Raw genomic sequence first — 141,377 nt, forward strand, 5'->3', positions numbered from 1 at the left:
AAGGGATTTACTTGACGTCTTGGTAAGTAAACACGGCGCGCGACGTCAAAATGGCGCACGACCCGCCCCTCTAACGGGGAGGTGGTGGTCGTCCTCTGCAAACTTGGCGCGCGCGGTCGATCGCAATCGTGGGGCGCACGGTTTGGATATTATCCAATTAATAGATGCAAATCGAGGGTGGTAACCCATTAGTGGCTTTTAGCGTGCCTCTCCCCGCTCCCGCCTGCCTTTGGCCGCTTGTCAATCAGCTTGGACGGCCCCGGCGCGATTGGGGTTGGCCCACTGCCCGGCCCCGGTTACTAAGACACACGCTTACGAAGAGCTTCACGCAGAGACCCCGGGGGGGTTTTCGGGCTTGAGACACTTCGTCCACTTTTACATCACACCCCACGCCGCCGGGTTGGGTGGGTAAGCCCGGCAGGCTTAGAGGCCACTTGCCACCGGCCAGAAGTCGAAAGAAGCAGAAGAAGGAACGCCAGGCCCCCAACGATCTTATCGCCCGCGGTGGCCACACCGAAATTAACAAACCTGTCATCCTTCTCGTCCTTGGTGCAAACGAAACCCGCGGCCACTCCCCGGGCCGGCCTTTGGGCTTGCCTGATCCAATAACCTGGCCAATTATTCGTCCCGAGCGCAGCCATTTAGCTGACTCATCGCCCGGGCGGTGTGTCAAAATAAAACGAGGCCAGGCCGGCAGGATTGGAGCCCGAGCCTTTCTCGCCAGGCGGCCATTAGAAGGCTTCCGTTTCGGCCGCCAGCAAACTGTCACCGGTCGAGTCTAAAGTTCAACACGCACATGGGGACCTCACGGGGGAAGTAAATCAATCTACGCGCCGTTCAAAAAGTCCGGTAGCTGGGGTTCTACTATTCAGGTAGCCCCAATATTGCTACTAATTGGACTCAATCCGTCGTAGGCCTTAGGTCTTGACCGCCGAAAGCTTTTGGGTCACGATGGCGTGTTGATTAAGTTTCGTCCTGCAAACAGAATGGGTTCCTTCGTGGTTTTCATGACAATTCGATCCGGGGAGCAGCAGACACTCGCGAGCGTGCGAAAACTTGACACCTTTCTGGCCCCCTGGAGACCTTTGCCCTGTCCTATGTCTTGCCTGCTTTGGGATGCACTGACAGAGAAGAATCGAATTCAAATCGATTTTTTAAACCACAGGCCAGATGGAAGTTACAATTTTTAGATCAAATAGCAGCTACTGGAACTGCTAGCTGAAAGGATTGTTGAAACAACATAGGGACATTGGCATTCAGAAATCAGATGAACTCGACATTGATTAATTTAACCCACATAAATCACAGAACGGTAAGCGCTTCGGACCTTCATCCATCCTCGGAACTTCATCCGTCAGACAGCCAGCCTAACGGTGGTTCCTTGACCGACACTTGTCCGATTTCCGATCTGCTCGCTAGGTTTCGATTTCAACGATTTCGTTCCCTTTCCATGGACCGCGAGCCGTCTGCGGGGTGCATCATGGTTGGTGATCAGACAATCGATCGGAACTCCCGTAGCTTAGGGTTGGACCTACGCAATTAATATGTTCTGTCCGCGTCGAGCGGTGGGATGTTTATTAAACGTTTCATCGTTTTTGACTGGCAGGACATCAGTTTCTCGTTACCACATCGTCCGCGAGAGATCCACCGCAATCTCTGGAGGCTCACACGGGTGAAGGACTTAATTTACCGGCCGGGGCCTCTCTAACCTCTTCACTCAAGGTCCAATGGCAATCCAACGGTCGTGTCTAGGGTTTGTTAATAAAGATAACGGAGAGAGCGCAAACGGAGCGTTGAAAGGGTCCAACTGGCCAACCCCGGGAAAAAAAGAAACCCAAATCGAGTCCCAAACGAGACACGAGTACCGCAACGGAGCGGAGCGAATTGAAAGCGCGGCTTATGAAACGAGAAGAGTGGGGTCCGATAAATGGTCCGTTGATGTGCGCGGTTTGATTGATAAACGAGATATCGCGTGCTCGTCAAATTATGATGTGCTGAATGGCCTGATGGTCCACCGTGGTGGCCCATTGGTCGTTGGTCAACTTGATCCGAATTCTCTCAACGCTCAATATCAAAGGGGGATAATTCCAGTCGATCATCAAAACATCAAGATTACAAAAAATACTAATATTATTTAACATTTAAAGTAAATCAATTATCAATTTTAATTAATATATTATTTTCATAAACTTCAATCAAACTTCGGGTCACCATCAAAATTCAGGTCAGTAAAATAATTATCGCACTCAGTCTCTTTCCATCAAATAGCAAACTACAAAATTAATAAACTGTAAAATACTACGCCGTGATAGATACTGTAAGACAGGACTTTCAGTTTTACCGTTCGTCTAGGCCATTCGAGATCCACTGGCGCGTCAATTCCGACGGCTTCCCGGGATCGAGGTAGTACATCACAATGCAAATCGAACAGCGCACTATTTGTTCGTTCGGCTTGCAAACAAACTACGGCGGCCGGCGACCGGCGGCGCTAATGCGATTCTAAACATGGCCCCGTCAATCACGGACCGGGGCAAAATCAGTTTGCCTTCCTCTTGAGAAGTGCCTTTCGATCACCTATCACTTCAGCGAGTCAACGAGCCAGAGCCAGAGCAGGCAGCACTTGAAGCAGCGGGGATGGACGAGCAGGAGCGGGGATGGCCGCCGCCGCACTTCCAATCAATCAAGCGGTCAGTCATGTACCGGAAATGTAGGTCAGGCGCAAAAATTTCATCCGCTTCGGCTGATTTGGTTTTAACGAGTTCGGGATCCCCAGCATAGCCCGCCAGCCCGGTGACAGCTTCGGCGGGGATGCTGCGATGTGCTGCGGGTCCCGGGTCATCTGTGGAGCAGATTTCATAATTCCCACGTTCCCCGGGTTCCCGACCCTGTCAACAGATACGCATCACCACCCATGTGGGACGGACGGGCGTAGGGCGATCCGTCATTCACGAGATACGCAGAGTGGCATTTTTGATGCGAAGAAGATCCCGATTTCGTTCGCCCATTCGGTGTTTCTGGTGATTGATAAGAGTCAAACATGACTCCAAAACCCTCCAAATCCCCCCCTGCATCCATGGTTTTGAAATTCGAACCAAAAAGATGCGCGATGGAAAATAACTTGAAGGAGTTTACTTTGCCTTCACAAGAATTTGAAACTAAACCAACGCTGTGGCAACGGTTGGAACTGGTCACCTTCGAATAAGCGTTGCGCAATTGGTGCTAACATTCGGAGAGCCCTCTCACACTAATTTGCATATTAATTTAACACACCAAGGCAAACAAATGCTCAACATCGATCAACGCAAAACTCCCGCAAGGCATTTCGGGTTCGAACCCATTGAGGCCAACCATTTGCTCACTCTATTAGATAAGGCCATGAAAGGTAACAGGCCTGTGGATGTTTTTTTAGATTAAATATGCGTAAGGTTTAGTGCTGATCATAGGGAAAGGCAGAATAAAGTGTTTCTCAAGGATCAATGAGGCAAACACAGTTCATCCAAGTGATGGCCGGAATGTTGGAAGCGAACCATGCAGACAACAATCACAACTGAAACGTCCTTAGGTCTGCATTTTAACCTCCAATTGTAACAGACTGCGAACTCTGCAAAGAGGTTTTGGGAAAAGCAAAAAAACCTGGCCATAACGGGCGGAAGCATATCCAGCAATCATCATTGGAACGAGACAAAAAGTGGGCTTCGAATGCCGGATCCGATTGACACTTAGCCAGCACAGCGAAATCCATTCGCTCTCTCCAAAAACCGACCCGCTGAAGTCCACGAGGGCCAAGAGGAGTGCCAACAGCTGCGTCAACGCCGCAAGCCTCCCGCTGATCCATCCGATCGACGAAAGGCAGAAAGGACAGGGAAAAAAGGCAGCCTCCAGCATAGCTTACAGATATCGATCGGTGTCTACGGCACGCGGGACATCGAGCTTAAACGAGTTGATAGTTTTAATCGCCGCATCTTGAAACGCCCTCTCGGTTGGCGTTTGACACCCGTCCTAAAATCGATACCCGGGGCCGGCGGAGTTCCGGTTTTTGCGACCTCGCCTCGATCCGTGGGCTCCGGTGTCTGATACGGGACGCCGATAGCGTGATCTAAGATTTATCGATGGCTGACGGCCCGTCCGCTCGGCACGGCCCATTTAACACTCTGGCACGTTTACAGGAAATATTTTACACTTCCGGCGCTAGGGCTCGCTGATGATACAAGCTGGTGTCGACCGATTCAATGTTTCGATTCACTGTTGGAATCAATCTCTGCTCTCAACACTATTTTCGAGTTTTCGAGTTGTAAAATGAGAAAACAAATTCACTTCACACAGTTTCAAGGCCGCAAGGTACATAAATCTATCGTCACAAGATAATTAAGGCACCTTCATGACATTGTCAGCACGGAAACCAGGGACTTATGCAAACAACGGGGCAACGTTGGGACGACCACGCTCGGTCATGAGCCCGTTGTTGCTGACCATGAAAACTGGACGAGCCCGGGACGACCAACCACGAGATGACTTACCGTCCAGACGGTACCACGTGTGGAATTAATTGAGTTTTCACCCGATAGCGATCAACCTGGCGCGGATGGTTGCGGAGTGATGGGTCCCATCAGGGCCCAGCTAATGGTGGAACACAGAATGTGGACATTGTCACTGTCTCGCAAGTTGCCACCGTCGGCGACGTGATATCGTGAACTGGAACGTGCTTCTGCTCCCGTTTTCGTTGGTCATATGTTATTCGTCTCCCGTAAGGCCCCTTGATACCATACCGAATTCCAGGGACTCAATCCAAGTAAGAAGACTTATTGAAATGAGTTCAAATTGGTTTGTGTAAAATAGACACCTTAAAATTTGACATATCTGTTTACTCCTATCTTTAAGCCAAACCTTTTGTTAAAGACTTAAGAAAAAGTTCACATAGCCGGAATCAAATGGTCTATAACCATTCAATCCAGACGTTGACATGCGGCAACAATCTTCAATTCGACCCCTAAGGAGCGCTGTTCCATTCAGCAGTTGATGGCCATCAAAAAGGGACACAATATTTCTACAGGTTTTAAAGTCTTATATCCTAGGTTGGAAGATGGATTGAAGCAGGTTCTCGAACGCCGAAAACGCCGGCCACGCGCTACGGTGGAATGCTCGGCAAAAACTCCTTCGCATGTCACAAATCCTTGCTGTTGGCCTCGCGAGACGCGAACCCGTTCGTTCGAGTTCGCGTTCGTTAAGTTCGGCGGTAGCATAAAAACCACGCCAGAGAGTATGCTCACGAACCGTTGAGCGGCTCTCCGGAAAACTCCGGGAAACTCTCCGGGAAACTCTCCGGAAATACTCCACCGCTACACTATGGGAAAAAAGCGGTCATAAACCAGCGGTCATTTAAAAAAAGTGAGGATTTTTGTTATATTTTCCTAAAATAAGTAAGTTGGCTATGAGCGATCCGAATCCGTTAAATCCTGAGCTTGGATACTTCTCGACTCTATAACTATTTACCTGCTTCAGAACATACGTTTGTATAGAATTCTACCTTTAAAAAAGTCCGTAGATTCTTCCTAAAACCCATTATGTCTGCTAGTCGCTAGTCTTCGATTCACTTTTTACTGATCGCCTTTAGGCCATAAATAATAGTCACTCGTCGGAGATGGCTTTAAACGCGGGGGGCTAAAAAGCGACCCTCTTCCGAACGTCGTCCATCACTTACAGGCCTGGTTGGGATAACCGAATGCAACGCACCATCCTGCCGTGATGGTCACAAAACATGTCAACCCTTTAGTCAGCCAGAGCAAAACAAAAAAACGGTTAGCACATCCTGGCTGGCGTGCTGGCCGTTGGCCAATCGCACGCACTATGTTCCAGCCAACAGGTTATGTATCACAGCGGTCCTTGGAAGAATCCAACCGGTCCCGGCCAAAGCTGGCCTTGCTCTGCAAGTAGCCAAATGATTTATTGCAAATGAGAAAAGTTAGGCACCCGGAACCGGGCCTCAAAAGACACGGAAGCTTTCCCGGGGACTTCCGGATGTGACGCGTCCTTTGCAGCGACACACACACACCGACCGACGAGCGGAACAACAGCGGCCAAGGTTCAAGAATTGTTGGAAAGGGGTAGGAAGAACTTTCGTGAAGTAGGATTTTGAGCGATTTAACTCTCAGCTCTTTCAGGTTTGATATTTTTACCTCGGAAAGCTTTAGCTTGAAGTGGACGCAGTTTAATTTTAAACTTTGTGCCCGGTTGATATGAGGCTTTCGGAGCGGGAGATAAGGATGCTGTTGTCCATCTGTACTTTGCAGCACGGTCTAGCATTCAAAACCGTCTGCCTTGAGTTTGGAAAAAGGAAATGAAAATTAATTGAAATTGCAAACTCAAACCAACAGTACAAATTGGAGAATACTAAATAGATCCTACTCTTTAAATGTAGAACAAATTAGCACCAAAGTGTGTAGATGAGCGTAGAACATCCATTGGTTAAGCCGTCTCGATGGACAATGCACGGGCCCTTTAAAGCTCCCTTCAGGAGCAAATTGGATGCAACCGAAAGCAGAAGAGTAAAAACAGCGAAACAGCCTCCCGCCCTCGGTATGGCCGATAAATTGTAGTCCTTGCGTTTAAATCGCCACCGACTTGTACCGCAGTTGTTCCGGCGCGCTACCGGTTTTGCTGGTTGCTGTTTTATTTTCACTCTTATACCGCCCATGATGCACGACGTTGTATCTGCCACGCTGAGCCTTTACAGTGGGGCACACAAGGTATGGTCAGCCAGATTGGCGAATTACTTTGTTTGCTACAATAATCGAAAAATCAAAGATTGAAATATAAATCTGAATTTTCAACTATTCATTTCGAGACCCATTTTAACGACTTAGGTTCATATCTATGTCCTACCGATAGTAGTTACAATCAAAACTGTTCCCAAAAACGATAGTCTTCCATTTTGTGTGCTAGTGTGCTCCGGGTTCCGGTTCCTTTTGCTCTCATCAGCCACCGTGTGGTGTACAGTTGCATGTTACGATCGGTGCTTGCCAGACTCAGACCTCATAGCCACCCTCCTGAAGCCTTTGAAACATCAGACATCGATGACGAGGTCGTGGCCACGAAACCGCGGAACAAGAGCGCCACAGAAGGCCTTTATCGGCAGCCGTTCGGGATGGAGTACACCGGTGTAACAATCTCGTAAATAGTTGAACCTTTCATCTTCTCCTCAACATCGACCAGGAGACACAATAAACAATAATCGAGACGTGCCACGCACTCCCGGACGTTGGGGCGTTAACACGTGTAGCACTGCGCGTGGCTTCGTGCGTTTGATGCCTGTCCCGCCAGATCATGTTACTTTGGGTTCACGGCATTTTAACGCTAACTACCCTTTACTACACATATCCTGCCGCTAAACCATCCATCAATCTTACACGCCCTGGTTGAAGGTTTCGTATTGTGATGCAAATGGGAACATCAAGAGGAGGCACTAAGACTTGCGAACTTTGTCTTCGCCATGGTGGCTCATTCTGGATCGTGTTTGATGCTACATGAGCTGGAATGCAGAGCAGATATCACAAATCCACCCACGTAACTCCTGCGGCTGGGCACTTGCTAGTAAATTTACAACTTTAGCATGATTCGAAAAGTTGGATGCCCTTGTCAGCCGCACGCCGAACTTGCTAAACTTTCGTATTGTGTGTGCAATTAATAATGGAAGCTATAAGAATTTACCAGCCGGGCTATCAGGGACCGAGGAGGTGATCTGGACTCCTGGGGCTGATGGTGATGACGAAGTCTTTGAAGGGCAGAGTTAAACTGATGAGCAACATTTTATTAACAATAAGCGAGTCAAGGTTTAAACAGGTCACTGCTTTACATTTGACTTTGGTCTCTAACCCACGAAACAAATGAAAAGTGGAACCGTTGCACGAGAGAAGGAAACATCTAACAGGGAAAGTTTGTGAAAATAATCGGTACATCTTTGGTTACTTACACATTACACACCCAACGCAGCTAAAGGCGGTAGAAAAACGTTCAAAATATCATACATTTTCTCAAAATTCTCACTTCTTGTTTGTTAAAACTGTTACTACGATTTTCAAACTTTTCTTGCTAAAGCCTTTCGTTGAAATATTTCATTGACATTTTTCAATTTGAGTTTTGAGCCTGTCGATGTAAACAGTTCGTCTGACATTGCAGCATGCAAAATATGGCCATCTCGCTCTTTCTAAATGTGGCTCTCGCTCTCTCAGTTGAACTGTCAAACTCGTATTAAAACAGCGACACACACACACACCAAAACCATCAGATTCAAGAAGAGCTGTTCGAGAAAGGGCGAAGCGAAGAAAAAAATGGATATCTTGTGAAAAAACAACTTCGATCATTGTTTCGCGCCGCGTTCGTAACACAGTTTTCCAACGCGAACAAATCGGCAAATAAGTGATAAGGTAGCGTGCTGGAAAAATCGGACCAAGGATTCCTGCGACGTTAGTTGTTGCTGTTGTCCTTTTGCACGCTTCAGCTGAACAGTGAAACCAGGTTTCTGTGAACCACCGGAATAAGCCGTGAATCTGGTAAACACATAGAAAAGATGCAAAACCAACCACAAATGCCCGATTATCGGTACAATTTCGCTAGCCAGCTAGTTCTGGAGCCGGATCGAAACCATCCCCACGTACCGTATTAGCAATCGTTGAGAGTAGTTTACAAATCCCATTCGGGGTGGCGGTGTCGTAAGTAGTAATCGCGATAACAGAAGATGAAAGCATTCGAAGAAATTGTCTCTATTGTCGATTTTTATCAACAATTGAATCTCATCCTGTTTTCTCTCACGGCTGCTTTCGCGAAAGAAGATTCTTCTGCTGAGCTGTTTGTGTGAAAATGATGGTGTACCTGCCGATGAGCCTGATCCTTGGTGGCAGAATAATCCTCTAGTCAAGTGAAAACGACCATAATAACTACGCAGCTAAGGAGTTAACCAGTCGAGGACGATTTTGAAGATCTAAATCGTCTTTCCGTATCGTGTAGTTCTGCGCATGGCGATGTGTAGTCGTAGTTTATGGCCTACTGCCGGCAGAATGAAGATCGAAAAGGTGGACAGCTACGGAGCTCGCAGTTTGTTCAAATCAAAGCTAGATCTCAGTGCACAGTGCACGAGGCACTAGAAAAGTGATGTTCCAACAGCAAAACAGAGTGTCCGGCACAAAATAGATTGATTGATCATTCTCTTGCTTCGTTTGACAGGATTCTCAAGCTGGCCATTCGATGTAGCAAGAGGCCGATTCGCACGTAGTTCAATCAATTCGTTCCCAAGACTGCGATTTCCACGGTCCGTTCCTTGGTTGGATGAATCAGCAGACGTATCAGACCTGCGGTGGCAAAGAGCACAATGCAAAGCTTGGAAACAGCATCATGCCAAGAAGCCGATGTAAGTATTGCATCCCAAAATGCATTTCTTCTTCGGTTGTGTCAAAATGTCGTGTCTTTTTGCTTACGGTCCATTACAGTTTATGCTAAATGATGCTTATCGTAAGCTGAGGAAATCTCCATCCCGGCAATCTTCTCTGTTGATCGATCCGCCGCCACAGTATCCCAGTCTGCCAAGCCCCCTGCTTAACGACAGCACCCCGCTGTTCAACACATCCGCATCACCTGGGGATAGTTCAAATGCTTCACCATCGCCAACCTTTGCGTCGCTAACTGCCGGCCATTCCACTTCCCCGCCAGCTTCGCTACTGGCATCTCCATCACCTTCGTCCTCTCCGACGGAGCGATCAACATTGGCGGCGACGACGACGACACCCGCATCCGGCACCACTCAATTACTACTCAAACAGATCGGCAGCAGCCCGAAGCAAGCCCAAATAGTCAATCATCATAGCCACTACAACGTTCATCACACGGAGAAACGGGTGGCTAGCGAATCGTCAGGCTTCGGAAGTGGAACGCCATCCAAAAAATCTAAACTCTCTGGCTCCCCCACGTCATCGTCGTCGTCGCCGGCATCCTCATCGTCGTTCTTACTTCAACTTTCAACGTCGTCTGCGCCATTGTCTTCCACGAGAGCGAATCTTCATTTGACGCATCAGGAATCGCAGCAATATCATTATCAGCACAGACCTCATCACCAGCATGGAAGTGCACCAGATGTCGCGGGTGGAGGCAATAGCGGTGCCGATGGAAGTGGCAGCGGGTTCAGTGGTGGCAGTGTTGGCGGCAGTAACTATAGCAATAGCGGTACCACTGGGAGTCACGGTGGCTCCAGTTCCGGTGCAGCCCCGGCACAAAGGTTACCAAACGTTGGTTTTACGGGGGTGGCCAGCTGTATCGGTAGTGCGAAGTTTAACATACATGACAAACTTAGAGAATTGTATCTGGAGCTGCTGGCCGAGGACAGTGCCGAAGTCGATAGACTTAGCTTGAAGAATACGTCTTTTCTGCTCGAAAAGCTCTTAATCCGCGAACATCTCAACACGCTGATCGTTAATCTGTATCCGGGAAACAAAGGATACTCGCTCGCGTTCCGGTTAGGACCGCGAGATGACGGTGGTCGTAATGTATGCAATTCACCATAGAAAACGTTCACTGTCGATTGCACTGACCTGGATTCTATTTTGCTTTTTAGCCATCGAAGAGTGGCACCATGGTTACGTCGATAGTAGGCGCCGGGGTAGTTCCACAGCTGGTGTCGGACAGTGCATCGTCGAGTGATACAAGCAGCGAACACCTGCAGGAAACTATGCGCTGGCCATATGAAGAGGAAGAACTCTTGGATTGCATCGACCGCGAAGAGCTTCCCTTGTTGTTAGTGGACATACTAGCGAACAAGTGCCCAGGTCTTTTCTATTGTGGTTGCGTGATTGCCGAGGTACGCGATTATCGGCCATGGTTTCCTATACATACCTGTGATACTTTTCATGTGTTGCTGAAGCCCACCAATCAGGTAAGTTTTGGCGACTGTCGGCCACAGGTCGGTTACTTCATCAAACGCCTTTGTTTCCTTGGTATTAGACACTGCTGGCCGACATAAATCTTTTGACTTCGGATGGTGACTGGAGTGCGGAGGATAAACTGGCTCTCGAAAGCCAGTTAGTGCTGGCGACATCGGAACCTCTGTGCCTCGATCCGAACCCGGCCGTTGGTACAATGACGATCAACCAGCAGCACCGAAGACAGTTGCTTAATACGGCCCCGATACGACGTCAGGCGAAGAAATTTTCGCAAGTCGCCGTCAACCGAAAGCGGAAAACCGATCAATTCACGCACAACTTTGGACTAGAGTTGAGCGACTTCATAACCAAATACAGGGCCCGGCCACCGCGCCAGCAGAGTGCTCGCCGTGGCGTCGTTAGCTTCACCATGCCGAAGAAACCATCGGATGTCGTTCCGGCCGTGAACATACCCAGCCTGGAGTTACCGGAGCTCGCGACGCCCGTGGATGTCAATGTGGAAAAGGTCGCCCGCAAATACGAGGCACCGAAGGAAACCCGAGAATGCATCCCGCAACTGATGGAAGAATACATTCTCGAGACGGACCGGGTCGTGAATCGGGGAGATACGCGCGTGTACCACATTAAGCTATCGATCTTTCAACGACCGTCGAACTCGGAATACCTCGGTGAACTGTACGTCGATCGAGACTACCGGGAGAACGAACGCAACGGAGAGTCTTGCCAATTTTCGCTCGGAACTCGCGCCCATGCGCATCGGTACATTCAGCAATTTACCGAAATATTCACCGAGGAGGGTCGCAAATCTGTGAAGATAACACACCTGGTACCAGGGCAGATTCCTAAGGTTCTTCATACGGCCGGGATGCGAGAACAGAACGTTCAGCAGCACCAACAACTGCAACAGCAGCAGCAGCAGCAGCAGCAGCATCAACAACCGCATCATCAACATCAGCAGCAACCCCAACAGTTGCTGCAACAACAACCTTCAAACCACCATCAACAACAGTTACAGCAGCAGCAGCAACAAACTATGGTGCAGCAACAAATCTCGCAGATTCAACAACGACTACAGTCCCATCCAACGCAAGCGCTATTGACGCGCTTGCAAGCAACTAACCCTACTCTGGCCACTCAGATAGCCTCGGCCACCGGAGCCAGTGCGAACATTACGCTGAATGCAACGAATCCGAGCACACTGCCCGGCAACCAGTCGCAGCAACCGGCGCAGCAACTGTCTTCGGCGTCGCACCCATCGTTGGCTCACCAGCAAATACTTACCGCGGCTGCCTCGGGTGCCAACATTATCAGCATTGGTCCGTCTGCGGCCGTTGCAACGCAGTCGCAAACGCAGTCCCAGCTGCAAAACGCACAACAGCAGCAACAGCAGCAACCACATGCGCAGATTCATATTCAACAGCAACACTTAGTTTCGTCTGGGCAACAGCAACAGCTGTTCACCACCAGCAGTGACGGGACCGGTGGTGGTTCCGTAATAAGTACCAGCACTTCCGCTTCAACTCCCCAAGGAACGACAATTACTTTGCAGTCACAGCCTACGCAGCACGGTCAAGCAACACAACAACCTCAGCAAACACTGAGTCTGAGCAATGGATCACTCCTGCTCGTCCAGCCTTCCGGGCAGATATCGAACCTTACGATGACCACCAATGCGGCGGGACACCAGCAACTAGTTGCTAGCAACGCTGGAACCGGAAACACGGTGGGCAATTCGGGTGCTTCGCAAGGGTTTACGTTTGCCTCCGGAGCACAGACAGCCACTATCATCAATCAGGCTGGTGGCCGAACGCTCGGAAATACTGTTCCCCTGCTGGTCAGGCTGGATAATGCGAAGGTGACTAGAGACAGTGCGGGAAATCTCATTTCCACGTTGGCCCAGCAAAACCCTTCCACTCAGGTGCAAATTCAACAACAGCAAACTGTGGCTTCCCAGCAATCTCAGCAACATCAGCAGCAACCGCAACAAGGCCAGCAAACGCTTCAATTACAGTCGCATCAGCAGCAGCCCAACCAAATTCATACAAACAATCCCGAAATTAAGGCCATTGCAATTAGCATTATGAATTCGGCCAATCAATTTACTAATCGCCAGCAGCAGCAGCAGCAACAACAACAACAACAACAACAACAACAGCAACAGCAACAACAGCAGCAGCAGTCGAATGTGAAGTCCAATAGTAATGCGGCTATACTTAGTCTCCTAAACAGTGCTCCGGCAGCAATGACCAACTCCCCAGTATTGAGCAGTAGCCTTACGTTGCCGGCCGGCAAAACGGTCGCTGACTTGCAGCACCATCAGCAGCAACATACTGTGCACCACCATCAAACCGGCGCCGGTGGTACAACAACTATAAGCGGGAATGCGGCCGCTGCTCTTTTCAACAGTGTCGGAGCACGCAAAATTAGCATACAGCAGGCCCAAACCGGTCAGAATCGGATTATCAATCACGCCAACCTGATCACGGTGAGCAGTGCTCCGACTGGTTCCAACAATCAAACGCAGCTGATCAACATCCAAGCAAACGATCTTGGGTCAGGCACCACGGTCACATCTCAGCAACAGCCGCAGCAGTCACATCCACAGCAATCACAGCAACCGTTGCAAGCAGGAAATATTCGCGTGACCATGTCAGCGCTAGCCACGCAACTAGCATCACCGCCGGCTATACTTACCACTTCGAATTTGCCACAAAGCTTTAATGTCGTTGCGGCCGCTGCGGCGTCATCGGGGACAACAACGGTGGGAGGGAACACCGCAACCTTCACCACTTCCGGCACATCGACGGGAAACAAACTGATCATCAACAGTACGAATCAACGTGTGCTCAATATAAACCCAGCCACTGGAACCACCTCGTCCATGGCGGCCGTCGTTGCCGGAGCCCTGGGTGGTACGATCCGTCGCGTCAACACCCCGGGTGGTGTTGCAACGGCTGGCGATGGGATTCAGCTGCAGATTCAGGGGTTGACTGCTGCACCTTCAACAAATGTCCAAACTTCAGTTGGGAGCGTCAACAGCCGTACCTTAGTAACAGACCAGCTGCAGCTGCAAAGCATTGCTTCGCCAGGCAGTGATCATTCGAACACATCTTCCACTTCCCTTTCCGGCAACAACAACAATGGTGGAATTGGACTGAACAGCAATACCGGTGGCAGTAGCATTATATTCAACAACATGTCCGGCTTAAGTGCTCTGCTTGCCAACAACTCCGCATCGTCTGCAGCTCCATCGATTGCGCTCGGCAGCGATGGAACGACGACGGTGGTTGGTTTGAACGCGGCAACCAACAACCTGAGCAGCAGTAACACCGGGAGCGGCAGTGCGGGGGGAGTCGGTGGCAGCAATAGTAATAACACTAACTCAGCATTAATCGAAAGACTGACTTCATCTAGTAGCATAAACCTAACCAATAGTAGTAACCTGACAGCGAGCCCCGGACTGCAGTTTACCATACCATCGTCGAAAGCACCTCAGCAGCAGCAACAGCAGCCTCAGACCCATTTGCAAATACAATCACCCGCCAGCTCGATATCGCCGCTTTCTAGTCCTCCGCCGCAGGTTACCATTCTTCCGCAATCGCAGCAGCCTCAAAGTCAAGCGCAAGTTTCTGCGGCTCAGCAGCAACCGCAGCAGCCTACTACCGTCAACCTGCAAGGATTAAACTTTGCCAGTCTTCACGGTGCAATGGCGTCAATTCCTGGATTGCAAAATGTGCAGGTAAGTACTCGCGTCCTCTATTTCATCCTTGTGAGAAACCAAGGTTATCCGCTACTCTTTCTTCCGTCTTAGGTACAAATCCCGGGACTTGCTCAGCCCATTTCGCTGTCGCTTTCCACTCCATCCGGGACGGCGGCGGGTGTGCTCAACAGTAGTGGTGCCAGTAGTTCCGGCCAAACGACCAGTTTACTTGTATCAGTTCCAGTAACCAACACTACACAAGCAGTGCACACCATCAATGCAGGCGGCGGCAATAGCATACTGACTGGCAATTCGCAAACGACACAAACGGTCGTTTTGACCAATCCCCAAACAAGTGGCTCCAGTTTGCTTTCTCTTCCTATTGGTATGCTGTTCACTCCGTCCGATTGGGAATACCCGAATGATTGACCTTGTTTTGGGTACTTCCAGCACAAATCGTGACATCCGGGATGAAAGGACTGGGCCAGCAGAGCATGAGAACCGGCACACCACTCACGGTTAACGCAGGGCAGGCGGGGCAACAGATACAACTGCTGAACATAAGTCAACGACCGCGCGCTGGTCAGCTGCCAGTGGGAAGTGGTGCAGGGACGACGCCCATCATGACCAAACAGCTTGCAGCTCGCGTAGCTCAACACCGGCAAATGGTAGCGGCCGGGGGATCCACAGTAAAGATTGGAACCCCTATTTCCGGTAAGTTGAGAAACCCGATACAACGCTGTGAACAGCATTACTGAATCACATCCATCGCTCCCAAAGCTTCTCACCACGTTGGCCAGATGAGCAATGCTTTAAATGTGACTGCCAACGCCACTTCGAATCAACTTGTCATGACCACGAAACAACTGCACTTGAAGCTTCAGCAGCAGCAGCAAGCGCAACAGCAACAACAGCAGCAACAGCACCATCCTCAGCTGCAGCAGCAAACGCAGCAAATTCTTACGGCAGCCAGCAACCAACCAACAGTCGGCACAAACACTGCTCAAATTCACATTCAGCAACCCACTTCACAACAGTCGCAACAAATACTGCAACAGTCGGCTCCGCAACAACCGCAGTCCACACAACAGATAAGTATCATCAACAGCAGCGTGATGACGCCACTCTCTCTGTCAAGCCCGGCTACCGTGGGACCGGTTACTACACAAACGCAGCAAACGCACCAAAGCATCAGTGCCCTGGCAGCTGCTGCAGGCAAACACAGGCGACGATCTGCGGCCGACATGAATAAGTAAATGCTCAACTTGCTGGAGGAATGAAAAACTGTCTGGCAAAAGTCCTCTTCAAATCATAAAACAGCTGTTAGTGTTAAGTACTATAGGACTAGGCCTCTACTATAATTGTCGTTTTATCGCTATCACCAGGCGCGTTGATAGGTTACTGCGACGGGTTCTCTTCTAACGGGCGTTGTCTAAGAGATGGGTCACTGAACAAAAGCGGAAACCAATGAATAACACGAATGCACTTCATGTGGAAGCGGATGCGGTAATGTTTCCCTAACGCTATCTATGGAGCTGATAGGTTCTATTGGCACGGTGCTGATACAATGAAATGCTGCGAAATTCTGTCCGGTGCATACTTTGGCAGTGTAACAGTTTCGTTGGTCTGATTTCTCAACCAAGCCATCCATTCTTCAATCCGGCCACAAGTATGCAACACTCTGTGGTTGAACACGTTAATGTCGCACGTGTTTATCCTTATAGAACATTAATTTTTAAAGATTTGACACTGCAGTCGGGTGTACAGTGATGATTCCGTTTGGGTACAGTAAAAGTCATTTGCCAAATATTTGATGACTTGGTTTATGGTCAATTTTCGTCACCCAGCATCCCTACCAGCTTGTGCGACATTCACCCGGGAACGATTTGTTGCGAAATGATAGGTATCGAGTTTTAATTTGTTGTTCTAATGTAAAACAAATCGTAATTGCTACATGGGCACATTGGATATTTGTTTGTGCAACGCCACCGAGTCTAATTTATATTTCGTGCATTCTACTGGTCAAAGTCCCATCTGTCGTACTCAAAATAAGTTAGATTTCTGCCGGTCAGCTAGAAAAAAGGGCTAAAAACTTTGTGTGTATAAAATCGAGCAAGGTATTGTCTTTCGTTCTCGTTTCTATTCAAACCTGCTCGCTAGTGAATGAAACAAAATTGTTTTAAATCCTGAGGTAGCTGAAAATATGGGAACCATCGGCTATCAGCAATATTTAAACGCGTAAATACACTGTAAAACTACGAAACACATCACCAGGTCGGCACACTGCTGCCGTTATGTTGAATTGGATGGCTCTAGGAATAGGAACCAGAGTTTACCACAGGACATCCACACTTCCCGCACTGCAACTGGCCCTAAGTAAAGTGTGTAGTCTTGTCCCCAACTAGTCCCAGCAGTGGAAAGGGTACAAACCAACATGGCGAAGGCAAACAACTCTTCTACATATAAGCATCGAGAGAAAATGGCTACATAATGATACGAATTGAGAAATAAGAGAACAAAGTGTAAATGCCATTATAGTTTTCATTTCGAGTTGAAAACAGCGGTTAATAGGGCAAAACAGTGCGCTATAGATGTTGATATTAACGTGTAATGAAATCTAGTGCTTATGGTTAGATTTGAAGACTTAACATCAGCGTAGCGAAGAGGCGAGTTTAAAGGAATGCAGAATCCCAATATATTTAAATTTGTAATTTGTGAACTATACGAAACACACAAGACGCATTCTGGTGGCAACCTTGGGCGGCGACTCATCGGACGTTTCGAGCGAAAGCCGTTAGTTAGAAGTGTGGTGAGCAGTGTTAAATTTTTTCAAATTTTAGTTAGTGATAACGTTGGGCTGCGTCGATTAACAGAGCTAGAAAAAAAATGCACAGATAAGGGCGATCGGATCTACCGCATGCGTAGAGCGGCAAAAGACAGAACGAAGAAACACCTTCGATGGTTTAAAACTGCTACTTTCTTCATACGACAAACAAAGTTTAAAGTGTTATTTGCATACCGACAGCAAAACGACAGATTGGTTCTGGTAGAAATTAGTATATCCGTGTGGCTCTCCAAACTGCTGGAATTATGTGGCCCCATTGATAGGAGAAATTTTGGTTGCTATGAAATGTTTCCGTAGTTTTCGTTACTTCTTGCGTGAATACACCCGTGTACAGTAGAAATTCAGTTTGGTGTACGACTGAAAAATATAGCAGCTGATTTTCTTTATTTTTCTGTAAATAAATTCTTAATTATTTAAGCAATTGCTCATTTTTATTTCCATTATAGGGCAAATAAATGAAACGAGTCTACTGTTCTGTTCGCTTTCCTAGACTGCTGTCACACCTTTTATCAACATTAGTGTTTTAAAAACGTTTACGTTATGACCCCATCTCGCACATCTCATTGTGCTCGTACAAAGCTGCTCCAAATATTAGGGATATTTCTTTCCATTTTACACCACCCAATACAATACACAACCCGTATACCACTGGTTCTGGAAGAACCACTTTGAACATCAGCAACCAACACTTGGTTCGAATTATAGTTTAATTTTTCAGCTTTTAGTAGTGTCTCGAGGATCATGTGAAGAGCTACCGTTTGCAACGCAACGCAACGTGTTATCGACGTCCACCGTCAGGATACTAATGTCATAAACTAAGGAGCCTAGCTTAGATGTAAAGTAGTTGCTAAGGTGATCACCAAAGTATGCAGGTTGTAAGTAAATGTTGGGTTTCGGCATTCACTCGTTTGGTTTGAAAATTCTGCCCAGGGAGCACTAGCAAGATGTTTCCTGCGAATTTATACCCGTTGCTGGACATACTAGAAGTGGTTTGAAGGGTTACCAACCAACGGTAGATTGAAAAATGCGATGGTGTAGGATAGTTTATATTGAAAAGATCACAATGAATACTATACGTAGAATATGAGAAAAGAAAAATACTTGCAGTGAGCAGCGTGTTGAATAAGCAACTTCCCAACAGTACTAATCCTCCTAGGAATGCAACAGTTTCCGGTGTGTATGTATGCCTGTTACGAAGGAATAAGGAACTGAAAGCTATCTACAAATAAAATAATTATCAGTTTTTGCCCTTGTGAAGATATCATGACTACAAGAATCTTCCACGGGGACATTGCAACGGTTAAAAGCACATTCAGCGGTCGGTCATTATGTTATTTTTATTTTTGCTCTTTTCGTTTTTGCAGCATACCAGTTATCATTTTTTTGACCGAGCGCTCTCGGCGGGTGGCACTTTTGGTGCATTTCTTCAGTATCTCATGGTCCATCGGCTGTCCACCCGACTGGTTCAAGAAGCTCATTTTGCCATCGCTGATAGTTATGGTCAGTGTCATGTCGGCCAGCTTTTCCTCCTCCGCCGTGGGATCCATGATAATTCGACTGAAAAGTTATTTACGTTATCGTTAGTACTTTGCAGATACTTTCGCTGTTCTGCAAAATTACTCTGAAATCACTACGAAAGATGTCGTCACAGGAACACAATGGACATCCAAAGAAGATAACGCAGAAAGGTCCACCTCAGTCTCCTCCGTGTCACTGTTGTAGATGATTTTGGGTAGTTTTACTAAAACAAAAAGCAACACTGTTAGCCACACTTTATGGCCATCGTCGGGCGTTGCTTCTTAGGTACCAGTGTGCAGGGCAGCTACGGTGGCAGTAACGGCGGCATCGAAAACAGACCCGTCGTGGTCTAGGCAAACTAGATCGCAGTAAAGCACCCAAACCAACTTTCCCGGTGTTATGCACAGTTGCTCCAGATCGACGCAGCGAGAATGGTTAATAGCGTCAGCCAAGGATTGGCTGTAGACTTGTGCTTCTTCGCACGGTGGCCCGGGCCGGTAGGCCGGCGACGATATTGGTGATATCTCTACGTTCGGAACCAGAAACCCGAGCGTCGGCTCAAGCGGTTTGGGTGCGCTTAGCTCTGCCTTAATGCCGCACACAACGGTCGTGTTGCCAATTTTCACTATTGACGAGCCATCGGCACCTTTGATTGCATCGAAGCTGATGGCCAACGGTCGGAGATCCTCCAGTTCGCGACCATCTGGACGAATATTATTTTCCAAATAATCCTTATAGTATTTTACCGGGTGAATCAGTCTGGAAGAATGATTTTAAAAAACGATGAAACTATGCAAATGAGGACTTATTTCCTAACTTACTTGAAAGTTTTAACATCCATTCTCAGGAAATCGGTTCTACAATGTTTACCGCACGTTGTGTTCGTTTATTGGGAATATGTCAGAAAACGGAACGTAAACATTCCTAACTCACCACAGAACTTCAACTCACCACGCAACCTAAAGAAAGAGAACGCGACAGCCAGCAATTTCTGTCTCTGTCACGCTAATAGACATCGAAGTGAAAGTGAAAATAGTGTTTTATAGTGAATTTTCAGCGTAAGTAAATTTAAGCATCGGGAAACATTTCTCGATAAGTATTTACTTATAAATAATGAAAGTGCACCCCAAACGATGCAATATATGATAAATGATGATAAATGATGCTGGGAACAATTGCAGAAAACTTGTTAAGTTGTGATGCTGATAGTAGATAGTGAAAAATATATGAGACGGAGAGACGGTTTGCATTTGCATGACGAGAAAACTTTACTTTACTAACTAATAAATAAATAATAATTTAATTTACTAACTAATAACTAATAATAATAATTTGCCAGAAGTTTGTGCGAATAAATTAGAGAGACAGCGTGATTTTTTAATTTTTTCTTTTATTATTCCTTAACAAATTACATATTTTAGACTTAATACTACTGTCTGTGGCCTTAATACTAATGTTATTTTTACTTAAACTATTAAAAACTAACTTAACTAACTTAAAAATATTTTTTTTGTTTTGTAATCTTACCCTACCATTCATCCAAGTTAATTTTTTACAAAAATTTTCGGTAAAAATCGCATTCATAATTAACCTAAACAAATAACTATCGTCTATTGTACTTATATCTAAAGAACTAAATTTAAAATTTAATTCTACATAATTAATAACTAATTGCCCCACGCCTGGATCTGCAGCTGCAGCTTCCAGCAAATCAATCAATTCAGGAGTATTTGCTGGAAGCTGCAGCTGCAAATTTGCAGACGGGATGGCCGGAGAAGATGGCGAATGCAGCGAGATGGCCGGAGATGATTGTATGAATGCTCGCTTATGAAAATGCTCGCGCTCATCGATGACCGGACGCGGATGAGCGGAGATAGCGGAGTCCTGATCGTGGCTTTTGTGTGCCAACACTTCCTTCAACAGCTGACTCGCCCCACGCCGTACGCTCCCTCCTCCTGCTGTGGCGCTGGCCGGAAGGGTCGGGTATCCGCCAGAAGCAACCATCGAGGCGATCATGCCACCAGTCGATGAGCTGGCCCCACTACCGATCGAGCTATTGCTGGCCGTTCCATTTTTTTCCACCTCGCTTCCGGTGAATGACAAGTCACCGCTCTGGAGACTAATGTTGCCCGACAAGCTGTTGTTGAGTTGGGCTGTCACCGCCGTTGCCGTTGCGGTTGCGGTTCTCCGTTGCAAAATCGTCGATTGTAGTTGTTGCTGTTGCTGCTGCTGTTGGTATGAAATTGGTGACGTTTGTTGCAAAACGGAATGTTGAGCAAGCAAACTGCCGGCTAGAGGACGATCAGTTAGCCGCTCGTCGTACGAGTACCAAATTTGATCCCCGATCTCCAGCGGCATATATTCTGAATTTACATATGGTTCCGGATGCTCCGGGGCTGTCCCTTCGTCGTTAATGGGGACCTAGGACAAAAAATTTCCAGTATAATAAAAGTTTTAATTAAAATAATTTTAATTATAAGAAAAAGTTTACCGGCAATTCCCAGCCCGACAAGCTGTTGTTGAGTTGGGCGGTTGCGGTCTTTGCCGCAGGAGTCTTTGCGGTCTTTCCCGAGCTGGAGCCTTCGTCCCGATCATCGCTCGCCAACGGGGCATCAAAGGCGGCAGCAGAAGCAGCAGCGGCAGCCATCATACTTGGCAACAGCTTGGCCGCTGCCAACCGACCCCCAGATCCTCGACGGGACTGTCGACCACCACCACCAGCACCACCACGGGACGATCCGCCGCACGTTCTTCGTGTTTTCACCAAAACGGGTGGTGTGGTCAGTTCTTCCGCCACTCCGACTCCGTACTCGAGAAGCTGTTGCTGTAAGCTTGACGAGTTGACCAGTTTCCGACTCGAACCGGCATGCAGTAACGTTAACGTCTCGTTGCCAGCAGCGGCCGGTGAACTCCGTTGCAAAATAGTCGATTGTCGTTGTTGCTGTTGCTGGTATGAAATTGGTGACCGGTTTTGTAGCAACGTTTGCTGCAAGACGGAATGCTGGGCAAGCAAACTGCCGGCTAGGGGACGATCGGTTAGCCGCTCGTCGTCCAGTTTACTTTTCTTGGCATCCGGCGAACCCGTTCGGGGGTACGGGCACCAAACTTCGCCACCATCGTGAGTGTGAGTTTGGTACCACAGTTGGCCACCAACCTCCATTGGCATATTATCTAAATTTACATATGGTTCCGGAGATGCTGGGGCCGAGTTCCGGTGCTGGTCGTTGTGCAGCTGCTTGCTTGCTGAAATCTAATAAAAGAAAGAAATCATTAATAAATGTATAATGAAAATATAGCAAAAATAGCAAATCAACCTTTCTGGAAGTATTTGCTGGAAGCTGCAGCTGCAGAAACTGTTCCTCGAACAGCTGGTCCTCTACCACGGCATCTTCCTCGTACAGCTGGTCCTCTTCCACGGCATCTTCCTCGTACAGCTCCTGCTGTGACCAAAAATTTCCAAGTTAATAAATAAGTTTCAAATTAAATAACATGTTTACCTCTTGGCCTGTTTGAGGTGGTGGTGACATCAATTCTTGGACGGACAAGTGCATTGAGTCGCGAGGCTCGATTTTATAATCAGTTGTTACTAAAGATAATGGTCCGAGCTAATAAAAGAAAGATATGATTAATTATTAAAAGAATTAAAATAAATGTAATGAGAATGTACCTGTTTATTGTTGGCGGCTGCTTTTTCACGTCTTCTTTCATGCGCTTTACGACGTATTTTCGTCACCGTGTCGAATGTTTTTATTTCCGTTTTCGGTTGCGGTATAAGCGGAATGAATTTATACTCTTCAACAAATGTTTTAAACGGCTTTTCCTTTTTACTGTTTAACAATTTCATAGATTTGTACATTTCTTTCACTTCTTTCACTTCCATTTCCATTTCTTGTGCAAGGTTTTCCCACTGCGTTTCCCTTTCCCTCAGAGGCGTCTTTGGTATAATGTCTTTCAACAATTCCGATTTGTTTAATAATTTACTGCGCAACTTCGTGTAATCTGTTGTCCCGCGTTTATACACTCTCAATTTATCCATGATCTTTGGAATTTTGTTAGACTGTTAAAAACTTTAGACTGAGAACTAGAACTGAGAAAAAGACTCAAGAAGTTGTAGTGACATTCGCTTCGAGAAGCTGCTCGATAACGGTTGTCCACGCGTTTCCGTTTCTCTATAGTGAATGAACAGAAGAACAATTTTATTGTAGTTCTATGCTTTCGTCGCCTAGATGGCGGTATGGTCTTTAAGTTGCAAACACTACTTTAACATTTCAATATCATAAATTTGCAACAATCAGGAATTAACAGGAATCGGTTTGATTGTGAAGTTCACTACCTGTTTATACGCTTATATCCGCGGCTTAAGGTGCTCGAATTGGATCGCTATCGAGCACTCGTGTCTGAATTTTGTACCGTTTCCAATTATTTAGTGCTTATTATTATTATTCTAAACATTTCAATATTATAAATATTAGCAATTATATACACTTATAGCAAATATTTATGATATTGAAATGTTAAAGTACTGTTTGCAACTTAAAGACCAATACCGCCATCTAGGCGACGAAAGCATAGAACTACAATAAAATTGTTCTTCTGTTCATTCACTATAGAGAAACGGAAACGCGTGGACAACCGTTATCGAGCAGTTTCTCGAAGCGAATCTCACAACAACTTTCTTGACTTAATAGCAGAGAAATAGTTTGTAACCTAGTCGTAATCCATATGACCTTCTTCTCAACGTTCATGCCGTTGGTGGAAACATTTGCTAATGAAGCATAAGCAATACGATTTCGCAACTAATAATAGTTACGAGGTGAAGTAGTTCCCGCTAGTAACAGTTATGAGACACGAAACAGTAACCATCAATAAGACTAACTGACTTTTTGTTTTTGAATGGCCGTTTGAATGGCCCATCCGGTGATAGTTAAACGATAAGTGGTAGAAAGCACCTGCAACACCAGAGGGCGCTAGTAAAAAGAAGAGGTTGTCTTTTTTGTATTCTATCACGGACCGGTAGTTGTCTCTTTCACACTCGCGTGTTTCCCGGTGCATTTAGTGACGACAAACGCCGTTAGCAGGGACCTACCCATGGGGCAGACCCAGGAGCGGCCGTTGCCGACAGCTGTTGCAAGAACTCCCTCCATTTAAGTTTGAGGCTCTGTTTGAAAAGCAAGCGTTCCGCACGCATCAGTGCTGTTCGCGCCGATTGAAGGTGGCGTCTTCTCTTTTATTTCGTCTCAAATTGTATTTCATCGTTGTTTGATGAATCTTAAATTTGTGTGAACGTGTTAAGAAACAGAATACGGAAAGCGGCAAAATGGCTTATTAGGACCCATTCTGGAGGTGGGATCGGGACAGTACGGCACGCTAGAACGCATTTCTCAGAACGTAACGAACGGCAAGGTCCAGGAACACGGACGGTTAAGCTGGCACACCCAAGCCTTTGGCGAAAAGATTTCCGCTAATTTGAAACATATTCCCTTATTCGAACGCCTTCGACGCAAAAGAAGCGTACACACGCACACACGCTGAAAGACACAATTTTTCTGCTAACACGCACGCCACGCTTTGTGTCAGTAGCCTTTGAAGCGAGAGTCGAAAGTCCTTCCATTTTATCAGCCATCCTAGTTACCTTTGCCGGGCACATTCAGTTGGATTGCGAGCAAACATGGCGACGTTTCGTGTGCATGAGGATGTCGAAAAGGAGAATCGTGTGCAGGCGCCATTGGGAAGTAAGAAATCTGCGGCTCACCTGGGAGGCCAGAGCATCGCCGGGATTTCGTCCAAGAACGAGCAGTTGCCGTCAGGGACACTCCAGCAGCAGCAGCAGCGAACAATGTTCAACGTGCTGAAAACTATGCACACGAATATTTCAAATGTGGCGGTAAGTTCAAATTCAATACTTTCGTGTTTCGGCACCTGCGCAGAAGGATGTCTAACGTTAACGTTTTGTTCACCGCGCAGCCTAAGAATGCTAAAGCTAAACCTCAACAACGCGCTGGCGGAGCCGTACTGTTGCCGAAGGTGGGAAAGGGAGACGAAAATGCCGGGGTGCCGAGGGCAGTATTGCCTGCAAAAGCCAAATCGACCAGCGTCGGCGATACCTTCAAAGGGTTTCAGGTGTACGACGAGACAAAGGAAAACTGCATTGCTGCCGAATGTGTGGCGCTCAAGAAAGAAGAGCCGATGGTCGAGAAACGGTGAGCGCGTAAACCCGTCCGATGTTGGAAAAGATGAGAAATTACAGATCTCTTTCGTGTTTTTCTAGAGCTCCGTTGCACGAGATCAAACATGCCGAGCTGCTGGAGACTCCCATGTCGGTAGGAGATAGCTACTCTCCTATGTCGGTGGACAAGTCATCCGTGATCATTGTCGATGAAACTGCAATACCGAAGAACGACAGGGAACGCTTCTACGAAGTGGAAGAGTATCAGGAGGACATACTTCTCTATCTGAAGGATGCCGAGAGACGGAACCGTCCCAAGCCGAACTATATGTTGAAGCAGACCGACATTACCCATTCCATGCGTACCATTCTGGTGGATTGGCTTGTAGAGGTTTGCGAAGAATATAAGCTGCACCGTGAGACGCTGGCATTGGCCGTATCTTACATTGATCGATTTCTAAGCTTCATGTCGGTAGTTCGTGCCAAGTTGCAGTTGGTCGGGACGGCTGCCATGTTCATTGCAGCGTAAGGAGTTGCAACGACATCGTTGCTTTCCCCTTTAACATCGCTAACTGTCTGCATACTTCTATTACTCCGCAGGAAATACGAAGAAATTATGCCCCCGGATGTAAGTGACTTTGTGTACATCACCGACGATACGTACACCAAAAATCAGGTACTGCGAATGGAGCAACTGATTTTGAAGGTTCTTTCGTTTGACTTGACCGTGCCCACTTCGCTGGAATTCACCAATATTTACTGCGTTATGAACGATGTGCCGGACAAGGTTAAATATTTGACTATGGTGAGTGTAGCAAAACGTTAGCGGCAATCGTCGACACAGCCAATGAAAAATGTTACGATTCCTGCAGTACCTCTGTGAACTGTCGCTGCTGGAGGCCGATCCTTACTTGACGTATGTTCCATCGAAAATCTCGGCTGGAGCCTTAGCCCTGGCACGGCGCACCCTTGACCTTCCGATGTGGTCGAAGATGCTTGAAAATAACACCGGATACAAACTGACGGCTTTGAAGGACATCATTTTGGATTTGAACAAAACACACATGGACGCGGCCTGCATGCAACAGCAAGCAATACAGGACAAGTACAAAGCCATCAAGTAAGTTCAAAATGTTTCATCTTCAGTCCAGTTAAAATGGTCCCAACTTGGTAACGAAGGTAACCTAACGCGTCCCCCGGTCCGATTTCACTTTCTTACAAACAATAGGTTCAAGGATGTTGCCTCGCTGCCGGTCACTGAAATTACCGAAGAGTCTTTCGATAAAACTTGTGAAACGCTTTCCAATGCCCTAGTAACACTACCACAGCACCAGCCACTCGCAAGCGCAACCGGTGACGAAACGAACAGAAAGGAGCAAAACAGCAATAATGTGCGCTTCGTTTAGCAACACCTTCAAGAACAGTATCGAGAATCACATTTGTTTTGTTAGCGGAAATATTCAATCCTTCAATTTGTTTCGCTCTCTACACTAACCCGCAACGTCCCGTATGCCCCAGAACCTTCGTGCCACAACTAAAGCTGGCTTCTGAGCCATGTTTCGGCACTTTGTAATCATTTATTTGTAATACTGTAAGGAGCTGTATTATTTTGCATGTTTTTACAATGTTTGTGAAAATTTATTTATTATCTCCTTGATACCTTGTCCTGTCAAAAAAAAGACTTTCTATCTCCATTTGCTTTGCTTGGGGTTATACAAACTCGTTATTAACTCGGGAGATATTTCCTAACAAAATAGGTTAATCAAATATATATTTTCGCTAACCCACTGACTGATCCTAACACTCGTTTCAACCATTTAATACTATACCGTAGATTGCGCATCTTAAGATAAGGAACCGTTCTGATTACCTCTCAAGGCTTTTGACTCGAAGGCATTTATTAGGGTAACATTGCGTCGCACAAAAGCCGGCATCGACGTAGGCTAAATTGCCGGGCACACCATACTTTACAAAGCCGAAATTGACAATTATTTTAAACCCAGAAGGCGACCAGACCAGAGCAGTTTCGTGGAAATTGACAATAAATCGTGAGTAGCACAGGAAAACACATTTAACACGCGGGACGAAACGAAAGGAATCTTTTTATAATAGGAAAATTACCCTTTTTTGTTACTCTTTGTATATGAAAATAAACAAACAATCCATGTGGAATGTGCAAACGGGGCTTGCGGTAGCAATATGGCTTTGGTTGGACTAAGGCTCCGTTTCGGTGTGATACTCGACTTGCACGCACTGATAAGGAATTAGTGAAAAACGGACCAACTGAAGACGGACGAGAAGCGGTTTGTTTTGTTTTGTGATATTTTCAAGGCGAACTTCGATTTGCGGTGGCAACATATCGAGAACGATAGCAGCGCCATCTTGGGCAATCGATGGAACCAAAAATGTGGGGGAAAACCTCCTCTGTCATCATTCCTGTTTGGTGCGTCGTGAAAAAGAAGCCGAACGGTTTCTGTGTGTTGTGCGGTTAATTGATGCGAGTGGAAGAACGCACAGGCCGCCAAAGTGAACCGGACAACCGGTTGCGAGTGACCAGACGGTTTGTTTATAGGATTGATAATTCAATTGTGACCAATTGCGTTACGCCCGCTCCGGTCATCTACCGGTCATTACTATCAGCGCGGGATGTGTTTGGAGGCGCGCATGAAACGAAGTGCCCGGTGACGATAAAATAGAACAAACTACGCCAACCACTTGTTGCTCTCTGTCAGAGAGGCGTGGGTAACGTAAACAGTCGCGGACAGCTGTGTCGCGATACGGAGAAGAGACGTAGACAACTGACGTGGTTAACAGGTAACTGGTTTTCCATTCGCCGCGGCCTCTACAAAAGTTCCGTTATGCTAGTTCTTGTTCTTGCCTCTTCGGTTTTGTTTGTGTCGATCCGCGCCAGTGAAGTGAAAGGTGCTTAGTTCCAAAAACTACACACGCACACAACAACACGGGCGAGTGCGTATGCACCGAGAAAGCAGGATGCACGGATGAATGCACGCCTGCTGCATCTGCATCGTGGTTGACTTTTAGCCCGTGATTCGCGGCGCATCCTCGTACTCCGGCTCTTACTCCGTTCTCGATCGCACTACTGGCCGGGCGCACAAGTGTGTCGTCGTGGTTTGCGTTAGCAACTCAGTTTGCCACCTCATCAGTTCCACCAGGCACCGGTAAATTTATCAGCCCCCGCGGATAGTGGCCCCGAATCTATCCTTGGTAGGTTTCGATCACGGAGTCAGCCAAGAGTTGCGATTGACCGTACTTTCATCTTTTAGATACTGGGCGGCGCAATGCGTCGAAATGTGCGTGTCCTGGTCAAGTACACAGTGGTGTCCTGCGCTGTGCTACTGTTCGTGACACTGCTCCTGCGAACCTTCAACCTGGACAGCAAACGGGAACCGCTGAGAGCCTTTTTCTCGCCCGCCTTACTTGTCCAGCAGCATGCGAGGCAGGGTTCGTTTTTCAACGAGCCGGCCAAGAACGTGAACGGGAAGCAGATCGATTGGCACGACTACGAGCAGATTCACCTGGAAGGGAAGCGTGCCGGCATCGGCGAACAGGGGAAGGCCGGACGATTGGGCGAGAAAGATGCGGAGCTGAAGGACAAGCTGTTCAAGAAGAACGGCTTTAACGCGGTGTTGAGCGATTTGATCTCGCTGAACCGCTCGCTCCCAGACATTCGGCATCGCGGTTGCCGCAAGAAGAAGTATCTGAGCGAGCTGCCGACCGTGAGCGTGGTGGTGCCGTTTTACAACGAACATTGGAGCACCTTGCTGCGGACGGCATCCAGTGTGTTGCTTCGGTCGCCGGCCGAGCTGATCGTGGAGATCATTCTGGTGGACGACTGCAGTACGAAGGAGTTTCTGAAGGGCCAGCTGGATGATTATGTTGCGGAGAACATGCCGAAGGTGAAGGTTGTGCGCCTACCGGAACGATCGGGGTTGATTGCGGCCCGGCTGGCCGGTGCCAAGGTGGCCTCAGGTGACGTGCTAATCTTCCTGGACTCTCACACCGAAGCGAACGTGAACTGGCTGCCGCCGTTGCTGGAACCGATCGCTATCGATTACCGGACGTGCGTGTGTCCCTTCATCGACGTCATCGACTGGGACACGTTTGAGTATCGCGCACAGGACGAAGGGGCACGCGGTGCGTTCGATTGGAAGTTTTTCTACAAACGGCTACCGCTGCTCCCGAAGGATCTACAGAACCCGACCGAGCCGTTCGAAAGTCCCGTCATGGCCGGCGGCCTGTTTGCCATCAGCACCAAGTTTTTCTGGGAACTCGGTGGCTACGACGAGGGGCTCGATATATGGGGCGGCGAGCAGTACGAGCTTAGCTTCAAGGTGTGGCAGTGCGGAGGCAAGATGTACGATGCGCCCTGCTCTCGGGTGGGCCACATTTACCGTGGTTACGCTCCGTTCGGCAATCCGCGCAAAAAGGACTTCTTGACGCGCAACTACAAACGTGTGGCGGAGGTGTGGATGGACGAGTACAAAGAGTACCTGTATATGCGCGACCGCAAGAAGTACGACAAAACGGACGTGGGCGACATTTCCCGCCAGCTGGCCATCCGCGAGCGGCTGCAGTGTAAACCCTTCAAGTGGTTCATGACGCACGTGGCGTTTGATTTGGTTGAAAAATACCCACCAATCGAGCCACCGGACTTTGCGAACGGAGCCATCCAGAGCGTGGCCAAGCCGGCGCTCTGCGTGGACACGATGAACCACGGTGAAAAGCAGCCCGTGGGGCTGTACTCGTGCGCCGAGGACAAAGCGCAACCGCAGCCAAACCAATTTTTCCAGCTCTCCTGGCACCGGGATTTGCGCATCAAGTTTGGCGAACTGTGTTGGGACGTGTCGGAGAGTTTGCCGAACGCAAAAATCCTGCTGTACCACTGCCACGGTGGCCAGGGCAACCAACTGTGGCGGTACGACCACGACAGCCAGATGTTGAAACAGGGCAAAAACAATCGCTGCCTGGACATGGATCCGGTCGGGCGCGAGGTGTTTGTGAACGCGTGCGACCTCACGAATCCGCACCAACGGTGGCGCTGGGGTTTCGTAAATTCCACCTCCATCAGTCAGTGGGAAACGTACGGGGCGAAGCTGATTGAATGACGCATTCAGCATAAACGGATATCGGAAGCACATGCATATTGTAGTACAATCAACTGCACACAGCCGTGTGAACAATCGAACATCGGGATCGAAGTGCACGACGACGACGACGAGACCGCCGCACAGAAAGAGAGAGGAGTGATGTGATTTCATCATGTTTTAAGGTTGTGAAACTGTTATCAAAAAACGACAACATTAATTATGCTCAACTCTAGCGTTCTAGCATTCCTAGGGGTACTTTACGGAAGATAAATACTTTATTTTTCCTCGCCTTGCCTATCATACACGCCACCGGAGCCAACGTGTGCCATTGTTGTAAATTTTGAAAGGCATCCTAACCAAGGCTTTTACTGTTAACACTATATCAGCTAAAACGAAACGAAGACAATAGATTTCAGGACACACCCGGCAGCCCGCCGCGTTCGGACGTGTAAAACAGCTGGGATAGCACTTTAATTCAGAAACATTGACTGAAAATGGCAATAATAATATATTACACGTGTCCGACGGTGGAAAGTATTAAGTACAAATCGGGCCAGATGCTTGCTGATTTGCTGGAAAGAAAAAGTGCCCCGCCTAACGGTGTGATGGGTTCGTCGGTGGTTTCTCTTCTGTCGCAGGATTCCCCGTTACCAAGGCGACTAAGTCGTCGTTATGCTTGATGTAGCATAGGAACACATTGTAAAGCATGGTGATACCGTTTATGTACAGCACGCGGTACTTGGGACTCAGCAGGTAAAAGTTGATGAACTGCGTCGGAGGCCAAACCAACCAATCGGCCAGGTAAATGGTCCAGTACTTGTGGCGCAGCTCGTCGGTGCACGCGGCAACGGACGCTCCTTCCAACAGGCCCGCGCTATACATGTAAGTTATGATGAAAATAGGCGAGATGACGACTTGATCGATGCCAATCTTCTTGAATACTGTTCGTACGGACGCCCCCGGAAGTAACACGTCCATCCATTTGTACAGGTAGTGGTGTAAAGGGCCTTGTGACAGTCCAACGAGGGTCATGTTAACTGCAGGAGAGTGCGGACATTTAAGAGTGACGATAGGAAGAACGAACGAACTGAACTTACACACTCGGCGCCCGTTGTAAGAGGAATCGGGTGGGGCGTTTTCTTGCCGTTGTTCGATCTTCTGGGCTGCCAAGTCCCCGACTAGCATCAGTAATCCGGAGGTAACCGTGTTGGTTGCGAGCAGATAACGCCCAAAAAGAAGTTTCCACAACCTCCGCACCGAAGGTGGTCCCTCGCCGGGCGGTTTGGTGCAGTAGTCCAGTTTCCATTTCAGCTGATTGAGGTGCCGATTGATTGGTATCCGGGAGGGTAGGCTGACGATTGTACGACACACGATTGCGCGAGAAAACATGGTTGCGCCGTAAGCGACCAGGCACCACTGACGCTTACTGATGAACCGTTGCCGGGATCGGAAACGGAGGATCCACCAACGACGATGCAAACAAAAACAAACCCACCATCGTTTGCATAACGGCGTCGTGCTGTCAGATTTTTATGCGTACCCTACCACTCAAAAGATTTTGAACAAAACTGACAGCGTTTGGAAAAGTCAACGTGAGCTGAATTTTAACCAAGGTAGACCAAAAATGACCAATAATTAAGTCCACGAAGGATAAGGATTTGGAGAATTGGGCAAGGAAATCTCACGGGGTAATTTTAATAAATATGCACTGTAAGGAAGTTCTCCTTTGCAAACTTCCGTAGATAAATTAATATTAAACACATCCTAAACATGTGTTTTTCCAATTCCTTTTACGTTTCAAGGCATGGGTCAAATCTCCCGTTATTATACCTTATTCTCCTCAACGGGACGCCTGCCTGACGCCAACGGAATTCTACAGATGGCCGTGAGTCGAATGTAAGTGATCACTTCGAGAAGGTTTCCTCCCGAGACAACCTCCAACTTCTGGCGATGCTGTGGGGCACCTACACAGGCAAGGGTCGTAACAAAAAAGACCCGTTCGGCCACGACAACTCTCGCTCGCTTGTTCGTTAGTCATTCAGCGTCTGTTGATCGCGAAAGATCAGCTCGAAGATTGCGCGAACACGCGCCACGTGCGTACGCGGGCAAAGATTTCCGTCCCCGATCGGACACCGATCGACACCGAGGCCCAGACAGCGAATTGCGAGTTTGAAAACAAATCGTTAATCGCACAACGAACAGTAACTGTGTCACCGAGCGACAGTAAACACCCTTTGGGGCCGCTGCGCGCACTGTTGTGTTGGTGAATGCACACCCCGTTGGCCTTGGGAGCACGTTACGTTCGCGGTGCTCGCACGTAGCCCCACACCTGGTTTGCAGATGCTTTGTACGATCGATTCAAGGAAGGCAAAAGACCCCGAGCAGCGCACGTGCCAATGACGCGGTGGACACGACACATAACGAACCCGGAGGAGCATTAAACGCCATCGTCTTGTATCTTGGCGCAGAATTCTGGAGGAGCCCCACCAAGAGTCGGCCGGGCCGGGCCGGGCTTTGGTATCGAAACCTGTGATGATAAGCCGATAAGATAACGAAAAATTCAAGGAAAGATGCGATGTGAGGTGCAATTCTAGGTGCGCAACGTAAAGCGAACCCCCTTGGCCACGATGTATTCGAAGCCTGTTATCTGCGGGAAACGAACGTTGCTCAAGCGCGCGCTCTCCAGCCGCGGCCGATATGAGGTGACACTATTCCCGACGGAGCTTGCTAGCCATTCGACAGTTGTTAGTGCCACAGGCCCGGCGTGGCCAGAACCCGCCTTGAACTTGCGCGCAAAGAAAGGTTCGGATTGCAGGCAGACAAACGAAAAGAAAAGTGATCGCCTTCGAAAGTGAAAGTATAAAGATCTACTGGCGATCGTAAGACGAATCCCACGTTTAAAACTCTCGTAATTTTATCGTGTGTTACTTGCTGACCCCAGGCGAAAGTGTTACAAAACAGTTGGAATATGTCTGGCGTTCGACCCAAACGGTGGGTCTACTTCGCACTGGTGCTGGTGGCGCTGCATTCCCGGAGCATTTCGGCTGGCGAGGAAACAAATGAGGTAAAACACAAACGCGTGCGCCACTGTACATTCGAATCCGAAACGTGCTCGAGTTGCAGTCCCAAACCTATTAGTTTGTTTCCCCCCCACAAAACTAATGTTTGCCCAATGGCTGGCGCAACGCACATTGTTCAGATACCGCGGGCCGGCCCGGGATGCTGTGGACGGTTGGGCGTGTTGCGTGCTGCGTAGTTGCATTTAACGGGCCAGTAGCAATAAACTCATGCTGCGGTGCCGTCTAGTCGATCGATTTACCCCGGGGTAGCGGCCTTATGGGCGCCTTATCTTATCGACAGGCGGATCCATCGGGCCCGTTCGCCGATTTCGATAGCGAAACCTTTTCCACGCTGGAACCTATACGGCTTAAGTCAACTTTTAAGTGATGAACCCCAACCCGTAATGAGTGCTGGGAAAATGTCGCTGAAAGATTTGTGCGAGTCGCTCGGGGACGAGTCCTTCCGGGAGTTGCTGCAGTTCAATCGGGCATCCGGAAATTGCGCCTCTACCGATTGAGAACCCATTTTTTGCGACCCTTTTGTACTGCACGAGCAACGACTTGCCGATGACTAATTGCACCTTGTGAAGGTGTCCACTTTGCCCGCTGGTGTGCGGAGCTGAAGGGCTGGAGATAAGCAACAAAATGGAAGTGATTTCATTAAATGATCACGTCATTCCAGGAAGCGAATTCCGTTCTCGTGAATTAGATTCGATGCAGTAAGCCGAGTGTTGTGGGACGAACAGATGACGGATTTGTTTCATAAATCGGTTACTCATTCGCGGTTTATTATCTACCGCGTAACTTCATCCATCATCGACTGATTTTGGAACGGTATACACAGTTACAATAATCATCAGCACCATCATGTAACATTAGTCCGTCGATGAATAAATATATAATCTCTGGTTTGCAATGGAAACGGCAATGTTTAAGACCTTCTCGCAAAACTTATTCTCGTTCTCGTGTGTTAAACGAAAATTTGTTACATCGTTTGTTGTTCTCGAATTTTCTAAAACTGCTCGAATAGGCAGTTTAGTGTTCCAGGTTCAGTTCCACACATTTTGGCGGTCGAGCAGTTTTAGATTCGAGTAGATTAGCTTATAGCAAATTGCGCTACCTGTGCTGCCGGCATCCGCACCGTCAAAATACTAGGGGAGCATGATTAGACCAACTGGGACGAGTAGCGCAAACTGCACTAGCCAGATCATGCTCCCCTAGTATTTCACCGGCCAGCGCAGAATTCAATTTTTGAGATCTTAAGTCGCCAAAATACTAGGGGAGCATGACCAGGTCAAACGGGACGGGTAGCGCAATTTTATCCAAAGAAACTATAGTCAGAAACTTGCCAATTGAACCGAAACTTTGGTTTTTATTGTCAAATAATTTAAATCGCAAAATACATTGATGTTTACACATGTTGTAATGAGCAAATAGATCGCATTTTTACGACAATGTACACCAAAGGGAACGGTTGATCGCACGGATTTCAGGGGTGGGATCTTTATCCTTGAAAGCGGCATGTTTGGCAGACCAAGTCGCGGATGTCTAACTGTTAGTGCTGTACGGATTTGAACCTCCATTTTGTTCGACAACCAATTCAAAAATCTGAAGCAGAAATAGAAGAAAACTTTATTTTAGTGCTCAACATTGTTATTTAATCGCTGAACTGATGGTGTGCGTTGTTCTGGATAGTATCGAAAAAGCATGGAACGGATTGAACTCGGAATGGGAGTCTAGTTGATAGTGAGATTAATAGATCCATATTGACGATTGTACTCTCTATTCTCGCAGCCCCAAGCAACGACCGAGGCCGCGGCTAACGCCACAACGCCGGCCTGGATGCCGTACTTAGAGGTACAAGAGGGCAGCAGCAACAGTTCGGTGCTGTGCAAGAACTGCACGTGTAACGCCAGCAACGCCACCTTCGACTGCACAAACGTGAAGCTGGAGTCGACCACGAGCTTTCCGCCGGAAGCGTGGTTGTCGCTGAACGCCAGCGGTTTTGTGCCCAAAACGATACTGCTCAAAGCGACCGGCCTGCGCCAAGTGGTGCGCTTCCCGCCCATGAACGTCACGCTGCTCGATCTGAGCTACAACGAGATCCAGAACATCGAGGCCCAATGTTTCATTGATCTGGCGCAGCTGGAGGTGTTGGATCTGTCGCACAACCTGCTCACGACCGACTCACTGGTACCGGAAATTTTCGATGGTCACTTCTCACCTTCCGCGTACGAACCGATGGAACATTTGCGGGTACTCCGCCTAGGAGCGAACAAGCTTCACTCGCTGAATTCGGACCTGTTTGAGCACCTGCCAGCGCTGGAAGTGCTTAGCCTGGAGCTGAATCAGTTCAAGGTGATCGATTCCCAGACGGACACGGCCATCAGCGGCATTTCCACGCTCGTGAGTCTCGATCTGAGCTACATGGAGCTGGAGGAGATCCCAAAGTTCCTGCTGCATACGCCACGCGGTTTGCGGTACCTGAACCTCACCGGAAACCTGCTGAAGGAGGTGCCACCGGCGCTCACCTACGCCGTTGGACTGAACTGGCTCAGTCTGGACGAGAATCCGATCGAAACGATCGTGGCCGGAAAGTATGAGCTACTCCTTGGTTCAAGAGCGTGACCGGTGGTAGTAACGTGTGCTTTTCTTTCAGCGAGTTCCCGGTGATGAAAAATCTAACGTATCTCGGCTTGTCGTACATGCCGGCGCTGAAGGTGATCGGTCGGGGAGCGTTCCGGGGGTTGGAATCGCTCCAGGAGCTGTACCTGGCCAACAACCCACACCTGGGCTATCTGCACGCGGAAGCTTTCTCGCGCAACGACACCGACAATCCGGAGCGTCTCATCTGGCCCCCGGTTCGGCGGCTGTATCTGCACAACAACGACCTAAAGTACCTCGACGCGCAACTGCTGGTCCAGTGGGACGCGATGGAGGTGATCGATATCCGCGTTAATCCATGGGCCTGCGATTGCGCCAATCGGTGGGTCGTGTCTACGCTGCTGCCAATCGTCGAGCGCATCACCCCGACTATCCTAAACAACATCGTGTAAGTGGCCGAGGCCGAGGGGCGAGTCGATGTCCACTGATCAACGCGTATCTTCTCTCTACCGCCATGCAGCTGTAGCAGTCCCCCGCAAATGGCCGGCGCATCGATGATCGATCTGGAGCACCATCACACGAAACTGCGCTGCCTCGACACGGCCGGCAACAACCCGTCGAACGATGGAGCCCTGCTGGTGGGCCTTTTGATCGGCGTCCTGGCGGCCGCCCCACTCACCGCGGGCCTCTGGTGCATCTACAAACGGGGTTGCTTCGGCCTATTCCGGGACAAGGGTCCGGCCGGTTACTCGCGTGCCTTCTACAGCCGCACGACGCTCAATGAAGAGTTCTGAAAGCCGCCCTAACCCACCCATCACGAGAGAGCAAACCAAATAGCCGCACACCCCAGTGGCCACACACCGTCTACTTAAGCGGATCTCCTCTTTCCGGTTGAAAGAGGTCATGCGTCTGTGTGTAATGCCTTTAAAGCACTTTAGTGAACCGAATAAAGAGAGCGATTGGCGTTCGCAATACTTTTAACAAAATATTCTTTTAGTATCACGCTTCATTCACCGCGTTGGCAGAAGCTCCATTCCGATGTCCTTGAGCAATTTCAAGCTGCGCACCAGACGTACCAAAAATGTCCTTATAATTAATAGTCATCTGAGTTGTGATAGACGCATTTCGAACGCATCGAATCGATGGTGGCTGCCCAGGTAACCGGCCGAAGCGCACCGTGACGGTGGCGATAGCCTTTGGGGCGCTAGAGAAAACTAAAAGAAAGAAGACTACGAAAATGTTACAAATAAAAGGCCAGAGTTCGAACGCAGGAGATTGTGTTTAGCTTTTTCGGCATGGTTCCTTCGAGCGCGCGCACTGCCAATTGATGCACGCACATCATGCTCTACGTTTTATTGCTATTGCTAACGTAAAATTATCTACTGTACAAACGTTTCGAATGAACCGATTTTTCCCTCTTTTTGTTCTGCGCGTGCGCGGCCGCGGCCTGGCCGGAAACGTTCGTTTCCCGATCTTACATACCGAAGAATTCCGCTAGCGGTCTCCCTCTGCTGTCGTTCCCATTGAGAACGCCTCCTCTTCGTATGCGCTCTATGTACAATATGCTCACCCCAGCAACATGCTTCTGTCTGCTAATTCACTAAACTAAAACGAGTAAACGAATATATTTCTGCAGCAAAAAGGAGCCTACACTTCGCTCGCGGCAGAGGCAGAGCCAGCCTCCTGTGTTCTTTTAGGCGTCGAACAAAGTGATCGTTTTCGGTTCGAGGTCGATGCTTTCTATATGTTATATGGTTTGAGTAATATACTCAGTAGCACTGCACGGACCCGCAACGCACTTCTCCCCCCCCGGGCTGTTGCGGATATTTAGTTGTGAAGGTAATTTTCTCATCGGCATCGGCGCTCCGGATTTTAGGTTGTCTGGTTTTCGTACTCGATAGTGGCTTTGGCGCGCTTCCGTTCTCTGGCTCCGTCTCTCACGCTGTCTCTCTCTCTCTCATTAGCTTCGCCCATACACTCTGGCCCGCATAGCGAACAAGGTAAGGTAAACCGCGAAGCGCAAAAGTGACAAAATAGTACGCCATTTCTTCTACCCAGGCGGCTACTATCTGATCACCGCCGCGCCACCGCCGTGTGTGTGTGTGTGTGCTACTAATAAAGACGTCTGTAGCTTGCGCCGTTGCGTAGCAACCGAGCATGGGATTTGCGTTCTGTTTTTTGGCTTGGCTAAAATAAATTACAACTCGCCGTTCTCGCTACTGTACAAACATTTTGTAGTTTGGTTTCTCCAGGGTTCATTTGCAGGATTCATCTCTCACTCTCTCTCTCTCTCCCTTCCTCTTTCTTTTCTCCATGGAACGATAAATAACATGAATGGATCGCGGCGCGAACACACGCCTCTCTTGCGCTACTATCTTACAGAGTAAACTATAGCTGCTTTGATTCTGCTCCACAGACGAAAAACGCTTATGTGGTAAAAGAAAAATAACAAAATAAAAAATGGCCGACTGTGAAGGTCGGCCGCTAAGTTGAACGTAGGGGCGTTGAAATGTAGGAGAATCGAACAGAACAAAAAAAACGTTAAATGAAGGGATTTACAGTAGTAATAGTAGCGGTAGTGGTAGTGGTAGTGGTAGTAGTAGTAGTAGTAGTAGTAATAGTGGATAGTACACGCTGGCACTATTGTTTGTTTAGCTATTGAGCTAAGGAACTGTATTTTGTTGATGTACCCTCTCTGGCTTCGCTCCGCGGCACGCCAAGATGGCGGACACATCCCGGCGGCGGACCGGTTCGAATGGGGTAAGGAATTAAAAACAAATTTACCTATGGAACTATTTCACCGACATTGTCATGTGACCGCCTCAATTCACCACTCCTCCACTCTTTCTTTAACTCTTATCATAGCTATCTCTCACTCACTCACTCTCTCTCTGCTTCTCCTTTCCGATCCTCGGTAGCGCTCCTCACTATTGGCTAATAGGATTGCCGGTTAAGGGTTGTATAAATTCATAAGAAATAGCTTCCGGTTCTACTAATAAATACGGTATGGTCCGCGCCCCTAGGGAAGTATAGGAAAACAAAACCTGTCGATTCTCGAAATTCAGCACCTAGCTAAAACACAAGAGCCGCCCCCCTGCCGCGCCTCTGCACCGTGTACTCAAAACGGGCCTTTCCCGTGTTTCCGCCCTGCTTCCCTGCACAGTGTGTGTTAATTCATACGTTAGTGTGATTTACAGTTATTCATTTCTTAGCCGAAGCCGATGAAGTTTAATAATAATAATATTTGGAGAGACCTTAAATTTGACTCCTCATCGCTCCGCTTCGCGTATCTGGTGTAAGAGAATACAAAAAAAAGGTGAACCAACGGACCAAGCTCTCGCGCGCAACAACGTCTCGAAGAATGGATGCCAGTTGAAACACGCGAACACCGTGTGTCCGCGATGATTGGCGATGTATGAAACCTGGTGCTGTCTGGTACCTGCCGGTGATGGCTGCAAAAAACTGATCCTTTTGGGTTAACCTTACCCGCGGGGTAAGGTGCCGATAATTTTAAGTTCAATTTCTTCACAAGAGCTCCGTGTGTTTCTGTAAAAAGTGTTCGTTTGCTCGGTGAACAAAACACAAAATTCAAACAACTACCACCGGTATCATAAAACGTAGAAATGTAAAGATAGTTTCCGAGCATACTTCAGTCAACTGTGACACACATCTTTCAGATCTGGTTCTTATGGTTATTCCGTTAGTTAGATACAATCAATTCAACCATGTCCGACGTAATCGATTTGGTGACGAGGGAGGTGCGCCAACACCCGGTCACCGGGTGAGGTGACCTGCGCCCCCTTTGCCCGCTAGCGTAACAATAGAGCAACACACCGCGTGTTGTGCCTCTCAGTGGCTCCGGCAGAACGTTCCGTTGGATGTCCGTTGTGAAGCGTATTGGTTGATTCTTTATATACTGGTGCTTGTGAAGGCTCCCGATGGCAGTGTGGTAGGAGTGTTATGTATGTGGATAGGTTGACGCGATGCAACAGCATCATTCTCCCGCTAGAGTGCGCTCGCGTAGTGCGCACCGGATGCGAGGAAACCCCCGCGAGCGCGCAATCGACGACTGGCTGGCGAGGCGAAGGCGAGGACGCTCCACTACGCGCACTACGCGTCCCAGTAGACGCCTTCGTGCTGGCTTCGTGCGGACACTATTGTAGCTTCTTCGCTTCTCTCTCTCCCCGTCGTTTCGCTGATATTTTCGTCTCATCACCACCCCCCAATAGGAACCGATAACCGATCATAGTTCCCACCACCGCGTCGTCGTCCGTTTCTATTCCACCAATCCGCTCTCCAGTTTTGGCCAGTTTGCGCTGCTTTCTCTGCCCTGTCGTCGTCAATTGTTTGCTCGTGGGATGTGTGAGGTACGACTATTGAGTTTCAAACCGTTGGGTTTCCAGTTGCTATAGAGACACAGGAGCACAATGAGGTCACGCAGGTCAGGCAAAGCACAGCCTCCGGTTGGGGGACGCTTACCTCGGCCACAGCAGCTGGCGTGCTCACCTCTGGGGTGAGTGTGGGGAACGAATGTCCGGCTTTGGCCCATTGTTCTGCATCAGCCGGCTGTCCGTCATCTCGATCGAGTACGGTTCGTCGTCGTCTTCGTCGAGATCATCCTCGTTTGCACGCAGCGGTGCCGTCACGTCGTCTGAAAGTCCTACGAGGTGGAAGAAATTCGCAGGTAAGTGACTTTCACCTGGACCCAGGGCGGACAGGGCACCCTGTTTACGTACCTTGCCCCGGTTGGGCGATACTGTCACTGGTAGGCGGTGAGTGGAAGAACGAAACCTGCATGAAGCGCTCGTTGGAGTGCACCAGCAGCATGTTGATGATGTCCATGAACGAGGGCCGACCCGATGCACGGTGCTGCCAGCAGATGCGCATCAGATCGTACAGCTTGTCCGGACAGTTCTCCGGTCGCTCCATGACGCCACCGTCGATGACGTACCGCAGCACTTGATCGTTCGTAAGACCCTGAGAGCAGAGAGAGAGAGAGTTAGAGAGAACGCTGACAGCACGCTGAATCCGATTCGGTGGGGCATTCCCCAGTACCTGGTAAGGTTGCGAGGCAAGCGTGGCCATTTCCCATAGCACTACGCCGTAGCTGAACACGTCACTGCTGCTGGAGAACATGCCGTCCTTCAGGCTCTCGGGAGCCATCCACCGGACGGGCAGGAACCCTTTGGTACCCTTGCGGTAGTAGTCGGTTTCGTAGATGTCGCGCGTCATGCCAAAGTCGCCTATCTTGACCGTCAGATCGTCGGCCACCATGCAGTTGCGGGCTGCCAGATCGCGGTGGACAAACTTTTTCGCCGACAGATACGCCATCCCGTCCGCGATCTCGATCGCCATCTGGTAGATCTGCTTCAACGTCGGCGGCTGTGGCGACAGCTCCTCGCCGTTCTCGTAGTCCGGCCGGTGCCGCCGCAGGTAGCTCTTCAGGTCCCCGTTCGCCATCAGCTCCATGATGACGAGCGTGGGCTGGCCAATCGAAACGACTCCCAGCAACCGGACCACGTGGTGCGTGTTGAACTCCTTCATGACCGTAGCCTCTATCAGGAAACTTTCGCGCTCCCGCTCGGTGGCACTCTCGTTGACCGTTTTGATGGCGCACGGTATGTTCGCATCGGTGCCCAGCTTCGTGACGATACCCTTGTACACCATGCCGAACGAGCCCTGGCCCAGCTCCTCCAGCTGAATGATGTGCTCCCGCGGTACCTCCCATTCGTCCACCTTGTACGTGACCCCGGCGTAGTCCGGATTGACGTGCGCAAACAGGCGCATGTTCGACATGGGGAGATACTTCTGGCGCACGAAGTACACCGCAATGAGACCAACCGATAAGAGGATTACCGTCAGGACGAGCGCGATCAGCCAGTGCGTCCAGGAGGACTCTGATTCGCGCTTCTCCAGGTAGATGTACTTCTCCACCGAGTACAGCCCATCGCCGGCCGTCGTCGTGGCCATAATGCGCACACTGTAGTTGCCCGCTTCCAGCTTCGTGAGCAGAAAGTACCCGGTCCGATTGAACGTGTGCACGGTGACGCACCGCGTGATGGCTTGCACCGAGTCCAGATCGACCCGCTGGTACTTGATCGAGTAGGACACGACCACGCCGTTCGGTTTGGCCGGGCCCTTCCACTGCACGCGCACCACGCGCTGCGTCGTGTTCGACTGCTCCTCGAGCTGGATCGACCCGACCGGGATGTTGTCCGCCTCGAGCAAGCGCGGCGTTCGGAACGAGATGAGCTGCGGTGGCCCACAGAAGGTGGTGACATCGTCCAGCACGAACGTGTTGTTCACCTTGGCCGCCTTCTCGCGGCACGCGACCACATTGATCTGGTAGAGGGCCGAGTGCTTGAACTTGCCCAACGCGAACGTGATGTTGGTCATGTTGGTGGAATCGGTCAGGCTGCGGTAGTACGATTCTCCCGCCACCTGCTCGTTGCTGACCACCGTCGGTGTCGGTTGCGACACGTTCTCGGTGTTCTTTGGAAACACATACGAATTGTTCGCATTGACCACCAGGTCTTCGCTGTGGCGTCGCTTCCGGCTGTTTGTTTTCGTATTTCTGCGGCGAATCGAAAGGCGGAACGTTAGATTAGCAAATGACAGGGGACAGGGGCGCGTGTAGCGTCCTCCCGCAAACCTTACTTTATGTACACATAGTTGTGCAGCCAGTCCTCGAAGTTGATCGACATCTCGATGTCGTTGGCGTCAATGACGTGCGGACCTATCCCGCCCGACCCACCGGCCGGACAGAACGACGCACAGTCCTCGACGGAGCACACCTGGTTGCTTTCTTTGGGCGGAGAGGGCGTCGTGCCGATCGGCGACTGGGGTGTGATATTTGGCTTCGCTGTAGGCTTCTCAATTTCTGCAACGACGATGGGAAACAATAGGACGGTCACCGGTGGCAGCGCACGAGGATGTGCGGTGAGCCGCGAGGCGAGCCTTACCATGGTCACAGTAGTTGCGTTGGTTGATCATGTCGTTTTTCTCGTCGTTCAGCGTCGCACTGACCCGGTACTCGGTCAGTTTGCCGTTCATCTTGATCGGTTCTTCCCACTTGATCGACTACGGACGCGGAGAGCGGAAAGAAGAAAGCTTAGAGTTGGTGATCCAAGGGGTTCCCCCGACCGCTACTTACCACGGAGCTCTTTTCGGCGACGACCTGCAGGTTGCGTACCATCCGCGGTTGGCCGGGTGCCGTCGTGAAGTACGTAATGTCCGTCTGGCCGCCCATATTCTCCGACGACAGCGTGTACGTCTTGACGTAGTACGCGTACTGGGTGTACGGTTGCAGTCGCGTCAGTATGTGGCTACTTTCGCCCTTTTCCTGCCAGTTCGGCACGTCGTCCACACGCCAGCCTTCCGAATTGCACGCATCGCGCCCATCGTAGAACGTTACGTTCTGGTGCGGCGCTTCGATGTAATACACGACGTACCCGAGCAGCTGGCGCATGTCGGGCAAATCCTTGAACGGTTCCCACTGGATGATGGCCGTGTCGAGCGAAATTTTCGTCGTGCTCGTCGCCAGCTTCACGATCTCGCACGCCATCCGCACCCCGTTGCTCTTGTGCAGCTGATCCTCGTTCTCGATCTTCACCGAGGGGCCAAAGTTTTTCTTCAGCTCGGTAATCTTTTTCACGCACAGCATCGGATTGCCGTTAAACATCACGTTACCGCGCTTAATTTCCACGTCCTGATTCCACAGCTCCTGCAGGTTCTGATTGTCCAGCACGCTCAGAGAGATGCTGTGGAAAAAAAACGAAACCGTAGGTTGAGCAATAAAATAGCTAGCCGGCGGTCGCCGTCAGCCGGAGTACGTACTTTGCGTTCAGTGTGTTGCCGTGGATCACTCGCAGCTTCTTGAAGAATCCGAGCGACATCAAGGCGTACGAGCGGATGATGGTCAGATACCCGTCGATCTCCTCGATCGTTTGCAGCACATTCTGTAGCTCACGGACAACGTTCTCTGTGAAGCATGGAATTAAGGCTTAAGAATCGCAACCCAAGGGTCAATTATGTCAAACCGAGGCTTACCTCCACCGAGCTGCCGAAGCCGTATCGAAAGCGACCCTTTGATGATGGTACAGCCCCGGAGTTGCTGTATCTGCGATATACTCTCGATCACCATACTGTTACACTCCGTGCGACACTGGCCGTTGCAGGGTACGCACTCTCGGCGCCCCGTCACCGGGTTGCGCTGTATCGTGAAATCTTCCGGACACTCGAGCCGACACTCGCCCCGTATCGGAATGTACGGAAAGTCCTCGGTACTCTCCGACGTCCGCTGCAGCGGTTTGTACAATTTGTAGCACTCCTCGGCCGTCACGCAGCGGCTGTGGCTGAACAGAAACAAATGCTTGGGACACTCGGGCACACACCGCACGTTGCCGCCGGCGTCCACGTAGTTGTACTTCGTGCAAGCCATACACTCCGTCCCGTTGACGCCGCCGCACCGGCCAACGCAATGCCTGCTACAGCACGCGCCCGTTTCCGCGCAGGACTTTGGTGGACACTCGGCGGGACACTCTGCAAAAAAAGAATGAGATGAGGTGATGAGCAAACACCGTGGTTCCACCCGCTCCGTTCGAAGAGGCCACCCGGATCTTACTTTGTTGGCAGTGCTTGTTCGACCAGCACAGGTAACTTTCTTTTGCGGCGTGTGTGATGCGATTTGCGTCCCGCTGCGGACACTTGATCAGCGCCGTGCTCCCGTCGGACAGCGTGCTGGTGACGTTACTCGGACAGGTAGTGCACTCGTTTGCGTTTTGGTTTGACTGGAACGAGAAGCATAAAAAAAAAAGAGAATAGATAAAATAACTCTGATCCCACTTATGTCGATCGCTGTCGTTGGAATTATTAAGATCTCTTTCCCTCTCTCTCACAGGAGCGATCGCTTCTCCGCGAGAGCACTTTCTTCTTCGTTGGCCATCAACAACCAATCGTCCGTTTCCCCATTCGCCGGCCGTTGGCTTGCTTCTTCTTACCAACCAGCGCGCCGAAGATCGCACAACATTCCGATAGCGCATTAGAGAGGTGCCTTCATTTTTCGCGTTTCGCTTCCTAACCACGCGCTTCTTTCTTCCATCTATCTTTCGTGTCTTTCATTTGTTTATCTCGCTCAAAGCGCTCAAGTTTGAATAGTAAAATCTTAGCAAAGAAGGGCGGATTGGTTGGTCCGTGCCGCGCTGAGCCAGACGGCCGACCGATCGACCGATCGCGGCCGGCGAACGTTGCACTCGATTTCAGCATTCCATTCTCACGTGCTCATTTCAATGTTTTCTTTCCCCTTTCGTTCCTCTGCCTCAATTACGCTTTCCTTCCGTTCGTTATGTCGGCGGCAGCGGCAGCGGCGACGGCGGCCAGCGACGGAGAACCTGTTGTGGGTCAATCGGGAGTGCGAAATCTCGGCCTCGGAGGAAGGCGACATGAACGATGGAAAATATGAATATACGTATGCCAGTTGATTTCTCTATCCAATCGGTGGCTACCATTTGGTCAATCGACGCAGAAGAAAGCGACCAAAACGCGAGCATTCTTCTGATCAATCGACCGATCAGCCGTCACTCAGCATTATTTTAATGCCGGCTAAACGATCGAAATAATGCTGAAATGCTTACAAACTTTTCTCAACACGATCAACACGTGTCGGAAGGGGGGCCGCGCCGGAGGCAAACAATAAGCCGTAGCGTGCGCCTCGTATTAAGCCCCGTTAGACGCCACCCCTAAAGCCGCTCCGCGGTTGAATCGTGCCCCATGATCGATGGCTTCTTTTGCTAGGGGAGCAGCAGCAGCACTGCTGGACACTCTACAAACAGGCTCCGAACCCCGCTTCTCCGAGCAGACGACGACCCGACGACGAAATGGAACCGGCGAAGGAATCTGAAGAGCGCGCGTGACGGGCGCGAGTGAAAGCAATATAAATACTTCGAATTCCAATCTTTATATGCGCGCACGTCGATTATCATCAATCCCACTTCGCGCGGTTGACTGTAAAGCCGCGCTCTGTCGCTTGTTGGCGTCGGCTCTTTTGCCGTGCAACATAGTCAAAGCATGGGCTATGATGGGGAAAATGAGTGCGACAATTCGAACAGCTTCTTGTAACGAATTAAGCCTGGCTGCTGCTTCTGGTCGGTTCCTGGCGAATGGGAAAGAATGTCAATGCCAACATTGCCCGCCGGCGTTCCGTCAGAATCTTCACTAGATAGAGACCTTTTCCCCGTCTTCTGTTCGGGATCGGGAAGCAATCGGGTAGAAAAGAATTAGAAAACTAAAACCCTTCGGTGTGTGGGGACGACTTCAATATATAAACCGATTTAAGGTCCCATCGGCAACAACCGACCGTTTGGCGGGCGCGCTCATCTGAAAGTGAAAACCATCAGCGTCCACAAGTCGGTTCTCCGAAGAAGGGACACTTTTTATCGCGCCCCGCGTGCGAATCATCCGAAGACGATCGCGCGCGCGCTGTGCGGTGTGCGGTGTAGTCGTCGTCGTCAGGACGGATTTGGTAGTCAAATCGCTTTGACCTAGAAAATTTTAAATAAGCCGCAAATATCGGCTTCATCGCCATCCCTCCTCGGTGCCTTCCCCCTCTCCCCGCTACTGCTGCCGGCCGGTCTATAGAATAAAGATGCGCGGTGCGAGATGCTGAATCGATCGATTTTGTGCGGGGCGAGTTTTGGGATCGATTGCATTTCAATAACAACCCTCACTGGGAGGTACTAGATCGGAGAGACGATCGGAGGCAGCTCACACAAACCACTGTCGTACTCTGTTGCTATTGTCGGTCCGGAAGAAGCACGCATCGAGCACACTTTCCTATTTCAGATTGCGCCCGTAACACGTTCCGGTTCCTACGAAACATCGGACCCGTCATCGGACTGCAGCGGTTCAGAATAGCGCACCATCCGGCGCTCCGCTCTGCTTACGCAGTGTGCATTGTGTGGTGTTATGAATGATGTAGAAATAGGCACTGATTCATGGCAGAGAAATGGCCGGGTGGGTATGGGTGATGAGCGTCATCGTCGTGACACATTTATCATATGATTTATTTACGTCACACGTGGGAAGCAAGTATAGTTCAACACGTCATCGTGGGGGCGACTCTCTATCTTCGGGGGTCACATAAACAGACGCAAACACGGGACTGTTTGCGGGACCGTTTTGTTTAGCTAACGTTCAATTTCGGCGAATCGAGGGCCCTTGCCAAAAATATAACTTTACGGTCCCGATTATTGTTTCTCTCCCCATTTCGATGACGAGCCGGGCCTGACTTGGGTGCGTGATCGTCACCCGATGATGATGATGATGATGATGCGAACGGTGTCTCGCTTGACACGAATAAATGATCGATTAGTGTCGGCAACATATCCAACATCATTATCGTCTGCTGCTACTGAACGAACAGATGTTCCGTTTACTGATCTCTCTCTCTCTCTCCGCGGCGATCTCGAAAAGGAGATCGGTGGGGTAAAAGGATGTGCGCTCTATTTGCGCGCTACCGATAGTTGGCAGCGGCCGCCTCGTTGCTGTGTGTTCGTCGTGACACACAGCACCAGAGCGGAATACAAAACCCGCGTGACACTCTAGCTACGACATCTACGACAATAAACGAGAATAACAACCCGTCCCCGGACCCGGTATTCACTTCACTCGGACATCCGCGCCGCCGCCGCCACTACGAATTTCGCATGCTCGATTTTTGCGCGAAGTTCGATCGCGCTAAGTCGATCTCGGCAGCGGGGACCACTCAAATAAGCGCACGTTTCGGATACTCACGTTTATGTAGTTGTCACCATTGGGAGCAATGGCATTCCAGTCGATCGTGCCCGCGTGACATAAATTGGAATTCTTTTCGATCCGTACGCCACCCCGTTCGATGTGGACCAACGATGTGAGGCCAAGTTCCTGAAAGGTACGCAAACCAGGCTTTAATTTTGTTTTTCTGTTACAAAAAGATCGCTGGGACCGTCCATCGAGAGATAAGGCCCTGTGTGTCACGTCGTGTCGCGTCTCATTTCATTCATATGAATCTTACCTTCAGGTGCATCAGTTCGTAAATGACGAGGGCATAGTTGTTGGCCAGTTCGGTGCCCCGGATGACGGTCAGGTTCGGGAACAGCTGACCGAGCGTTTGCAGGCCGTTGATGCGGAACATCATCAAGTACCCGGTAATCTCCGTCAACAGCGGGAACGAGTAGTTGTCGAAGCTGTCGTCCTTATACTTATCGATCAGCATAATTTGCACAAAACCCTCCACCACTCGACAGTCTTTGAGTCGCTCCAGGTGCGTTGGCAGGTTCCGGACGTCCACACTGGAGCATACTGCGGAAATGGGCGGAAGAAGAATACGGATACAAATGGATCAGTCCTGGATTGGAGACTGGCATCCGAACGGGGACCTGGGTGAGTTAAACTCAACCCAGATTTGGTGGATGGTAAAAATAGGGTTCCTCGAATGATTTACATAAATGAGCGTGATCCTAAAATAAAACCACCCGACCGGGAAAACTGGGAGTTGGGGACACAAAAGCTGCACGGTGCGGTGTGTTCAGCGTGACCCAAACGAGGCGTCGTGTGAATGAGTGGATTGGCATCCCGCGCTTTCGTCATCACCGTCGAAACGAGCGATTCATTCATAATTTCAACAACACAACGGCGATCGCGGCAGCCAGGGTGATAACTTCTCGCTTCCCGGGCTTACTACACCCTTTCGAGTGTAAAGGGTTCGCTTCTTTATCTCCGGTCCGGGGGTCCGGGTGTTGTTTGTGGGTCTCACCGCACAGAGCATAATGCCTTATCTACCCTGCCGTCTTCCTGAATTCTTTCGTCAGTTCTTGACAACATATCTCGCGCCGGACAGTGTAATCAACAAAGGGAGGGACCCAAAAAAATAAGGCTCACGGTCCAAAGGTTCACATGATGATGACGGGGACCGGGGTGGTGTGTTGTTTGCACCCTTGCTCAATCCCTGGCTCGACGATGGAGGAGCATTGAATCAGCGAAACTATCGTTAGTGTGACTCCTGCGGCTCGACTCGGGGCTTTCTTATCTATCGTTGGATGTGTGCTGTGGATTGTGCGTGGTTCGTCTCGGGGAGAGTCTTTGAATGCGAAATGAAATTTGTTGTGGTCACAGCCTACAGTCGCGCGTTGCCACGGGGACCACCGGCAACCGGCTGGAGAGGGTGTCCTCTGGTTTGTGGTACTGGGGTGTTCAATAAGTTCGTAGCTTCGATAACAGCACAGGGCGCTGCTACTAGCCTAATTTTTCTTGTTGTCATGTTGGTACACTCTTCATATGAACGTACGTTTTTTTTTTCTTTTGCATTATAGCGACTTTAAGCTGTAATAGCCCAACATTCGTCTCTTTTTAACTTTAATTTAATTCAAATACCAGTCGTCAATCAGGGTTCCTGGGCGTTTCAAACCCTGGCCTTTCCGAGAGACGTAAACTGGTAGGGGGTTTTGAAGTAAAAGAGCCCCGACTCTGAGGGAGTCGGCAACTATGGGTCGTTGGCAAGGGCTCACTAAGGAAAATGACTCTTTTAAGAAGTTACTGAGAGGAGCCCCAACTCTGAGGGAGTTGGGGACTATGGGTCGTCGGCAAGGGCTCACAAAGAAGTGACTCTGTTCTGAAATTGAATATGAACGTACGTGAAGTTTCATTTCAATTGTTCTCTTCATACTTCGACGATACTTCGGTATCGAAGTGTCACAGGATTTGTTTAGAATGGAAAAAATTTATGTTCGGAAGGTTTAAAAGCAACACAACAAAAGTATGAACGGATGTTGAAAGTGTATAAGGACTCTTCGCCTTAAATTAGGGAGTTATAAGGGGGGTTTCTGAATTAAATCGTGGTCGTTCAAGCCGAGAAGGCGATCCACGTCAAGGACGTCCGAAAACAGCAACAAGACCTCAAATCGAATACAGGATATCGTCGAAGGACTGAAAGAGATTTAGTACAAGGCCTCATTGGCCCCTTTAGTCATCTCATTGAGCACCATAAACAATATTTTGACTGAAGTTTTGGGTTTCAGAAAGCTCTGTGTAAAATGGGTGCCGCATTCGCTAGCAATGAAACAAAACGCCTTCAAATGCAACTTTCTCGGCAACATTTCGAGTTTTTTCGACAGGATAAAGAGGATTTTGTGCGTTCACTCATCACCACAGGCTCATCACTCTGTGGACGAGAATTGTGTCTATCACCGTGATCCTGAATCAGCAGCATTAAAGTGCAGAATTATTGGGAGCATCCACCGTATTAACCAGATTTAACCCCTAGCGACTTCCATCTGTTTCCAGACCCAACGAAAATCATGCGGGGAAAGCGTTTTTCATCAAATGATGACGTCATAAAAGGCTGCGGAAGCGTATTTTGAAGCCTTTCCAGATTCTCTAGCCTTCAGGAATGGAATTTATAAATCCGAATCTCCTTGGAACAAGTGTATCGATAGTTCAGGGAGTGACTAATAAAGTGCATTTCAAACCGATGAAATGTATTTTTCTTCTCGAGGCTACGAACTTATTGAACCATCTAGTACACCCAACGTTGAGGTCATTCGGAAACGTGTAAATTGGGTGTGACTGACCGCGATTTGAACTCTTCCAATTAGTTCGCCCTTACCTTTTCCCTCGCTCGTAATGACGGCCCCAGTGTCCACCATGCCGTTTGCCGCCGCCGACGACGAAACCGAAAGCACGTCCGTACCAGCACCTCCTTGCTGTTCGGCCACCAGACAGCAGAGCATGGCGAGTAAATAAACCGCGCATACCAGTAGATGGTTCTTATCCGTGGCCCCGAGGATCGCCGACGGTGCACCCGCTTTCCACCGCCAGCGCTTCCAGAAGCTGGTTCCGGGCCACTTCCTCTCGCCCCACAGGTACTCGGTGGTGGTGGCGGTGGTGGTCTCCGCCGCCGCCGTCGCCGCCGGGCTCCTCGTGATACAACTACACTCGGTACTACTATTGTCACTGCGGCTGCCACTACTACCACTACTACCACTACTACTCCTACTCCTACTAGTACTGCTCCATCCGCTCCGTGGAGGATGCTCTTTCGATCGCGTTCTTGATTCACTTTCTTCTTTTGCGTCATCGTCGTCGTGGGGGGGACGCGATACGCGATCGCACTGCTGTCTCCGATCACTTTCATCGCACACACCGCCACTGCCGCCGCCACCGCCGTCGTCCTCGACGACGCCGCCACAGGAACAACGGTGCGTAGTCCAGCAGCTCCTCCTCGTGCCGCCGTTCGGCACTTCTCCACGCACCGCGCACCAAGGTCTCTGGCAACATCCGCAGATCATGGTTCGGCTTCGCTTTGCTCGCTGCTCGTCACTCGTCGCCACAACAATTCACCGCTTGGACCTTGTGGTGGCGCAGGTTTGTTGTTCGCATTGTTTTTCTGTTTGTGATATAAACCCGCAGCGCACACGCACAGTACGCAGCCAGCGCGTAACAGGGGACACAGCAGGCCGCAGCCACTAATTTACGCTCCTCTCCTCTCTGCGGCTGATGGTGGGGCTGCGTTCTGGCCGATCGCGAACCGAAAGACCCGTCTTTTTTCGGCCGCCGGAAGACAACACACGACGGAACACAGAGGGTTTTGTCAGATTGGTTCCACACGCACGCCACACTAAAAGGTTTTCGCACGGTTTTTTGTTCACATTTTTGCGCATTCGAAACAGCGAACTCCAGCGAAAGCTCTGGGGGGCTCGAGAAACTGGATGTGGAGCCTGCTGCTGCTGCCACTCGTCGGTAGGAAGCGGTCAATTATTTTTACCATTGTTTTCTGGGCGGGCGGGCGGGTCTCTTCTTCACGAGTATCGCCGAGACGGTGGCCACACTACTACACACACTCCCGTCGCGGCCACTTTCTCACACGAATGCAGCAGCCGCCGCCGTAGAAGCCACGCCGGGCAAACACACCGGAACAGGCAACATTTTCCTTATGCTCTGAGGCTGGGATGGGATGAAAATTTTCTAATACGCAATAACAATGTCGCGCGCGCACCCCGCCCGACCCGGGGGCCGCCTCTCTGATTTATCTTCTCCTTTCGGACCGGCCAGGCAGGCAGGCAGCTGGTCCCACATTCGAACACACCAAGAGCCGCCGCTTCGCTCCACACTTACGACGCACCACCACCACCTCACACACGCAACGTCGTCGTGTGGCGTTTGTTTCAACTGATACAGCACGCGCGCGCCCTAGGCTGATGAGGGGGGAGGCGGGCGCCTTGTTTTGGTGGTACACAACACTAACTCTCTCTACACTTCGGCGCGGCGCGGCGCTGCTTCCTTCCTTTCGTCGTCGTGATAATACGGGGCGGACCTACGGCGAAAAAAAGGGAAACGCGGCGATGCGTAAATATTTTATCTTCATTTATCCGAGAGAGAGAGAGACCGGGCGGACAGGCAGGCGGTGGAGGAGATCGGACCCGGGGGAGCTGTGCTCCGGATGCTCGCATAGGACTCCTCCGGTGGGCGAAGGGCACCCCCCACACAAAATTTGAACTTCCGCATAGCATAAACGTCACAACAAACCGAAAATACAACACAACCGGACGACGATGGCCGTACCAATACCAGTGCGCGGCGCCACAACACACACGCCCGCGAAAGGTGGAGTCAGAGAGCGCGCCGCGCGAGGCAAGGTCGGTTTGTGTCTGTCCGGTCTGTCTGCTCGTCGTCGTTCACTTCTATTTTTCCCTCTCCACACGGGAACCCGGACACACGGTGGGTGTTGCTGCTGCTCTCTCACCGCATCCGTCGGACTCCTCTTCTGAGGAATGCGCAAACGCCGCGAGGAAAGTGTCGCGTCCCCAGCTCACTATTCACTCGACAATTTCACGGTGAGTTTCCGCTTTTTTTTTGCTTCCTCTCTGATAAGGCGCGTGAGATCATGATCGGCGGCTGGAAAGTAAGGCCTGTGAGATGACACTTGCCAAGAAGAATCGGTGGCCACTCTCGCTGATACATAACGCGCGCCGCGGAACTCATCGTATTGACCCCATCCGTCCGTCCGTCGTCCGTCGAGTACACTAGCGCCCCCAGCCGGCGATAGTAGCGTTGGTGTGTTGGTGGTAGTAACAATATAAATAGTAATAAACTCCGTAGTACACAGAGACACGGCGCTGGTGTAGTAGTGCGGCTATATTAATAGTAACGCGCTGATAGTGTAGTGGCCACACCGAGAGAGAGTTATCGTTCAACGTCGCCATTCGGGCGGCTACTACTTGTAGCACAGAATAGCTCCAAATAGTGTGGCGGAATGTGAGGTTAAGCACAGCGATGAGAAGCCGATGAATTACCGTCCGTCCGCCGTCACGCCAGTAGGCTCCGGCCCCGGCTGTCAGTTACTATACGGCGCGCTGGGATTCACCCGAAAAGAGGTTCACTCGCTCACTGATTCATTCATCTCGTCCGCGCACACTCTTCGCACATCAACCGATCGATTCGCGCGGCGTAGTAGTGTAAGCGTAGTTCTCTGGCGGCATGACCGCCTGCCTGCCTGCACACCCCAACACCATCCCGGACCATCGGACCGAAAAACTTCGGCTTCAAGGGACGACGGAAGAGATGAATTCGAATCCACCGTAGCGTAACGGTGTGTTGGTAGCAACATCATCCCCCGGCGCCTACTGCGTAAACACCACACCGAGGGGTGCAAAGTCATCGTAGAAAAATGTCGTCCGGGGCCGACTCGTTCGTAGTAGTCATTGGCGAGGCGAGAAAAGGTTCGACGACGAGGTTCAAAAATCTACTACCGAAGTGTGTCTTTAAAAATCCCCATTGCACCTGGCGTAGCGCACGCACACACACAGAGAGCGGGCAGGTGTAGAGTGAGCCGCGCGGAGAGAGAGGCACCACCCCTCTATGTGCGTGACCTATTTCCAGCAGTCGTGTATGTACACACGAAACATAATCGATACGGCGGCGGCGACGGCGACCACGATACGGAAAAGTTGTAAACTCTCCGTGCCGTGCTCGCTCTCCGCGCTCTGCCTCGCGCGCGCGTCCTTGTCGCCAAAAAGGAAACAGCAAAACACGGGACGGATGACGGGGCGGGGCGGGGCGGGACACACACAAGAAGCTATACCCCCATTAGCACCAGAGGTCTGGTCTGGTTGCAGCACAGGAATGCGAAAATCGATCGAGTTTCCGAGCTTCCCAGCGCGACGCACACGACGGTGGCCAACCGCCGCCACTCTCTTCATCCATTCCTCTCCTCTGTTGGCCGCAAATTCGCGTTGCAAATTTTCCTGACCTACCCCACCACAGGCGGCCTGACCGGTCGGTCGGGGACATAACCTGCTTCTTGCGCCCTCAAGAGATGCACTCAAATGCAAATTTCGCTCGCTCCGCTCACGCTCTCTTACTCCGGGGGCTGCGTTGGGTCATCAGCAGCGCGGGTTGACCCAATTAGTGTGTGGCGCGCGCAAGAGCAACCAGCAGCCAGCGACTCTCGGCGGCCGAACTTGGCCTGTTCTCATCAATCGCACCCCGGAAGTAGTATCTCGCCAAAGCATCTCGCCGCTGCGGTTTCTACGAACTCTGGATTTTCCAGGAACATTATCACTTGGGGCGCGAGAGATTCCCGGGAAACCAGCCTGGTTATCGCGATTTTATGTGCGCGTGCGATCGCGCGGTCAATATACGGACAGAATCAATTACGTGGAGGCGGAAAAATTGAAATTGGACCACCTCCTCTGCACGCACGAGTAACCAGGAAGTAGTATCTCGCCAAAGCATCTCGCCGCTGCGGTTTCTACGAACTCTGGATTTTCCAGGAACATTATCACTTGGGGCGCGAGAGATTTCCAGGAAACCAGCCTGGTTTCCTGGGAATCGCGAGATGTTGGTACACTCTTCATATGAACGTACGTGAAATTTCATTTCAATCCGTCACTTCCTTCTTGTTTTACAAGCCATTTCGTATCGACAATCGACAATTTACAAAGTATCGTGCAGTAATTGAATTTTTGTTTTTGGAAGCTTTAAAAGCAAAGGAAATTTTTGAACAAATGTTGAAAGTGTATAAGGACTCTTCGCTTTCAATAAGTACATTAAATGTGGGGTTTCTGAATTTAATCGTGGTCGTAAAAACCGAGGAGACAATGCATGTCAAAGACGCTCAAAAACAGACACAACAACTTAAATCGTAGAAAAAATACAGGATATTGTATTGGAAAATCGTCGAATCACTTAAAGAGATTTAGTATAAGGCCTAGTCATCTTATTGAGCAGTGTACCCAATATTTTGACTGAAGTATTCGGTTTCAGACGGCTGTGTGTGTGCACAATGTCCGCCGCATTCGCGAAAAATGGAACAAAAACGCATTCGAATGCAACTTTATCGCCAATATTTAGAGCGTTTTCGAAGGAATGAGGTGGATTTTGTGCATTTCATCTACATTATGGATGAGACGTGGGTCTATCACCATGATCCTGAAACAAAACAAGAGCGTAAAGCGTGATGTAAACCTTTTTCTTTGGTTCCGAAACGAGTTCTTGTCCAGAAATCGCCCAAGAAGGTTTCAGCATCAGTGTTTTGGGATGTGAATGAAATTTTGATTTGTTGTAACATTTTACACTAACTAAAAGAGAAAATTCGCGAAAAAAGACGCGGTTTGCACAATAAATACATCCCCTTTCATCAGGACAATGCACCCTCTGTTAGAAAAACATTTTGAAAATGGCAAAAAACCACGAACAAAAGTTCGAATTGTTGATGTATCCACCGTATTCACCAGATTTGGTCCCTAGCGACTTCCATCTGTTTCCAGACCCAACGAAAATCATGCGGGGAAAGCGTTTTTCATCAAATGATGACGTCATAACAGCTGCGGAAGCGTATTTTGAAGCCCTTCCAGTTTCCAGACTTCCAGTTCCAGAGTCTCATTGGTTCAGGAAGGCCATACTGAATAATAAACTGTATTTCAAACCATAAAAATGCGTTTTTCTTATCGAGGCTACGAATTTATTGAACAGCCTTGTATGTTGCGCCTCGGAGCACTCTTTCTGTGCAGTTTAAAAAAGGGTCAAACGATGCAGAAAGTTACACAAACAAACATGTTTTGCTGAAACACGTGCACCGCGCGCCCGTCGGTAATTACCCGGCACGTTGCATTTGTCACACGCGGGGCACAGGGCAACCGCCCCCCAATAGGTGAGGCGCTCTGCGTGCTGGTCTTTAGATGGATCATCCCAAATTAACGGCACGTTACAGAGCGCGTTACAATCCGTTACCCTCCACGGAACCGGAACGGGACGATTGCTTCCTCCCAGAACTATGATGGGGGGAGGGAGCTGCTGGCGCCCGGGGCCGAACTAGTGAACGATGCAATTAGTATCCGTGAAACTTACAATGTTGAAACAACTACACACCACCAGCAACAGCGCGCGGCACGAGTGGCCAAACTCATACACAACAAAATGGAACAAAACGAGAGCTACACATAGAAAAAGAAACGACCCCTCTACCACCCTCTTCACCTAACTTTTGGCCGCTGCCGCCACCACCCGTTGACGTGCGTTCCGGGGGCGAGACGGCCGTGGCGAATCCGAAAAAGCTGATACGCAATTTCTGAAACTTCGACGAAGCCCACGTGTGCGGCGCCGCGACACACAACATCTGTGGCCTCCCCACTATTTGATAACAATTTGAGAGCAAAACAGAGAGAGAGAGAGCAATAGGTGGCACTAGTCGAGCGATTTCGGTCAAGGTTCACAACAAGAACCAAAACCCTTTGCTTCAAACAACTTAACTTATTAGAGGGAGCCGAAAAGATGGGAAAATTCATTACAAGACGGCCCTCCGACGGACCGAAATCTTCCGACTCGGAGAGAGGAGCGAAAGTGGCCTGGTCAGGGTGTGTTGTTGGTGTGGTGGCAGGTGTTTTCGACTATACCGTGAGGCGAGGCGGGGTGCTATTTGTTTTGATAGTCAATTCATAGTCGCGACCATTTCGGTCCCGACCACCATCGTCACGAGGAGCGCACGGTTCTAATGTTCAACTCACGCACAATCGTTCGCCCTCTCTCTCTCTCGCTCCGGTTTCATTTACATTTTTTATTTCACCAACAAAAGCTTACGAGCATGGCCACCCCGCGACGAAAAAGGGAGACACGAACAAACCACAAACACAACCACCGGGGCGATAGAAGGGAACTCGAATCCGGATCGGATCGGGGTCGGGTGTAGAAGAGGGCCAACCGCAATCGACAGATGCGAATGCCCTGGCCACCGCGGCCCGGGTATCATCATCGCGTCCCGCCCCGTAGCCGGTGCCCTTGGGGTCGCTTTTCGAGCGCCAAAAGTGCGTCGCCATCAACATCGTGTGGGGTGGTTCTGCTTTTCGGAGAGCGTTCGTTCATCCAGCACACGCACACACCGACCTTGTACCGTACGCACCACACACGAAGGCGCATGACGGGCTGGCGGGCGGACGGACGGACGGGCGGTGGCCGCTCGAGAACAGGGGAGATGTTTGATTTATTGCGTTCTAAAGATCTGCGTTCATTTTTGGAGGTGGCGAGCGCGCCATCAGAGGGCGCCCTTCAAAACAAACGTCTCGAATCCCCCCCCGAAGGATTACCGCAGCAGGACCGACCTCCGGGAACGCGTTGTCCACCTGTGTGTGTCGGCAGGATGATCCGCTTTTCATTGGACCACCACCTCCTCTGTACAATGTGCGCCATCATGACAGGACCTCTTTAAATGTTAAATAACTCCGCCATTTTGCAGTCGATTTGGACAAATGAACAAGATTTATTTAGAGTATAGAATGCCGTTTAACACTCTCAGCGGATGGCAATTCACACAGAATACAATATCGATCAAATGTCCGCCTCCATTAGACACACAAAAAGTGGCCCGTTTTTGAGAATTTTTCATTATATTATTAGGTTTATAAGTTAACTAGCAGTTCCCGGCGCGCGTCGCTGCGCCTCATTTCATCCTTATTTCTCGTTTGGGAGGCGTTTCAGAGGACTTCTTGGTGACGTATCCGATCAGCTTCCCTTTTCGCTTCCCGTTACTCCTACTTTTCAGACGATCGGGCTTCCCGGTGACGTATTTGTTCAGTTTCCCTTCCCGCCTCCCGTTACTCCTCTGTTCCAAATGATCGGGCTTCCCGGTGACGTACCCGATCGGCTTCCCTCCTCGCTTCCCGTTACTCCTTCGCCTCGGACGATCGGGCTTCACGGTGATGTATCCGATCGGCTTTCCTTTCCGATGCTGAATTTTTATGTTACGTTTGTATGGGAGCCCCCCCTCCCCGGAGGTGTGGGAGGGTGACACTTTCCTATTCACAATCCGGGGTCACAAAACTACGCTGTGCAAAATTTCACGCGGATTGGTTCAGTAGTTATGGAGAAAATGCGGTACAGACAGACAAACAACCATTTTTATATATATAGATTCTTGCGGTTTTCATTCGATGTTTGTACCCTAACTACAGCAACATAACGTATGACTACCTTAATGACAGTATTGTCCGTCATTAGCTACTAATTTCTCCCATCTTTCAGGTAATTCCTCGATTCCGTGTCGATAGAACTTCTTATCTTTAGGAGCGATACAATCAGAGACCTATTTTTCAATATTTTTATAAGAAGTGAAACGCTGTGCTTCCAAATCGATACTCATGTAACGGAACAAATACTAGTCCGAAAGAGTAACATCTGGTAAATACAACGGGGGGGTTAACAGTTCCCATCCGACTTTTTCGGGATAGGTTTTGACCGGTTTTGCGACTCCACCGAGGGTTGTCATTTTGAAAAATCAGGTTATCATATCTTTTATCCCATTCTCGTCGTTTTATGGCCAAAGCTTCGCCTTAAATGCATTAATTGTTGTTGATGAGATTGTCCTTCAATAATTTTATTATGCTCTGAAAGCTCATAGTGCACCACACCTTTCATATCCCACCATACGCACGGCATAACCTTTTCGCAATGAATATTTCGCTTTGGTTGCGGTGGACATGGACATTCACCAAACTGTATCCAGGCTTTCTGGGTTTAGGATTCCTGTAATAACTCCACCTTTTCATCACCAGTGACGATTCGGTACAAGAATCCCTTTTTTCTGCCGCTCAAGCAGTAATGAAAAACTACTCCCCGTAAAAACGTTTTACCAGGAACAAAATTTGACATGGTCAAATGTTTAAAACAGGTGTTGTTTACACTTTGACCAAACAATCTATACTGCGTTAGATGCGTAATGACAGTAGCTATCAAACACATATTTAATAAAAAATTTGTTATATTTAGTGAGTAACGCCATCTCTTGTAAAACCGCAAGAATTAACTTCTAAACCTAATACATCGCTACAATTTCAGACCGTTGTTTTGGAGTAAATGATGACTAAAACGGCACAGACTGACGTTTCAGCAGTTGACTGACTTGTGAAGATCGACTGAAAAAGGGCGGAGTTATTTAACATTTAAACAGGTCCTGTCATGATGGCGCACCCTGGAGATGGCCGGATCTGTTGACAGTCGCCAGGGGCACCATTTTACGAACGGCACCGATCACGGGGGGCGATCGAAAGGAGCACGGGGCGAAACGGATTGCAAGACGGTGGCCGCCCGAAGAAGTGTTTTTTTGTTTCAATTTTTAAGCATCGCGAGCACCCCATTGACCTTTTTGGTGGCCACCACACACTTTTTGCACTGCGATTTGCATTCCCCCCACTTATGCTTGGCTGCACCGCCGGGGCCGCCGCGGCCAGCATGAGTCCCCGTCGTTGTCGTCGTGTTGTGAGGTGCGGCCCCTGGCCTGCGCCTGGCCGCTGCTGTGGCGGCGGTTACTTATTCTATTTTTAAATGAAAAAACCCACTGCCGGCGCACACAACGGCCAGGCTGGGCCAGACGGCCGGCCACACAATGCATGCGCATTTGTTTTGGTGGATTTTTCCGCCGGCCGCCAGGGCCACCGTCGTAATGTTGTTTGTTTTTGGTTCGTTTGGCTTCGCGCTTCGGTTTGCGCGCTTTTTGTTTACTTTGCTTACTGCTTCACAGCAGCACCACCGACCGACGACAGGACGCGAAACAATTCAGAGCGGAGGCCACCAGAAAATTCGGCGCCGGGGCTTCTCAAAACCGATTTTCAATACTCTGAGAGACGCGTTGTGTGTCTCGAGAGACCTTTTTTAGATGTGCCTTATCAGCTTTCGGATACTAAATTTAGTACCCCGAACGGCACGTTTAGCCGTCCATTACACCATCCATTTTATTGGTAACGAGCAACGGCCAACAAAAATCGGGCGCGGAACCAGCGCGCGCGCGTCCCCTTCTTGTGCGCTCCCGTCATAACAGTCCGGCCGTTGACCTTACTAACGCGACAGTAGCGGCAACGGCAACGGCAATTGTGACGTGACACATCCTCAATCCCCCTCATTCCTCGTCCCTCTGGGTCGCACGCTCTCTCTCTCTCCCTCTCTGGCCGCCTGTTTTGATTAATTAATCCATCCCAGACACAAACCAATCCGATCTCAATCTAAATTTTGTGCAACGGAACTAAACGCCACCGGCTGGCTGGCCGGCCGGAAGGAAAGTGGTGCGCAAACGGGACAGATAGTCCCTCGCGGAAGGATGTGTGCGTGTTTCAGGGCGATAGCGAGAGAGCGAAAGGATAAGCAAACGATTACCACCACCGATTCCCGGTTGGTTCCTGTTCCGGCGGCGCGCCAGGCCCCCGGTAATATAACGGTAAAATGCGACTCGAGCCCGAGAGGGATTTGGCCAATCGGTTGCGTGTGTGTGTCGGGTCGAGTCGGGGGTCGGCGCCCCTAAAAACCAAAGCACCCGAAATGCAGCACCCAACAAAAACCCGATCTAGCGCGACGACGACGACGACGCGCGCTTCTTCCGTTTCGATCTTGCCACGCCGATGCGCCTGGCTACGGAAGGGTCGAGGGACACACACGCAGCAGCACACGGGGCCGGGCAGGGGCAGGGTTTTGTATATTGCTATTTAATTGGATTACGTTCGACGCGGGGCGCGATGCTTTGTGCCCCTTACACGGGTGCGCGCGCGCGCGTGCAACGGACGCAACGCAAGCACGCACGGAAGCGCACGCATTTACAACGACTAACCCCGGCGGCCACCGGTTCCCCCTCTCCGGTGTGCTCTGGGTGACAGAAGCGAAACATCTGCCAGAGAGCCCGAAAAAGAATAAAATAATGAAGAACCACTTCACCACGGGGCCCCGCGTCCGTCCGTCCGTCTGTCTGTCTGGCTGGCTGGCGGAGTGGCCCCGCGTGTCTCCGTGCAACGGCAAGAAGGAAATGCTTTCCCGAGAAAAGAGACACAGAAACATAATCCTGCGCTACAGCAAATTGATGGTTCCCCTAAGGGTTCTCTCTCTCCTCTCGCGGTGTGTGTCCGTGTCCCGTCCCTTTCGGTATGCTGCGCTTCAGAGCTCGCAGGACTTTAGCTAAAAAATAAAAAATCGATTATATTTGGGTCTTATTCGAATAAAAATCGATTCCTTACACACCATATATCTCAACCGCAGGAACCAAGATCCTGCAAGATGCTGACGCCGTGTCCCCGCTTCCTTCCGAAAAAATGCTAGAAGGAAAGATGGCCTGAAAAAAAAATGGGGACCAAAAATCGAATTCTCGGCCCAAGGATTCTCTTTTCTCAAAGGATCCACAACAAATACTATCAAAAGGGATGGTCGTTGCGAAAAATCCTCTACCTGACGGCCGAAAGGACGAGTACGCGAGACAGAGACACATCACCGGCCTGACGGCGGGAGCAAGAGTCAAAACACACACACGCCACACGATGAAGTGAGACAGAGATCGCACACGAGAGTGTGTGCGTGACCGGATGTTGAGGAAAACGTATCAAAAGTGTGCACGCTGCTGCAGCCGCGGTGGGGTTGGTGCTGCGTGCAAGAGAAGGGTCCGCCCGCTCCGCTCTCGTTCGACGGCCGGCGTCATTCGGCGCCCGTCGCCGCCGAAAAGGCCGAGGCAGCCACAGCGCAACGGCGCGGTGTCAACGACCTCGAGGCAGTAGCACAACACCCCGACCGACGCGCGCAACCTGTGCTCTCTCCGCTCCGCTCCGCGATGCTCACAAGCGCACACTACGATCCGAGTTTACATGTGGGGGGAACCCGAACCTGGGCCACAAGCCGTGCGGCGGCGGCGACCGGCGACGGAGCTATCAATGAGCGCGTACGGCGGCCCCGACAACGACGACAACGACGATGATGATTGGCGCATCCGACGGGCGTGCGAGAGAAGAGAGAGAGAGAGTGATGAAGCGACTGAGTGAGAGCGATGCTCACGCTCAATCGATAAAAGTGAGCGACTGCGGCGCGCATCGATTCTCGCGGTGAGTGTGAGTGACTTCGGCGCGCGGGTTGCTTCGATGTATTGTGGTGCGTAGAGTGTACGATCTTTGTCGGGCGTTGAAATGAAACTCCAATTTTCCATAAAAACCAATTATTTATCAACGATTAGATAATGTGGGGGGACACAGAAAAAATTATCGAGCGTGTTATGAAGGGCATAACTAGGCTTTCGATTTAATTCGCCGCAACTTGCGCACTTAAATCCAACAAATATTTTCCACGCCCCGTCTCGACCACCTTTTCACTCGCTCGCGGTCGGTGGTCAGCAGCGCACTTCACGTACGTCGGTGTTTCGCGTTCCGTTCGTCAGCGTTCGAATAATTGATTGCCCCTTCCAAAGGTCAGGGCAATTGAACGGGGCACGGCACCGCACCAAACGGCGGCGGCGGCGGCGGCAAGACACGATCGCGGCACGAAAGACGAAGGTTCACAAACAGCCCAGAGTACAGAGCGCGCCGCATTACTCCACAACTTCTTGTCCCCCCCTCCCCCTTCGCGGTAAATTCCCGCCTAGCGCGAGCGATCTATTGCGCAATGCGAGTCCGATCTTTATCTGCCGCCGCCAGGCGCCAGGCGCTCAAGAAGTTGTTGTTTTCCTGCGTGCTATGCTACACACGCGCGACGACTCGCTGCTGATTACTGCTACTGGCCATGACATGCTATAGGCATTCACAGACACACACGCACACTCGGTGGGCCAACCTGTTGTCGCAACTTCCGTTCCTGCGCCGTTATCCGGCTATACAAACCCGCCACAAAGCGGTTCTAGGAATGGGCGACAACGTGAAGATCCTTCCCCGAAATCGACGCCCTTTGACGCTCCCGCGTCATCAGGGGCCGTCTTTCAGGGGGTTGTTTTTCAGACTAGCGCCGCGTTCTTATCATTGTGGGAACAACGATGGCGTCAACGGGCGAAGGGCCCTCCCTCCACAGGCACAGGCGGCGGATTGATAACAAACCGAACCCAAATTCCTCTGTGGTCAGGTGGCGCGCGGCAGAAGGGAATGGGCGTTCAACAGCACACAGAGTGTGTTAGAGTGTGTTACTACACACGGTCCGCACGCGGAACTGTGTGTGATATGCGGAAGAAAAACAAATTCGTTTATCAGGAGAAGGAAACCCGGCGACACGGCGCCCGCCGCCGCCGCTGCTACTAGAGAAGCACACAGTCATCGCGCGCGCCCGGGACGCGCGTCAACAACGCGATAGCCGCGCGATTCATGGTGCCCACCGCCCTGCGGCAGGAAGCTTACATCACAGTGGCGGTGACGAAAATCGGCGGCGTTTCGATCGAATCCCGATAGTTGCGCGCCCCGTAAGAATCCCGATCTATTTTCGGTCGCATGATGCCCGGGCTGCACCCAGGGGGGGGGGGGGGACATTGTGTCTGCCGACGAAAAACAATTAAAAAAAAAAGGCCAGACGGGCAAGTCCTATTTCTTGGAGCACCCATTCGAACAGACCCCCAGAGGCCAGACGGGAGCAAGAACCGAGAATGCCGAGCCGACAGATCCGGGCGTACGATTCTAGCTTTTGACACCGACCGACCGGTGGCGGAGGAAGGAAGGGGTTCCACTTTCACCAGACCGTGAGACCATTAGACTCTGCTGGCTGTCTGGGTGTAGAGAACACGCTTTCTCGTCTTACTACGCCACACCGACACCACCGGTTGGCGGGTTCTTACTCTCACGCTGCAGACTCTTCTCCGCAGACGGGCCGGGATTAGTCTCGTTCTCGCTCTAGAATCCTTTTACTGGTCGCCCAGGAAACCCCCCGGCGGACACTCTCCAGGACTAGCAACTGATTACTATAGGGTGTTTCAGGAACGACACATTTTTTCATTTGGTTATGAAAAAAAAACGGCTTAACATTTTTCAATGGTTGAACATTTCTTTGAAAGGTTCATTCATGACATTTATGAGTAAAATATAATTTTTGTTGCAGACAATTGGAAAATATGAAAAATTTATTTCCAAAGCCGCCAAATCATTCGTCAAAAGCACATTTTATTGAAGCTAATTTCCACCTCGGTGGCTATGTTAATAAGCAAAATTGTTGTTTTTGGAGTTCAGAAAACCCACACATCGTGCAAGAGAAGCCAATACACCCCCAACGAGTGACTGTTTTGTGTGGTTTATGGCTGATTGAAGCAGAGAACTTGGACGGCATTTGCTTTAAACAGGACGACGCTACGTGCCATACAGCGTCTGTCACAATCGATATTTATGTTATGCGAACAAACCAGCAATCATTGACCACCTCTAGACCCAAATTCCAATTGCTATTACCGAAAGGATTCAAGCGAAAATGTACTCAAAAATAGGTCGACCGAATGGGCCAATCGTGGTGGACAATTAACCAAAATTGATTTCCATAAAGAATGTCAAGAATCAACCTTTCATTAAAAGTTCAAGCATTGTGAAAATGTGAATGAAAAAATGTGTCGTTACTGAAACACCCTATATTTGATCATATTATTAGAATGCTCCTTCCTTCTTAGGTGGCATCCTCCTTTATGCGTAAAATACGCATTTTGCGTATTACGTAAATAGTTCGCTACGTCGTCGTCGCGATGATCGATCATTCCGGAATAGTTCCGGAAAGGAGACCACGGAACGGAACGCGATTGAATCGATCGCGCTCCCCGACGACGACGACGACGACCACGTTTTCCGTTGTTTTGATATTCTTAAAATAACAATATAAAAACGCACACACGCACGCACGCACGCACGCACGCAGTGGTCACTCAAAGGCGGCGCGTGATGCGAGTATGTGTGTGCGCCGCGACCGCAGGAGAGTGGAATTCAGTGGAAAAAAATGGGAAACTGTACTTCGTCGCTGTGCGCCGCCGCCGTCACAAACACCAGGCTGATGGCCAAACATAGGCTTCCCAACCGCCGTGTCCCACGCACACATCCCCCGCTGGCGACACGTTTTCACTGGCCGCGATAGCAATCTCGCGTTTAAAGGCACACACAGGAGAGGAGACAGAGAGCGCGTTCGGCGCGGTTTGTTTTGCTTTTCCCGCCCAAACATCTCATCTCCCGGCACCAATAAAAGCCCCGTACTACGGCGATGTCCCTTTCGCACGCAGCTTTTCTTCTTCATCGCCTGCTATATGCGAGACGCTCTCTATCTCTCTCCCTCTCTCGGGTTGTGGTGGTTGTATTATTTTTACAGTCCGGTATTATCGGACACGTCGTACTACAAAATTCTACGCTCAAAACCGCGCGGCGGCTTCGTAGTGGTTCTTGCTTTGCGGACTTACTCATTCATGAGACGCAAACGGCAGCGACAGAGAGAGAGAGAGCGACAGCGCCGGGCGATGAGAGCAAGTGAGATTACTATAGACGGGTGCGCGTGAGCGTGAGAGACAGCGAGAGCATTTGATAGACGAGGAGCAGAGAACACGACGGTGCTAGAGCAAAATAAATAACACCACTGCTCACCACCACCACCACCATCAAGGCACCGAGGCACGGTGGGGACGCCGAGGAGCGATACTTCGCGGGGCGCCGTAGTGCGCCGTCTCGCGGGAGAGCACTATAAAAAAAAACAAACACACAAGCTTCCGCTTCCACACACAGTCATCACCAGAGTCTCCATTGATAAAAATACTCATCGTCGCGCGGCGCGCAATATTCACAACACGGTGCGGTGCGGTGCGGTGCGGTGCGACGACGGCACAACCAAATCAAACCAATATTATTGCCCCGCGCTGCTTGGCGCAATTCCAATCAACACACACCACGGTCTCAGTGCCCGATAATGAAAATAATAAATCGTTAGCTTCCCAGGATCAAAGCAGCCAGTGAGCAGCATATTTTACATTCCTTCCAGGCATTTTCCAGGATCAATCGACAAACGAAAAAAGATGTCGCAGTCTGGCACACCAACATCGATGCGCGGCGGCGAGACTTAATATAGCGAAAACTACACACGTTCAGTGGTGAGTTACGGAGATATTTACGCCACGGCCATCATCCGAATATGCGCTCGACTTGTTTGCTACTTTGGCGTATGACGCATTTTCTTAGCCGGCCCCGGAGCACGGAGCGGGAGCGAGCGCGCGACCAGAAAAAGAGAGCGTAGGACACAGAAAAAAAAAAAACCTTCTTTTGAATCACTTCCTTTCGCGTTTCACAGCCACGTTCGGAGCGCTTCTCTCGCTCTCTCCACACGCCCTTCGGACGGGCGCGACGTGTTTTCAAGAATCATTTTTTATCACTCTTCCCTCCACCATCAAAACATGCTCGCTCACACACACACACACTCGCACACTTGATGAACAAACAACACACGCCGTCGAACGGCTTCGCATCTTTCTCCTTGGCACACACGGCCGCGTTTTTGTGCCGTTTCATCTTTTCGCCGCCAACTACGAAAACAACATCGCGGAACACACCGCCGCCGCTTGCCTCGTTCGCTCAACTTTTGAGAGCCATCAACACACACACACACACCCATACACACCAGAGGGCAGCAATATATGAAAGCGGCGGCGGCGACGGCCACCCCTTGCCGGTCTGGTTGCCTTCCGGGGCACAACGAAATTCTCTCACACTTCGTGACGACGACGATCACCACACACCAGGCACATTCCAGCGGGCGCGGAGTGTGTTTTCGGACCGATGACCGATCGGAATCGGAACCTTCAGCAACAATGAGCGCGCGCGATCCTTCAGTCGGCCGGTGTGACAAGCTTTTGTTCTATTTCTTCACTTTACGCGCTCGACGACAAACGAAGACACGCATCGCAGTGTTTCACACACACGCACGCACGCGATCCTCTCCTCTCTCTCGCACACCACTGCACGGCGGCATGCGACTTTTTGTCTACCCTTCCCTCTGTACGGCAAACAAACATTCCACATCGCCCTCCAGAAGGACTCTCTCTTTCGTTGCGGCTCTCCCTCTCGCTCACTCGCTCGCTCGCTCGCTCTCGTTTACGCTCAACTTCAACAGATCACCGTTAGGATGATGAGGACGAGACTCGACTGCCGCCGTCACCGTCGCCGTCCCCGCCGCCACCGTCTTGTTGGCCAGCCACAATAAGGCGTTCACTCATTTCGCTCTAAATTCCATACACACCATACGTGTGCGCGATCCTTCGCTCTCTGCACACACACCCTTCTCGCTTGCTCGCTCGCTCCGCTTCCAATTATCTACCTCTAGCGCCCGATGGCGACGGTGCGACGGTACGACGTGGAAATAACGACTGTAGATGTCGAGATGATGCTCCGCCACCGGGGCGGGCGACGAAGGAAAAAGTTTGACCAGCCGCCACCAAGCGCCGCATCCGGATCGACCGAAAACGTATCACAGGGAGCACGTTTTCTCGCGAGACGACTCACCAAACGGTCGTGATATGGCGACACGCCCGCATAAACTATCTCAACTTTCCCACAAACTCTAGCATCACTTTCTTGACACTTTCCTCCCCACGGATCTCACCTTTTCGGATCGGTTTTCACATCTCCGCCGTTGCAACCGGCGTGCCGGATTATCTCGCATGGGCCCGCGCCTGTGAAACAAAAGATGCTCTCTTTCTGACACACTTTGATTCGAAAGAAAGTAACGCACACGCACACGCGACGACGCACTGTGGCATTCTTTCGCCGGAAAGATTTTTCGAATAGGAGGCCGACGACGAAACACCGTGACCGTCCGTCCGACCGTGCAAACCGTTCTGTTGTTTTCTCTGCGTTCAACACGGAATCTGCACGAAATCGCTCTGCGAGAAGCGATAACCACCGGACAGCACGTAACACACGCAACACGTCCGAATACTTTAACCGAAAAGAGTAAACTCGAAAAACGTAACCGTGAAATGTTTCAAATTTGTTTTCTGTGCGTTTACCTGCCTTACGAACCTGACTTTGAGCGTTCGAACCTGACTCCTGACTCACGCTCTCTCTGTTTTTCTGCACACTCTCTGTCGAACCGCCCGAACGGGAAAGAGAGCATGTGACGCGAGCGAGAAAGCATGTGACTCGCTCATCGCTTCGGTATTTTTGTGTCTACGATGGGCGGCCGTGTGTGTGTGTGCGCCAGGGAACGCTGGACAAGGATAAATAACACCAAGGATAAATGGTGCGAGAGAGAAAGCAGGACCCGAAAAGAATGACAAACAATTGGAGTACTGAACCAGGGGCCCACTAAACGAGCCAGAGCTGCGCGGCAGTGATGCCAGGCGAAACGAAAAGTCCGCACACCGTACGTTGAACCGTTAGGAAGGAAAAACAAAAGAAAAATAACTACCGTTTGTCAGGCTCTGCGGGCGGGGTCAACGTTCAATCAATCTGTCAATCAATTGCAGCAGCGGTCAAAAGTTTTTCGTCACAAATCGGAGAGACCCAAAGTTTGCTTAATTCAATTGAGAGAGCGTTCATTAGCCCATTGCGATGGCAATGGGCAATGGGCGATGGCATTGCTGGCAATTACCGATTGATTGAATGAACCGCGGTGCGGAGCAAATCGTACGTGATTTGTGTTTCCACTGCAACAACGACTCAACGAAACAAGTGATTCGATAAGTCGGCACGAAGCCGAGACGAATTGATATGCATATTATTAGGCATTTTATATTTATACGTTTATGCTTATGCTCATCCCGATATACCGTTCGATTTTAGCAACACAAATGCCGGTTAAATTTTGTCACAGAATTATTTCATCTTCACGAAACTTTCGGCGAACCCGACATTTGTAGCGTTCTGCTCGGTGGCAAACGAAATGCGTTTGGCGTCACTGCTCTTAACTCTTCTTCTTTCTTTCTTCTTCTTACACTGGGTGACGCTTGTCTCACCGCTGACGCGTATAATATATTGCCGAGGGAAAAACGAACTCACGTTCCGAAAATGGGTAAAAACTTGCGTTCGTTTGGAAAAAGGGGTTTCGCAGGACCAATAAGAGAGGCCTCGGTCTGTTTTGGAGCCATGCCGGGTGCCGCAGGGTGTACCGCAGGATGTAAATACGGTTGCCAAGGCAAGCTACATAATAAGCAAAAACACAGCAAGATTGTGTTATGAATCACCAACAAAACATGACCCGAACCGGTCTGGTGCTGCCTGGTGAGAGCGGAATGTCAGCTTTGCGCAGTGGCGATATCGTAACCAATGAGGTACAACCGAGGTGCGATTATTGCTAGTTGAAAACTAATACCAATACCCCGCCTTGAGGACGTGAAATACCGTCCGCTATGGCAATTTTTGCAAGCTTCGAAAGAGGCGTCTAATCTCACAACCAAGACGGGCAAGAAGAAGACTCAGATGCGGGAACGAGAACATTCTCGCATTCGAGGCGCGGCGTCACGGAATCGGTGAACTTTCTCGACGGCGGAAAGATGTTCTCGTGTCGTGCGTCGTGTTTGTCGAAGCGGGGTTAATAAACAGTTAACTTCTCTCGTCTCTGGCACGTAACACGAATTTATTGATTGAATTACCGTATCGACGGGCGGCACTTCCCGACGACAACAAGCCTTGACCCGTGCATCCCGGGGCCTTCACCGGTAAATGAACCGATCCGGCACGACATTGATTAAATCAATAACCGTGAGATAATTGCTTTCAATTGACTGCTTATAAAGAGGGCGACAGACAGAGGGCACGCACCCCGGGTACTCTCCCATTTCGCGAGTTGCCGCCGACGTTGTTCCCGTCACAGTCGCTCTCTGTCCGATCAAGTCGCTCTCTCGGGTGTTTCGGGGTTGTTGTCCTTGTCGCCTGATTCAATGCCGCCTGCGTTCCTCTTAGGGAATTTCGGCACAGAATATTTTGCACCCGCTAGGCATTCGATCGTTTGGTCTAGCGCTTTTTTCTTGTTTAGTTAAGTTCGGGATGTGCGCGGACGCACTTCCCGGCTACCAAAAATTGCGCATACGAGTTATCCACATGAGGGATAATCGCAGGGGTCAACCCAACCGAAGTGCAATGGAAGAGCCTCGCCCTGGGGGAACCACCTTTGTGATCATGGTAACCCCTATGCCAGGTAAGTATGCTTTTTCGCCGGCTCGTCCGGCCGGCCCATCCGTCCGAAGCATGTTACTGTAGCGATTTTTAACGAAATCGGAATACAGTTTTTCGCATTTTATGCACCTTTCTACTGCAAAACGTGTTAATTTTTCCCACTCACTTTGTAGCGCATGATAACATGTTCAAATAGGTGCACTTGTTCGGGCGTTTCCTCTCGTCCCGGTATCGAATTTCGCTAATTTTATGCTGATGGTCTCACGCGAAGCTTGGTTTGCCGGTTTCATTGCACGAGCCGAGCGCGTCAGGCGTCAGCAAAAGCGATGTGTGTGTGCGTGTGCATTTGCTGCACGTCACTTTGCGTTCAGTTCGCGTGATCCAAAACTGGACGAAAGCCCAACCCAGTTGCTGTTGTAGGGATCCGGCGACTTAATTTGGGAATGAAACTTTTCATCCGAGCATTGAAGTTGCAACTTTTCAGCCAGGATGGAATAGGGAATCGATTGGCCAAACCAAGATTTTACACGAATTACGTGATTGTTTTATAAACGAATTGGCACCACACGGAAGCATATTGAGAATCGTTATCAGCTCGCTAGGAAGGGCAATCAACGGACCAATCTGGATCCTTCTCGGCACAATGTTTTCCAATGTTTTGCTCTTCGGGAAATGAGATAATAAGATACAGACGCTCATAAAAATCGCTACAGCAACGGGCTTCGGGCGGATGGGCTGACCGGACGAGCCGGCGAAAAAGCATACTTACCTGGCATAGGGGTTACCATGATCACAAAGGTGGTTCCCCCAGGGCGAGGCTCTTCCATTGCACTTCGGTTGGGTTGACCCCTGCGATTATCCCTCATGTGGATAACTCGTATGCGCAATTTTTGGTAGCCGGGAAGTGCGTCCGCGCACATCCCGAACTTAGTCCAACACAATAAACATCGGCCCGCGGTCCAGAGCTGGGCAAGCCACCCCATACTCGGTGGAGGAAGATATTCGCCGTTCTGGTTGGAGATCTGCATAACGCACCTTTCGAATTCGATGCGGGTCGTCCTTCTCTGACTCTGGAATGTCCACCAGCAAGTTGACCGTCGTTGCGGGGGAGAATAATAAACAAATGAAAGCAAACGCTGATGATAAAACTGGCCCATTAAGTTGCAGTTTTTCGAATAGATATTTAATATCTTAATAGTATCGAATAGAATATAATACACAATAAATTTGAATGCCACCTTTATCAGTTTTGGACTTTTGGCCGCCCAGCCACAGCGCAATTCGCGGTCTATTCGATCCTATTGTTTAATTTTGCCAGCATAACACTCTTGCCGGCGGCGTCGCTGTCCACAACAGCTCTCATCTGTTACTATCTTTATTTTCCGTTTCGTCACAATACAACGCTGTCAAATCACGTTTAGTTTGCTCCGTTAACAAGGATCGTCATAACAAGCGTCTTACCATCATTTTCGGTTCGATTCATCGTCAATCTGTCTCTCTTCGTGGCCAGTTCTGCTCTGCTTATGTTTTTTTTGCGATTGATTCGGTCCTACGAAAACCGCGATAATTAATTCACAACTACTTTTCAAATAGAACGCACGTGTGACGGACCGACTATTGATTCGTTTCTTTATATACCACCAGGGAGAGCTCGCTCTAGCCAATATTTCTTGTTCCTGAATTCATAAATTCCTTACCAGGCTTTTTGGAGCAGATTAAAAAAAAAACGAGAACATGCGACGAAGCGATCCAAAAGCCCTTCGTCCGCTTCCGCCCGGCATAAACGCGCACATTACTAGAATGTGCAACACAGCGAGTATCTCTGGGTATTGTGTATTGTTTTGTGATAAACGGCCATTGGTGCGCGTTCTTGAATTTTGGTAATTAGCACACTCACACACACGCACGCATACATACAAACTCGCACACACCAGTCTTTTCTACGCGACGGCTATCCTTTCCCTATGCGCATCCTTTATATTGTGTGCTGCTGCGAGCGACGGCGGCGGGTGCCGTGGCGGGCGCGCCTGTCGTACAAATGGAACGTTAGCCGTGAGTTGTAAAGGCCAATCGCAGCAAAGCTACTCTAGCGTTATAGTAGTATCCGTTAAAACATATGCTCATATATGTGAAATTTATATACGTGTTCGACTATTCCTTTTGCTAAGGGTCAACATTTAGTTTCTGTTTGCTCGCGTTTTCCTCTTTTTTCGTTTTATTTGGCTTCTTTCGTCCATGTTTTAGCCATTCAAGAGTATCGACACTCGACTCGGTGTAGTATGGGGCGCGCGCAATATTATTCAATGCATTTTGTTTCGTTTAAACATCACATCCTTCAGACTGCAGACGGCATCGTCGTGACGGCTTCACATCGGCGTTTTCTGTGCAGGATACGCTCCCCCCCCGGAAGGACTGGTGTGGTTCATAAGGTGTTGTCGCTCAACCTCTGAAGACTACCGGGCGAATGTGGAACATGTGGAATGAGATCGTTGCTTGCTGGTTGAGTACGCAGATTGCATCAACCCACAAAACTACAAAGCTGCTGACATCATCCTTAGGTGCCATCAGGTTACTGTGGATATTACATCATTAATTGAAACATCCCAATTGCTGGCACGATAAAGACGCGTGCGGCGCTGCGGACTGCTTCCTCTGGTTGCTAACAAAATATATACACGCGAAGAAGCTAGTGTCCATCAACACACCTTGTAATTACTGCTGTTGGTGATACTGTTGCTGTTGCTGTTGCTGCTGAAGCTGTTGCTGTTGTTGTTGCTGCTGCTGTTGCTGCTGTATTATCACCATCGCTTCCATACTGGCGGCCGCCGTCAGATTGGCAACTTCCTGGTCGGTTTCCGTTCCGCTGCTGGTGTAGCTGCCGTACGACGAAACCCCGCCAGCTGCTGGCGACGGTCCCACGGAGCTAATGTCGAAGCCCATTCCTCGATTTGTAGGTATCGTGGGAGAGGACAGTTCTGTGATCATGCTGCCGTTCGCCAGAACGGAGGAAGAAAGAGACGATGCGTGCTGCTGACTGGCCGTGGCAGCAATTTGCGGTGGCGTGGAGATCATTTGCTGTGGTGCAGCAGGCACCGAGGCAGCGGGGGCGACGGTGGCGGCAGCAGGAACAGGAGCAGCTGCTGGCGGTTTCATTTCTTCTTTCTGCTGCTTGAGAAACTTCTCCAGTTCGAGAAAATGGCGTAGCTTTAGCTCCTCGTGCTCGATGTGCTGCCGCTGCAGCAGTAGCTGCAGTTGCTGCCGGGCACTGGACATAAGCTGTAGCGCGCAGAGATGATTTTGGATAGCAACCAAATTCTGCCCAATGTCCGCGTTGTTGAACGATGGTTCCGGTAGGGGTTGCTGAGGCGGCGCTTGTGTGTTGGGCTGTTGCTGCTGTGGGGGTAGCGTACCATACACGGACGATCCGCCATCCATCGGAAGCTGCGTTCCATCTGCAAATGAGACTAACGATTAATTCAACATCCGCTATCGCTTCAGTTAGACACGCTCTACTTACTATTAGCATTGACTGGCATAGGAACAGGATTCGACAGCTGAGCCGGCGGCATGTGCTGCACCGGAACCGACGGTAAACCGTACGCCGGCTGCGTTTGGGGCGGTAGTTGCTGTTGAATAGTTTGCGGTTGCTGAATAGGAGTGGTGATATTAAAGCTTGGCGCTGCCAGTTCCAGGTTCGGTGTCTTTGGGATGACCTGGTTTAGCTTGGCTTCCAGGTCGTTGGTGGTGGGTACTTCACAAACCAACCCACCAGCAACCGGCACGCTAGTTGCCAACTGCGGCCCCGGAAACGTTTGGCAAGACTTTTCATCCGTCGGCGAAGGGTACGCCGCACGGTGATGCTGCTGCGTGTCGACGATTGGTTGTGCCAATGCAGCTAGTTGAGGTTCACTGCTGTTATTGCCGACCGCAGCAGCAACACTTCCTTGCGAAGAAGCTGCCGGGAGCGGTTCGGTTGCACGAGGAGATTCTTGAACGGTTTGCACCTGAAACCGGGACACTTTGCGTATCAATGGTTTAGCATCGTGCGGAAACTTGGGTTCCGTTTGCTGCTCGACCGACGGACTAGTGACGACCGCGAGCTGATGCATGGGCTGTTGGCGGAAAGGAAATGAAAATAAAGTACATGCTAAGCATCAAGCGCGTCAGGCCACCAGCCAGTTACCTGCGCGAGCAGCAACTGTGGATCTACGGTTGTAGTGAGCGGTTTGGATGAATCTGCGCTAACCGACAGTTGCGATAGTTTGAGCTGCAAACCCGTCAGCGACGCGTGGGCTCCGGAGCTGTTGGTCGAACAATAGATAAATCAGTCATGAACACACAGGAGTCATCAGTGAAGAACACAGTGCGAAAACATACCTATCGATGCGATCAACACTGCCTTGGTTTGAGAGCCGCTTTTCCTGCTCCCGGGGCTGCGTTGCTGCATTCGGCGTACCAGTGTCGCTGCCATTGCCACTACCAGTGTTCGTATTCGGTGTCGGTTGTAGTGGCGGTGCATCACCGATCACCGCTAGATCAACCGCACCTTCGATGGCATCGGTCATTAGCGTACCAGAAAGTTCTGCCGAAGTGCGCCTCGATGCGTACGGCTGTTGCTGTACCACCCGCTGCTGCTGCTGCTGCTGCTGCTGAATTGCTTGCGTTTGGAAGTCCCCTGCCACGACCGCTGCATAGGTTGCCCCTTCGACCACGTACTCCTGTGGTCGGCTGTTTTGTTCCATTAGCTGCTGCTCCGGCGGAACTCCGCCACCGCCGGTCGGATCCGATATGATGTATTCTTGAGATTGATAAAACACAACCTGCTGCGGTGGCTGCTGCTGCTGCTGCTGTAGCGCTTCGCCCATTCCCGGCTGCATCGGATATTGCGACGGGTGGGGCGAAACCATTGCCGACAACGCCGTGGCGCTGGCCTGTGACGAGAGACTGGCGGAACCTCCACCGCTGGCGCTCGATTTGTTTGTATTTACGTGCACGTGCGTGATACTTTCGAGTCCGATTTTGAGTTGCTCCAACGTTTCCGGCATGCGGCTTGGCAGTGAATCACGAGACCCCTGATCGATGGATGTCTGCGCGGACATGAAACCACTGCCGCCGGGCGGAGGGTTGTTGGCAGCGTTTGGTTGAGGGAATTGTAACTGCTGCTGCTGCTGTTGTTGATGTTGCTGCTGCTGCTGCTGTTGTTGTTGCTGCTGCTGCTGCAGTAACAGCTGGTGCTGCTGCTGGGCGTGTTGTTGCAAATGCTGTTGGTATTGTTGCTGCTGTTGAAATTGTTGCTGCTGTTGGTAGTACTGTTGCTGCAGATCATACTCAGCTTGTGCGACGGCTTCGCTGGCCGCCATCATGGTCAGACCAGAGGCTTGCTGTTGCTGTAATTGCAGGTGCTGCTGTTGCAGAAGGGCCTGCTGTATCGCCATCTCTTGTTGATACTGTTGCTGCTGGAAAGCCACATCGATCGGGTGTTGCTGAAGATACATCTGCTGCTGTTGCTGCTGGACCGTCATGTCTGGTGGCTGAACGTACGTTTGTTGCTGCTGCTGCTGAAGAAGGGCTTCATTGTACGCATTGGACTGCTGTTGCTGAAGTAAGGCCTCATTGTACGCATTGGCTTGCTGTTGTTGAAGAAGGGCTTCATTCAGTTGCTGTTGTTGCACAAGAAGGGAGTCATTGAGTGCGTTTGCCTGCAGCACTTGCTGTGCATTGTCCATCGGTTGGAGGACAGCATCGGCAGCGTCCGTCGTGGTGGTTCCTGCTTCTCGGTTCAACGTCTCCACAAAGACCGCGTCAGCTTGGGGAGGCTGAGAAGAGTCCACCACCGACACCGCTTCACTCTGCTGCTGCTGTTGTTCTTCGGCCAAGGCGACGGGCAGCACAACGGGCGTCACCGAGAAGCGAGACATTTTACGTTCCTTCAACATCGGGGTTACGGGTGTTTTGCTTTGCTCTGCTGTTGCTACTGTGTCTGATTTTGTCTCCACCGAGCCATCGCCGAGCGGTTCCCGTGTGTTCGCGTCTGCCACCGGTTGATGCGTACTTTGACTAGAAGTTTCCACAAGTGGGTCCGTAGAGCAGACAGGCTCACTCCCAGCTTCATCGCTGCCGCTTACTGCTGGTACTGATGGCACTGAAGTAGACTGAACACCTGGTTGACGCAGCTGTTGATCATCCGTAGGTTCCGGCTGTTGCTCGATGCTGCCTACACACTGATCCTGTTCGGTGCCAAAGTTTAGGTGCTGCTGCAACAGGGTCATATTGCTGCCGGACGTGATCGTGTTTTCGGGCGTATTTTCGTGCGATGTGTACTCTGTGCTGACCGTGCTGGCTTTGCGAGAGTTTTCATCACAGCTACTATTGTTGTCGTTCGTACCATCGTCCACCATGGTCGAGACGCCCGTGACGGTGGCCAGCAAATCATCGCCGGTGTCCGCGTCGTTGCATTCGTAGCTTTGAATGGTTGCTGCTTCCGAGAGCGATGGCGCATTATCGGCACTTTCCGTGGTGGGCACTTCTCCTGACGGTGGTCCGACTTCGCCATTTGTCTGCAATGTGCCGATTGCGGACGATGGCTGCTGCTGGGACAGCGGTGAGGAAGATGTAGACGATGTGGTTGTACTCGACACGCCCGTAGCCAGGGCTTGCCGATCGATGATGGTTGGGTCGAAGATGTGCGTAAAGTTCGCTGCCGTTGTCGATGTCTCATCGCGCTGCAGATCGCGCGCCCAGAGCGAGTAGAAAGGTGAGTGTGATAAATGAAAACGGTTAGCGAATCGTACGACTCTCAGTTCCTTCGCATTAATCTTTCTCGGAACTTACTAATTACATCAAACTATTTTGTTTGTTTGTTTTTAGATCGAATCGATTACGAGAACTCGTCAATGTTCTACGGTAACGCAGGGAAAGTAACAAAGCAAACACACTGAGCACACACAGGACGTTGTTTTGCGTAGTAAGACGGAAACCCTGACAAGACTGTAAAAGACTTCTTTTTCCTGTGTTCATTCAACTTCTCTATTAACAAACAAAGTAACACCAATAGCACGCAAACGTCACGTAAGTAAAATGGTGCCGATTAGTGATCAAAATGAACAAAGGGAGTAATTTGAAAAAAACTCAACAAATAATACTTGAAAGTTTGGAATTACTTGTACTATTTAAAGTATGGTACACTGTTTTGATCCGTTTATCCAATAGGAGGCGATCGATAGCCGGGATCCTATATTGAAAAACAGTTTAAATTGCACAATAAACAGCGAAAGGTACTTAGGCTAGGTATTTAGAAATAAAGGAGGGTGACGAACGAACAACAACTATCCGATAACTGGCAAAACACGTCAACAATCTACTAAACAAAAACGATGCAAGAAGCAACTAACATTGGAAGCGGAAGCTTTACAAACGTACAAACGACGAGGAACAACAACAAAGCGAAATAGCAGCACTGGCAGGAACAAACGGCACACGGCGTATCGATTGGTTAGTGACAAAACAAAGACAACAATTTAGATCCAGCGGAAGGTGATCGGATGGCTCATAGATCACGGCAAATTATAGTTGGAAATGGAAAGAGAAACCCAGGACTTAGCCCACTGTCAATCGTTCTATTAACTGTCAGCTGGTTCCATAATGGTGAAAAAGAATTTAACACATAACACGGAGCATGAGCACAAAGAAAGAAGGAAAAAACAACCAAATCGTAGCACGAACAGGGAGTACAGTAGTACGGAGAGAGTGGGTTTTTGGGGGGGGCGGTGGGGAAACACGACGAGAAAACGGAATTAGCCGGGTTGGTGGTGGTGGTGGCAAAAATAGGGAATGTATATTAAAAAACAGGAGAGATAGGCAAAAGTAGGTAAAATAGTTCATTATCCTTCACTTACAGATCTGTGTCTCTGGTGTGTTTTAAAGTTCGAACGTTGACGTGTTAGAGACGCGTGGCGCACCTGGTGGTGGATTCGTTGCGGAAATTTATAGTTACACATTTGGTTAGAGAACGTTGTTTAGAAGAAGTATGCGGCGGGCGGTGTCCCCATGTATAATGTGCATGTGCGCGCGCGTGTGTGTGTGTGTGTTTGCGGCGGGACATATTTTGTGTGTTGGTGGGTGGTGTGCGCATGGTTTCATGTTTGATTGTTTTAATGATGTTTTTTTTTGCCGAGAGAACGAGAATAAAGATGGATATAAAACGGCATATCATTGTTTGGACGGAACATGTAATCATTGGCGCGCATTGTAGTAACTATTGGGTCCGAAACATCTATGCTTTCTGGCACAGTCCATATTTGTGTGTGATGTGTGCATAAGAACGCAGTTTCGAGTGTGGAACAAAACCGATTGGAAGACGGCACGGCGGTGGGCAGTCAATAAAATAAATTGGAAAATAAACAAAAGGCAACTTTCCATAATCCGCCGCACATTCGTTCTGTACAGTTCATTGTGCTTCATTCTGTGCATGGACAATACTTTCGTCCATTTAGCCCATTTGTAGCCGTAAGCCTGTTTTGAGTGTCGCAACCTTCACAGCAACAAAAATGTATGTCCAAAAAATTGTGTTTCTGAAATACTATTAAACCATACACACCAACCAATAAACCATTGTCAGCCTAAATTTGTTTAGTGTAGCGAATGGAAAACAACAAAAATGCACGTACACACGCCCAATGGATTGCTTTTTCGTACATGGCATGGCGTGCCGAGAAGAAGGAAAATAAAATCGGACCAGCAATAAAGCTCGTGCGCTCGCGTGTAGCACTAGGGCCTAGGGGATAGAGGTACGACAACAGCTGATGGCTCAGTAAGAAAAGAAAAACATAAAGAAACGGGAACATAAGAGCGTGGCAAAAGGTGTTTAGTTTCGTTTGCATTGCTCAAATCGGACGGATCAAACCGCCGGTGGTGCCAAGTAGCGCCCTCCTTGTTGCGAGTGTGTTGGCGACCAGCCCCCCCATTGTCAAATTACACACATATACACACAAATAATACGACTTTAATTGAGGCATGGTGTGGCATTAAACTATAATATGGACACACTCCTCGTCCTGATCCTCATCTCGTTTGCCTACCTTTTCCGTTGATCGCCGGTAGCACTGCGATGCGACTGGCAGCTGGTTCGGGTTTTCTTTCAACTGTCGCTGTATGTCGCGCACCATTTCGATAAATATCATTGTTTGTGACTCGCTGAGAAGATCTTTTGAGACCTGCAACGGAACGAAAGGGCCAGTCCAGATAAAACGTCCAGAGATCTTATCACGACGTCCTACTTACAAGATCCTGCGCCACCTCGACCGGGTTTACGTTATTCGGGTCGAACTTGAATTTGATCGTTTTCGGGCGGTTTTCCATCTCGCACTCGATGATGTTGTTTTCGTAGCCGAGCACGTGTAGCTTCGGACTGCGCTCGGTTGAACGATGGTTGCGCCGCTTTTTCATCTCATTTGTGAGCCGCTTCGGAAGGGCGGTCTGTGCGGACGGAACGGCAACTGGGGTTGCCTGGTCCTGTTGTGCTGTTGTCTGGTTCGGCGTTGCGATCGCTGGTGAAGCTGCTGCCGCAGTTGCTGCCAAAGATCCGTTTTGCGCAATGTTGCTATTGGCCGGAATCGACGGATTCATTACGGTAGCTATCGGAGGCTGCTGTTGCTGTAGAGCGTCTTGTATTGGATGCGGTTGTTGTTGCGGTTGTTGTTGTTGCGGTTGCTTCTGCTGCTGCTGCTGCTGAAGTTGAATGCTTTCATTCGAAAGCGCGACCATCGCGATGGAGTTGTTTGCGGACATAACTTCTTGTGGCACTTGGGTCACCACCTGTTGGGCTGCAGTAGGTTGGGGCTGGGATGCCAATAGGCCTGGGGAAGCCTGCGACCCTACCTGCATGGGCATTGTCTGCGTTGTCTGAGTGGCTTGTGTGGGCTGTTGTGGGGTGGACTGTATATGATGTGGTGGTAGCACCATCGGGGGCGTTTGTTGCTTAACGAACGGTTGCTGCTGCAAAGGTGGCTGGGGTTGAGGAGGTTGCGTGGCGACTGGTTGTGGTTGCTGATGCGGCATGGTCAAAGATCCGGGCTGCGGTTGGGGTGCGGGCATCGACTGATGCAATTGCACCAAAGTATCGGAATTGTTCAGCTGCGCCGGCATGTACATTGGTTGCGACGAGGCGGCTTGCAGGGATTGTCCCTGCATCAAATTCACTTGCGGCTGGGGTTGTTGCTGCACATAAATTTGTTGCTGCTGCTGCTGCTGCTGTTGCTGCTGCTGTTGTTGTTGCTGTTGTTGCTGCTGCTGCTGCTGCTGCTGCTGCTGCTGCTGCTGCTGCTGCTGTTGTTGCTGTTGTTGCTGCTGCTGTTGCTGCTGCTGCTGCAGCTGTTGTTGTTGCTGCATGGCCTGCATTTGATTATGTATGGGCATAATACCCTGCAATTGTTGTTCAAGCACAGCTATCTGCTCCTGCAGTTCTGCTTGTTGTTGATGTTGCTGTTGCTGCATCATCGCAAAGTGTTGCTGCTGCAGCTGGAAAAACTGGTGCACCAGTTGCTGCTGGGTCCCGATCTGGTTCATGTACTGCACGTTCGTTCCTTGCGATTGACCTTGCGTAGGTTGATTTTGTTGTTGCTGTTGCAGCTGCTGTTGAAGCTGCTGAATCGACTGCAGATACTGTTGCTGTTGACCGTCAAGAAATACTTGTTGCTGTAAGAAGTTCGGTTGCTGTACCGGAACCACTGGTTGCTGTTGGGGAGCTGCGGCCATTTGATTAAGGAACTGTTGCTGCTGTGACTGCTGCTGCTGCTGTTGCTGCTGCTGTTGTTGTGGTTGTTGCAGGGGAATCTGTTGGCCCATGACGTACTGTCCAGCTATTTGCTGTGCTTGTGGCTGGTGGTAGCCCGGCTGTTGCAGCTGTTCGTTGCCCACCGGTGCCGATATTTGCTGTTGGTATATGATTTGCTGTGCTTGGGATGCGGGAAGCGATGCAGGTTGGTAGTATGTCTGTGGAACCTGCTGCTGCTGCTGCTGCTGCTGCTGCTGCTGCTGCTGCTGGAGCTGCTGCGGGTGCGGTTGCGGTTGCGTTGGTTGTTGAGCGCCTGCCGGAACGGCAGCCTGCTGGTTCGGGAATTGCGGTACCTGAAGTTCGGTCACCTGCAGATCGTTTTCCATTTGCTGCTGAAGCTGCTGCTGCATATAGAGTTGCTGCGCCAGAAACGCTTGCTTCTGCAGTGCTTCCTTTTCCTGTTCCACTTGCAGCTGCCTGGCGCGTTCTTCGCGCTCCTTCAGGAGCGTCTGAATCTGCACCTTGAGGATTTTGGCCACCGTCTTCGAGTCGTCTTCCATCAGAATGCCCGACTTGTACATTTCGTTGGCAATTTCGTCCGCATCGTCCACTCGGATGTCGAAATCGAACTGAATTGCCTCGTTTTCCTTGTGCTTGTTGACACGCTTCTTCGGGTCCATGATGCGCAACCGAAACTCCATCCTCACGTTGTCGGGGTTCGCCAGAAACGATTCCTTCGACATCGGTTCCAACCGAATGCCGATGTCTTCGCAGAAAAATTCAAAATTCAGCAACTCCTTGCACGTCGGGCGCCCCTCTTTCTTGTCGTGGATGCAGCGTTCGATGATCTCGCGGACCTCCGGGTTTTCCACCTTCTCCAGACTTTGCGGTTTCACGCCGGACGTAACCTTTTTGTAGATTTGCGCGGGCGTATTGCACTCGTTGTAAGGATACTCCGAAGTGGCCATCTCCAGCATACACATACCGAAAGCGTACACATCGACCGCCTCGTCGTAGTGCTCCTCGTACATTTCCGGCGCCATAAACTCCGGCGTGCCAATGACCGACTTTGCGAAGCTGCGGTTCTTTAGCGTGGCTAACCCTAGATCACCTATCTTAACACTCCCTGTCGTTCCGGTTATAAAAATATTATCACATTTCAGATCACGATGAATGATTGGCGGTGTGCGCGAGTGCAGGAAATGCAATCCCTTCAATATCTGCCGGCACCAGGATTTCAGTACTTTGGGATTAATTTTCTTAAATCGTCGCAAATAACTGAAAGAGAAAAGCGGACGTTAGAGCACAGAGTAAGCACAAGCCCGGGAACACGAGATCGACACTCACGATTTTAACGTGCCGGACAGCATCAGCTCGGTGACCAGTACAATGTTTTTCTTTTTATTGCCCCCTGTCGGCGCCGATTCCCAGTAGTTGTAAAATCGCACAATGTTTGGATGCTGTAGTTTTTTCAGCATTTCCGCCTCTTCCCGAAACCGAGCCCGTTCCACACGGTTCACCTTTTTTTCCTGCGGAAGGACAAACAGATGTTAGTGGAGTGTGGAAGGATGTGCCATAAAACAACGTCTGTACCGATGTACCTACCAGCAACTCACACCAAGCCACGGCCACACCAGTCTGCGTGTCCAGGCCCCGGTACACGGTTTTGAACGATCCCCTGCCAACCTCCTTGTCGTACTTCAGAAAGCGCCCGCACGGTGAGATGCCTATCGCCTCGTCCTCGTCGTCTTCCTTTTTCTGCTGCTTGCGTTGCTCTTCAAATTTTTCCAGATCAAAGATTGGCCCATACTGCACCAACTTTTCCTCGGATGGTTTGAACTGCATAGCCAGATTTTCGGCCTCACGGCTCAGTATTTCGATGTTGTCATCCAGATTCCGAGGGTACTCCGTCTCGATCGTTTCATTTTCGATAAAGTTTTTCGAATACATCACCGACATGCCGGTATTCTCGAGGCTCTTGCGGACGAAGCGCAAAATGGTGCGATTTTGGGACCCGTCCGTTTCACACGAACTACCGCCAGCGTGCTTCGGTCGCTCCTGCACCTCTGCTTCGTCCTCTGCAATGGCAGTTTCTTCCGCCGGCTCCTGGTCGAACGCCCCATTCTCCTCCAAGTGATGGTTGGAAAGGATCTCCATCTGCTGCTCGCCGTCAATCCCGGAATCATTGGTAAGGGCCTGTGATCTGCGTGCCTCTTTGGTGTCCATCTCTTCCTTGCCCCCACTAGCTTCGGTGTCGTTCTGCTTCTCGGTTGATGCATCTAGTGCAACTTCTTCCCCACTCTCCTTCGAAGGCGACGTAAGGATGGCCGATTGAGGATCATGATCTTCGATTATGCCCTTATCTTCCGCGCAAGCCGAATGCTCTGTTTCGCTCTCCCCTATAGGGTCTTCCGTCGTGACGGGGGTGGTGGTGGAGGCTGGTGATTGTGACATTTCTTCCATAGCTAATTTCTGTGCGACTTGTGCTGCTTGCTGGACACTGGCAGCAGTCATCGATCGACGTTGCTGCGACAGGTTGCGTTTCTTTGGTGACGATTCAATGGCAGACGGTTCAGCTTCTTTCCGATTCTTTCTACTGGTCGGCGTTGTATCGCGCTGCTGGTCGCGAGGGTGTTGCTGCTTACCCGTGGTTTTGTGTTGCGATTGTTTTCTCTCATCCATTTTATCATCGTTTTTGCTCGGTGTCTGCGATTTTTTATCACCGGGCGACGCACGCCGATGTTGACTTCCGGGTCTGCTGCCTCCAGCGGTGGCGAGCGTTGCAGTGCTTGCGGCAGCAATGATTCCTTCCGTTCCAGAGGCCGCCGTTATAGCTGAAGTGGCGTTGGTAGTAGTGAGGCTGCCGGCGGTACCACTGCTGTTGCTGTGATCAAACACTCTTGAAATTAAAGCCCCCGTCGTGACTGCCGTTGAGCTTGTACCGGAAGTACTCGACCGTGTATTATTAATATGGTGGTGATGCTGCTGCTGTTGCTGCTGATGATGCCGTTGGTGCCGCAATGTGCTGCAGTTGTTGTGGTTATACGTGATAGTGTTGTTGTTGAAAAAGTTACTGTTGTGGCCACTGTTGTAGGCTGGCGATACTATATTACCACCACCAGTGCAGGAACTTCCGGCAACGTTGCTGCTACCACCGCCACTTCCACTACCGTTGTTATTGATACTGTTCAAGTTGGACGTCGATGTCGATTGACTAGCAGAGCGCAACCTTCTTGTGCGATAGCTGATCTGTTGGCTGTTGTTGGTTCTCGTACTCTGCTGTACGTCTGGATTGCTACCGTTGTTTACAGGTGCTTGGACCGAATTGCTGAAACAAGACAGAAAGGGGGAAATTAATGCGCCTGTTGCAACGTCCAAATGCGAACAGTTAGTCACGAGACCGGGTAGCCCAACAACACAACACGTACACCGACACACACCTTAAGCATGTGCAGCCGTTCATGTGCAAGTGCAGTTTGGGAAGCAACTCCCACAAACTGCGGAAAACGGTGCACATTTTAACGATCCCGAGAATAACGTCTAGTTACAGAAACGGTAGCTCGTTTGCAGGACAAACGTGAACGTGCTTCAACCGTTCTCCAAAGACTGCTGTACGCATTCCGCACAGCGGCCAGTAACTTTGAAGAGGCGCCAGGAGGTATGCCCGATGCGATAGTAGAACTTCGCAAGGTTTTACGAACCATAAACAGAGAAGAAACAACGGGCACCACAAAAAAGGTGCACTCACTTGCGCTACGGAGTATTGACATCACATCAAACGACGAATTCTTGCCACACACACGAAAACATTGGAATGATGGACCATCGTGGAGACGTGTCCTTTCACTTTTCTGGGCACGAATCAAAACGAAACGAATCGATTTCAAAAAGCATTGGAAAACTGGCACAATCTAGCATCGGTTTATAATGATTTTTTGAAGCGGAAAATTTTACCGACACAAACGTTGAATTAAAGGTATGGCTACTATGTTTGCAGTTGGTCAAACAAAACATCTAAAATCTATCAAAATTGTGCCCAAATAGTGTATGTTTTTTTGTTTCTGGTTGTATCTTTAAGACACGGCCCCTGCCACGGGCATCTTTTTCAGACCAGAAAAAAACACGCAGCAGTCGAGCTGTGCGCCATAAAACCCAAAACAACGTTTCATTTTTCATAAAAAGCGGCGCCTATGGCGGGTCTTACGTTGGTTTTTGGCTAACTGGGGTTTTTGTTTCAGGCTTATTCAAAAATGGTGACCAACAAACATGAACAATTCATTACAATCCCGTATTTACGAGCGTCAGGTCAGTGTGCACTCTAATGTCACGAAGAGAGAACAGTGTTCTGAATTGATATATCTTGGCATTGGCATACCTTACCTTCTTCCAAAACATGATCTTTTTGATGCTCCCATTTGTACGGCATTATTGCAACATACTCTCTCTCTAAGGTACTAGATGTTACCGCGGCAAACGCTGCTGACTACTGGCTTTTGATGGTGCTGGCCGATCGGCACCGTTGTTGACTTGGAAGTGTGTGTTTAGAAAATTCGTACAGCCTTCAAGATGACTGTTGGTTTCAGCCGGTCCAAGAACATTTATATTCGCAGCACTAGAACTTAGTAGGCATGTGATTTGTCTGTTGTCCTCTTGCTCAGCCGTGAACCTCGCGACTAGTGAACGGCGAATACGCGCGCTTTTAAAGACGACGTACGACTCTTTTTGTCTATTCTTCTATCCGAATTTTACAAAATCCTTCCAAGCATCTTCACTATCTTTCTAAGCATTCGTCAGGACTAGGATGAGTTGTAGGATATTTTTTCTTTGGGAATTTTAGTTTAGATAGCAAAAGCATACATAAATTAAATCATAAGAAATGAACTGAAAAAAATTAATAAAAAAACCAAAAATGATCTAAGCTACAGGGCAATGAAATCAAAATCTTGAAAATTAGCCCTGGAAATAAGAAACTTCAATAGGACAGAAACAAATAACGCTAACACGGGTTGACTATTGACGCTTGATTAAACACACGTTAGCTATTAACACATAAACAGATCTCAAAACTTGTTTTGCTTCAATTTCCGACTCGAGAAAAGGAAAACAATACACTATCCCTTAAAGTATGGAAGGAGCTACTGTAAATTCTACCAGCACGCTCAAATTTGGCTATTTAGTATACGATATTCAAGCAATGGGTTCAGCAGGAATATTTAATTGAAAAACTGATAAAATATTTGTTGGTGGATTACTATTCCACGCTTAAGTACAATGTTTGCAACCGTTGTTGTGGAACTGAAGTTTGAGTTAACGACAGTGGCGGAGCAATGTGACAAATTCCACTTCCATCGAATTTTACCGGGCTTCAAATCGTGTAAATAAGTTTCCAAATACGTTCGTTACGCACGTGGCATCAAACAATGTGATTCGAACAATGTTCGAAGCTCCTAACGGTTTTAGCTTCACTTTGCAATACCGCGCATCGCATACGGTGTACTTTTGACAAACTTGTGTGTAAATACCTCTATATTGTGTATATAACTTTTTAAGCTCCTTTCTTAATTTTGTTCGTTAAATTTAAGCGATATTTTTCCATCCAAGGACCATCTGTGAGCTGGGTGCTGGTGCCACAGATTCGCTAAGTTGGCCGCCTTATTTCAGGGTAGTAACCACACAATGCAAAGCCTGCTTCAAATTAATTTGCATTCTTTCAACAAGCATCTTCTTTAGCAAATCATGGATTAGTTTGGTGGCTTGCCGGAAGTTTCAAGTCTTCGAGAAAATGGTTGCTTCCCTCTAGGATAGTTTTAGTGGTGCGGCACAGCAAACAATTGTCATGCAATATTGACGTATGTTTCTTGATTTCCACTAATATGGTACGGCTTTGAGGGCCCGTCCGATAGAAGCTGAAGATGGTACGTTTCCGTGATGCTGTCGTTTAGTGGGCCTCTCTTCGTGTGGTGTGCATTCATCATCACACCGAGAGAAACTAGGTCCCTGATGCCGGCAAGTCGATCCACATCTAACGGTATTGATTGGCCCTGGCCAATGTGTCTTCCCGCAACACTGAATCTAACACACTATTGGATAACCTTCCGTATTAGAACATTAGTATAACAGAACGTAACTGGCTTAATAGACAGAAACAAAACAAACAAATACACACGAAAAATGCTTAGCGAGAAACTGATGATAATTGTACGTAAATGATACCCAAAAGAAAGGGCGACAGAGGGTTGAATAAGTAGAAAATTTGGAAATTACGAGCAATGTGTTTGAGTATGATGTGTTCACAGCCGCTGATGAGTGAGGGACTTGACAAGATTTCGCTCGTTGCAAATGAATAGTTCTTCTGACTGCTGGGAATTTTGCTAGTGTGCTTCGCTGTTGGCCGATGCTGAGAGCATTATGTGTCTTCGATCCTTCGCAATCCGTCGACTCGTCTCGTTCACTTTACGTTGGTTGTTCCGTTGCGTGTGTTCCGTTCTTTAATCGTTTTGTATCATCGCCAATGCTGCTGAGCGATTCGTTAAAATGGTTCGGTACACCATAGTGTTAGTTCATTGTTGGTCACGGAGGCGGCACTCGGTGACATCTACACTTGTAGTTGCGGCTTGTAGACTACCATGCTGTGAAACAGCAAAACAATAGTCCCTCGTGCAACTTATGTCAACCTGAAAAGACAATGCAGTAAAATCTGTTAGTTCTTCCACGATTTCATTCACAAAACAGACGAAGATAGATTCCTTTTTTCAATTAAAACTACGATGGTTTATGGCGCAGTAGCGATTAAAGCAAGGGTTACAAACTACGGATCCTCACTATAACAAAGACAACGACAAAGACAGAGAAAATGCGTAGGTAGGCTCTAGTGTCTTCCAAGTGTTGCAAACATTTCAAGCGGCACCATCAATTGGAACGGGCAAGGTCACGTAGCTATCCATCAAGACGACTAATTTGGCCAAACGTATTCTATTTATTTCTTAAAGATGTGCCATGATGTGTCATTACTGATTCAATTGATGCCTTTGGGCACAGCTTTAAATTGTTTCACACGATTCGCTGCGCGCCAAAGCGGATTTTGACTCTAACCCACGCTTCTAAAGCAAACAGCTAGCCTCGGGTTGGGCAAGGAGTCGCCAGACTACGAGTCAGCTACAATGGGGAAGGAAATACTAATAAACACGTGCAGTGTTACCGGTGCACGGTTCGACACGATACGACGTTTCCAATTACGCTTGGATACGTACACGTGTTTTAATTTTCTTGTCCATTCCAACGATCGGATTACGCTTGTTTTGCAACGACAGTTATTTGTTCTGCTTAACGGAAGGTTTGTGGAACATTTCGTTGGTCTGCTTCAGTCCCGGCTGACGGATTTAACGCGATTATTGGCTACAGTGCCATAATGTTGCAAAATTTGCTGTTATCGATTACGGAAATGATAACGAGAGCTGTTTCGACAATCATTTCCCATTGCGTCAGAGAGTGCATTTGGACGAGGGTCGTTGGTGCAGTTGAAATCGGCAAAAGAAATTGAATACCGAAAAAACATTTAAGAAAGTTACGACAGTTTTGATGGCTTAGATTTGTTTGCACGAAGTGGTTCCAAAGACTTTGAAATGCCTTTTAATGCGAAGTGCTCACTGTAGCGGATCTCGCATTCGACAACCCCCTGAATGAACCTCGAATAGATCGGTGCAGCACGAGTAACTTTGAAGACGATGCTCATAAGCGGAACCAAGTGCCCAAGCGAGGGCGCCCCCGTATTGCGGTTTCAACGTCCGATCCGAATATCGGATCCGTTACTTGAACTAGTGAGCACCCCAGAACCGAGTTGCCACTCCACAATTTCAATCGAACTGTGATCGAGGGGAGCTGCAAGAATGGATGGAATCGGCCTAATTTTGAAGATCAATATAAATGCCATAGACGGAGTGTGATTGAGTGAGGAACAGTCACAGAGCGACTAAAAGTTACGAAGGGACAATATTTTGAGAGGATTCTATAGTCGATAACCCTTTCTATCTGACGATCAAAGACGAAAAATAAAAGATGAACGATCATTCAGAACGAAACATGGTTAGGGCGATCCGCACGATTGCTAGCATCTTCTCCACCGAATGGCGACAAAAAATCGCGACCACACACACCGCAAATCGTTTCATTTTTCAGTGCGGTGAACCGCCTTGAGACACTCGACTACTATCTGCGGCGCGTATAACCCCACCGATGCTCCCTCATTTTGGCTGGTTTACGGCCCCGCGCGTCGACTGTATCATTACTCCTGTTTCTTTTTTATTCTTATAGCATTTTTAATACGCAGTAGAGCAATGGTAACGGCGCCCCGACCGCCAAACATTATGAGGTTCAAGAGGCCGAGAGAGCTGATCGACGTTAGAGGAATGTATACGCGGGCGGAGGCAACAGGTCAGTAGTTGAGCAATGTGCGCGCCTCGGTTTGGAGGTGTGTGTGTGTGTTTTCGACCGTTTCGTCGTTCGTTGTTCGTGTTGATGTTATGTTGTCGATTGGCGCCGGCACCGGGTGTTGCGGGTTGACCATGACATGCCGCACGAGAGAGGAAGCATGGTTTACTTATGTATGACTCCTGCGGGGTTGTGGGGTTCGTTTGTTGTTTTACCTACGTCAAGTGTCGCACTAAACACTATTTTGCGGAACATTCTACGCCTTTGACCGGTGCCGGATAACGACACAAACAAGTGCCATTATGCAGGTAAAGCATCTTGAGGGTTGTCGATGAACCGATTGGCCGGTACGGTATTGCAACTTCCGTTATGTTTCTTCTAGGAGTTCCGTAGATAGCATATGTTGTGGCGTGGAACTAAGCTGGGGATTCCGAGCACGGGAGTTCACATGAGGAATCACTTTGTTCCTCACAAACACAGTCGTGCCCTCGTGCTCAGCAGAGTGTAACAACAATCCAACCTCAACAATCCACCATGGAGGATATGATGACGATTTGCGCACTTCAACTTGGCCACGATCAAATCCGTGCAGAGCCCGTCATAACGCCCGTTCTGGTGAATAGGCTGACGCTGTGACGAGGTCCTGCGCCTGGACCAAAAAGAAATCGATTGTACACAAGTACAAAAAGAGCACCAATCTTCCACTATCCAAATTAGCTGCTTTAGAAGAGAACGTTTCCATCGCTATGGCAACAGGGCTATGTAGACTTTGTTGCCGTGAAGTAACAAATATAGAACCAGGTATACAATGTATTATCAGTTCGCGTGTAGGTGAAGATGGCCCACTGCAACACATTTCGAGCATGCGACCCTTTTGTTTCTTCTTGCCTGCCACCAAACGGAGCACTATAGGCTCGAACTCGAATTGATCCTAAAAGACACTTCAAAAGGTAAAGATCGCACCGTTTTGCTCCTTGAATTGCACATTGAAAAAGGGCTTTCGAAAGATTGATTGGCTATTAGAAGAGCATAAATCATTGACATCAACGCACACTTGAGCGCATTGGCCGAAATGCTCTCTCACAATGTGAACGCCGCCGTATGATGTTCGATTAGATGTCCATCGAAACAGAGAGAAACAGTCGACCAAAGACGCACTAGGGGTTTTGTGAGATTGCATTTCGCGGATGATTGGCCATGGTTCCATACGATATATAAACATTATTTTTAACTCGGCTACGCCTATCTGAAAAACGTCCGACGGATAACTGTAAAAACAATATGCAGGCTAGCACTTGCACCAGCAACGGACGTGTATGGGTGCGGCCATTTCCTATTTCGGGGACTTTGTTGGCATTTCTTTTGCTTTCTCTCATTGCATCAACATGACACATTCGCCGTACGGAATCGGGGAAGGCCGGAGGAAAGGGTGGGAATGAAAGAATTTTTCATGCGATTTTATCCGGAAGGAAGTAAATTTGGGACGAAGAACGACCAATCCCTTTTAGTGTTGTGCAACAGCGTTACCAATGCTAATAACTAAGCTAATCGTAGCTAATCTATATCATGCACCGTCTGCCAGATATCTTGAAAATGATGCAGAGGATAAACATCTTTGTTCCACGTGACGATCTCTGGCGGACAGTAAATTGGCAACGTTTGCGTTGTGACGTTGAGACATTTTTTCGACTGGCAAATAACACATTACGCCCTCTTTCGATGCCACCCCGACGTCACAGTTGCTCGACAATCGTTAAGAATAATAAAGCGACCGGCAAAAATAACCACTGCGATGAATTTTCTCTGGCCTAACATATGCGAATATCTGAGCCGGTAGTCTCCGTGTTGAGGTTGTCCTTTAACGGTGCAAAATCAGAGGTGGCACGTACAAGAAAGAGAAAGAAAAGGAGAACGAGAGAGAGAGAGAGGGAAGGAGAAAGAACGAGCGACCGAAAAAGAGAGACGTATGAAATAAAGTAATAGTGCAGAGAGGAATAGAAATAAACGTAGCTGTGATATACAAAGACAGCATTCTCTTTCCATTCTCAACGCAGCCTCTAAGATGTCCATCTAACTCCTGTGTGTTTGGCCTGCATTCATCGTTGCGGTTCAGTTACCAGCTAGTTACAATTCTTCCTTTCCAGATGTACCAAAAGCGAGAAAATTGGCAAAATGTGTATCCGTGCTGATTTTCCCAAACATTTCCAACAGAAGAACCGGCTAGCAAACATACTAATCTGAAGTAGGGTTGAGACGGAGCATTGAGTCATTCAGAAGGCCAAGAGTGCTACTTCTAGCGTTCATTAGCTTTAATAGACCGCGAATGAGTAGTCGTCAATAAATAAGCTGACCGGCCAAAATTAACGTAACTATGGACCTAGCGATGGTATGGGGAGAAATAACAGCCGATTCCCATTGGGGGACTCGTTCGGGTTGGACATATCAAGCAATGAATCAAACAGCATGAATCATATGGGCGTAGGCATTATTGTATTGCCAAGGGCTCCGGCAGTCTCGTAACCGATCCTTTCACAATTTCTCCATCTCACACCGAATAATATTTTGCTTTGCTTGACACAATAACCTAATGAAAATAAGAACCCTTTAGTGATTTCCATATTCGAAAAGGGCACCCGTAAACTACACAACAAGGATCCGGTACCGAATTATCCTGATTCTTTTAATAGGGTGTTGAGTGTAGATCTGACAGCGCCTGTCAACCCCACCAAATTCGACAGCAGAGTTCGGAACGTCAGAATCTAGAAGGCTAAGGACAAAAAAAAATGCTTTCTTCACCGCATGCCCGCACTGGCACTTTTCTTCACAACCGCTATGCATCTGGCACACACACTTACACGCTGCCACCACTATTAGCACAGAAATATTTGTACGTTGTTGGCATCGTTTTTTTCTGCCTCATCCCGAATCCGCTTAGGTGGCGGCGCCTGCGGCGGCGACGGTGCTGTTAAGAACTTTTTTTTCTAGCCCAAACGTGCGACTTGGGGAGAGGGCCGAAAAAGAGATTAGGGGGACAGATTTCGTCACATGCATTGGCAACACTTTTGGCTCACACTAGCAACATTAGCAACAACGACGGAAAACCGTGCCCATACACGGCAACGCGGTTGCAGGACGAGGGCGGTGGCAGCAGTATGCAATGCAGCAGATATCGATCTAGAATGCGATTGAAAATATTCTTCGCTTCTTGCTCTTTGTTGTCACTTTTTCCAATCTCTTCCGCCAGCCTTCTTCGTTATCTCTCGCAACGTTGCAACCGACAGAGCACAAAAGAAAATGTGCGAGGAAAAAAGGGAACAAACATTTTCACTTCGCGTTTCGTGCACGCACCTTTTTTCTCTTATCACACATGGAAGATGACGGTAGCGATGACGATGAGTGGTGATGATGGAGATGAGGCGCTACACCCGTTCCGAACGGCATACATAAATTTTATTTACACACCGTTCCGTCCTTCACCAGCACTTGAGATGGTCGCCGCAGTTGTGAAACAATCGATATCGGAACGGAATGAGCAATCGAAATCCAGTATCGCGGAATCGCACACGCCTAGTCTGAGTGCTCCTAATTCCTATCGAAACATTCGATCCCTTTGCTTTTGCTCACTACGTCTCGACACACGAACTACGAACCGATCACGGCGAAGATTCTTTGCGATGTCTGTGGCAGTGGCGTAAGTTCAGCGACACAACGGTTACACCGTCGCCGATGGTGTAAGTCGCTGCTGTCATTTGGACGGTGTAATTGATGAAACTAAAAATAGAGATAAATGCTACGATTTAATCAAATCCAATACTAAATGCTGCATATGATGGTTTTTTATTTCGTACACTCGACTTAGAGCAAACATTTTCATACATGGAAGCAATTGCCCGACTTCAACTTATGTCATCGTCTGTGCTATCGTCACATGTTCCGAATGCTTCCGAAGGGCCGTTGAATGTACGCAGAATAGTCTCTAAGCAAAAATCGATGTCCTGCTCATTGCGGCACGGTGCTATGGCGTACAGGAGCGACTTCAACACTGTTGGCTCGTGGTAAATGGGAAGGGTCAAAATACCGAAGAACGTGGACTGAAAGACACAGTAGAAGCAAGAGGGTTGATTAAGGCACAGATTGTTGGCTTAGCGTGCAAAGCAGACATACTCGTAAGATGGCTCTCATGCCACAAAAAGAACTATTTTGTGAGGCCAGTCGCAAGCCCTTTATGAATTTATCCCAGTCGTGATTAGTAACAGTTGCTCGGAAGAACTCGAACCATTTCATTCGGCTAAATGCAGACTGAAAGTGCAGGGTAGAGTTGAGTTGATCGAGCACGCTCGAGCTGCAGATAGTGTAACCCGCTGGCGGTCGAGGCTCCTGTGGTTGCTCCAAGAGGTTTAGAGCGTGTTTAAGTTTCCTTCGAGATACTTTGAACTTTAACTTAGGATGTGGTTTGCGGCCTCTTTTACTCGGTGCCATTAGTTCCTTTTACTGGGAGTTTCGTTGGTAAACAAACACAAGAGCGAAACTTGACAGCGACCAAAAGGTGTAACCATTACTCCACAGTTGAGGAGCAACGTAGTATAGCATTTTTCATTGGCCCCGCTGTCACTTTGGCAGACAGATTGTTTTGAAGCCATTTGCCGCTTGCAGCATCGTGAGCACGTCCTAGGAAGGAAAGCATAGCGAAAGATCCGCGTAAAGCCAGCGTAAAGCCAGAGTAAGCAATTGTACTGAATCATGTCCATTGGTGTGCCAATCAAAGTTTTGCACGAGGCTGAAGGCCACATAGTTACGTGCGAAACCATTACGGGCGAAGTGTACCGCGGGAAGCTGATTGAAGCCGAAGACAACATGAACTGCCAGATGACACAGGTTACCGTAACCTATCGCGATGGCCGGGTGGCCAATCTGGAGAATGTATACATCCGAGGCTCGAAGATACGTTTTCTCATACTTCCGGACATGCTGAAGAATGCGCCAATGTTTAAAAAGCAAGGTGCGAAAACGGGCACTGCCGGCCGCGGCAAGTCGGCGATCCTTCGAGCGCAAGCGGCTCGTGGGAGAGGGCGTGGAGCGGGCGGAGGAGGAGGCGGAGGCCGTGGCGGCAACAAAGGAGGCTGGCAGGGCCAAGGACAACAATCTTCTGGCCGTGGACGTGGTGGACTATAGAAGCTGTCTTGATCGCGTAGTTTTAAGTGCGAAATATGTATTTTAAGGACACGTTCAGGATGTTTCTCAGGTATGGTTTCTTTGGAACCAGCTGTCCATACACTACGTTTATGGAACTTTTGGCGAACCGTAGACCGAATCCAGATCATACGAAGAGCAAAACATGTATAAAAATACACAACCAACAAGAAACATACAAGTAATAATCACAGCAGCATCAAAAGAACATTCTCCTCTATAATGTACTCACATCCTATCTTACAGCTGCGGTTGTAGATAACTTCTAACATCTTTCTACAACTCAAAAATCAATTATAATAATGAAAAATTATGAGTGAAATAAAAAAGAATTCTTTCAATCGAAGCGTATCTTTTAGCTTTTACTCGTGAGAACTGGAGCCGATGTATAAACCTGCGAAATGCCAGTGGGATGGAAATGTATAACAGAAATTGGACGCACTTTTTGGTTCAAAACATCACTGGTGGAGATTAGAAAATAATAATTTTATTAGATAAGGTCAACAAACCGGAACGTTCGTATTTTTCAGAACATTACAATCGTCCTAGCATACCTAAACGAGTGGAATCTCTGACTGTTAGAGAATACACGGTACAGTTGATCCATGTTTTCATCAATACGAAAATCCCTTCTTCGACTCAACGTTCAAGCGGTGCGGATATCGGCAAAAAATAGCCTACGAGGAATGGCGCTAGAGTCCAGCCGGGTGCCCCGTATTGCCGTGGCACAGATGCGAGCCACCAACGATAAGCAACACAATCTGATGCAAGTGCAAACTATAGTGGAGCGTGCCAAAGCGAAAGATGTTCAGGTGAGATGGTTTTGGGTGGATCCGCTCCAGCTACTGGTAATATCTCTTTTCACTGACCATGTCGCCCAGTTTATATTTTTTCCAGAATGCTGCGATTACGTTGGAACACACCGCGCGGAAACGTTGCAGCTATCCGAACCTTTAACTGGTTCAACGGTGCAGCAATACAAACAGTTGGCACAAGAGAACAATATCTGGTTATCGTTTGGTGGGATCCACGAGAGCATAATTGACTCAGCGGATCCGCAGGGAAAGGTTGAAAATATTTTCAACACTCATATAGTCATCAACAACGACGGAGTGCTAGTCGCAAGCTACCGGAAGTTGCACTTGTTCAATGTGGTCACACCGGAATTTAAATTCCGCGAATCGGAAACAGTTAAAGGCGGTCCTGAGCTTGTGCCGCCTGTTGAATCTCCTGTCGGAAGGATAGGACTGCAAATTGTACGTTCAACTAGTTTTCCCCTAAAATTACTACAACTTAGGCGATCTCTCTTTCTCAATACGACGATTTTAGTGTTACGATATGCGGTTTGCCGAGGCGAGCACGATCCTCCGGAAGCAGGGAGCGGAAATATTGACCTATCCTTCCGCTTTCGCCGTTTCTACGGGTCGTGCACACTGGGAGGTACTTCTGCGCGCTCGGGCAATCGAAAATCAGTGCTTCGTCGTGGCCGCTGCTCAGATCGGATTCCACAACAAGAAACGCGAAAGCTACGGTCACGCTATGGTGGTTAACCCGTGGGGAGAAATCCTGGCGGAAGCGGGGGATCACCTAGATGTTGTCGTCGCAGAGCTAGATTTTAACAAACTACGCAGTGTGCGCTCGAATATGCCCTGTTTCGATCATCGCAGAGATGACGTGTACAACCTTTCCATCCTCAAGCACCTTTCTCTAAAGAGCGGGGCGTCGACAAAAGAGGAATTTAAGTTTGGCAAAATCCCGATACACCCTGAGACGATATTTTATGTGTCTGAACATTGTTTCGCCTTCACAAACATTCGCTGTGTGGTTCCAGGACGTAAGTTACTACAGCATTTTAGTGGAACGATTGGTTTAACGATTTTTGCTTTTACAGATGTGTTGGTAACGACGAGAAGGCCAGCCGCTCGGCTGCCGGATCTTACTCCGCCAGAAATTAGTGACTTTTTTCAAGTGGTATGCAAGGTGCAGAAAGTAGCGGAACGTTTATACGATGCCACCTCCTCCACTGTTACCGTGCAAGATGGACCGGAAGCAGGGCAAACCGTGTTCCACGTACACTGCCATGTAATGCCACGGCATGTCGGCGATTTTCCGGAAAACGATCAAATCTACGGCGAACTGAATCGGCACGATAAGGAGCCAGAACGCCCGAAGCGGACGATTGAGGAAATGATTGCCGAAGCGAAACTATTATCCGATGAGCTTTCCCGAATGGGACTATAGGGGGCCCGTTTTAGTTATTTTCGGGTAATATTCGTTACTTTTGTTGATATTTTTTAGTTATTTGAGTTGAATAAAGTTGAATTTGCTTACATTCTTGATTTGGTGTTAATTCGTCTGTCGTGTTGGAAATGCGAAGACCTGTTAATCGACCTGCGAAGACCTGCTCAAACTGTTAATAGCTTAACTAGACAGAATTATTCTGCCTACGCCGAGCCGCATTAAACATTCTATGTTTGTTGAAGGTATCGATTCGATACACACAAAAAACCCCTCAAGTGAATTCTACCAAGACGAACGTTGAATCAACTCTGTCCGATTACTGGTGGACCGCAGTAAACTTGCTCCTGGACTTATTTTCTATTCTGATGGTGTTTGGCTCAGTCCTTAGTTTGATTCTCCCTTCCATTATAAGTTCGGCTCGCTGTTGCCCATTTCGCTCTACGTTCAGGACAGCCGAGGCTTTTGACAAATATTTTTCTATTCCGTGTTACTTCCCGAAGTTCTGAAGCGCTGAAACTTTTAGATCGATGGCCTTCAGCGTCTAGCCCATGCTGTCCAAAGGTAAATGGCACAATTCTAACGAAATTTCGGTGCCCTTGTGAAGTTTTGTTTGCTTACACTATAGTTTACCGTTCCGCTATGGCCGTTCCATAAGCTACATACTTAATGGCTTCCAGTGGTTTTGTTTCGTGAAATGTCACGAAACAAACCGCCAGAATTTCTTCGGGAAGGAGAAGAACTTACCCAATAATGATTTGGCGGCGAGTTTAATCATGATGATCTAGCGGCCCTGCATAGGGTAATGTTTTTCAAAACACGACGACCCAATTCGGGATGTTAGGTTTTAGGACACATGGCTACGACACGTCCGGCTATAACCTATCAATGAAAGAATATCGCATTGCCAGTATTATCTTTACAGACTTCAAGTGTCAATAAACAAACAAATTGATAAATAACTATAATAGTTTCGTGAAAGCATGAACGAATCGTTGAGACGTAAAATTTCTCTCGTCCTGTTTGTGCTGAATGTAGAAAGATACCACCCCGCGTAAGAATGGACACTGACATGTTTCGGCAAGAATTATGATACCGTATTGCAGAACCTTCGCACTGAGTAGTTTGGAATTAGTTGGATCCTTAGTATCCTGTTGCTTCCCGACCCGGTGATGGTGATGTGCGGTCCGATTAGCATGGCTCCTATAGTGGAATTCGTCATTCATTTAGCAGAACAAAGAGACCGATGATTAACTTATGGAGGGCCGTAATTAAAACGTCTTCCGGGAATGGTACTCATATTTATGGCTTCCACGCTGCAGTGCTCCGTGTGGTGAAATGGTGGTTTTCCGTAACCTTATATGCCCTACCGGTGGAGGCAGTGAATAAACAAAAAACCAGAAAAAAATATGTATAGGTTGTTTCGTTCCACTCAGTAACCCAGGGATCGAATGACCGGGGCAACACCGGTTATAAAGCTCGTACGCTTTTTTAGTGAGTTTAATAACCATAAATTTGCTTTGTGAAATTTACTGACTGATAACAAATCCTCAGCGACCAAAGGATGTACCGCACAGATCGGTAAGAAAGAGTTATGAGCGTGTTCATGTGACCGTATTCCTTCGGATGTTACCGCAGTATTTCACCGCAGGATCAATGTGAGGACATAGTAAGGATACGGCGACATGTGTTCACACACACGAGCCATATCGTCGATACAGGACATAGTTCCGTCGTACTTGTTCAACGTCCCTTTTCATTCGTGGGGTTTTTTGCGTGATGTAATAATGTTTCTATTTGTTTCCTTCGAAGAATTTCCATCACTTGGAAATATAAATTGTTTAACAAAAACATTGACTAAACAGGCGATTTTAACGTTCGGCGTCTTCGTGCATTTTCAGAAATTTCGTTTCCAAGAAATTCCATTCGGAAAATGGGACGGATCAGAATTACGCTTTAAACCTAATAAAGAAAAGAAGTGAACGGTGTCTCGTTGAATGTTGAATGTAGAGAATTCGAAGACAGAGCTATTCAATTCACGCTTCACTTATTCCATGTTATATTTAATAATTAATTTGTAGCTTAATAAAAAAATTTTAATGTTCTAATGTTCTATGATCAAATTTAACATACGAAATTGCTCTTTGTATTGCATAAATCCATATGCAAAGATCCGAATACTGTTGGACTTTTCTTGAAGTCGGCTATGGGCGCTTTTTAGTTTTTATTTCAAGCCCTTTGTTTTGGCCCCAAGGTTGTAGGATGTTCGAAATCGGCAACACATTTATGGGCCAACATACGAACGAACATCAAATCACAGTGTACTGCAATAAACCGGCAGCAAACCACAGATCGGTTGGGCAAATGAGTGGACCAACGGATAACACGCTGTGAGGAGGATTAGTTTATTGGAATAAATTGTATTAGAGATTCACTTGCATATCAATTACTTTCAGCGCAATGGAGCTGCTGGTCTCCAGGACCACTTGCCTTGGTTCCCTACCAGGGACGGGTGAAATAATGGCTGTCGTTACAGAAGGCTTACGGTTTAATTTTGCCATCAAACTTTAATTTCCATTCCTTGTTATAGCTGTTGATCTCAATTTGAGAACGATTGTTAGTCCAGTACGATCGTTTGGGGCACCAGCAACAGGGTTAGTCTTTATTGAATTGTGCCCGTAAGTAAACACAGACAGCAGGCCGTGCACTAGATAGTGCCGAGCATGCTTTTTAATTGTGATCATTTACATTGACCTTCTGCACATAGTTGGAAGCGTCAACCAGGAGCGGTTAAGTTATTCAATTTGAGTTTGCGTTTGCAGTTCACGTTATTCAACGTGCTGCCGTGGTGATGTAATTGTAGAAATTACCATAAATTCCCTGAACGTTAGTCCAGCGTCGGAGGGATCGTGCTGTGCATCGGTTAACGGGCAAGTGTTCAATTACAAAAGTAAATAAATATTTTATGGTGCTGTGGCTCAAACATTGCACAAATAATTGTTTTTTTTTCTAATGTTACGGGAGAGCTTGATGAATAGTTAGTACATCAATATTTACAAGTAAGGCAAGAAGTTTAAAAAAAAATGAAAGGTGCACAATCATTAATAGAAGCAAAGGAAGAATCGATAATTGCGAGTAATTGCTGTTCGTTATAAATCAACTGACTGATGACAGATTGATGCTTTTGAAAAATTATAAAAGTATACAATTTTCGAAAACCATCATTTAAGGCAATGCGTGTCGTTTTGTGCATGTGTAGTCCTTGTTAGCAATAAATATACCAACTGATACAGACGAAACCCGATCCGATAACTTTAATTAGGCTATTACTCATCCCATATGTGGGGTTTCTATTCCCGCCCATATTCCAGTCCATATTTTCCTGCAAAGTCTGCATTTGGGTGTCGGAATACTGCTAATTTTTGCACTTCCACGTTCTGTTATTATGAAGGTTGAATACTCTATCAATATTGATGATTTATTTCAATGGCAACCCAATCCTGGTTTTCAGGTATTTTTCAACAATTAATCAACAGCAACTACCAATAAATAAGCGTCGGACAAACTTGATTCCACAATAACCAGAGCTCTCTGATCCTTGTGTTATGTGGAAGCTTCATGGAATTCATGGAAGCAGTAACATGAAGGAATTAGATCGAATTAGCTGAATATGAAATCGAAAACTAAATATGAATGCGCAAAACCATCCATCGGAAGCCGAAGAGTCTTCCAATAAGAATTCTCTAGCAACAGCCTGTGTAGATACTCAAGCAATTCATTCATTCATTTGCTTTAATTAGTTTGCGCAATCTTCAACGCAAGCCGGCAGTCTGGCAACGTTGTAAATTTCAAAAATACACCAGAGAAGCAGTATGCGCTTGAGATGGAGGCGCATGGTGGTCCGCCATCATCTACCTCATTTCATTTAAAAAAAAACAACTGAAGAGTTTATAGTTGGTATGCAGCTTGAAAACCAGCCAATACTAACCAAATTCCGAAACTGATCCTCTGTCAGGAATAGTGTTCCGTTGCTGGATCCTTGCCGAATCGGGCAGTCCGCTCGCTTACCACGAACAGGACGCGTTACTTAGGGCAAACAAGGCAAACATGGCAAATAGTTCCCCGTGGATGACGTTTCCGCCGACACACTGGCGTCTGTGAGCGTCACGGTGAGCAGGAAGGGAGGGTACCAGAGTGTGCGGTGAAACAGCCAAAGCGACCAGCGAGCGGCGATATCTCTACATCTCGGAGAGGAGGTCCTAGTCGTCGTCGGTGCCTCGCTCTTCGACACCGTTATGCCTGCTTTGCTGTACTGTGTCGAAAAAGGTTTAAAAAAACGTTGGAAAAAGTTGTGTATCATCTTTAGCGTCAAACACGTGTTCGCTGGATGGCCGCTTCTTGGAAGCAAGACACGGTAGGGTGCGCTCGGCGGGTTGTACATTTTTTTGCTCCCCTCTTTTACCATTATACAAATGAGTGTGCAAGATTTATGTAGTCCAATAAAAAACGAAGCATAAGAAAAAACTCGAAGCATAGCACAAAGAGCGTTTTGCAGTCCCCGTGGCCAACCGCGGGGAGTGTATCTGTTGCAAGTTAAAACACTTGTTGAATGTTTTTAGCCCACTATCAACAGCTTGCAGGAGCCTCGCAAAAAAACTGGGATCGGTCTGGGAGAAAACAACTGCGAGACCACAGCGTCTCTCTCTCTGATGTTATTTTCCTCTCCATCTCTGTCCCTCTCTTTCGCTCTTTCGGGTCTTGTTCGGATCGTTTCAATCCTTCTCCTGCGTTGTCTTCGTTTTTAGTATACAATCCGATTCATTCATGCACCGTGCTCGGCTGACGTTTTAGTACAAGCGGTTTGCAGTAACAGCTCCTATCAGCCAGTATCAGCGTGGCGCCGAAGTCAGTTGCGTTTCGATGCTGGCTGCGTGTGGTCGAGTAGTTTTCGCGCGTAGTGCGTGCGGGTCGCGAAGTCTCGGAAGGCAGACGATTCCCTGATACCGGAGAGTTCCGTTCCTCAGCGTTCGTTTGAAGTGAATTGGGGTACTGTTTTACGAGTGCATATTTTTTCTGAAGTGTTATGAAAGTGAGTGACGTAAAATCGGTCCCCTTCCGAGGGACGTGTTGCATGTTCCGTAACGGTCGTTAAGAAAACATTCGTGCATCGAGTGCGTGTGATCCATCTGGTTGAGAGATATCAATATTTTTGTAATGAAAGATTTTAGTTTTGCTAAAACTATGCACCATAAATCGTGATGCGTTTATTCGTCAAGCTGCGGTAGGTGAGTAATGACTGTGGCATTCGATGAGACTTGGTTTCGACTCAGCACGTTCGGTTCCACGCGGTTCGGTTTGCTCAAACCTGCCCTGGTTCGTGCGAACCCCGAGGGAATTCTGTGCCATGGCGTACTCGCTTTGGGGCTTACTTTTTTGCTTGATATTCTTACATCACGCCGGTTTTCGGAAACTGTGGAGCGGCGTGCTGAAAGCGTTGCTAGAGCCGTTGCCATGTTATGTGTTCGCCGACCATAGTTTGCGCTTCCGGCTCGGCAAGCCCGTATGGTCAACCGGTAAGCCGCCTCCGTGTGCTCAGGCCATCACAGGGTTACCACTAGAAACGGCCGTCGACGCGTGTCGTGTGCCATCCAGCAAAAAGTTGGTGCATTAAAAATTAGTTTCTGAAAACAAGAGCGCTACGCTCACTTTTCCTCCGTCGAGCGGCGGCGGTACATGCTGAAGGATGATGTGTTTTTGAAAGCCACTCATTCATCGCTGCCCGGCATGGCACATCGCAGTGGCTCAGATTTATGGCCCCGTCCATAGTCGGCATTTTAAAGGCATTTTAATGAAGCATAAAGCGAATAAATCTGCCGCAGGAGTGGCCAGTTATGGCCAGACCTGTTAAAGCGCTTTAAACGTGGGATGACCTGATAATGGGACTGGTTAAGGATATCGCAAAGATCTAGGGAATTGAACTGAATAAAAATAGATATTTTTACCATTCTTTACTGTTGTTAATAAAATTACTCACACACGCTTCACGATACCCGTGCAGTGGTGCAGAACAATATGGTCAAAGTTGAAGGGTTGTTTGAATGGCCACTCCGCTCGGCTACCCGTTGGGAGGGTGAGAGAAAATCAAGTGGCCGCCATGGCTGAACAGACGTATTGTTATTACCTGATCGAGTTTTTCCGGATGTTTTTCTCCACGTGGCAATCGGGTCGGCGCGCTTGTGTGCGCAGTGCCGGAACATGTGGCACACGGAAAAGTTAACCTAAAACTTGATGATGTATTGTTCCGCTTCCATTTTCACCCTAGCTGCGCCGCAGCGACCAACGTGCGGAGAGTTCAATTAAAGAACATCATCAGACCCGACCCCGACGACGACGACCAGCGTGCGGGGCTGGCGTGCGCGCGTGTCGGTTTACCTCTTTCCTTGCGATAAGGCCGGGAAAGCGGACAGAAACTCATGGACCACCCGTGAAGTGGCATATGTTGACGACGTGAGCTTAATTGAAATTGATTTTTCTTAGCACCAATAACCAACCGACCAAATGACCCGTCTTCGGTGTGTAGGTGGCGTATTATTGACTGCCCCGTGCGTAGTATTGGTTGGTGGGTCGTATAGTAAGATAAAAACCGAGATGGGATTGCACTGCGCGGCTTCCGGTATAATCCGGTGATATCATATCCCTTAAATATCGCACCCAGTGGGGCGGAACTCGGGGCCAGGTTCCGCCCAGCCGTACGGAGCCGTTCTGGGAGCCATGCCTATGCAGGCCCATCCCTCTGGCCTGGCACTGTATTTGCTAAATAACTCGCACACACCGCACTCGGTCGAGTGTCACGCGCGACCACGAAGCGGAAGCGTCAAGGTTAATGGATTTCAAAGTATGTTTGGACAGTAATTTTCATCCCACAGGTCATCCGCTGTTCCGGCGTTTCCTTTTTTATGGCGCTCCTTCCGGCGCAGATTAAGAGAGCGGCATTTGATGCCCTGCCTGCCCTGCCGCTGGTGACTACTATTTGGCCGGCACGAGAAGAACTCAATCCGGCGAAAGTCGGGCCGGACGCAATTTCACGAAACAATTTAAACAAAACGGTCTGTGAACTTTAAATTGTTTTTGGTGGAGCTCCTGTGGTATGCTGCTCGAGATGGTCAGAGATAATAAGCGATGCGGGACAATATGGTCCAGTAAATAGACTACATCGCGGAGAGTAAGATATCAACAAAAAGAAAGAAGAAAACATAGCGTTACACTAACGCATCTTCCGTCCCAAGGGGATGGCACACACACCCGGGAGCCCGGGGTTCCAGCTCAAGGACCGCCGAGCAGGGGAGTTGAGTAAAGTTGATTTGATAGAGTGTGGCAATCAATTTAATTTTCCCTAATTGAGTGCATGTGTCACCAGTGCGCTGCAACGTCGGGGCAAATAATTGATAGAAAAAGATCCGTCCCAGTTCGTGCGGTCGTCGTCGTCGTGCTCGGTAATCCGCGGGCAAGCGGGCGACTGAAAAACAGTAGCGACGCCGCGGTCTGTTCGGGATCTGTGTTTTGTACGATCGTTTCGTTTCCGCTTCCGCACGGTCTCGGTCTCAATTGTGTCAAACAATAAACTCAAGATGTGCGTTGCGATGTTGTCGAGATAAATTATACACTGCTGGGCGTCTTCTTCGGTCCAATCGGTACAATCGATTGTGACGACCCACCCGGAGAGTTGGGATTGTTGCGCTCCGGATGCGAGTTTATGGATGCAACGATGTGTACGGTGGTCACGTTTAGCTACTCTCCAAGGTGCCCCTCGGTGGAAGTTGATGGAAAAATGGCACTCTAATCAATAACAAATGCACACAGGAGACACACATACTCGATTAACCGAGTTCTCCCGAGCGATGTAGCTTGCGGCACAAATATTTATCGCAATATATTCAATCATCATCTGCTATTTCGTGTGGTCGTTCGAATGGTGGAAACTTTTTTGAACCATTCAATGCTGTATGCTTCGACCTGCGATCGATCGGTTACCCGGGGTAACAAAGGAACTGGACCGGAAATGAGATTCTATGAATATCTGCTACCGACCATTCCGATGCCAAGGCAGTTGGAATGTAGCGGTACGTGGACCCAGTAACACTGGGAACACCATTGCACTAAAAGCCTCGTAAATTTTCATCAAAAGACCCCGATGGTTGTGTGGACGGAAGATTTGGCTCGGAGGCCCCCAGAGTAAAATGAGCGATGTTATGCTAAAACCGCGAATCAATCCTTATGTTCGATCGTGGCGAAATAGGAACTTTGAAAGGCAATGCTGAATTATTGAGAAACGCCCGTGAGGTGTGTCCCACAGTCGCTTGTCTCAGCCGTCGTTTCAATTATTCACCTACACCGGAATGCGGGCGGGAAGGATGAATAGACCATGGTTTCGATTCGAATTTCGGTTTCGGATGGCACATTTTCCAAGAACGCCAGCCAGCCAGCCAGCTGGTGCGGGATGAAATGTAAACTTCTCGTTACCGAACAGGTGATCGATTGGGCCGTGGTCGTTATCTTCATGTTCCCGGCTCGAAATGATAGGTCGAAATATGTTGCCAAACTAACAATCTCGTTGAGTGTCGACACGAGTATCATCACGTTCTAGGTGGGCGAAACGGAATGGTGATCAAGTGTTGGCCTTTTTATACCGTAACAGATCACACCAGCCCGTTCTAGTTCGATAAAAAATGAGATGGATTTCATCGTTTCAAGTGGTACGTTACGGGCCGTCGAGTTGTAAGTCAATTAATGCGATGGAGCTGCCAGTAAAAAGCGTCCCTCTTCACTCATCGGAACCATACCAAAACAATCGGTCCCATCCCCGGGTTTCGATTAGTTTTCCGAAGGATCATAAAACATCCTCTCTTTGACACTTCGTGGTAAAAGAGTACCCATGTCATGCAGGCGATGATACTCCGGTGTCTAGGGGCCCGAGAAGGGACGCAACTTACATCCCTTGAAATGGGATCGTCGCGATGGCTTTTGTCACTAGAGCGGTCCCTTATAAGCGGTGGTGTAAATAAATAATCGGCAGAACTGAAAGTGTCGAGAGGCAAGAAGACACGTTGAAGCATTCTGACCGGAGGCCAAATTCGGAACTGGCAAAAAGAACAGAACACAGTACGAAATGGGATTATTTTAAATTGAAATCACAAATCAGCTTGATGGTGCGAAACGAACGTCGTAGCTTCCGGACTACGAGCTGCGATCGAGCGCGATCGATCGCCACGTCGTTTTGCACGATGACAGTAGTAATAAAAACGGAAACACGTTTCGCCACGCCAGATTCGTTGCAACGAAGCGTTGGCTGCGTAAATAATAAGTGAAAGCGCAGAAAAACGAATGGCCAAAGCCAACGAATGGGGCCCGCCGGCTGCGAAGTGTCGAAAGAACCTTTTTAGAGCGATCGACATCGCAGCGCATTAGATCGGAACGAACGAAGTCTGCACTGAAGACACTGAAGAAAGAGTTACGTCTTTTGCAATCCGGACGTCATTTCCGGACGAGAGCGAAGCGGGTTTCGCTGATGATCTCAGAACCGTCATAACTTTTCTTTGTTTGACTATCTTTTAGGAACCGTCTTCTTTTTTTCTCTCTCTCTCTGAGCCCAGTGCAGTGCCAGCCACCGTGCCATGCGAATTAGTGCCACATTGAAACCATTCTGGTTACGGATTTATTTTTAGCCGTGCCGTCAAAGAGCCGTCAGATGGCAAGAAAAACCGACCGACAGCATAATTCTGTGGGGAGCCTTTTTGGGCAACACACAAGAAACCCGCCGCGTGCTGCACTGATGGGCGCCTCCGGGCAAGTGATTGGGATGCAGCAGAGTCCTGCCGGTTCCGGAGATGCGGAGATGGTTCGTGCAGAGAATGTATGAAACCTCGCTGCAGATGATGCCTGTCGGTGTCAAAAGAACGGACGGGATGATCAATCTTTCGCTTCCGCCCCTATGCAGCCTGTGTGTGTGCACACGAACAAGAAAGGAAGCAAATTACAGAGCAATAGAAATCGTAGCGGCCCTCTTCCTAGTTCGCCTTCGATGCCGCGGAATGAATTACGGCGAAAGCATGCGAAAGCCGCCAAATTTTACGATTGAGATTTAATGCTCCATGAGTTAGCGGGCGAACGGTTGCCAAATGGTTCGCCAACGCAGGATTAACGCCGCGGCCACAGCCCGAACGACGAACAGGCGGCATTTACCCAATCAGAATCGGTAAACAGTGCCCGAGTTCGGCCAATGTTTGGTCAAATCTCTGTTCCAGTCCGTGTGGCGGAGCGGAGCGCTGTTTGCAGTACCGTTTAAGGGCCATCAGCGCAATGAAGCTTATGGGGGCGCGACACCGGGGGGCTATTTTCGGTAACGGCCAATCATTAAGCGTGCATCACACGATCGGATATCAATCGGAACCCGTCTCGAATGTGTCGCCCGTTTAAGAAGCAAACTTTTTCCGTGCCCCCCGGAAGATTGCGCTTAGTCACCACCAGTGGCCAGCGATGGAGAGCGCCGTTGGCGTTGAAATCAATAACGGCTTAGCTCGCTCGGGGACGACAAGCTCCACCAAACCCAAAACCCCATGACGGTACGGTACACCGGACGGAGCTGAAGCCTTGGGCGTCGGGTGCCGGAAAAGTTTTCGGTTAATCCGACTGTTTGCTCAGGAAGGACTTTAGTCAGCGGACTGGAAAACAATTCAACCGGCGAACCCGGGGTGGGGTGGTGGTGAAATTAGGAGAAGGCGTTGGACCGGGCCCTTCTGAGCTATTGAATGTCAAACACTCGGTCCGAAAGCGGATCTGAGTTTTTGTTTTGTTTTATCGTAATGAGAGTTAAACAATAAGTAACTTAAGGAGGATGAGGTTACGGAACCAGGCCACCGGTTTCGGAGGCGTGAAGGTGTTGCTATGTTTGGTGTGCGTAAACTTCTTTTGGGCTTTTCGACCGGCCGGTCGAATTCTATGCCCTTAGATGTTGGGATTCGTAACGGAAACGGTTAACTACTGTGTTTATCTGTACCTTCTACTGCTGAGCACACGAATCCTTGGGCTGGATTTACATAACAGCACCGGGAAAACGGAAGTGGTTGAAATAACCCCAAAAATGTTGCAAAATTTATCCGATCCGCTCATGGGTGTGGTGTGAATAAATTACTGGAGGAGTGTACACACCGGGGATCAATTTGCAGGCGGCCCACATCCGGCATTCCGGTTGTAAGAGAACGGTGCACGAGTAAACCAAATTACGCCTCAACTCGATATCCTCATCAACAAGCCCTGGGACCCAAAATCTAATTCTTCCAACAAACTGTCATTCACATGCCAAAATGCAATTTTTGTTGTCAAATCAATACCAAACAGCCAGCCAGCCAGCCAGCCAGCCAGCCAACAGGAAGGATGCTGCTGGCTGCTCGGCAAATGAGATCAGTGTACGTTTATTCTTCCCATCGAACGGTAAATCCCTCGCTTGATTTGCGGCTGCCATTCAGCAGGGCTCAATGGTGGCCGTTTAGTCGGAACAGCCGGAACAATCCTGGCGACGTCCCCTGGAGGAGGCTTTTTTCCGGACAGAAATAACATCATTACCTACCCTCACAATACCTGTATTCTTCCGCACCGAGCAACACGTTGCGCGAATGTACCAGATGGTCCGACATATCTGATCGCTCGGGTCTCGGTGTCTCGTCCCCAAAAGATCTCTTGCGGAGCAGGAAGGCAGAATAAATCAATTTCATTGCTCGGTAAAACTCGGTAAAAATTAAGTTCCGGCTCCGGACCGGGGGCGGCACTCCAAGACGGCCAAGCTGTTCGTGAGCTCCCGGGGCTGCTTCCCTTGGGCGCCGTTCTGAACTTCGTTTCGGGCCCATCACTCTGATGCAGGCCCCCAAAAGGGCACCTCATCATTGTGCCATTTGAGCGATTTAGTGGCCAATGGAATACAGGGAAATGGGCAAGCTTCTCACAGCATTCAACCTGCAACATTAAGGCGCATAAGTAGTCCGACTTCTGTTGTTTGTTGAGCCAACAATACAAGCACATTGCTAAGAATCCATACAACCGATCCAACGGCATGTCGAAGTGTCCGTAAGTGGCAGGAACCAAGTCCACCCCGAAAAAAACAACAATCAAACAACACACACGGGCGGGTGTGCAAACACAATACGATTGTTTAGGTACTTTTCCGGTTAAAACGGCTTAAAACAAGAGCGTGCCATTGAAATGGCCCCGACGAGTGCCGACAGAATTGCCGACAGCAAATATAATAAAATGGCGCGTTCGGCTTTGGATGTTTGTTTCGTTCCGCGAAACGGATACGGGATGGGATCAGCCACCGCCGTCGCCGTCGCCATCAAGCCAAGCAGCATCCAGCCGTGCCATTGGCGACATCAAGGGCTTCGTTACTGGCAAGCCAGCCGGAAAACGGTTTACGCGTGTGTGTGTGTGTGTGCGTTCGTGGATTGTAAACAAGTTCCTTGCTGCTGGCAACGTAGCAGCGCTTTGAATTCATGCCCTCGCGTGATTGATCTATCAAATCGAGAGATTCGTGGAAAGCTCGGGATGAAACTGTCATCTTCCGTCGTCGTCTTCGTCGTCGCCGTCGTCGCCGTCGTGTCAGGTTTTCTTTTCCATTTTTGCGGACCCGCGGGCAACGGAAAATTGACAGTGATTTATTTGCTGTTTCGATCGGAACAACATGATTGCTTTATTATGCTGCCACGCACGGCTGCCATTGGCATCCCTAGGCCGCGCGTCACTTTGAAGGAGCATAATTTTTGCTCCGTTTTCAGCGCCGTGCCCCTTGGGGGCAGGATGTGATTAATCTGGTTTACTTTTTTCTTTGGTTCGCCAAGAAGGTGGCCCGTCCCTTCAGTCGCGACGGTGACAGGCGGCCGTTTAGTCAACTCAGTGTCCAATCAGACTTCGGGGAGCTGTCAGTGGATTTGGTCGATTACGGGGAGACGATATGAAATCAAATTAAACTGTCCCCATGGGCGAAAACCGTCGTCGTGTGGGCTACCATGCTTTATGGGTCCCAATAAACGGCTTACAAAACGCTTTCGTTAGCGCTAATTTTAACCGCTTTACGGGCATGGTTAATGCTTCAAATGGACGACGTGGAAACGCGTTTCGGCGTGGCATATGGTGACCGTTTTGCTTCTCCTCTGGACCCACGGCAACCGAAGGCAAGTCGGTCGAACGCGCGGTGCAACGATGTAACCGAATATCCTTCAGGGGCTTCGGGTTCGGTTTTGTGGCTCTTCCGAGTGGCAGGGGGGTGCGGGCTATCTTTTGTGTCCCCTCCACACACAGTCACAGCCTGCGCGTGGGGCCCTGTAAAACAATACGCGATCTATAAATAGTCGCCGGGGGATTTTTCTCCACTTTCCGGGAATCTCCTTTCGCGGAGCTCTGAAAGCTTTTGTCGCACAGAGCGGAGCATGGAAACAATAGAAACAGGGTGGGCACCTCGGGTGTACCTAATGGATCGATTGTCGTTTGCGACGGCCCCGGTTTCTAATACTGCAAGAACATGGGGAGCAAACCGGCATCTCCGCGAACGGAAGCTGGTGTTGCATTTTATCTTAGTGAATTTGGCTAAATAGCACTTTCCTTCGATCGATCGATAGCTTACTTGCTCCGACTGCACCAAACTAGGAGTGCAACGGATGCGTGATCCCCGTGTCCCCGACAAAAGCTGTCTTTTGTGGCGCGTTGGTCAGGCTTCTTCTTCGGGACAGGTCTTCCCAAAAGAATAAACATCCGCGCGCAAAGCGTATTTGCTCCTCCGGTGGGTTTCCGGTTTGTGTAAGATCTGCAAAAGCAGAAGAAAATCATGTGAAGATGTGTGTCGCCGCCGACTGCGATGTTCGCCGTAAAGCGCTTTGACGTTTGACATTTGACAGAAGAAGAAAAACGTAAGCAAATTGTTTCATGTTTTTGCCCCACCGATCTTAGGATGCGTTGGAAAATTTGCTGAGCGTTTCCCTCGCGGTCACCATGAAAACATGACGGACGGCGAGCTGACAGAGCCGCGTTTCCTTTTTTACCTCTTTTGACGGGCTCTTTCGGGAGTCGCCGAACAGAAAATAAATGTTTGCCGCATCGCATCACGGGGGTAAAGGTAAACGAGCACGATTTTGAAGAATGGCCACGCAATCGATTGGAAAAACGGCACCAAAGCAAGTTTGTTATGCCAACACTGGCTCTTTTTTTGGTCCACAAACAGGACCCCCGTATATTTTCCGAGCCTGGAAATTAATAACTAAACCAAACATTGACACCAATTTATGGTAAATGATTTCGATGTTTGATTGGCCTCTGGCAGCGTGGTGCGAACGTTATCGCATTGAGAGCGGGCCGAAAAGTGAAAATATATCACCAAAGCCCGCAGCGGTGTGGGATCCGGAGTTTCCGGCGCCAGCTTTTCAATGTTTTCCTGGCTCAAAGATGGCACTCGATGATAAATGGTTCCAAGGTGTGTTGTTGCGTTGCGTTGTTGTTGTTGCAAAATGGAAGCAAAAGTTTGGTTCCCTGTCCCTTTTTCAGCTTCGCTGCCGGCTGCCAAGCTGGGAGTGCTCCGAGGTTTGAAGTGGCCGACGACGGCGACGCGTGAAATGTTGCAAATTTGGCCACCAAGTGATGGGCCGTGAATGCGGCCGTGAATTATGAGCATCGTTTATCACCGTATTCCGTGTGGAGTCCGTCCACGGGGTCGCGGTGTTTGAAGACCGACAGTTTAACCAATTCGGAACTTTAACACATCAGGACGCGATACCGCGGTAAACGTTGCGCTTGTGCCACATGCGGTCAGCCATCTGCCTTTGCTTCCGCGTCGTGCTCTCGGCAATGATTTAATGGTCTCCGATTCCGGTTCGGAGCAACGGATCTTTTATTATGCTCATGCCCACGCTAAAACCCACAAAAATTTCGTTAAACAGGATGGCCTGAAGGATAACGATGAAACAACATTGGCAGAGCCCCAATGACCCTTCAGCTTCTTGGGAACCGAACAGGTGTGACACACACACCATATTTGTTGTTTGGAAGAACCGATAAGCATTAGGCACTCCCTACCGCACCCACCCCGACACACACACACACACCCATCTCACACTTGATGTCGGTCGTTATTGCGCCCGGAGTGCTTTGCGGCCAACCCGCGTACGTGACATCGGCAGGATAATGAGACGGTATCTTTTGCTCGGGGGGCGCACGATGCTCGTTAACAATTCAGTAAACGTTTCCTTGAAAAGTGACCACACACACACACACGGCACGGCGCCTTGCCCGACCGTAATCAACCGGGACGCGGACGATGCGTGACTAAAGCAATCCAATCTTTTCATCATTTGCAAAAAGGGGGATGAAATGAACATTTCGCAGCCCTCGAAATGTTAGTTTTGCGAAGGGTGGTGCTTCGGGCGCTGAAATTAGGGTGCAAAAAACGTAAAAGGTACAGCACTCGTAGTCGCCGAAAGGTCGGTTTCCAGACTTTCGCAATCCCGTATTCCATTTAACCGCCAGAATAAGTGTTAAGCGCTTCGATGAACTGAACAAAGGTTGGGCGTAATGTAATGAATTCTTTTGCTGGCAATTCGGGTAGCCGGTGGCTGATTAACCACAGTGGCTAAAATATTAACTAGCCGAAGGGGTCAGAAGCAACGGCTTCAGTGGAACTTTAATTAAAAATTCGCAGCTGAACAGTTCTGTGGGCCCCTCGTTAGCCTCGAACCCCGGCTTCTCCGTAATTCAAAAATATTGGGTCCTTCTGGGAAACGTTGCAGTTTCTTTTTTGATTTCGGATCTTCAAACCGTTCCAAACCCTGTTCGAAACCCTGGGGTTTTCGCACTAGGGACAGTAGCGCTCAAGGGAGAATTCCCCGCGGGAGGCGCCCTCGAATAGTTCACAGTCTTGATGGTCCCGAAGGACGTGGTGGCGGCGGCGGCACTAGAATTTATGTTACGCCAGCGGTCCCCGGAAATGGAAACCGGAATTGATATTTATTGACTGCGGCCGATTCCGGGGGTGTTAAAACTTCTCGTCTGGTGGTTTGTGTGACCCAGCGGGCGATGGTGATGCGCTTTCCTGACCATGGGCCGGCGGTGACCGCAATCGATCCGCAAAAAGAAGGCAGCAAATTGAAGACACAAAAAAGTGGTTGCCATCAATTTCCAATTGCCGTTGGTTTAGCATGGGCAGCTAGGGGTGCCGAACCTCTGCGGCGCCCTGGGTGTTTGTGGTCTCTTCCCGCGCCGCGTAAGTGGAATGAAAAATGGTTCGGTTGCTTTTTTCGATTTTCAGACCAACGTCCCGGAACCGTCACGGGACGCTTCTTCTTGATTGTCGCTTCTTTGCCGAGTGCGGGTCCGGCATGACAGGTAAATGTTCCCTCCGGGAGCGACCAACGATAGGGTTCAATCTTAAATTTGAGAGAAAAATAAAACATTCATCGTCCTGCTGCGGCGGCCGCTGTGGGAAGTGGGTTGGCCATCAATTCTTGATGATTTCCGATTGATGGGTTGCCGAGTGCCACAGCTATCGGATCGATCAACCGAGCCGATGCCGCGTCATGCTACGGGGCACCCTTACATTTGCTGCTTGCTCCGGTGCGGTGCGAGTCACCGAGTGATTGCTTAATTTACAGGTCTGCTGCGTGCAAAACGTGTGGAAGTTAAGGGAAAACGGGAAAAGAAATCAAAACAAGTTACGAGATGATTGAGACAAATTATGCGTTTCAAAGTCTCCACAAAGCGAATTAATCTTTGCGCCAATCCAATTTGAGTCTCTGTGAGTGACAGAGCGTGCGCGGCTCCGACTCCGGCTGGTATTGATTTAAATTGCTCCGGGGATTGACATGCTAAAGCGGCCATTTTACTGCCCTGAGATGGGTTTGCTGCTGAATTAATTTGATGGACAAATAAAAAGTATAAAGAAAATAGATAAAAAACGGCATCCGTTCACCAGTTCCGGGCCGTGCCGTGGCGCTTCGCCATCGCCATTTTCTCCTCAGTCACGGTCACGATAAGAAGGCCGGGCGGCGGCGGGCACCGGTCTCTAAAGCCCGTGGTCAGAACGGAACCCGTGAAAGGGGCCATAAAAATGCATTAAACGATGCTTAATACGGCTGATGATGTGGAAGGTACGGCATTTGCCATGCTTCACCGGCATTCTGATGAATTATGTCCCCGTCACCCGGACTCGGAAGAATCGGCTTCTTGGCATCGTTAACTGATTACACGCGACTGGGCCCAAATCGATGGCCGGTAAAAAAAGGTGAAACCGAAAAGGTTATTCCGAGACGGCCTAATGTTTCCTCCTGTTCTTGTCCAGTGTGACTTTATCGAAAGGCCATTGCGTAGGTCGGCCCGTGGGAGCTTTTTGTGGTGTTAACAAAAAAACATCGGACCGAAAAACTCGCTTGACCATAACGAGCGGTGCCATTGCAATCGAAAATCGGTGGCCGAGTTCAATATGAAACCGAAAAGAAAAACGGATTCCCCGAGGCACTTAGTTTATTTGACATCACGGCAATGTTGCCAGCCCACCAGATCCGATCGATTTGCGCCGTGACGTGCCATTCTGAGCTGCGAGTTGCGAGAAGAAACCGAAACGGAATTCCCCGTAGACGAAGGCGACAGTGACAGCGTTTCGGTTTTCTTTCATAAAAATACATTCGCAGAAATTAAGAGACGCCCCCCATGAATGGCCCCCCAAACATCGCGAGGGAAAACAATCCGCGGCAAAAGTTGATTGAAAACCTGGATCAATTTATTTTCCACTTTAGAAATATTAAACCACTTTCAGGACTTCCGACGCTCGACGGTGATGGCCGTTTTCGGACAGCAACCGCAGGAATATTTGCTGAACGGGAGAAAGCTCCCGGCTGCCAGCGAAACGGAATGATGGACGTTCGTTGAATAATGAACGAGCCGCTTGACGTGTCGGGACCGAGACTGAAGCACGATTCGCCGATGGCGAGCTTGGAAAGTGAAGAAGCTAAGCGAAAGCGTAAATTATACGCTCCAGCAGATTAACTTACCCGTCCCAGCTCTCGATGATTAACTCGATGTTGATTTCCGATGTATTTTCTGCCGATGTTTTTTGACATCATCCATCAAGCAAACAGCCACCCGTGAGTACGTGACCGGGAGCCAGTTCTTGACCAACACAATTTTTCATCTCCCATGCAGTCAGGCAGGTTAACCTGTGGCCACCGGCAGTGTTGACAGCACCAAGTTCTGTGTCCAGCCCTGCGGGGGGCGATCATCGAATGATTAATGTGGTCAATGGATGAAACGGAAGATTCATTACCGCAGAATGTCCGCAGTGGCCACTTCTTGCGCCAACTTTCGCCACCAAAGGCCAGCGTTAAAGAGCGCTGGGATAAAAGAAGCAGGTTGGGGTCGTCCCCGGGCCCAAGTGTCTAATGGATTAATAGCCGATCCGGGACTATCGACTATCGGTACGGTGTGGGTCGTGCGGTACCACCGTGTATCGTGGCCCGAAACTTGCTACTAATCACGCATTCCGGCAGCGTCGTCGTCGTTGTCGTCGTCGGTAAGCTTTAATTTGCGGGGAACGGCTAAATTCAACAGGATTTTCGGTTCACTACCGGACAGAATTCAAAGCGCGTTCTTCTATCGTCACGGTGAGTCATGACCGGAATCGGGGGTAATCTGCACAAATTTCTGGTTTCATCAAGCGAATCCGCTCGGTATTCGCGCCGCCCCTAATGACCTCGCTACGCGTAGTGATTACTTCATTAATATTCCACCACCTATTTTCTTGCTTTGCGGTCACGGTAGTAATGAGCCTTTGATTAGAATGCCTTCAGCGAAAGGGTTCGTAGATCAAAGATATCAAAGAAGTGCCCGGTAATGAGCTGTGTGTATTTTGCTGCTTTAAGTGAAATATGAACGGGAAATCATTACTCAAAACTCTCGACTCATTGACTTATGCCGCTGATGCGGGCGGTACTGACGGTGGAAGGTTCTAATTGATCCCATTGATGGGCCAGCGGGAGAGTTGATTGATTGATTGATGAATCGTGGCAAAAAGCAAGACGAGAATTGATTCATAAAAGATGACTGCCTGGCCATGGTCATGGTAAGATGACCATCATTCTAGGGAACTAAGGAGTCTGAGAAACACACATCCAAATACTTGGCCCCATAAACGTTTTATATATTTTTGCGTTAAGCAACACACCAGAAGAACCCAGACCCAGACAATCAAGAGATGATCGCGCGGACGACCCTCGTCAACCGCCTGGATGGAGACGCCTGGTGGCCGGTAAAAGTAAATGGAACGATAGTGTCACAGTTTTAGCGACCGAACCCTGCGACTTAGTTGTGACTCGAAATTGTTTTACCAAGAAAAGGCGACCGCAACTGCGACGATCAACGGAACCGATAAGCAGATACCACATTCCGAGCCCTAATGAAGCCAATCCAAGCAGCTTTGGAGGAAGGGATGGAAAAAATAAAAATAATAAAACATCAACGCACAAAGCGTCCGTCGAGTCCGTTTCCCCCGAGGGGATACGGCTAAAGTTCTTCCCTAAACAGCGCGCAATTTTGCGCGCGTGGCCAACCCTTTTCTAGGTTGTGCGTTCTGTGTGCCGATGGCGCCCGATAGTGGTCTCCGGAGCTGTCTCTCGTATCGAGGGCGATCTCACTCCCCCCCGCCCTCCCTTCCCATTGATGGCGAGGTTATTTACGACTGTGTGTGTCCACCATAGTGGCGCGCAGCTTTTCCCCGTTCCGGCCAGGGTGGTCATTAATTTAGCTCCTTCAACCGTTAGCCGCCTCAACCGCCGGGTGGCAACGGGACAAAGTTTTCATACCCCCGCTGTGGTGGGCTCCGTGGTGGGTGACGACTTCTGATGATGTTTTGAAACCCATAAAAAAGCCGGTATGACAACGGGCGGATAGGGATGCTGCTGTGAAGACTCTGTAGATTGGCGACACTTTGGCGAGCTTCGCCACAACGGGACCCAATGAGTCGCTGCCGGTTGCCAGGCGGGGATAACTGGAAAGAGCGCGCGCGAAAGAAAGCCACGGACCGGTAAGAAAATGCTGTTGAAGTTGATCATAAATATTTCATTTTCTTGTTGTTTTTAAATCGCATCAATGTGTTCCGCGGCACAAAGTGAAAAATAACGAAGCAATAGAAATGGGAAACATGTTTTGTTGAACTTTCCAGTGGCCTCCAGCAAACGCAGCAGGCCTCGGGATGTGTCTTAACACAGTGTTGCGACATGGTGATCGTAGTAACCCGTTCCCAGAAATACCCGCTGTGTGAAGCACAAGGCTGGCCGAGTTCAGTCGAAGGCATATATTGTTGTTAACAATCCTTAACCTTTGTGAAATCTCTTCCGAAAGTGTTGTTGAACATGCAATGGAAACTTCTAAATTTGGTGCGAAATGTCCTGCAGTTTGAGAGGACAACTGCTGGGACATGTTTTTTGCACTAACCAAGCCGATAAGGTTTTCATTTTAACATGATTATACTGATGGAGAATGTAATGCAAGCAAACAGAAGTACAGAAGTGAAACACGCAATATCGTCTAGATGGCCGCCTGGGGAGCTATGGCAACAGTCGATTCTGATGGGACAATTTTCAAAGAGTGTTTTGCACATTTCGGTTATTACCTCGACCATAAATCGGCCGTATGTTATTTTTCAAATACTCCAAAGTGGCAGGCTTGTCCGCATAAACACGATCTTTTGCGTAGCCCCACGAAAAAAACTCCAACGGTGTTAAATCGCCTGATGTTGGTGGCCAATTGACATCACCAAAAAGGTGATATTATGGCGCCCATCAAGGCTCTCGCGCAATAGATCGAAAACCGCTCGTGTTGTGTGGCTCGTTGCCCCGTCTTGCTGAAACCACCTATTTTCTAAGTCCATATCTTCAATTGGAGGCCAGAAAAAAATTGTTATTATCCGGCGGTATCGGTCGGATTGGCGAAATTGACGGTAGTGGTCCTCCCTTATAGGACCTTATTCGATTGAGGGTTTCCAGTGCCCCAGAAGCGGCAATTTTGCTTGCTAACGTCTGCCGCAAAGTGGAAAATGTGCCTCGTCGCTGAAGAAAATTTGGCTGGAAAAATGAACGTTTTCGCATCCCAACTTTCGTAGTACATTTTTAATAATTTTAACACGTTGTTTTGTTGTTAAACGACTCATTTTATAAAATGGCAAACATTGAACTAAAAGTTGGGTTGATAGACACATTCAAGAAATGTGGAGTGCCAGCCCTCTAACTTCAAAACTATGAAATGAATATTTGCGATGTGATCAAAACTTCCAAGCAACGAAATACGAGAGCACATGCTGTCAGTGCCACTGTGTCCACTAAGCCTGCTGCGACGGTTGTCACTACATCAAAATACTACAAACAGCTGTCAGAGGAAGCTGTCAACCGAAGCGTTCAAATTATTTGACCAGTTTCCGGCGGGTTACTTCACAACGTATCTTAACGTTGTTATTCTTGGAGCACATTATCGAGCTCGATTAGAGTATGCATAAACAAGCGCCAGGGTGCTTTGCGTTAACGTCTATTTATGTCACTCCGTTATCAACATTAACCCTTCCCTGGGGCATGTTTGACAGGATGCGAACATGCCACGAGAGCGACCGTCGTAGTGTCTCCGCCGGGCGTCGTCATGTCGCCAGCCGTTGTCACCGATTTTATGACTGCCCTTGCCGAAGTGCTTCTAATCAATTCGGCATCAACATTCAATCACACTCGGCCACCTCGGTCGGTCCAACGAGGCGCATCACACGGCCCCCGCCCGTTACCGTCGGGCGTGCGGGTCCATTAGTATTTCATTATGGAGCCGGGGAAATCACGCTGAAAGGAACACGGACCGACCGACACGCACCATCTGCGCCGATTGATTCCGTATTCAACCGCCATGTTCGCTCGTCGAACGCTCGTGCCCTCTTTTGTGCTTCATCATGCATAAATCCAATATCTTAGGTCTTACCGCCCGGCTTTTTCTTTCATTCTTCCTCTCCCAACAGAGCGCGCGCCCGCGGAAGCTGCGTCGGTGGCCGAAAAAAACAGGAGCAGCCCGATCCAGCGAACCAGTAGAGCAGAGCACGGGCAAATCGAACGTAAAAGTGAGTGATAAAAACACGTGAATGTGCACTTGACGGATTGACGTCCCGGAGCAGCAGCAGCGAGCGGTGAAGGAAACCCTCCAGGATTTCGGGTCAATCATTCGCAAGGACATTCGTCTTCGTCATCAAAATGTGTTTGTCGTGCCGGAGCGGGCCACCAGCAGTACCAGTGCCGACGAGCGAGTGAAGTCCCAAATGCGCAAATTCAGCCCGTTTTTTTGCGGGATTTCGGGAAGCCGACAAAGCCACGTGCATCGAGAAGCGGGGGTAACGTTCGCTGGCATTGACAGTTCCTCCGTTTGTTGCGGCTGTTTGCGGAACCGCAGCTTGTGCAACGGCGCGCGCCGTGGCCGGGCAAGCGCCTGAACCTGCCTGCATGTGAGTGATCGTAAATATTTTAGTGTGTGCAGTGTCCGGTCTTTCGGTTCGGCCAATGGGTGGCCCGCTTGTCGGCTCCTCCAGCTCGACGATGGTCGTAACACCGAACGTAACGAACCTGACGCTCGCGCTCGACGAAATGGCCGTCCTGGCCGTGAATGTAACGCTGACGACGATGCCGACGATGGCGCCGACGATGGTGAGCGGCAACGAGGACATCATTTACTCATCGAAACTGCTGCAGATCGTGTTCTGTGTCCTGTACTCGAGCATCTTCGTGCTCGGAGTGTTCGGCAACGTGCTCGTTTGCTACGTCGTCTTCCGCAACAAGGCCATGCAAACGGTGACGAATCTGTTCATCACCAACCTGGCCCTCTCGGACATTCTGCTGTGCGTGCTGGCCGTTCCGTTCACGCCGTCCTACACGTTCCTTGGGGGCTGGGTGTTTGGCAAACTGCTTTGTCACACGCTGCCCCTTGCACAGGGCTGCAGCGTCTACATATCGACCCTGACGCTTACGTCGATCGCGATCGATCGGTTCTTCGTGATCATCTACCCGTTTCACCCGCGCATGAAGCTCTCGACCTGCGTCACGATCATCGTGCTGATTTGGTCCTTTGCCATCCTGGTTACGATGCCGTATGGGCTGTATATGCGCCTGCACGGCGAGCCGGCCAACGGGACCGACTCGGTCCCGCCGAGCAGCGCCATGTACTGCGAGGAGCAGTGGCCCTCGGAGGACATGCGCAAAACGTTCTCGATCGTCACCTCGATCCTGCAGTTCGTCTTGCCGTTCCTCATTATGGCCTGTTGCTACGTGTGCGTGTCGATCCGGTTGAACGATCGGGCGCGCACCAAGCCGGGCAGCAAGACATCACGCCGTGAGGAAGCGGACCGCGACCGGAAGAAGCGCACCAACCGGATGCTGATCTCGATGGTGGCCATCTTCGGTATCTCGTGGTTGCCACTCAATCTGGTCAACATGTGCAACGATTTCTACTCGGACATCAACGGGTGGCGGTTCTATAATCTGTTCTTCTTCATCGCCCACCTGACGGCGATGTCGTCGACCTGCTACAACCCGTTCCTGTACGCCTGGCTGAACGATAACTTCCGGAAGGAGTTCAAGCAGGTCCTACCGTGCTTCGATCCGTCCCGGGGTCGCCGGGGCACCCTGAATGGCACCCGTGGCGGTGGTGGTGGCGGTGGCGGTGGCTGGCGTTCGGAGCAGCGAACTTGTAACGGCAACAATGACACCGTACAGGAGACCCTTATCCCGAGTTCCCAGGTGATGGCCAGTAGTCGCAGCTCGCAGCAGCAGCAGTCGGCACCGAGCGTCGACTCGATCCTGCTGTCCGAGGTCAGTCCCCCGGTGCCGGCGCCCGTGCTGCCGAGTGTCCAGAGTGCCGAAACTGTGATACTGCCGTCGGGTGTCCTGGAGACTCCGTTCGATTTGCAACTGGTGCCACCGGGAGTGACGGTCAACGGTGGTCACAACGGAGGCGGTGTCGGTGTAGTCAACGGAAGACTGGGCCACGGCGGTGGCGGCGGCGGTGGCAGTAACTCCAAGCTGTCCTCGCTGATCCTCATCAACGATGGTACGACGGCCGACTCGAAAGTGCCCGCCATTCTCTAGACGCCACCGGAGCGCCCCATCCAGATATTAAAACATTCCATTCCGGGTAAGGTTTTGTGTGGGTTCCCATTAGTAGTAGTGGCGGCGGTGGTATGTTTCCATTCGAATTTCTTCAATTTAATTGGTCCCTCAGAACGGATTCGGTTTCGCCGGATGGACGCATCGTAGTTTCCTCGTTCCCCGGGAGATTGAGCGGCAGTAGTTGGCTAATTGAAAATTCCTGCCCGTGGCTTCAGTTTTATGGCTGCAGCTTGCAGCGCTTTATCTCGCTTTATTTCCACGCGGAGTGCACGGGATTCCATGTTTGATCGCACACAACATAAAACAGCGTTCTCTATTCCGGGATTCCGGGATTCCCGTGCGACAAATCGGAGTGGAAAAATTTAAATAATTCGCCTCTCGCCGGCGATAACGTAACGGGCTCCGTGAAGGGATTTAAACTTAGTATTAACGGGCGGGCGTCGGCGATCTCACTGCACGGTCCATTACGTGCCTTAATGACGGGGGCACAGGTCGGATACGGCTCGGCGGCTTTTAAGGCGGCGCAGCGTCGTATGCAAATCGAAGCGCAAATTTACTAATAGAATTTCCAATGAGAGCACTTTACAAATTGGCGACCCGACTAAGACCGCGTTGCCTCGCCTAGACTAGAGTTGCGAAATCTATCTGGTGGCCGCCACCACCGGCGGCGGCAGATGGCCGCCATTGATGGCAAACATTTACATAATAATTTGCGAGTCAAAATTCCAAGATTCCACGAAGCGCAGGAATATATCTTACTTAGCGGCTGTTCAATCCTACGAGATGTCCTTGCGAGCGGCCCTTTCGTTATTTTCGAGTGTAACGTCACTGTGAGTGGCTGCGCTGAGAGATAAGATATCAACATTTTCGCTTGACCTTCTTATTAATTGAACTCGACGAAAGCGAAACGCTCACTTCCCACGCTAATCCGGATGTCGGATTGTGCCGTATATTTTTTGCCACTTACGGGTAGCGGGGACCGTTTCGGGAAATTGGATTTTGGGCACAAAAGTGGTAAAACTTTTAATCGTTGGGCGTCCCTCCTCTCCGATTGCCCTTTCCGGAGTGGACCGGAACCGGGTGGCGCTCTGGACCCGGACTAAATAATCACTTTAGCTTGGTTGGTGGCACATCCCCCGTCCAAATTGGCGGAGCGTAGAGATCCGATCTCTGGTTATGGGAATGTTCGATTTGGGACTGGCTTTTAATCGCATTCCAAACTCACCAATTCAACCGAACCAGACCCGAGATTCAAAGCAGAGATTATTGGAGCTCACGCGGTTTATCGGACGTGCTTACGGTTTGTCGGCCGGCAACTGGAGCCGAAGAGGAGCCGCACTATAATTGACACTAAAGTTCTGCGCTAAAACCATTGTTGAAAGGCGGCTCCTAAATCAGTTCCGCGGTTACGGCGGGTCCACCACAAACCACTTCATTGGGCATTGTGGCCAGATTGAGAACATACCTGTCTCATTCCCAGAAGTTGGCATTTGTTCCGGAGATGACATAGAGCATAGAAAACTGATCAATTTTACGCCAATTTTTCCGCCAGAAACTTCCGGACCGGACCGCGGCTTACGGTGGCTCCGGATTTGAATAAAGCATTATTTCGACGATGGCTTATGAGTTTATGAGCTTATCGCTTAGCACCGGGATTGCCCTGGAAGCGCTTCGAATCCACGCCGCGGGCGAGCAGCGCTCGCGAGTGACATCAATAAATGTTCTCTGCGATGGCACGGAACGAGTTGAGTCGGAACATTCTTTTTCCCGGAAACGAAGTGCCATAGAGTTTGACCCCCTTTTACCAATAACCGGTACAGAGAAATTGAGAGGTGACTCATAAAAATGGCTCACGAACGGGTTATATTTCAACGACGACCCCCGACGGCCAAAAGCCGGAAACGCGGGCCGGATCTCATAAATACCGTTTACTGTCAATTTATACGGGTTTTGTCGTGCGCATATAGTTTCGGTGGTGCCGTCGTCTTCCTGCCAGTCGGAAACGCCGCCGCGTGCAGTCATCGATAAGAAGTGTCCGGGGACACCACCAATGATTTAAGGGGGCCCTTTTCGGGTCCGCCCGCCCTTTGATGGCGCCTCAATTTATCTACCTTTGGCACGATACTTCTTCGGAATGGTAATTTCTGAAGTGCGCCAGTTTTTGCGCCAGCTGCCCGCTTTTTTTCCACTCTACTTGCCGCGAGCTGAGAAGCGCACGTCCGGTGGCCGTGGCTTGATCCTCGGCTACCCCGAGATATGGGGACGACCCGGGTCGGGATGAAAATGGCATTTGTGCATGCAACTCTCGGGTGGAATGTTCTGCCCGGCAACGCAACAGATCGTTTTACGACTCCCCGGCAATTCAGCAGAATTTCATTCCCTGCGCAATGCCAGGAATGTGCCACCGGGGGTTGCTATTCCGTGCAGTGATGCAATCGGAAAGATATCGCGTGGAAGTGGTATCGTTACAGTGATTTCTGCTCCCCGGGTTCTCCGCCACCATGATGCGGCCCTCCCGAGGGCAAAGAGATGCCCGAGATAGCAACTATCACTTTGCTAAAGGATGACACCCCAAACTCGGTTCGGTTCGTCGGTTCTGTTGCCTCTGGTGCTCGTTACAACAATGCGCAACTTTTCGTCGGCGATCTTAACCTTCGAGGGCGACATCATCCCCAAGGGTTGCTTATCTCGGTGCAGTCGACTGCCGAGATCTCGCCTGTTGGGGGTTTGAATTGCTCATCAGAGATGGCTGCGCGTGCGGCTGCCGCATCGCTTCACTTGTTTCTAGGCGACCACCAGCTCCAGCTTGAAATCATATTCGGATGGTTGGAAATTTATTTCCGCTGAGCTCCGTGAACGTCAGCGTTGGGACCGTTGGGTCCATTAACATGCGAATGGCTGTCAAAGTCAGCCGTTTGCCGTGCAGTGGGTATTGATTCTGCAAGCACAAGCGTCTCGAATGTGGTTGGATCAAAGCAACCGGGGTCAGGTGCACCCGTGACATATCAGCGCGTGTGCTCTGTGAGCCGTACTCATAATTGCAACCTCGGTTCAGTCATGCGAGCCCCACAGACGGGCACAGACGAACCGATTTACAATTAATTAACCAACATTAGACGCAGGTTGGTAGGACGAAGAGCGTGCCAGTGTACCATCCGTCCATACAATTCACCGAATAGGGTTTGCGTGAGGCACAAACGTTTACCGATGCAACTGGTGGCGGTGCTGGTGGAACGGATACTTGCTGGCTGGTGAAGCACCGGAACACGGAACCTCGGAGGAAGCCACGCGGTTGGACGCGGAATTTTGACGAGAAAAGTTTGCTCTCCACCACTGCCGGATGTGGGACACGGCACCGGTCTTGTACACAGGATTCAACCCGTTCGGGATTACGGTGGGTTTTGGGTTTAATTCGGTGAGTTTGAACCTTTTTGAATGAAGAATTGTAGCGACAAGTTGAACCAATAGCTGCCGCTCGCGAGCTTCGTGTTCGATTACATCATCATCGTCGACGCACGAATATCGAGCTTTGTGCGAATGGGACTCACGTTTCAGTAAAGTTGGCCCACCGGTCGGGCGTCACTAAAAGAAAATCCTCCGTTAACGAGAGAGAGAGAGGTGGGCATCGAGTTCCGTCATAGTTGGCGCACCCTGACCATGGCGTTCCACTAGTCCATTGAAATCGATCTCCCACCACGCAGACCATCGTCTTCCGCGCGCCGCCCGCTCGGAGAATCGGAACCGTTACCGGTTACCGATCAGACACATCGTTAGAGAGATTTGCAACCAATTTAAAATTAATTCACTCGACCGTAAAAGTTTTCCTGTAGGAAACTCGATTATATAACAAGTGCCTTCCCCGGACCACAGCCCAAACCCCCGGGCCACAGCCCATTGTGGCCAACCTCGGTTGGAGGAGGAAGGTTGAGTTTGACGCACCGTACGGCGAGTGATACTGGCACACGGTCCGGTCGTGCATTAATTATCGACCCGTGTCCTGCGTAGGACCGGGAGCGGGGTAGATTGTCTAAATTGATGAAATTACTATCGCCGGCCACATAGCGCGCCCCTTTAATACCTGCCGACCGACCGGCTCGGATCGGCTTGCGCGATGGCTGAGAGGTATTAATTTTAATTCGTCAATTTCTGATGGCCATCACCATTCGATCCTGGCGCTAAAGTAGAGCAGCTTTGCAGAATTAAAGTCCCCGAATGCCGCCACGTTGCCTTAGGTCGGTCTCGGTCGCCACCAACAGGAAGTTTACTTACAAATTGCTGCAACGTTCTGAAAACGACGGTCGTTACATAATTTGCCGCTATTCCATCATCATCATCATCGTGCTGCGTCGTCGGCGTCATCAGCAGAGCTCACTGCTTGCGTTGCGTTGGCCGTATCACTCTGAGGCCGTTGAGTGCATACCGCGGAATGCAGCAGTGCTTCTTTCTGCGAGCGCCGAGGAAAGTTAATTTAGCACCAAGACCGGGGACCGGTTCGCGGAACCGGTTCCGGTTTAGCGAGCTGGCAGCAGCGACTCCACTAGCAATCTGCATTCTGCTGGAACCGGAAGGTGGCGAGGAAACACATTGTTGTTGTGTACACTCCACGGGTGCGCTTCATGCTTTGCTTCGGTCGACCGACCGTACCCGAGACGAGACGTAGCTTGCTTGTTTGGCCGATGGGATACAAAAATGTAATTTACACTTTGGCAAATCAATTACGGCAAGTCGCTCTTTTGCGCGCTTCTGGTTCGGGTTCTGGCTTGGGAAAAATTTGTTCGCCGCCTGTTTGTCGGAGAATTTGGTTGCTAAGCAACAAGTCTCTCGCAAAATGTCTCCTTCGAAAACATCGTCACAAGGAAAGAGGATCTAGTACACGTGGGGTGCATGGAGCGCAATCGGAATAATTTATTCCGATCCCCTGAGAGGCAACTTCTTTAAGGTAACAACCAACTATTCTTGCTTGCAGCTCCCTACGATTAATCGTCCTTTTTGCCGTCCCTTTAGAGTTCCTATTCGGGGCTTTTCTGCCCGACCGAGGCTCCATTATTTGAATAAAAGAAGCGGAGATGGTCGAGAACTTAAACGGTTTCCTTCGGCGCAACAACATAAAGGGTAATCGTCGTTTAAGCCTCGCCGAGTGACCTGGATTGTCCTGAACCTGTGTGGGACCGATCGCAGCCAAGCCCTGAAAGATCACGGCTCGGATGCGCGCCGCAGCTCATCTCATATTCAACGAACTCTAGCATTAATAATTAATGCAAGCGCTCCGTTGCGCATGCTTCACTCTCTCTCGCTGTCGGGCCGCCGTTTGTTACGTTTTTCTGCGCCATTCGTGTCCGCTCAGGACAATAATAATGACGGCCGGCCGGCTGGCTGGCTGGCTGGCTGGCGGGTCCCTTTGAGCGCCGCTGTTTATGAGTCGTTTAAAAGACAGTTGCCTTTGAAGGGTGCGTCTTCCTTTGGTCTGCCCCGGCGGCGGACGGGGCAGTGCAGGCAGACTCTCATTCACTAAATGCTCCGTGCAATCACCGTAATAGTGATTCGCGTATTTTTCTATTCGGCTCGTGGCTCGCAACTCTTCTTTCCCCAAATCAAACGAAGCGTTACAAATGAATGCAAATCTTGGTAATGTAATTTGCATGTCAAGTCTCTCTCGCAGTTCCTCTGGCTCAGGTTTCCGCTGGTTCCGTTCGCAGTAGAGCACCGGTTCGGCAAGAAGAGATTCACTTTGCCCCGGTTCTACAAAATATCGATCCCCATGGAGGCCGGGAGGGAGACAATTTGCTCGGGAAACAGGATTAATTTCCGTTTGTTAAAACTGAAACTCTCTGCACATTAATTTGCACTCCGACTTCCAACTCCAGACAGTCGGTATCGAATTAACCTTCACTTTGCAGGCTTCGTTTCCTAAGTGAAGCCACATCGCACATCTTCCGTACCGGCCAACAACTGCAACTTTTGAATTTGAAGCTGCCCGTTGGCGAAGAATTGGCCGAAATCTCGAACGAATCAGTTCTCCGTTCTCCGAAGTTCCGGAGTTCTCCTGTCTCTTGGGATGCGATTGCAGGAGCTCTCTCGTTGCACTGATTGCATTTTCGGTCACTGATTTGTCACTGTTTGTTTCTCTGTTTCCAATTCCCTGCAGATCAATTCAAAAGGGCATCCAGCTTTCCAGCACAACGACAGCGCGCGACCTGGTCAGCAGATCCGGGCCGAACTCCTACGGGGTACGCCGGCCTCGGATCGACAGAGATAGGTTTCAGAACGTGTTGAAATAAGCGTCCCCGAGGGCGAGAATATCTTTAAGCGACCGACGACGTCGACAACCGGAGAGAGGATTAAGTGATGGGAGATAAACCGCATGACATGTGCCGCGAATGGTTGTGCCAAAGGGCACGTTGTGGTGGTGATCTCTGAAAAGTCTGTACGTGGAACGCTCCAGGTGAGCTAAAATAAAACTCCCTCTGGTGGTTCTCGTTTTCTTCGTTCCCGGGCTCAGTGGCACGTGCCGCAGCCACGATTGCACAACTTCTACGCCAACACACGACGACGTCGACATCACGGAAGACGACGAGAAGCCTGAGAACTCTGATGATGATCGCAAACCGGGATTGAATCGTTCGCTGCCACGAAAGCGATGGACTTTAGCGATGATGCTGCGAATTTCCCAAGAAACAAACGGATCGCGAGACGTGCGTTCTTCTTCTGAGAATACTCTCTTGGAAGTTGTGTAAAAATAATGAGTGAATAAGATTACGCCACCAGCAGGATGGTGGTGCCAGGGACCGGCCAGCAGGAAACCAGGACACACAGCGAAAACATTAGAGGAAAAGAACATGGCCAAGCTCGCTCAAGTCGTTCAAGAACTGTAGGAACTCCATTCGTAGGTTTCGGCCCTGTGTAACTTTAAGTTAGCTTTTGAAGTGGCCGAACGAGGATTCCGCTGAGGTTATAGTTTTTAGCCTCTGCAGATGAAAGCTGTGGCCTTTAGCCTCGTGTTGGACAGAAAAAGTAAATCCATTTCAGCGCTGCTAAACGTGCCACGTTATTTATTTTAAATCGCTTTTAATTCTCCCCGTCGTGACTTGTCTCCGTGCGTACTTATCCAAGCGTAGTACCGTCGTGGATCTTTTAGGAATCCAAAGAAAGACTCGAAAGGTAACGATGATTGAAACGTTTGATAAGTGGAGGTCGGCAATTTACTGCGAAACAAACCTCTCGTGCGGAGCAGTGGAAATGTAAATCAAATTTAACAGACCAATGCTCTGCTGGCCTCGGTCGCTGCTCGACTTCCACCTCGACGTGGCGTAGCCCTTGCTTGAGGTTTTCAATAAAAAGCTCCCTCGTTTCGCCCGCGTTTCGGACCCTCGGGGGAAATCAGCGCAATGATCCATCATGATGACGGAGCAGAACCGGCGGACGGACCTCAGGCCCGGAAAACATGATTTGACGACCGGTTACCGGCGCTTTGTGTTTGGTGGTTCACAATAGCAAAAGCGGCTCTGGAATGGTGTTTGTCGAACGGCGGTTTGCCGTTGTGGGGGCAAGCTTTTGTCTCATTTTGATCGAATTTCGATTTTCTTCCCAAACCAGCCGACCTGCCGGCCAGCACCGCACCGGACCACCGGCCAGAATCGATCATTTGCTGGCCACCATTGCACCACATTTCGGTCCGATACTGTGTCGATTTAGTAGTTTTAAATCTATTCCACCTAACGACGTCCGCACGATGACCGGGGCACGCCGGGCAGAGCCGGGATTCAGAAGAAGTCCATGAATATGGAACAATCGGACCCGAGAAGGCTGCCCGGACCATTCGGAGGTGACACTACACTTTAGCATGTGTGTGTATTTTTGTACGTCCATTATGCATGCATATGCCTTGCAGAGAATTTCCTTTTCCGATTTTCCCGGCCGAGAGACCGGTTTCAACTACCCACCCGATGCCGTAGACAGTTTTCCTAGAAATGTTTCTCCGGGGCGCGAGTGAGGACGTTTGGCATGTGAGGAATGTCGGTTGAATTGATTTTAGAAATATTTGCTCCGAAGTTCTTCACTCGCAACGGCTCGCGTTCGGTATTTGATCCAAGAGTGGCCCCTTCTGGCACACAAGTGGCATTCAATTGTGGATTTTTTTGTATGGGGCGCTTGGGCGTGTGCTCCCAATACACCGAGAGCCCCATCGTGGTCCTCAAAAGAAAACTCATCCAATTCCTTTCGCATTTCTGTCTCGTCTCGCGGCCCTCTCGCCCTGAACTTCACTAGCGAAAGTTGACCGAACACGAGAGGTTACACGGGAAAGTTAGTGGACTCCTCGCCGATCGTGACGGAAAAGCTGAGTTGTTTATTTATTTATGTTGATCTTTGCGTTCGGTAATGAAAGTTAATTAACGCCACTCGGCTGCTAGGGCGGAAAAGTGGTGCCTCAAATCCGGGTGCCTGGACGAACACGGTCACTGGGCACGGTGCCTGCAGGACTCTTTATTTATTAGGATGTGGATGGATGGCCAACCGAAAAAACCGAAAAGGTTTCCACAGTAAACCCGAAATAGACCCGAACTATTACTATCTGATGGACTGATGCCTGGCACCAACTTATGGAGGTCTTTTTTAGGGGTACAGATCGATTAAACTTTGATCATAAAAAGGCCAACAACAATAGGACAAACAAAGTGTTCGCACCCGAATAAAACAGATAACAGAAAATCGAGTACAAAAATGTCCGGTCGACATTTCCGAGCGACAGTCTCCTCTTCTCGGTCCCGGGGCCAGAGCTGGGCACAGCTCTCTATCCATTTTTATGATTATTCTCTTCTAAAAAATTTATTCTTCCACTGGCCTTTCCCACTTTGTTTCATTTCCTTGGGCCACAAAGAGGGGGTCAGCGCGCTGATAACACGACCCTTGGCGATGCGAAGTGTGGCCGAGTGGTGGAATGAAAAGAAACAAATGTACAGAGTACAGAGAGCGTGTAACACTTCCAAATTTGATTCTCGACGCTTCGAGGAAAATGGAGGCCCCTTCAAGCCCACGCCGTGCATCGTCCGCGCCACCGTGGGACGATGTTCCGGACGGTTTTATTTACTATTGTTTGGCGTGGTAGTGACGGTGGGCCATTAGAGAGTCGCCGCCTGCGGCGTGTAGAGGCGAGGGGTTTCGACGTGTTTCGAGAAAATGGCGATAAAATGATATGATGAGCGAGAGTAACCGTGAGAGGGGGCCGTGTAAATAAACGATCGGTGGCTTCCGTTGGCGCGGCACCGTTGGGAATAAATTGAATATTTCGGCGGCCAGACGGTGTCCTATTTTTTCTGTGACGCTTATTGGTTGTGAATATTTCAGGGGTTTTAGTTTTCATGCCGCCTGCTTACTTGTGGAGCTTGCTCTGTTGGAACGTTTGGGCCGAACGAAAGATAAGCCTTTACTAAAAAAAACTCACCCTTGATGATATTCTGAATATTTGCTTTAAATATTTAGTACATTTGTAGAGTTGTGCTAAAAAAATCCAATTCACTCTACGCGCGAAAGAGAAGCCCACGTTACTATGGCAACAACATGATGTAAGTACCGTGCATCATTTTCATAGGGATAATAAAATGTTGGCACCCCAAATGTAAAAAGTTGATGGGGGCTACGTGAGCCTCGTAAGAAGAGTTAATTTGTTTCGAAAAAAGGACACTCCGTTGGCAACTCTTATAAATACCCCCTAACCTGTGGGTGTCATGGGAAAAATATCAAAAGTAATATACAAAAACTTTGCTCATAACAGTAGCTTCATATGGTGTGTCACATCCGGGTGACAATATCTAGCGCTCGTGGCGCTATAAACTCCGAGCACCCGAAATTGGTCTTTTCAATCACGGCACTTTATTGCACACACAGACAGATAGAGTGAGCGTGTTGTGGCGTGTCGTTTCTTCGTTGTCCGATCGTAAAACCGGCGGATTCACGAGCCTCGCTATGTTATGCATAACGAAAAAAGGGCCGGCTCTTGCAAAAACCCCCAAAAGAGATTGATTCCATGCTCACTCTATTTGCATAGTGCTTGGATCGGTGCTCTACACAAAACTAGTGCCCCGCCTAAGATCGATGCGAATTCTGCGAACACTGTGACCACACACGGGGTAAGGCGCGCGCGCTCCCCTGCTATTTACGGTTCAAGTGCACCATTTGCCATGCAAACACGTGGGACACGTGCGCACTTAAAAATGAATGTCTGTTTGCTCGATAAAAATAAATAATAAAGCTGCTTTCCGCCGCCGGTCAAATCAGTGCCGGTGCTGGTGATAGTCTGCAATGCTGCGTACATGAATTTTACGCACTACAACTTTACGTCGACAGCCGAGGGATAATATTTGCCAGTTACATTGTTCGTGATGTCACGATTTGGGCTGTTTAGGGAGGTCGTTAATGTTTCGATGGCGTACATGAACTTTAGCGCTACATTTTGGGGAAACATTCACTTGGGCACATTTACTGCGCTCGCTGTCCCCAAGGGCCGCCTCAAAGCGTGGTTGGCCGCAAAGTGCATTAGCTCGATGAGCTCCATTAAATTATCCGTTCTGAAAACCCACAACAGGTAGCAACCGCAACCGGAGTCTCGGATGGAGGCGCCTGGTTACTATCAGAAATGTGGAAATCGGCCTCGGAAGCCAAATTCGATTATCGTTACGTTTGTGGTTAACTTGTTATTATATTGAATTTGAGTCAATTTTAATCCAATTGCCGCCTTTGTATTTAGAACCCAATTGTTTTGTGTGCGTGTGTATTAATTTATCGACGATGTCATGTGGCGAACAGAGAGAAGAGTATATAACACAGTTAATAGAAAGCATGTTGATGAAACGTTAGAGTTTATGTTCCATGTACAACTGGTACTATTTTAACAATACTTTGCAGAGACCCAACTTTACCAATCGAGAGCGAAAAGGCCCGGAACTCAATTTCGTAGGCTGACGGTGGTTGGTGAAAATCTAAATATCTCTCGTTAGTGACACTAGAATGTAGTGTAGTTAATGCAAGAATTTCAATTCAAGATGTCTATAGGATAATGCTGTTAGGTAATGAAGTAAAACGAATAGAAATTATTAAACGAAAATGTGAAACAGAAACGAAAGCTAAAGTGAGAGTTTAGTTCGTAAGACTGTGTTGAATGGGAAGTAAAAGTTGTTGACGAAAGATACCAAACGATAGAAACATTTTTAAATTGGTCGATCGATGGTCTTAGGTTGGTTGTCGCCGACAGGAGCACACAAAACCACTAGTCACTCACCTTAAAAAGTGTCCAAGAGGTGTGACATGTTCCCTCTTCACCAAACAAACTGTATTATACTAGTAAAATGGAACTTAAATTAGCCTATGATATTATAAACGGCGTTACACACATAGACGATGCTAAAGACTAATCGATCGCAGAAGATTGTGGAGCCCTTCCGCTGCTATAAACTAGTAAACGTATGAAATTAATGCTAGAAATATTAGCGCATGGTGATGTATTGGGACGCTTGAGAAATGAAGACGAAATAAATATAATTACGTGAAAAAATCCCGTTTATCCTACCGCATTCTGATTGAAAGAACACGCAGCATTGAGTCGAAAAGTATGTCTGGCATGTCGGTAAGTCAATTCAATTCAATCACCTCACAACTGTACCTTCTTACTTCACCTCTTTACCATTTGTCGAGAGAGATTGCCGAAAGTTAATTGAAATTAATTCGACTTACAACACACAGTAAATGCCTTCATTAGCATAAATTATTCGATTATCACTCGTTGCCGGCGTGAAAGGAGTACGTGCACCGGTCCTTCACAACGGTGAGAGCTCATTAACGCTGCTTGATGGTGGTGGTCGGCCCATGGTCCAGTGGTTGTCCAGCTGCTTCGCTGGGTGTTTGGTAGTTAATGGTAATAATTGCCAGCAGACGGGTAACCCTGCTCGGGGTTAAGCTGTGTCGGGCCGACCAGCACCATTACGCGAGCGTCGAGCCGTTAATCCATAGATCAACACAGTTCAAGTGGGCTGGAGCCACTGGAATAAGTGCGAGCATTTTGTGACTCTTCGCGCTCTGACTCTCTCTCCCTCTGAAGCTCTGAGGAGGGCCATTTGGAACACCCGAAAACCGTCTGCCGAAACATAAACATAACATTCTCTTCGTCAAGCATCATTCAGCAATTCAGCATTCTGCCATGTGTGGGCCTAAAGGTAGGCAATTGCCTTACACTCCTATCACCGGTGTGTGTCCTGACTGAAACTGAGTGCTTTCAGGCGTTTATAATCATTTATATACATTTTTTTAAATATTTTTATTATCAACAGAACAGCGAGTTGTGATAAAGTGGGGGTCAAATAGTTTTATCCTAGTTTGCCCTCGGAAGAAAGGCAAGGCTCTCGCTGCGCAGACTGCGTTCGGGCGGCAAAAATATGGGAAAATAAACTAAGGAAAGCGAAACGTTGGTGTTAAATAAATGGTTTGAATAATAAATGTAAATAACCTTTCACCACGGCAGAGATCCCAAGCCCGAGCGACCCGAGAAAAGGATATATTAAATATTTATTCATCTATCCGTGCCCTTCAACAGTGACATACGATCGGATTGTATTAAGTGCACCGTTAAGGGTTTTTGATTTAACTTCCACGCTGGAAAGGGTCAAATGGAAAAGGTAAGCATTCTCCTTCATATGCGCAACGGTTTGCAAAACAAGGGTCAAACAACCCTATGAATGAGAAGGATTTCTTTCAGGACTGGATGCCACAAGCTGGGGTCATTATTCTTATTCGGAATCTGTGGCTTCACAGTGTACTGGATCAATGCCCGAAGGAGAGGAGAGTGTAAAGGACAACAGTTTATTGAAAAATTGGAAAATTGTGAATGCAAATAAACTGATGCCTGTGAATGGAATCCACTCCGAGTTCTGAATATCCGCACAGTGAATAAATACTCATTCATGGTATTCAAATAGTTTACAGCGCCATTCGGTAAGGTACTTTACGCTCCGAGCTACTCCATGTACAACGACGCAATGCGGTTTAATAAATATACGTTAAGCAAGTGGTATTTGAAACAGATGTTTCAAAAGACCCTGTGGACCACCGGGGCACCGTAGCAGATACTCTTGGAATTCCGGTGACAAGTTTACTCTCCAGCGAAGATGGAAAAACGAACGACAGTAAGTATGTGCCACTAGGCGGACCACCATGGCGTAAGGTGGCCTACCTGGTTCGCAGCGCAAGTATTTTCAGCACTAGCTCTAGTTATGACCTCACAACGCACGCCGTCTATTAATCACAATTATTGATAGACGCCCGACCTGGCGGCCCTGGAAGTGTCGAACCATGCAGAAAGTTCTGGGCAGAATAGTCTTGCGTCTTGTGGTATTTTGTTCAATTTAACGAAACATTGATTCTAGTTTACTGCTTGGTACGGGATTCTTGAGTGCATTTGTCAAACAACCGGCACATAACGGGCACATTCTTGTGCAAAGTTTAATGCAATATCCAATACCGGGTCGCAGCATAAATCAGCGATTGACACCGACCGACGCATCCTCGCAGTGACTAGAGATCCACTAAAGCCACGTCCGGATGTTGGCAGCATGGTACGGAGTGACATTTTCTGATCGCTCCGCATGTATCACAATTTCTGCTGGAGCGAGTAACCCCAACTAGGAGGAACTGGGAACCGGCGAAGCGCGCAAAGGTTACGACGGAGACTCTTTCGACGCCAAGCCAAGCCGGGTATCAATATCTTTCGCTCGCACGCCGTGGCTGGCACTTTCCACGTTGCATTAAAGCCGCGCCTGCCAAGAGTCTCTGGCTCGGCTCGGGAATCGGGAAACTTCTTTCTGTCCCGCCGGCTCGCCGGTGCATTGACGGTCGCGCCCTCTCTCGCGCCTTTCAACAATGTTTATCGTTGGGAAATATTTTCTATTTCTGAAACGATGAACGATGAAGATTATTTATTTATTTTTTTTCTCACCCGTCTGATCGCTCGGAAGGAACCAATCGCTGGCAACGGCACACTGACGTGGGGCGGCCGATCAAACGCCGTTTCGACGCGGTGTGCCGGGGCCGGGAGGGAGTTTATCGAAAGTTTTCCACCCAAAAAAGGTGTGAGCGGCGCGCGGTGCCTCGGTCGGGTGGACGACGATGGGACGGGCGGCCACGGGAGATCAATTTCGGTGACGATCCGGCGCGAGAGCGATCACGCATAACGCGGTGATCACTCCGAGAAGGCAGTAAAAAGGGCAGTAAAAAAGTTGCAGACATCCGCTTCCGATACATGGGCGCACGAATGGGGAACATCGCGTATCGCGGAGGAGGGACACAATTTTTGTGTCTGCCCGCCAGAGACAGAGTGTGCCACCGCCGCTTCGGGATGGGGATAATGTTTGCATATTTATAGTATGGAGAAATATTTATGTTTATCTTCGCCGGAGTGTTGGCCGATGGAAAACTTGCTTTCGCAACCGACGCGTACGCGTTCCAGTTCGCCGCGCGGCATGCCCGGCCTAGGCCTGGACTGGTCACCGCCAGGCGAAGTCATCGAGGCACTCGACTCTTGGGAAAGCAATCCCGAAGCAGCTCAGCCGTACCACAACACAATGTTGTTGGTTTTGTTCACTGTTTTCCGACTCCGACGGGCCGGTCCGGGCTGTATGCAGAAGGAAAACTCACTCGTACGAAGGAACTACGAAGCCAGTGGAGTGTCGGCCAGTCGGCCCGGCCGCGAAAGGTCGACGGTGGATTGGGTTGGAAAAGTTTCAATTGAAACTCGATTCCCGGAGCACGGAAACTAGAACCGCCAGGCAGCTCCACGGATGCGAAAGTTTCGACTTTTATTCCTCTCGGATCACAACGCATGTTTTATGCTGCTGCAGTTCGGTAAAGTATCGATAAATCGATATCGATCGACTGCCCAGGCCAGATTGTGTGCCGGGTTAGTTGAAACATGAGACGGCTGGCTGGCCGAGATCCTAGTTACAGTAATTCAGTTTTAGAGAAACTACAACAAAAAACCGGAACACACTATCATTTGTCCCAGTGTTTCGTCCACCGTGACTCACGAGACCCGATCGATCGCGGATCGATCCGATCACCGTTCAGCGCGCAAAAAAAAAACGAATAAACTCTTTGCCGCGAGCCAAAGGAGTGAGCCAAAGAGTTCTATCATTCGCTTCGCTGCGATCGGGTTGCGGCCGTTTGGGGCCGGTCTACTCCCGCCGCAGCTCTGGACGCAAATTGGCCCCGGCCCCAGCGAACGAAGCGCTCACTCACTCACTCGCGAGGCGTTCGTGTTCGCGTAGCCTGCACACGTAGCAACTAACTGTTAAATTTCGTTTTATTAAATCGCTTTCTTAAAATAGACGCTTATATTTATATTATGACGTATGCGGCAACATCGACGGCTCCACCGCCACGGACGGATCGTCGGTTCTCGGCTCTCGGCGCTTCGCGAGGGGATCATGTCCATAGTGGTAAGGGCGTAAGGCCGCTGACTTTCTATTTCTCTCGTAACGATGCCCCAGCCCCGTTCTCCCCTCCCCCCGCCCCCCGTGTTGGCCGGACATTTCCTTCGGACAAACACGCACGCACACGGCCACTTCCTTGTTGCGCGCGCGAATCGCGCGGCGTTGCGATCGTTTCCATCCGTTTGTTGGGTGGATCCGATCCCGCCCCAAAGGGCGAGATCGGGTCGTGAATTTATGGGTTTATGAAGATCTTCACTCTCGTTTCTCTCGCACCCGGTCGTCCGGGGGGCGGGGGGGTAGGACACATAATTCATCCGGATTGGAGGCACCATTGCGCAATCGAACGGGTTTCGGGAAAGAAAAGCGGTCGGTCGGTCGATCGGGACGGTATTTCCCTTACACCCGGAGCCTTCTAAACATTTTGGGCCTAGGCAGCCATCCGTCCGTCGTGTTGAGCGAATTAAGTGAAATGCTGGTGTAAACAAAGGAGAAACTCTTCTCCAATCCGAGCGGCCGACGTGGACGTGGATCGGTCATTTGCCAGCCAGCCAAAAATGTTGCTTTCATCCCAACTGTCGAGCCGTGGCCCATCGAACGAATCAATGGCTCGACAGCGAAATAAACAATCTGTGCTGCGAAAGAACGCGAAAGTGCATCCAGTAACGGCGTCCCAAGCACCGGGAGCTAACAATAGCCTCGACCTGTGCGCCCCGAAATGCAGAACCCTGGAAAGATCACGCTGATGATGATGCTGATGATGTGTACAATTAGTTGCGAGCCAAAGAGCAAGAATTTCGCTCGATTGTTGTGTAAACACGGTGCCCGAAAGTGGATTGAGTTTCGCGTCCGAGCCGAGATCCGGGAAATTCGAAAATAAGCAAACGGTCTGACGGACCCCGGCCCCCGTCCCAACGTGCCAGGGCCAGGGGTGAAAATGGCCACTTGAAGTCGGGGCAGCAAATCGGGTAGCCATTTTCTTGAATAAAAGCAAAGATGCCCACCGCCGCATGCTGCTGGAGATGCGCCGGAGAACTTGTGACCCCAAAATGTCCCAGGGGGATGGCAAATAAACTTCGAATTTCATGTATCGATCGAAGGGGATGTCGTTCGGTGAGGAGCGTAGGGCGTGCAGGGTACTCCAAGAGTCACGTCAGCCATATTTCCGGCCACACAAGGGGGTGCTGACGTCCGGACGGGTAATGAAATAATTCGTTTTATTGCCCATTTGGGGCGGCGTTCGAACATCGATAGGAAAACTCGAACAGTGAAAATGCCCCAGAAAACGGACCATGCTTGGCGGACAGTAAACCCGTCCCCCGAACCGATTTTGTCAGGGTGTTAAGTGCGTCCCCGTGAACTGTTTACCATCGTGCTTAATCGGTTGAAATGGCTTGGCACGATTGCTGAGAATCTTTACTACAGGCGACCCGCTTACGATCATCCACGAGGAATGTGGTCAAATTTGATTCGTGCTGATTTATATTTACCACACTGACTCGCATCGCTCAGAGCCGCTAACCGGAAGTACGTCAGCACAGAAGGGGTGAATCAGGGGACAATTCAGCAACGCGCAAGGGTTAACAAATCTGCAACCGTACTGGTCGGAATCGTGTCCCTAATCACGGACGTCACGCGGCACGCCGAGAATCCGTTCGCGAGAGCGCGAGCGCGATTATGTTTAAATTTAAACATGGTTCCAACAAAAAAGTTGGACGATAAATTATTCACTTTTATACACACACAGCCCGAGCGATTATCCGAGCGAAAGTGTTGATGAAGGCCCCCGGAGACCACACTTGCGTCAAACTGCGCTGGTGTCCACCACCGCCGCGGGTGTCTTTATCGTGGCCAGCAAAAAAAACACGAAGGGAACCTTCACTCCGCACCAGCTGGATCCTGTATCCTTTTCGCAAACGGTGGCCGCCCTCCCCGTCATTAATCTAGCCCAAACCACCACGAACCTAATGGGGGACGCCGGGACACACGGTGTTGCCAACAGATTTGAACCGTCATTTACGGTTGTAGTTGCGCTGCTGACTCGCCCAACAAGTGGCCGTCTTTTGGGGCCAGCAGAAGAACAAAATCTCATAAACGTGACATGAATCAGCAAACATGCACACATTCCAACGCGCGTTTCGCGGTCTCACCTCGAGGCGTTACTACGCGGCGGGTCCAGGTGCGGTTCTGACGTTTGTGCACTTTTCATGTTGATTTCCGAATGGCGGCAAGGCATTTTCTTTGTTTTCAATCTCAGCTCTCGAACGCGTCACCCCGCGAAAAGCGAGTCGTAGCAACCTGAGGTTCGAGAGAGAGAGAGAGAGAGAGGTTCGAGAATCATCTGTCAACACATCATCCGCGCTCGGCCGGCCACCAAAACATGGTTCCGGGGGCGAGCACGGCGGGCGAGAATATAGTGGAAAATTTATTGAACTGCCTGACACTTCACCTTCAGCCAGCCGGGATGGAATGAAAAACTCTGCTTCATTTCCATTATAACGCTTCCTTCGCGGCGCAGGTTTTTGGGGGAGGGAATTATCCCATTTCTGTTGCCATGTCGTAAACGCCCCACCGTGGGGAACCTGTGGGATGATTTGTGGAAAGGGAAAACGATACAGGCGGGCGTGACACGATCGGTGGCAACATTTCGAGACTGACAACGATCTCTTCGGAAGTGTTTTCCGAAAACTACTCCGAGCGATGGCGAAGGCGATGGGATTAACGTTGAGCAAAAGATCTTCGAATCACAACATACCCAAATAAGCGTCTGGCATTTCGTATTCGGGGTGCCACCTTTGATCCTCACAAACCTCTTGGCAACGCAACTGCAACGAGTGTGAGTTTGTTGCTCTGCCTTTGTCTGGAACAACATTTTCGAATCATTACTAGGACTTTTCGGTCAAACATTCTGCCGAATGTTGCCGAATTCCAAGGAGGGAGGTAGCATTTTTTTCCGCTCGCTCTTTCATCTGCCAATTTCAATCGATTTCGGCAAATGGCCGCCAGGTCTGGCCGAGTGGGGAAGCAAAAAAGCAATCATCGGCAGCGCACTTGATTACATTCCAATAATTTTCCAATTCTGTAGCTGTAGCCATCCCTTTCCATTCTGTCTTTCGCTCTCTCTCTCTCCCTATCTCTCTCTCTCTTGGTTCGTTTTTCCCGGATCCCTATGGCCTCCTATGTTTCGCTTTCAGTCTATCTGTCAAGTAAACAGCGCGCGCGTGATCACGGCAGCAACCGTGATCCGTGGTCGTGATCCTGCTCTCTCGTCCGTGCCCGTCGCACCGTTTCACTCTCGCACACGCACACGGCGATCCCGAGACAGGTTCATCCGCCGACTTTTACTTTGGGAAAATCGTGGGAGCACGCGTGTATTGGTGTCGACATTTTATAATTAAAACCGGAGCCGGCCGGGAAAGGAGCAGGCGCACGCGACTTACTTTGCGCCGGACGCGCTCAGCTCTCTGGACGCGCGCACGTCCGCACGCGCACGAACACACGCACACACGGATGCGCAGGCCACTCCCCGGCACGCGCACCCTGGCACCCTCGGCACCTCGCCCCGGAACCGTGTGGTGTGTTGGAGAAAAGGTTCGATCGGAAAATCGGAAGGAATCTTTTACTCGCGTATCCCCGGCCGGCGAGCGGCTTCAGTACGTCGAACAGCGTCACCGTGAGCTGTGGCGGTCGCCCGTCCGACCTGACAGTGTCCTCCTCCGGTTTTGTGCGAATAAAGAGCCCATATCGTCACGAGTCGCGTCGTCTAGTGTTCGTCTTCCAGACTCCGTGGAACGCGCCGTGAAACTTATGCTCTTGTGGGACAGTTTTCGATGATCCCATGACGATTGCGCCGAGTGTCGGGAAGTAAGGGAAAAACTTTTCCGCACAAAAAAAAATGGTGTTCGCTTTCCAAGGAAAGTGATAACTTAACGGACAGTAGCAGTTGCAGTGCCAGCAAGCCACCCTGTGTGACACTTGTAGAACAAAACTCACGCCATATGCCGCTGAAACTGTGTGAAAGTGCAAACCTTGCCATCAAGAGGCCAACGGAAACAATTGCTGGATGTCTGCCAGTGACAAGAGAGGCACAAACAGTTTCAAGTTTACGTTCCGGGTTCCGTCCGCCAGCTTCGCGTTTAGACCGTGAACAGATGTTGCTTTACACTGATTAGTGCTCCTGCTCGACACAACAATTAAGTTCCACTGTGTTCCCAAGGATCAACCATGAAGTGGAAAAGGATGAAGAATGGGACTTTTTACAGGGTAAGTGTGCCATCCGTCTGCTATCTTGAAACTTTCGCGTGTCTCAAAAATGTGTGTTCCCATCTTAACGGCCACGAAACGAAGTTCCACAAAGCGGAGCTTATCCCCTTACGCCAGACGCACCAGAATGGCCCAGAAATATTCAAGAGATCATCCGTGGCAGACGATCATCGATAAGATTGAGGTGGTGGTGCTGTTATTTTTGGATGGGCTGCTTTCCGTTCCGAATTTTATTTGGTAATGCGGCACCACAATCCAGACACGGCGAGGCGAGGACCATTTCCAGCGCCACAGAAAACGTGAGTGAGTGAGTGGCCGGCGATTGAATTTCATTTCACGCCTCCTGCTGGCCCCCCTGTCGAGCTCGCGAATGTAAACATTCGAACGATGGACGCCCTGTGTTCGATGGCCCCCGTTCCCGCGAACCCCTTCTTTTTCGAGGACCCCTGTTTTGGGGAGGATTGGAAAATATCAGTTAACTATTTACAAAACCATTAATGCCACAAGCCGCACCAGCAGCAGCAACAGGAGCATCAATCGA

At 49.4% G+C, this 141,377-nt stretch overlaps 11 protein-coding genes and 3 non-coding genes across 14 annotated transcripts; 9 read left to right on the forward strand and 5 right to left on the reverse strand.

Annotated features, from left to right (window-relative positions):
- Positions 1-9,361: 9,361 nt before the first annotated feature.
- On the forward strand, positions 9,362-15,878 carry LOC128267313 (mucin-17). The gene is given in 7 exon segments (XM_053004122.1): positions 9,362-9,400; positions 9,480-10,559; positions 10,598-10,915; positions 10,984-14,661; positions 14,734-15,007; positions 15,073-15,336; positions 15,403-15,878. Coding segments are annotated over 7 exon segments (6,129 nt in total).
- A 2,915-nt stretch (positions 15,879-18,793) lies between these two features.
- On the reverse strand, positions 18,794-19,826 carry LOC128267327 (exosome complex component RRP43-like). Its single transcript, XM_053004136.1, has 4 exons — positions 19,807-19,826; positions 19,275-19,744; positions 19,088-19,208; positions 18,794-19,024 (listed from the first exon to the last, which is right to left on the reverse strand). Exons 1-4 carry the CDS (start codon positions 19,824-19,826, stop codon positions 18,805-18,807), a joined length of 831 nt encoding a protein of 276 aa, XP_052860096.1. The 3' UTR covers positions 18,794-18,804.
- A 4,505-nt stretch (positions 19,827-24,331) lies between these two features.
- LOC128267323 (G2/mitotic-specific cyclin-A) lies at positions 24,332-27,314 on the forward strand. Its single transcript, XM_053004132.1, has 6 exons — positions 24,332-24,869; positions 24,950-25,185; positions 25,254-25,676; positions 25,752-25,956; positions 26,024-26,271; positions 26,380-27,314. Exons 1-6 carry the CDS (start codon positions 24,654-24,656, stop codon positions 26,555-26,557), a joined length of 1,506 nt encoding a protein of 501 aa, XP_052860092.1. The 5' UTR covers positions 24,332-24,653; the 3' UTR covers positions 26,558-27,314.
- Positions 27,315-28,450: 1,136 nt separating this feature from the next.
- Positions 28,451-30,750, forward strand: LOC128267318 (N-acetylgalactosaminyltransferase 6-like). The gene has a single exon (XM_053004127.1). The coding sequence runs from the start codon at positions 28,451-28,453 to the stop codon at positions 30,275-30,277; it is 1,827 nt and encodes a 608-aa protein (XP_052860087.1). The 3' UTR covers positions 30,278-30,750.
- On the reverse strand, positions 30,490-31,766 carry LOC128267329 (mpv17-like protein 2). Its single transcript, XM_053004139.1, has 2 exons — positions 31,357-31,766; positions 30,490-31,296 (listed from the first exon to the last, which is right to left on the reverse strand). The coding sequence occupies exons 1-2, from the start codon at positions 31,646-31,648 to the stop codon at positions 30,854-30,856; spliced, it is 735 nt and encodes a 244-aa protein (XP_052860099.1). The 5' UTR covers positions 31,649-31,766; the 3' UTR covers positions 30,490-30,853.
- Positions 31,767-32,346: 580 nt separating this feature from the next.
- LOC128267321 (leucine-rich repeat neuronal protein 2-like) lies at positions 32,347-37,173 on the forward strand. Its single transcript, XM_053004129.1, has 4 exons — positions 32,347-33,323; positions 35,113-35,915; positions 35,978-36,370; positions 36,443-37,173. Exons 1-4 carry the CDS (start codon positions 33,228-33,230, stop codon positions 36,714-36,716), a joined length of 1,566 nt encoding a protein of 521 aa, XP_052860089.1. The 5' UTR covers positions 32,347-33,227; the 3' UTR covers positions 36,717-37,173.
- A 2,931-nt stretch (positions 37,174-40,104) lies between these two features.
- Positions 40,105-70,458, reverse strand: LOC128278411 (insulin-like receptor). The gene is made up of 14 exons (XM_053017139.1): positions 70,447-70,458; positions 50,561-50,819; positions 47,972-48,294; positions 47,713-47,841; positions 44,546-44,711; positions 43,972-44,463; positions 43,759-43,903; positions 43,076-43,682; positions 42,885-43,002; positions 42,580-42,802; positions 40,978-42,496; positions 40,659-40,899; positions 40,402-40,582; positions 40,105-40,328 (listed from the first exon to the last, which is right to left on the reverse strand). Exons 1-13 carry the CDS (start codon positions 70,456-70,458, stop codon positions 40,425-40,427), a joined length of 4,392 nt encoding a protein of 1,463 aa, XP_052873099.1. The 3' UTR covers positions 40,105-40,328; positions 40,402-40,424.
- Positions 69,403-69,543, forward strand: LOC128269523 (U4 spliceosomal RNA). Its single transcript, XR_008269193.1, has one exon. It is a non-coding gene; the product is annotated as a U4 spliceosomal RNA (small nuclear RNA).
- LOC128269528 (U1 spliceosomal RNA) lies at positions 70,147-70,310 on the reverse strand. Its single transcript, XR_008269198.1, has one exon. It is a non-coding gene; the product is annotated as a U1 spliceosomal RNA (small nuclear RNA).
- Positions 70,459-71,041: 583 nt separating the features above from the next.
- Positions 71,042-71,205, forward strand: LOC128269529 (U1 spliceosomal RNA). Its single transcript, XR_008269199.1, has one exon. It is a non-coding gene; the product is annotated as a U1 spliceosomal RNA (small nuclear RNA).
- Positions 71,206-71,447: 242 nt separating this feature from the next.
- Positions 71,448-85,466, reverse strand: LOC128278412 (uncharacterized). The gene is made up of 14 exons (XM_053017140.1): positions 85,432-85,466; positions 82,657-84,379; positions 82,399-82,580; positions 81,375-82,329; positions 80,670-81,311; positions 80,082-80,540; positions 79,560-79,931; positions 79,358-79,492; positions 78,176-78,238; positions 75,989-77,002; positions 74,658-75,940; positions 74,464-74,581; positions 73,798-74,380; positions 71,448-73,744 (listed from the first exon to the last, which is right to left on the reverse strand). The coding sequence occupies exons 1-14, from the start codon at positions 85,464-85,466 to the stop codon at positions 72,993-72,995; spliced, it is 8,316 nt and encodes a 2,771-aa protein (XP_052873100.1). The 3' UTR covers positions 71,448-72,992.
- An 8,670-nt stretch (positions 85,467-94,136) lies between these two features.
- On the forward strand, positions 94,137-94,988 carry LOC128267331 (small nuclear ribonucleoprotein Sm D3). The gene has a single exon (XM_053004141.1). The coding sequence runs from the start codon at positions 94,219-94,221 to the stop codon at positions 94,648-94,650; it is 432 nt and encodes a 143-aa protein (XP_052860101.1). The 5' UTR covers positions 94,137-94,218; the 3' UTR covers positions 94,651-94,988.
- A 165-nt stretch (positions 94,989-95,153) lies between these two features.
- Positions 95,154-96,927, forward strand: LOC128267324 (nitrilase and fragile histidine triad fusion protein NitFhit). The gene is made up of 4 exons (XM_053004133.1): positions 95,154-95,480; positions 95,550-95,924; positions 95,998-96,502; positions 96,560-96,927. Exons 1-4 carry the CDS (start codon positions 95,274-95,276, stop codon positions 96,907-96,909), a joined length of 1,437 nt encoding a protein of 478 aa, XP_052860093.1. The 5' UTR covers positions 95,154-95,273; the 3' UTR covers positions 96,910-96,927.
- A 22,577-nt stretch (positions 96,928-119,504) lies between these two features.
- LOC128278413 (neuropeptide Y receptor type 2-like) lies at positions 119,505-121,085 on the forward strand. Its single transcript, XM_053017141.1, has one exon. The coding sequence runs from the start codon at positions 119,505-119,507 to the stop codon at positions 121,083-121,085; it is 1,581 nt and encodes a 526-aa protein (XP_052873101.1).
- Positions 121,086-141,377: the final 20,292 nt, after the last annotated feature.

The sequence above is a fragment of the Anopheles cruzii genome, chromosome 2, assembly GCF_943734635.1.
Source record: "Anopheles cruzii chromosome 2, idAnoCruzAS_RS32_06, whole genome shotgun sequence".
Taxonomy (NCBI): domain Eukaryota; kingdom Metazoa; phylum Arthropoda; class Insecta; order Diptera; family Culicidae; genus Anopheles; species Anopheles cruzii.

Coding starts and splice junctions, on each gene's coding strand:
- LOC128267329 (XM_053004139.1), bottom strand. CDS start 31,648: ATGTTTTCTCGCGCAATCGTGTGTCGTACAATCGTCAGCCTACCCTCC. Junction 31,297..31,356: donor TTACAACGGGCGCCGAGTGT/GTAAGTTCAGTT, acceptor ACTCTCCTGCAG/TTAACATGACCCTCGTTGGA.
- LOC128278413 (XM_053017141.1), top strand. CDS start 119,505: ATGGGTGGCCCGCTTGTCGGCTCCTCCAGCTCGACGATGGTCGTAACA.
- LOC128267324 (XM_053004133.1), top strand. CDS start 95,274: ATGTTTTCATCAATACGAAAATCCCTTCTTCGACTCAACGTTCAAGCG. Junction 95,481..95,549: donor CCAAAGCGAAAGATGTTCAG/GTGAGATGGTTT, acceptor CATGTCGCCCAG/TTTATATTTTTTCCAGAATG. Junction 95,925..95,997: donor GAAGGATAGGACTGCAAATT/GTACGTTCAACT, acceptor CGACGATTTTAG/TGTTACGATATGCGGTTTGC.
- LOC128267327 (XM_053004136.1), bottom strand. CDS start 19,826: ATGGATGTTAAAACTTTCAA. Junction 19,745..19,806: donor ATGGATGTTAAAACTTTCAA/GTAAGTTAGGAA, acceptor TCATTCTTCCAG/ACTGATTCACCCGGTAAAAT. Junction 19,025..19,087: donor TCTTTCGTAGTGATTTCAGA/GTAATTTTGCAG, acceptor ATAACTTTTCAG/TCGAATTATCATGGATCCCA.
- LOC128267321 (XM_053004129.1), top strand. CDS start 33,228: ATGTCTGGCGTTCGACCCAAACGGTGGGTCTACTTCGCACTGGTGCTG. Junction 33,324..35,112: donor CTGGCGAGGAAACAAATGAG/GTAAAACACAAA, acceptor CTATTCTCGCAG/CCCCAAGCAACGACCGAGGC. Junction 35,916..35,977: donor GAAACGATCGTGGCCGGAAA/GTATGAGCTACT, acceptor CTTTTCTTTCAG/CGAGTTCCCGGTGATGAAAA.
- LOC128267323 (XM_053004132.1), top strand. CDS start 24,654: ATGGCGACGTTTCGTGTGCATGAGGATGTCGAAAAGGAGAATCGTGTG. Junction 25,186..25,253: donor GAGCCGATGGTCGAGAAACG/GTGAGCGCGTAA, acceptor GTGTTTTTCTAG/AGCTCCGTTGCACGAGATCA. Junction 26,272..26,379: donor GACAAGTACAAAGCCATCAA/GTAAGTTCAAAA, acceptor TACAAACAATAG/GTTCAAGGATGTTGCCTCGC.
- LOC128278412 (XM_053017140.1), bottom strand. CDS start 85,466: ATGGGAGCATCAAAAAGATCATGTTTTGGAAGAAG. Junction 82,581..82,656: donor TGGCTTGGTGTGAGTTGCTG/GTAGGTACATCG, acceptor GTCCTTCCGCAG/GAAAAAAAGGTGAACCGTGT. Junction 82,330..82,398: donor CTGTCCGGCACGTTAAAATC/GTGAGTGTCGAT, acceptor TTTCTCTTTCAG/TTATTTGCGACGATTTAAGA.
- LOC128267331 (XM_053004141.1), top strand. CDS start 94,219: ATGTCCATTGGTGTGCCAATCAAAGTTTTGCACGAGGCTGAAGGCCAC.
- LOC128267318 (XM_053004127.1), top strand. CDS start 28,451: ATGCGTCGAAATGTGCGTGTCCTGGTCAAGTACACAGTGGTGTCCTGC.
- LOC128278411 (XM_053017139.1), bottom strand. Junction 44,712..47,712: donor ATGGTGACAACTACATAAAC/GTGAGTATCCGA, acceptor TTCTCGTTCCAG/TCAAACCAAAACGCAAACGA. Junction 42,803..42,884: donor ACGCAACTACTGTGACCATG/GTAAGGCTCGCC, acceptor TCGTCGTTGCAG/AAATTGAGAAGCCTACAGCG.